General features: G+C 40.0%; 1 protein-coding gene across 1 annotated transcript; it reads left to right on the forward strand.

Moving 5' to 3' along the window:
* The first annotated feature begins 68,806 nt into the window (after positions 1–68,806).
* On the forward strand, positions 68,807–120,742 carry LOC132827061 (T-box transcription factor mls-1-like). Its single transcript, XM_060843495.1, has 6 exons — positions 68,807–68,899; positions 83,896–84,046; positions 85,009–85,131; positions 91,540–91,683; positions 100,665–100,747; positions 120,232–120,742. The coding sequence occupies exons 1-6, from the start codon at positions 68,877–68,879 to the stop codon at positions 120,308–120,310; spliced, it is 603 nt and encodes a 200-aa protein (XP_060699478.1). The 5' UTR covers positions 68,807–68,876; the 3' UTR covers positions 120,311–120,742.
* Positions 120,743–121,896: the final 1,154 nt, after the last annotated feature.

Below are 121,896 nucleotides of genomic sequence, written 5' to 3' on the forward strand. Positions count from 1 at the left end.
CAGACCCTTGGGTCCAACCTGTCCATGATGACCAGATATCCCAACCCAATCTAGTCCCACCTGCCAGTACCCGGCCCATATCCCTCCAAATCCTTTCTATTCATATACCCATCCAAATGTCTCTTAAATGTTGCAATTGGACCAGCCTCCACCACCTCCTCTGAGAGCTCATTCCATACACGTACCATCCTCTGCGTGAAAAAGTTGCCCCTTAGGTCTCTTTTATATCTCTCCCCTCTCACTCTAAACCTATGCCCTTTGGTTCTGGACTCCCTGATCCCAGGGAAAAGATTTTGTCTATTTATCCTATCCATGACCCTCATAATTTTGTAAACCTCTATAAGGCCATCGCTCAGCCTCCGACGCTCCAGGGAAAACAGCCCCAGCCTGTTCAGCCTCGCCCAATAGATCAGATCCTCCAACCCTAGCAACATCCTTGTAAATCTTTTCTGAACCCTTTCAAGTTTCACAACATCTTTCTGATAGGAAGGAGACCAGAATTGCATGCAATATTCCAACAGTGGCCTAACCAATGTCCTGTACATGACCTCCCAACTCCTGTACTCAATACTCTGACCAACAAAGGAAAGCATATCATATACCTTCTTCACTATCCTATCCACCTGCAACTCCACTTTCAAGGAGCTATAAACCTGCACTCCAAGGTCCCTTTGTTCAGCAACACTCCCTAGGACCTTACCATTAAGTATATATGTCCTGCTAAGATTTGCTTTCCCAAAATGCAGCACCTTTGCATTTATCTGAATTAAACTCCATCTGCCACTTCTCAGCACATTGGCCCATCTGGTCCAGATCCTGTTGTAATCTGAGGTAACCCTCTTTGCTGTCCACTACACCTCCAATTTTGGTGTCATCTGCAAACTTACTAACGTACCTCTTATGCTCGCGTCCAAATCATTTATGTAAATGACAAAAAGTAGAGGATCCAGCGCTGATCCTTGTGGCACTCCACTGGTCACAGGCCTCCAGTCTGAAAAACAACCTTCCACCACCACTCTCGGTCTTCTACCTTTGAGCCAGTTCTGTATCCAAATGGCTAGTTCTCCCAATATTCCTAGAGATCTAACCTTGCTAATCAGTCTCCCATGGGAAACTTTGTCAAATGCCTTACTGAAGTCCATATAGATCACATCTACTGCTCTGCCCTCATCAATCTTCTTTTGTTACCTCTTCAAAAAACTCAATCAAGTTTGTGTAACATGATTTCCCACGTACAAAGTCATGTTGACTATCCCTAATTAGTCCTTGCCTTTCCAAATACATGTACATCCTGTCCCTCAGGATTCCCTCCAAAAACTTGCCCACCACTGAGATCAGGCTCACCGATCTATAGTTCCCTGGCTTGTCTTTACCACCCTTCTTAAACAGTGGTACCACGTTAGCCAACCTCCAGTCTTGTGACTATTGATGATACAAATATCTCAGCAAGAGGCCCAGCAATCACTTCTCTAGCTTCCCACAGAGTTCTCGGGTGCACCTAATCAGGTCCTGGGGATTTATCCACCTTTAACCGTTTCAAGACATCCAGCACTTCCTCCTCTGTAATCTGGACATTTTGCAAGATGTCACCATCTATTTCCCTACAGTCTATATCTTCCATATCCTTTTCCACAGTAAATGCTGAAGCAAAATATTCATTTAGTATCTCCCCCATTTTCTGTGGCTCCACACAAAGGCCGCCTTGCTGATCTTTGAAGGGCCCTATTCTCTCCCTAGTTACCCTTTTGTCCTTAATATATTTGTAAAAACCCTTTGGATTCTCCTTAATTCTATTTGCCAACGCTATCTCATGTCCCCGTTTTGCCCTCCTGATTTCCTTCTTTAGTATACTTCTACTTCCTTTATACTCTTCTCAGGATTCACTCGATCTATCCTGTCAATACCTGACACATGCTTTCTTCTTTTTCTGAACGAAACACTCAATTTCTTTAGTCATCCAGCATTCCCTATACCTACCAGCCTTCCCTTTCACCCTGACAGGAATATACTTTCTCTGGATTCTTGTTATCTCATTTCTGAAGGCTTCCCATTTTTCAGCTATCCCATTACCTGTGAACATCTGCCTCCAATCAGCTTTAGAAAGTTCTTGCCTAATACCGTCAAAATTGGCCTTTCTCCAATTTAGCACTTCAACTTTTAGATCTGGTCTATCCTTTTCCATCACGATTTTTAAAACGAATAGAATTATGGTCGCTTGCCACAAAGTGCTCCCCCACTGACACTTCAGTCACCTGCCCTGCCTTATTTCCCAAGAATAGGTCAAGGTTTGCACCTTCTCTAGTAGGTACATCCACATACCGAATCAGAAAATTGTCTTGTACCCACTTAATAAATTTCTCTCCATCTAAACCTTTAACACTATGGCAGTCTCAGTCGATGTTTGGAAAGTTAAAATCCCCGACCATAACTACCCTATTATTCTTACAGATAGCTGAGATCTCCTTACAACTTTGTTTCTCAATTTCCTTATTGCAATCGCAATAAGGTGATCATCCCTTTCTTATTTCTCAATTCCACCCAAATAACTTCCCTGGATGTATTTCAGGGAATGTCCTCCATCACCTGTAATGCTATCCCTTATCAAAAATGCCACTCTCCTTCCTCTCTTGCCTCCCTTTCTATCCTTCCTGTAGCATTTGTATCCTGGAACATTAAGCTGACAGTCCTGCCCATCTCTGAGCCATGTTTCTGTAATTGCTATGATATCCCAGTCCCATGTTCCTAACCATGCCCTGAGTTCAGGTCCTGCACAACCTCAATATGACATCCCAACTCCGATATTCAAAGGTCTGAGCAATGAAGACAAGCGTGCTTAACCACCCTGTCTACCCGTGGTGCAAATTTTAAAGAATTATGTACTTATCCCTCTGTTCTACAACACTACCCGGGGCCTTACCATTAATTGTATAAGTCCTGTCCTTGTTTGTATTGCCAAAATGCAATACCTCACACTTATCCAAATTAAACTCCATCTACCACTCCTCAGCCCAGTGACCCAGTTAATAAAGATCTCTTTATAATCTTAGGTAACTTTCTTCACTGTCAACTATACCACCAATTTTGGTGTCATCTACAAACTTATTGACCATGCCTCCTACATGCTCATCCAAACCATTTATATAAAGGACAATCAAAAGTGGACCTAGTACAGATTCTTGTGTAACATTGCTGGTCATAGGCCTCCAGTCTGAAAAACAACTCTCTACCCCAACCCTCTGTTGCCTACCATAAAGCCAATTTTGTATCCAGTTGGCAAGCTGAAGGGTTTTTGCCCGAAACGTCGATTTCGCTGCTCCTTGGATGCTGCCTGAACTGCTGTGCTCTTCCAGCACCACCAATCCAGAAGCCCACCCTGAATCCCATTTACCCTGTATCTCCTGCAAACAGATGAAAAGGGTTACAAAATCGCTCAGTGGTTAGCACTGTTGCCTCACAGTAGCAGGGACCTGGAATCAAATCCACCCTCAGCAACTGTGTGTAGAGTTTGCATGTTCTCCCTGTGCCAGTGCGGGTTTCCTCTGGATGTTCCAGTTTCCTCCCACAGTCCAAAGGTGTGCAGGTTAAGTGGATTGGCCACACTAAATTGCCCATAGTATTCAGGGATGTGCAGGCCAGATGGATTAGCCATGGGAAATATAGGGGTAGAGGGTTAGGGTAGAGGGATGGATCTGGATGGATCTGGATAGGATATTCTTTGGAGGGAGGGTGTGGACTTGACTGGGCCGAATGCCCTCCTTCCACATTGTAGGAATTCTATGATTCTATTCTTTGAAAATCTGAGAAGCAGATTAAGAAGCACATTCTGATCAGCACAAGAATCATCTTAGCAAATCCTGTGGACAGGAATACTGAACTATCTTGCCCATCTTTCCCTCTGCCCATTACACCATGTTTATTTTTTCGTGTGTGTGTGTGTATAGGGGAGTTTCTAAGGTAGTTGGAGTTTTAACCAAGGGTGTTATTTGTCGATGGTTCATATAGTCATTCTTCTTACATATAGAACCTGGTCTGTTCTTTCTGTCAATCTGGGCCTGAAAGACAGGTAAATTGGGGAATTCTGCACATTTTCTAAAAATTTGTACCTTTTGAGATGACTCCAGGAACAGCTTGATTTTGAGTGCACTACTCCACAGCAAGGCATTACAATAATCCAAGGCAAATTTCACCAATCTCTACAACAGGTATCAGTCACGATGGCTGTCATCATTCCAAAAAAGTAATCATCCTATCCAGAAACATCATAGCATGATATGGCAACTGCTCTGCCCAAGACTGCAAGAAATTACAGAAAGTTGTGAATGAGGCCTTGGCTATCATGCAAACCCGCATTCCATCCAATAACTCTGTACATACTTCTAACTGCCTTAAGAAAGTAATCAACATAATTAAAAGACTCCTACCACCCTGCTTATACTCTCTTCCACCCTCTTCCATCAGGCAGAAGATACAAAAGTTTGAATACACATAGCAATAGATTCAAAAACAGCTCCTTTTCTGCAGTTATCTGAATAATGAATGGATTTCTTATATAAAAGACTTGATCTTTTCTGCATCTTCTCTGTAGCTGTAATACTATATTCTGCATTCTGTTCTATTACCCTGATGTACTTGTGTAAGGTATGATTTGTCTGGATAGTATGCAAAACAATTCTTTTCACTGTATCTCAGTACAATAATCAATCAAATCAAATCAAATAGTGTAACAACAAAATGAATACTGCATGACAAAATGCAGTATTACATTTAGCATTTTACCTTGTTTAAACATAACATATTCACAAGGCCTAGAATTTTTGTGAATCTTACCATTGAAACAACCATCGCAACATAGAAATAAATTTTTCAAATTATTGAATTGCAGAATACGTAGGGTGAAAAGCAAATTAAGTTTAATACTTTTGACATAGAAGATAAACCCCTCATATAATATGTCCAAATCAAAACATCAATGACCTTACTTACAGAATTTCCCTAATGAAGCAACCGTTACAAACAATTATTTAGCTTCATCCCTGAGTGGCAAACTTGCATACATTTTGATCTTACACATCTGGGATATTATCCAAACCTAGATTTATGAGGATTTGCTAAAGGCAAGAATGATGAAAAAATTCTTTTTAGAAGTAGCTAATAAAGTTTCATTCAATGTTTATAGTATTTTGCATAAATACACGGCCTTACATACCAGGGCTGTTTTAACTCCTAGTGGGAACATGGTAATGCGAGGGATCCATTCAGCCAGAAGGAGTGAGTACAGTTTTAACAGATATGGCTCTTTGCTACTTCCAAATGTGAAGGACTGGGTGTGCAGTGGGGAATGAACCCTCAGATGTTAAAATTGAGTAGCAGGAAACTAGAGTCATGCAGCAAAAGGTAAAGATTCCAGGAGAGAAATTCTGTTTGGGGATTGTGGGAAAGATGAGAAGGTGAAGCCAAAGATTTCCTTGTAGAGCTTGGAGAGAAGTAAATTATTTCTTAAACCTGTTGGGCCCTTTCTGTCTCTTGCTGCTCTTAGAAAGAGGTATCGCCTGACAGGGAGAGTGCTATTGCTATGCCACTGAAGCCTCAAATGAAAGCAGATAAGGTTCCAACTACATCATTAGATTCCATCCTGCATACTTACAGTGGGTCCCAGCAGACTTGGAGTGAATGTCCTTGACACCAATACTTTCATTTTCAATTCAGCCAAATTGCAATGGTCAAGAAATGGCTAAATCCCTTGCTCCACCTTTACTCTTCTGCCAGCCAGGAGTGGATAAAAATCAACCACATTTTCTTCCTTAGGTTTTTTTTGTTGAAATAAATCCAAATGTATTGAATGCCTTTGCAAAATAGTACATTATCATATTTCCAAATGCAGCTCATTTTCTCTTCTGCATTAATCAGCCTTAGTTCATGCAATATAAGGTTGGTCCATCTGCTGTGTATTTCAATAAAATAAATGGCATACATATTTAGTCAATGCCTCAAATAATACTCAGCTCCTCAACACTTTCACGAGCAAAAACCTTTGTTTACAGACAGCTCTTTATTATTTTTTTCCCCAGTGTGGAAATTGAAACCACCTCTTCTCTGGACCTCTCCCTGCTATTGGTTTCACAGTTTTATTTTTGTCTTGTCCCACTTTCCACCCCTCTTCTGGTGCTAGGTTGAATCCATAGCTACTTTTGTTACACAGCCCAATGCTACTTTTAATCAGTACAATCTGACAATAAGTGTGGTTATTTGATAGAGTGTTGATTATAAGGGAGACAATTGTCAATAGTTACTAGACAATAATCAAGAGCAAGGGCCTTGGCTGTTACCTGCATGGTCTCCCAATATCAACCTGGAAAATAAGATGCACCAGTGTTTGCCAATTCTGGACATTTCACTCTTTCTGTAAATTCAAGAAATCAATAACTCCAACTTTAATTTTGCTGATGTATATGAAGAAAGAATGGAAAGAGGCTAGGGTTGCAGGGTAGGAAGGTTTAAGGTATTGCGATTATATACCCATTAAAGCAGAATACCCCACAGTAGGGCACCGAGGGGAAAATGTGAGCAATTTGAAGGGAACTATTGCTTTAAAATCTAAATAGCTGAAAATGTGTTGCTGGAAAAGCGCAGCAGGTCAGGCAGCATCCAAGGAGCAGGAGAATCGAAGTTTCGGGCATGAGCCCTTCCTAAAGAAGCAACACATTTTCAGCTCTGATCTCCAGCATCTGCAGTCCTCACTTTCTCCTTAAAATCTAAATAGTAAAGCATGAGAGGGTGTTCTTTCTAGCTTTATATTGTATCTTACAACAGTGACAACTTCAAAAGTACTTACAGGTATCTGATAATTATGAAAAGCACTATATAAATGTATGTCTTTCTTTCTTTGGCTGCTCTACTTTAGTTGAAACTATGTTGATGTACATATTTATTCATCTGTTAATAGAAAACTCTATCCCTGATTCTGGTTTTCTTTAAAGCCCAGGGTTTCAATCTTTCAAGTTTGTCAGCTATTTAATTATTCAACAGCTCAATCAAGAGTAAAACTAGAAATCAGACCAAAGATATTTGACACCATATTTGCTACCATATCCAATCAGAATTTGGCATAAGATTCCAAATCCTCAAAGTACTGATATTAGAATAATATTTCTGCAATCTACTTAATCGATTACATCAGGGAGTGGATCAAATAGCAGTGATCAAAATGTGTCTAGGCATTTGGATTCTGTACACTAGGAATACAAGATAAACCATTTGGTTAATCAAGAACTCAATGTTTTGTAACCTATCTACTTTTAAAAATCCTGTGTTAGCAGTTTGCTTTTGGTCAACATTTTATTATAAATGTCTGTGTTCCCATTTATAATGGAAATCATTTATGAAAATATTTCACATTGTAAATACATTCTCACAGGTGGAGCGCTGCTTATACCATAAATGTCAAGACACTGTAATAACAGCATAACATGTTTGCATTGGTGATTCTATTTCAATGTGGACATAGGAATTAATATTGAAAGGATAATAATAAGGAAACATGTATGGTTTCATAATGAGGTCTCAATTATATCCAAATCTCAACCATACTCCAACTCCAAAATAAAACCAACAACTGAGGATGCTGGCAATCTGAAACAAAAGCAGAAATTGCTGGAGAAAGTCAGCAGGTCTGGCAGAACCTATGGAGAGAAAGCAGAATCAACATTTTGGGTCCAGTAATCCTTGTGCAAAACTCAAATTCTGTTCGGATGAAGGATCACTGGACCTGAAATGAAGACTCCACTTTCTCTCCAAAGATGCTGCCAGACCTGCTGACTTTCTCTAGCAATTTCTATTTCTTTTATTCCACCTCCACATCATCTAAGGACTTGGTTTTGACTTCCTGTGAGTAATTTTGATGTTTGGTGAGCTTATGAAATGCATAATATCAGCTCTGCTACTGTTAAAAGACTTCTCCAAATTGTGCTTCAATTGACTAATATGTATTAAATATCATTTACATATGATTGTCATTATCAACAATTTTATTACCAGAACCCTAACCTTTTGCTCAACTTGCAAGCTTGACTTACAAGTAAGTGAATCAAAGCTATCCTGTGGGACAATGGGATTGCAATCTCGCAGGTAGAATCCCATTGTTCATGGTGTGTTGTGCAAACTTGCAAATGGACCATCTTCAGACCTGGAAAGTATTTAATCAATCTTAAATTTCCCCAAAAAGGCAAAGTATCTCAAACTAGGGACGAATAGCTTAAGCAGCTCCATCTGCGAGAATGCAATTGTAATGTGAAATATGTTCATCAATGTTTTCCATTACAAATGGGAATTTATAATAAAATCCTGATCTGAAACAAATTGCTAATGTAAGATTTTTAGGAGCAGGTAGGTTACAAAATTCAGATTTCATGCTGTACACAGTGGTTCCCTGAGTTGTATTTTCGACTAACAGGGTGTTACTGTCAGTTCAGGCAGATGTTTTGTCTACCATACAACTGAGTATGAATTTCAATACCATTACAATGCCAGGTAGATGGGCTGCGTGTCCAAACAATTAGCTGATCAATTGAAAACAGCATATTCCTTTGATTGTTCAGATTAGGCTGCCTCAAGCATACGTATGCAGCCTCTGCTTGCAAAACACAAACTAAAACATCTATATTTAGATGTAATTCTGCAGTTGGGAAGCACTTGCTGAACAATCCTGAATGCACTAATAGCTACACTAACAACAATTTAATATAGTCAAATGGAAATAAGAATTAGACATAAAAGACTGAGTGAATGCTGACATAAGCTATAGTTTTAACAAAATCATGTTGCTTTAATCTTTTCCATACTCTTCTAAACTTTTCTGTACTGTGATCTGTTGCTTAACCTAATAGTTAAAGAAAGATATTCAGATTTCTCTTCAAATATTAACAGTCATTAATTAGTGATATATTGCATTATTGTTGCAACCATAAAATGATAGCAAATATCCAAATATTGTTTACACAGTCAGCTCCTATTCATTTGATAGAGACAAAATGCAGAGAAAGCTCCTTTCTTATTAACACAAATGAAAAAGCTTCAAGAGCCGGTCTCCAAGAGTGCCATTGCATACTTCTTTGTGACCCACTAAAGAACAACACAGATGGAAGCCAGACTGCAGATTTGTGATTTGTTCTAGTTTTGTCCCTTTGTAGTGATGATTTTAACCATTGCTGTTCAGGCTCTCCCTACATCATATATCATCATTTGCCCTGAAAGCAATCTCCCTCACTACAAAAAGCTCCTGAAAGCGTAACTGCTTATGTAACTAGACTGTAAATAATTTCTCAAGGAGACATTCCTTCTCTCAAGAGAGTCTTGATTGTGGCACTTTCCCTTAAAAATGGGCACCTGATGATAAGATTGCTGTTTAAAATTGGCTCTGCGCAGCAAGCTTCCCTCTTTAAAATAAGATCCTGATGCTGTGATTGTCTCTTTACAGGAAGATTCTGATGATGAGATTTCTCTTTAAAGTATCTTTAAAAGAAAATGACTAAACAATGCCAGTATCTCTTGATTCTAAATAGATAAGTGCCTCCTTATCATTGATATTCCTAACCTCTTTCTGAATGGATATCTGATAGTCATTTGAAACTCACTCCAGTTAAAGATATTGTGCAATTTGTCAAGTCAACCCTCCAGTTGCCATTGATGCACATTCCAATCATATCTCTGTGCTTAGGCAAACTTGCAGTCCTTGCTGTATGAGGAAATGAGTAGTCTCTTGAAGTATACAGTATATGAGCTGGATCCACATTCTTTCCTTTACCAACATAATTTTATGAAGCATTTGTCTCATCTCTGCAGAGATTTTTGGACTCAGTGCACAGGAATGAACACTTTGAGATCTGCATCAGAATCAGGGTCAAACTAAATTGAATAGAATCAGAACTAATGGAAGACAGTTCCAAAAAGTTCAAGGTGGTGTAAAACCATCATCTAATTGGGCTTCTATATGGTATTGCTGTTGCATTACATGGTCAGGTAAATACTCACACTAAGTGAATTTTCCAAATCTTTTTTCAGAGTACTTAACAACATTTTTTTTTGCTTGTTTATCAAGCTTCACTCTGCTCACTCTGCAGGTGCTGACTCATTATAGCATTTGGTTCCAACAGCAGCAAACACCCACAAAGACATCAATAAAGCAACCACTCTTCATGTGTGACTAACTGCAACTGCCTATAAACAGATCATGACTTTTGTCAGGGCAACCTTATTGACTGGTAACCAAAGTTCCTGATTTCAGCTAAAAAACATTTTCAATGAGTTTTCCCGATATATGTTCTCTTGCATGGGGTCACAAACATTAGCCTAAGCAACTCTAGGATAAGTTTGGTTACATCAGTCAGGACTCTTGCTTTGGCTAACTGTGCAGCGTAGCCACGGTGTCCCTGTGTGAATGTTTGCTGACAGCAATGCTGCATTGAGCTGTGATATCCTCAATCTGAAGAACAAACTGACAATGTCTTGACTCACGTGAAGGATGCGTAAACCACCATAAAATGTTGGTATTTAACCAATGTCATCATTTTTTTTTGGGGGGGAGATGGATGGGGAATTGAGTATAAGTTGCCAAGTTGAAACTTATCTGCTGTTCTGTGTCAAACCATGAGGAATGGTGAGTGAAGTTCCACCTGTGACTCATTCATGGCTCACACCACACCATAGCAATGCTTTGCTTTTTTGTCTAGTTCGGTCTAAAAAGGTGCTCATTAATCTACTGCATTTAAGAGACAAAAATCGGGCAGCAATGCCAGCCTCTGCCACTGTCAAATGGCATAACAGGCAGGCTTCACACAGAGAGTTTAAGTGGGAGGTGCCTCCTTGGAGCACTGGGTTTGATTTATTCTTTGTCTTTGTGATGTTCTCTCCATCTGTCGTACAATCTGCCTCTGTTCATTTTGTCTCCTGTGTCAGATATCCTTAACCTGAAGAGAAATCCCAGCAGACAATATTCAAAGCTATCCACACCACCTTATTTTATTGAACCTCATGAGATCTGTGTTTTTTTTAAAAAGTGATAAATTGCAATCTCCAAAATAGTTTTCAGATGTTCAGTTTCTGTTTCACACCTTGTTCCCATACTGGACAAAACTGATTCATGCCAGGCATTGGCTGTCCTCCAGTTTAACAAGGAGTTACCATTGCTTCATCACTAGTTTGTTTATTTGGCACTATATTTACACCAGTGTAAATCTAGATAAAGTAAATGGTTTGATACAGATGTTACAGAAACTGCTGAGTCTAAAATTCTAGACTTGCGTGATAAGAGGCAATTCAAATACCTTTGTGATCTGAGTCTAAAGAGTACACCGAGTCAGAAATCCAATTGTTGTGATACAGCTGCTATTTCAGTTTCAGGTCAGTTAGTGCAGCATAAGGAAGGGGTTTGATTTTTGGGCCTTCTTATTCTGTATGTCTTATTATAACATTGCTGACCATGTATTTATCCACTGTACCTATTTTATTCCAAATAAAATCAGGGAATTGTGGAACCAGTCAGCAGGTCAGGAAGCATCTTTGGAGAGAGACACAGAGAAAACAGTTGCAGTGCAGGCTGATGCCAAGCTCTTATAATAGGTCACTGCTCAGAAACATTTACTTTGGGTGTTCCTTGTTAAGTAGGCAGGAAACTTGGCTGTCACTTAGTGAGCCAGTGAGAAGCTGTACTGCTTCTTTCCAAGAAAGTCTGCTACAGTGTGTGTCACTCAAGCATTTAACAGCTGGTTGGAGGTCTTTTCTCAGCATCAAGTACAGGATTGTGATGGGGTGGGGGGAGAAGCAGATGTCCAGTCTGCCCACAGCTAACAGCCAATTAGAGCACAGCAGCAATTCCTGCTGAATAGTGCTACCAAAGAAGTATTGGCTGCTGTTGGCATTATATCTATCAAAAAGCTGGGACTGGGGAAGGACACAAGCACAGGTGAGTAATGGTGAGAAAGTAATTGCATGGCAGGGAGGGGGGAGGAGAGGAAAGAGTCACAATCAAGAGCAAGAGGGTGGCTTTTTCTGGGCTTCCACTTCCTGAGGTTGGATGCTTCTGTCAGGCATTGAGATCAGGCACTGGTGCATGCTTTCAGGACATTGCTTACTTAAGGGCCTCAATTGGTGATGGGAAGTGTAGGCTTCCCACAAGCCTTCCCAGTGCACATATAATCAAGGTGGACTAGGGAAAGTGAGAATCCTCATTTTCCACCTTCCAGCCTGGTTAAATCCCCCCTACCACCGAACTCCCACAGGGAAGGGCACAAAAATTCTGCCTTTTGTTTCCCTGTACATTGTGGCTCAAACTGCTATGTTTATTTTAGATTTCTAGCATCTGTGGTATTTTGTTTTGTTTCAGCGAGCCTTTTAGGCAGCTGGTCCATGCCCTTTTATCTAATGATGGCTCTTTATACGAATACAGAATGAGTGGCACATGTGATAGACACTGTGTGTTCCAGCAGAGATATTCAGGCGAAGGATACACTGACCTTCTTCACATAGAATCGATAATGTCAGATTCTTTGTCAACTCGTTTGATTTCGCTGACAAGTAAGTGGAAGAGGTTCCTGCTGATATTTTTCTATAACTGGTTTCTGTCTGTTAATCTCAGAAAATCAACCAACTCTTGAACTTGTTATTGTCCAAAACAGTTACAATACCAGAAGCCTAACAGCTGTAGCTTGGCAGAAACAGACTTTTTCAGTTTTATTTGTCAGCTCATTCCCACCGTATGTCAACACTGAGTAAATGCAAGGACTGTTTATGCTGAATGAATAGGTCACGTCGACCCCATCACCAATCTCAACCCTCAGATATCAAATTATGTTATAGAGCGAAGCTGTTGTTAAAACAACAAAACGCTTCTTCAAACACACAAAAAAAACTATTATCTCTTGTTCCCACATGATCCCTTGCTTTTGTTATGAGTTTAATTAAGTGTGTTCTCTACATGCCAGGCATCCTCCCTCAGCTCATAGGCTCCTTGCAACAACAATATTCACCCCCCCTCCATTTTTTTTTCTCCCCTGACCTTTAGTGGGATTGATTCCTCATGCTGTATGATATGATCAAGAGTCCTTGGGTCAAGGATTTGGGCTTCCTAGAAGAGATTAATGCCTAAGATTCACAGAGAGTGCTCACAGGTCCATTACAGCTTTAGTGTATGCATGCCTGTGTAATGCTGTTGTAAGGCAAGGAGGACTGCTGCGAGTGTCGAAGTAAGCACAAAGTATGTGAGCTATAAGAGAGTGAGCAAGGGATGTACCTTTGTCGAATTCATGAGCTGGTTGTGTGCAATGGATCCTGGCAGCAGCATTCCAATTAAAGGTGCTGATGCATTCCAAAGAATAGCATCGAAGTGCAGAAAAATCCTGTCGGAGATTTTCCATGATGGTATGGTGTGGCTAGTTCTTATTGGATGTCAATGTCCACCGAGTGTATTCTGAGATATTGGTGCCAGGTGTTCAAGATGGAGACTAATGGATCAAGCAGAGAACTGGAGGATAGGTGGATGCAGGTGGGAGGTAATTGTGATAGTTTGGTGGGATGGGTGGAGCAGATAGGTGGGAAGGAAGATGGACAGGTAGAACAGATCAAGAGGGCGGTGTTGAGTTGGAGGGTTGAATCTGGGATGAGGTAGTGGGAGGGGAAATTTGGAAACTGGTGAAGTCTTTATTGATGCCCTGTGGTTGTAGGATTCTAAGGTGGAAGGTGAGGTGTTCTTCCTCTAGTTGGCGGAGGTTTTTCTGTTCATCCATCAACCTCATGTATTGCGTCCATTGCTTTCGATGTGGTCTCCTCTACATCAGGGAGTCAGAATGCCAACTTGCCGAGTGATTCAGGGAATGCACACACTAAACAACCCCACTGCCCTGTGGCCAACCACTTCCCCCTCCCATTCCCCTAAGGACATGCAAGTCCTGAGTCTCTTCCACCACCAAACCTAAGCTACCCGCCAACCAGAGGAAGAATGTCTCATCTCCCGCCTCAGGATCCTACAACCACATAGCATCAACACTGACCTCGCCAGTTTCCAAATCTCCCCTCCCCCCACCTCATCCCAGATCTAACCCTTCAACTTGGCACCGCCTTCTTGACCTGTTCTACCTATCCATCCTACTTCCCACCTATCCACTGACCTATCACAATTACCTCCCACCTACATCCATCTATTTGCCTTCCCATCGACCTTCCCCACCCCCAAGCCCCTATTTATCTCTTAGCCTCCTTCCACATTCCTGATGAACATCTTATGTCTGAATCATTGACTCTCCTGTTCCTCAGATGCTGCCTGAGTGGCTATACTTTTTCAATGCTACATGTTTTGACTCTGACTCTCCAATATCTGCAGTCTTCACTTTCTGCTAGTTGCAGAGACCTGGAGTGGCCAGGTAACCGCTCAGATCTACGTCAGTAATTCTCAGCATCTAGTTTCTATGTGGCAGGTGAGAGAATGTGAAACTACATATTAACGAGATGAAATTAAGTAATACGGGTGAGGATCTATGTTAATAGGCCTCTCACTGCAAGAATCTCATCATCTTCATATTGAGAAGGTCCTCACTGGGCATCTCACCTGATTTTTTACAATTTTATTGTCATGTCCAATGTTGTTCATGGTTGGGAGATTCTGCCCCATGCCCTTTTGGATAGCAACATTTTCCAACCTCTCACCACTTAAGAAATATTCTGCATCTTTTTGTTCCTCCTACCAAATTACTCTTCTGCAATTTTGATGCTGGTTGATTATAGAATTTGTTTCTGCTGCTTTTCATTTTCATTTACAATTATAACAGCTTTGTTTTTATTCTCTCTGAATTTTCTCTTAGGTTCCCACTTCCTAGATAAGATCGTTTAAACACTGCCCAACATTCCTCGCACATTTCCTTGCCAGGATATTAGTACCAGTCCAGCTATGGTGTACCTTAATCAACTATCCCAGAAATGGCCTCAAAGCCCCAGAAATCTAAAGACGTCTCTCCTGCACCATTTGTCCAGCCACTTGTTCATTCAGTTAATCTTCCTATGTCTATATTCACAAGCACATGGCACTGACAGCAATCCTGAGATTACTGCCTTAGAAGTCCTGGTTTGCATTCTATTGTGCAGTTCCCTAAATTCAACTGACAGGACCTCATTCTCTTCTCTACAAATTTAGATGATGTCAATGTGAAATACAACCTCTAGATCTCTACCTTCCCACAAAAAAATGTTGTGCAGCTGCTCTGTGATATACTTGACCTTGGCTTTAGGAAATCAACACATCATCCTGGAGTCATGCATATGGCCACAGAGATGAGATGCCTGTTTATTCACCTATTAAATTGCCTCCCACTACTGTGTTTCTCCTCCTCTCTCCCCACAAACTGTGCAGCTGAGTTACTTCTGGTGCCATAAATCTGGCTGTTATTACATTCCTCTGGTGAACCATCACCCTTATCAAAATCTAATATGGAAAACTGGTTAGTGAGTGAAATACATTCAGAGGATTCCTGCACCACCTGCCTGACAGTTACTCATTCCCTCTTTATCTGATCTTAAACTGCAGCGTGACCACTTTGATAAACATGCTATCCATGTAGTTCTTAGCTTCACAGATGCACCACATTGACTCCAGCTGCCATTCAAGTTTCAAAATTCAGGACTCAAGTTCCTACAGCTGGAGACAATTCCCACGTGTGATTGTCTAGGTCACATGAAGTACACACAACGCCCTAGGGAACAAGAATCGGTATTCCACACAGCTGATTATCCTGTCATGTCTCAAGCCTAAAGATTATTTACTTTAAACTAAAGATGAAGAAGCAGAAACTTTAAGTACTCACCAAACAGTCCTGATTAATCTAGATCTGTGTCTGACTGGCTGTCTCAGCCTTTTTTTTTCTCTGTGATGCTGACTGCCTGTCATGGAATCCTCTTCACACCTACTCCTCTAGATGATGCCAATTGCCTGACTTGGGGTTCTTCTCTTCCCCATGCCTCTAGGTGCTTTTGACATTATGTCATGGAGTCCTCCTCTTGCCTGCTTTTGAGGCTGCTGCTGACTTGGGGTTCTCATCTCACCACTCCTTGGATGAGATGAAAAGTAAGAATATTAGATATGAGTCTTGATTAGTAAGAGATTGTTGATACAGGGTTATGGTGAGTAGGCACCTTGCATTTCAAACTGGGCACAGATTAATTGCTCATGACCATTTTCACTCCTTTTTTATGAAGAGTAGCCAATTTAGACCCATTCATTTCCTCAAGGTATTGGCTGACCTGACTCAAATTTTCCCTGTCTTCCCAATGTTATTTTTCTTCTGTTGGCCTACTATTCAGCTTAATTCCTGACTCAATGTTTGCAACTTTAGTTCTACTACAACTTTCAGAACTATTAATAATATTTTAAATGACACAGTAATGGCACAATGTTACACTTCAGAAATCACACTTACTGCAAAGTAAATGCTGACTGTTCTGACTTGCAACATGAACTGATATTGCATTCTCCAAATTGCGTGGTCTGCTAAAATTATATTTCTTGACCTTACAAGGATGGAGAAGTTTAAACCACCCTCAAACACCACAGCCTCATCCTCCTCATTAATCTACATGGATTGGTTAGAACGACCATTGTACTGTTATTGTGGAGAATCCCATCTTCACAGTGAGGATACCCTTCAGCATATAGGGCACTACCACTGATCTGAATGAGGTAGATTCCAATCTGATTTTTAGTCTACCCTAGGCATCCATGAGGCATTGTGAGCCATCCCCAGCAGCAGACGTATATTTAATCAGTCAGTAACCTTGTGGCCCCACATCTCCCTCAATCTACCATTGCTATCAAGCCAGGGAATCAACCCTGATTCAATGAAGAGTGCAGGAGGGCATGCCAGAAGTAGCCCCAAGCAAACTTAAGAATTAAGTTTCAATCTGGTGAAGCAACAAAACAGAATTACTTGTATGCCAAACAACAAAAGGAGCATGCAATACATGCAGTTTAGCAATTAAATAACAAACAGATTCCACCCTTGGGTGACTCTCTGTGAGGAGTTTCCATAATCTCCCCATGTCTGCATGCGTTTGCTCCAGGTGTTCTAGTTTCCTCCCACAGTCCAAAGATGTGCAGGTTAGGTGGATTGGCCATGCCAAGTTGCTCATAGTGTCCAGGGATTGCAGACTAGAAAGATTAGCCATGGAAAATGCAGGGTTATGGGGTTAGAATGGAGGTGGGGAGGCAGGTCTGGGTGGGATGCTTTTTGATGGATTCGATGGGTTGAATGGCCTGTTTCCACACTGTACAGATTCTTTGATTCTAGATCAGATATAACTCTACAGTCTTGCCATATCCAGGGACAAATTGTGATGGATAATTCAATTAACAGGTGTAGAAGGGTACACAAACATCCCCATTTTCACTGTTGGGACAGGCCTGCAAATCACTGCAAAAAACAGGGCTGCAACATTTGTAACCATCTTTGGCCAAACATCTTGAGTGGACAATCCATCTCAGCCTCTTCATGAGGTCCCCAGTAACACAGAAGCCAGTCTTCAGCTAATCAGGTTCGCTCAACATGATGTCAAGGAATAGTTGAAGGCATTGCATACTGCACAAAGCTATTGGCCTTGGCAACTTTCCGGCAATATTACTAAAGATTTGTGCTCTAGCAAGCTGTTCCAGTACAGTTACAAATTGAATTTAGATGAAGAGTCACCAGACTCAAACTGTTAATTCTGTTTACTTCTCACAGATGGTGCCAGACCTGCTAAGCTTCTCCAGCAATTTCAGATTTTGCTCAGATCCTGAAGTAGCCTGTGTCCAAATTTAGCAAAAGTTGACAAAATTTTGCCTTGGATTGATAATTGATAAGTAACATTTGCACCACAAAAATGTCAGACAAAGACAATGTCTAACAATCACCCCTTGACATTCAATGACATTACTGTACTTGGAGTTGGAATATGCAACTCCAACATTCAAAAAGCGTGAAACCAAGGGGAGATTGCTTGATTGATATCCCATCAACCACTGTCAGAATTTACTCCCTCCATTACCAGTGCAGAGTGGCAGCAGTTTATACCATCTTCAAGTTTCACTGCAGCAACTCATCAAGAGTCTTTTGACAGTACTATCCATACCTATGACATCTACCAACTAGAAAGGCAAAGGCAGCAGATGAACTGCAAATTTCTCTTCAAGCCACATCATCCTTACATCTAAATTATCATCCGTCATTATCCTTGGATCAAAATCCTGAACCTCTCTTCCTGACAGCACTGTGGATGTATTTACACCACTTGAATAGCAGTAGTTCAATAAAGCAGCTCACTACCACATTCTCGAAGGCTGTTAGGAATGAGTAATAAATCATCGTTTAGCCACCAACCCTAATGCTTATACAACTATATTTTTTATATTACATGGTGATTTACAAGCAGCATTATTGTAGAGATTTATTGTAATATACAAAAACATTTTGTGTACACTGATGGGTCTAAACCAAGTTGCCTGTTTGCCTATTTTCTGTTGTGGTCGAAGATAAATTATATTGCCTTATTTGGAATTTTCATAGATCCCCATACATTGTGTTGCCCCAACCCATCTGTTACACACCATTTATGACAGATAAAAGGTTTACACATTTCAGCATCTTCAACAAAAATGTTCTTAAATCCCCAGTAGCCAGAAATAATTCTCTCTCCAAAATGTTATCTCCATGTGCCTCTGGGTAAATGTCTAATTCACCTCAATGTTTCTGTCCATATCACATCACCCTGACCTTCTCCATCCTCTCCACACTGCTAATAAAGGTGCCACAACTATTTCCACCTTTACTTCTCAATGAACATCTCTCAATTCCTCTCACTGAAATTACCTGCCTGTCAGCTCTCCATTCTCTCCATTACCTCATGCACTACAGTGGATCTGAATCGTGAGCAAACTCAACCCAATTGAGAAACGCAAGATCAAGCCACCCTTAGGACTTGATCATTCTGACCTCATTCACTGTCATTCCATTGGATAAGCTTGCTGCCTGCCTCAGTTCTTAGTTTTCATTAATATTTTGTAAACTAAACTAGGTGTTCACTGCAGAAATAGTACTTCAATCTGCCCTTACAATGACAGTACTCAGTATCACATGACTGCCTAGTCCTTCTAATCTGTGTGATGCTCTTAATCATAATAGAATTTTAAATCCTTTTCCCCACTGGAAAACAAGCATTTTTAATCCCTCTTTAATTAGATGTCAGGATAGCCCAATAGGACACAGAATACTCTGAGTACGAGTCTGGGCCTGTACTGTTTGAACAAAAGCAGTGCTCCTAAATTATTGATTTTTAATATCAAACACTAACCTACTAATTCTACTCGGGTCTGAACAAGCCTGTTTCTAATTATTTTTATATAAATCAGACAAACTACAAAGACAATGAATGTGGACAGGATGGTTTGGGTACAAGCTGTTCAGCATTTGCTATGCGGAATCCACTATCGAGGTTAATGAGAGCGACAGTGATATATTGTGTTATTATATCCTCAGGCTAGATTGTTCCAGACGGTTGAAAAATTTCTTTCATGTAGTTTTAATAATTATTGTTACAGCGCACCTGTGGCATAGCTCCCACAGTTGGAGTTTTGAGCTATTTTCTTTTCTCCTGAAGGCACTCAACTTTGCTGGGTACATTTCAATGGGTGCTAACCACCATGCTTAAATTATCATCTTTTCTGTATTAATGTATGCAATGAGTGTCAGGAAATATTCAAATATAGAAGCTTCAGAACTAAGCTCTGAACTCAAACAATTCAATATATGGTCTATTTTAAAGAATTAAACATTAAGTGTGGCCATTCAGAGTTAAGAGAAGGCAACCTGCAGCTACGGAGCTATACATGTTAGCTTGACTCAATAGTAACACTCCTGTGTTCAGGGATGTTCCGATATGAAAAGGCAATATTAGCTTTCTCTTTCTCACTATTCATCAGAGTTCAAATCTGTATAGTCATATAGTCAAGATACCAAACTTTAGTCAATCCTGATTGAGTGTCCCAGTATCAAGAGAGATAATAGTTTTATATATTCAGCTGGTGGACAGCTCAGCCTTCCTGTTGCACTTTAGTTTTTTAAAAATTTGTTCATGGAGTGTGGCTTGCTGGCAAAGCCAGCATTTATTGCCTTTGGGAAGGTGGCCGTGTGGGCTTTCTTGAATTGCTACAGCTGATGTGGTGCAGGTACTTTCATTGTGCTGTTAGGAAGTCCAAGATTCTGACCCAGCATCAGTGAAGAAACATGACGTAGTTCCAAGTCTGCATTGTATGTTGTTTGCAGGGGAATTTGCAGGTGGTAGTGTTCCCATCTATCTGTTACCCTTTTCTTTCTGGATGATAGAGTTTGCGAGTTTGGAAGATGCTGTCTAAGTAGCCTTGATGAGTTGCTGCAGTGCATCTTATATATGATATACACTGTTGCCACTCTGCTTTGGTAGTGGAGTGAATGTATTCTGAAGTTGATAATTGAGGTGCTAATCAAACAGGCTCTGACTGGTGTCAAGCTTTTTGAGTGCTGTAGGAGCTGCAATATCCAGGAAAATGGAAATTATTCCATCACACTCTTGACTTGTACTTTCCAGTCTCTGTAACAATGATATTTATAAAGGCAGTCCAGTTCAGTTTCAATGGTAACAATCAGGATGTTAATAGGGGGCTCAAGAATGATAACACCATTAAATGTCAAAGGGCAATGACTGGATTTTCACTTGTTGGAGATGGTCATTGTCTGGCGCTTGAGTGATATGAATGTTTTTTGCCTCCTTTCAGTTCAAACCTGAACATTGTCCAAGTCTTTCTAAATTTGGACATGAACTGCTTCAGTATCTGACTAGTCATGAATAGTGCTAAACACTGTGCAATCATGAGCAAACATTCCCCCTCTACCCTTATGCTAAAGGGAAGGTCATTGATGAAACAGCTGAAGATGGAACCTACTCTGAGGAACTCCCACAGTAATGGCATGGTTATGATTGACCTCCAACAACCATAATCATCTTTATTTCTGTTAGGTATGACTCCACCAGTAGCTCCTGACTTAATTTTGGCTATAGGTCATTGATGCCATCCTCAGTGAAATGCTGCCACTCACTTTGAATGTTCCCTTTAAGCACACAAAAAAAGAAATATTGCTCACTTTCCATCTTTAGATTACTTGCAGTGTGGAAACAGGCCCATCAGCCCAACAAGTCCACACCGACCCTCCGAAGAGCAACCTACCCAGACCCATTCCCCTACATTTACCCCTTCACATAACACTTCGGGCAATTTAGTATGGCCAATTCACCTAAGCTGCACATTTTTGGACTGTGGGAGGAAACTGGAGCACCTGGAGGAAACCCACGCAGACACGGGAGAATGTGCAAACTCTACACAGAGAGTTGCCTGAGGCTGGAATTGAACCTGGGTCCCTGGCGCTGTGAGGCAGTAGTGCTAACCACTGTGCCACTCATCTTGAATTCTGCTCATTTTGCCATGTTTGGACCAATGCGCTTTTCCAGCAACACATTTTCAGCTCTGATCTCCAGCATCTGCAGTCCTCACTTTCTCACCGATGCTATAATGAGCTCACACAAAAAATACCGATAGTACAGGGTCCTGCAAGTATATCCAGTTTTGTGTCAACTCCTTAAAAGGCAAGGAGAAAATGGAGGGCCATAGTTAACATTGCATTGTTAATAATTTCACATTAATATGCAAAGCATCAAACAATATTCAAACAGGTAAGAGTTTGGAGCCTAGTTTTTTGATATGTTTGCCTCTCAAAATTTTGAGCTTATCCCACAATTACTATAGAGACCAATGCAGGTGAGACACATTATAGTTAATCCACTAATTACTGATCCCCTCCCCTCCAGTGCCTCTGATTGACAATAATTACTTCAGCAGCATCGTTAGCCTCTCATTAGGTGCACACAGCCGCTTTTACCTAATAGATAAACAGTGACATGGCTGGTAATTTGCAGTGAATACACTTAAGGCAGCTCCTTTTGTCTTTTACTTAGGGGCATTTCATCCCTGCCATTAAAAGAAAGAATGGTTACTATGGTGATTAATCATTCAAACTCCAGTCAGCAACTTTTGCCAAATGTCAGTCTGCTGTGCATCACACAACAAAAGAAAATTAAATGAATCCATTTTTTGTTCTGTTGAAACATTTTTGGTGGCAATTTACTGTTACCCTTGACTCTGACTTCTATTGAGTTGTCATTTGGATGCTTTTGGCTTACTCTTCTCAGTTCTATGGTTAATAGAAATGAGAGAATTGTGATTTAGCAGCAATTGCATTTAGTTATATTATTTTCAATCAGTGGTTGTTAATTAAAACATACCAGAACAATTCACCTCAATTTTTTCTCTCAAAAGTCACAGTAATTCTAGGAATGATTAACTTTTTTAAGAATGCAGCATTTTCTTTGTTTACTCTTTCATAGATTGCAGGCATTACTGAGTGGACCAGCATTTGTTTCCCACCTTGTTCTCAAGAGAATGAGCTGCCTTCCAGAACTGAGATGCAGTGGACAGTGAAGAAGGTTACCTCAGCCTACAACAGGATCTTAATTAGATGGGAAAATGGGCTGAGGAGTGGCAGATGAAGTTTAATTTAGATAAATGTGAGCATTTTGGAAAGCAAATCAGGGCAGGACTCATACACTTAATGATAAGTCCTGGGGTTTGTTGCTGAACAAATGGACCTTGGAGTGCAAATTCATAATTCCTTGAAAGTTGAGTCACAGTGAAAGATAGTGATGGAGATATTTGATTTGCTTTCCTTTACTGGATAGAGTATTGAGTACAGGAGTTGGATCATGTTGTGGCTGTACAGGACATTGGTTAGGCTACTGTTGGAATATTTTGTGTAATTCTGGTCTCCCTCCTATCAGAAGGATGTCCTGAAACATGAAAGGGTTCAGAAAAGATTTGCAAGGAATTTGCTAGGGTTGGAGGATTTGAGCTACAGGCAGAGACTGAATAAGTTGGTGTTGTTTTCACTGGAGCATTGGAGGTTGAGAGGTGACCTAATAGAGGTTTATAAAATCATGAGGGGCATGGATAGGATAAATAGACAAGGTCTTTTCTCTGGGGTGGGGGGTATCCAGAACAATGGGGCAGAGGTTTAGGGTGAGAGTGGAAAGATATAAAAGGGACTTAAAGGGCAACTTTTCCATGCAGAGAGTGGTGCATGTATGGAATGAGCTGCCAGAGGAAGTGGTGGAGGCTGGTACAATTACAGATCTTAAAAGGCATCTGGATAGATATATGAAAAGGAAGGTTTAGAGGGATACGGGCCAAGTGCTGGCAAATGGGACTAGATTAGATTAGGTTAGGATATCTGGTCAGCATAGATGAGCTGGACCAGAGGGTCTGTTTCTGTGTTGTATATGTCTATAACTTTATGCTACAGTCATTGTGGTGTAGGTACACTGAGTGCTAGAAGGATGGGAGTTCCAGGACTTTGACCCAGCAACATGTAAAGGACTAATGATTTAGATCCAAGTCAGGGTAGCATGTGATGTATGAGGAATTTGCAAGTGGTGGTGTTCCCATACATGTAACTGTCCTTGTCCTTTGCAATGGTATATGTCATGGGTTCTTTACAAGGTACTGATTGTTGTTGCACTGTGCATTGGTAGTGGAGGGGTGAATGTTTAAATTAGAGAGTGGGATGCCAACCAAGCACCAGCTCTGACCACCTTCTGCTGAGTTGCTTGAGCATTTTTGAAGCTGCACTCATCCAAACAAGTGAATTTATCACACACCTGGCTTGAGCCTTGCAGGTGATGGATTTGTTAAAACCCTTTCCTCCTTCACTCCTGAAAAATCTTTGGAATTTCTTTGGCATTTGTTTATTTTTGACAACGGAACAGAAAACTTGCACAAACTTTCCATATTTGCATTGTTGAAATCAGCTACTCTTATCTGAGAAGCAAACTCATTTCACCAAAAAATATATTTATGCAATTCTGACATTAGAGTAAGTTTACTGACTTTCTGAATTTGAAAATAAGCATGCTTTGGTGTAAAAATGCTTCATGGATATGATTCCATTAGTGTGAAAGCCTCAACTCTGTGGTAATGATTTCACTTCTGACTCAGAAAATGGTAGCTCAACATCTTCAGACATTAGAGCACAAAATCTAGGTTGAACTTCAGTGCAGCATGGAAGTAAAGTTATACTCAAAGATGCTATTTATCTTTCAAGCAAGATCACTATTTGCTCACTGTTACCTTATTGCTGTTTACTGGACCCTACTGTGTGAAGATTGGGTGCTGCATTTCCTACATTACAAGTAGCCAGGCTTCCTAATCAGTTTATTTTAGTTTGAAGTGCTTTGTTGGCCAGAGATTTCAAAAGATATTATGTAAATATGTTTGTTACTTTTAAGGAGCTGCAAGGAAGGAAGTACCTACCAGCAAGTTTTATTAAATCATGTCCATGTGTGAAGTTCTTCAATTTTATAAGGACTGGTGAACATTTGTACCAATAGAATTCCCTATGATTAATTTGGATAATGTGGACCACCTCAAATAGACTGGGCTATATTGCTTCTACTGTCAAATACAAATGGCTTTGATGGCTTTGAAAGTAAACATTTTGTCTCCTAGAATTCTTCAGATTTAGAAAACAAGTTGTGGGGCTGCAGTCAGATTTTCTCGTGTGTTCATGCACCTGATCATTATAGAGGACCCTTGTAGAAAAATGTAAGAAATGGGCATTGAGCAAGGGCAGATGCTTGCTCGGTGATAATATTCATTTGTCGTTAGGACTAGGATATGAGGGTTGACCTCTATGGCAAGATGCAGAGGAAACCAACAATATCCATTGACCATACACCTGCAAGGGATCTATCAACTGCAATCTGGGAACTGGGCAACAGTCAGTGCTAAAAGGGCGACAGCACCAATAATGGGAGTTGTGTAGTGTCAGCTGGAGAACTGCAAAGAAAATGGTCCGAAATCTTGACAGTCCTGTCTAGTCACTGCTCATTAAAATCATTCAAATGTTTGGGATGAATGCAATCCTGGGTGACCACTATAGATCATTAAGGAGGATGCAAGAGGGGGCCTGTAATGGAATTTAGGAGTTAGGAGAATGACTGACTGTCAAAATGGGGGCTGGAATAAAGTGTTCAGGGGAAAGTAGAAGCATTTGTGGAGGTGGCAATAAGGACAGTGATAGGGGAGAAACTCCAGGTGAATAGTGGATATGCAAAACAGCAGTGCGGCATCATAAACTATAGGAGAGTCCATTGTTGTCATTGACCATCACCATGGCCTCTATGGGGCAAGGTGGGCATCATTAAAGTTTAACGATGGGGTTTGGGGCAGAAAGAACACTTTGAAAAAAAGTTCAATATGGTAGATCTCCACATTGTAGGAAATGGTTGGGAAATGGCTGTTGGGGTAATGTGAGGTAAAAGGGGACGTGGAGGTTCTGGGGAGTACCTGGTGAGCAGGCAGAGCCTGGTGCTGACATTGTCCACAGTGAGTTATATTCTCTGTTATCACTTGCAGTTCTCTAGCATGGGGAGATGATGGCAAAACCATTTGGTTCACTCATGTCCTTTAGGGAAATAAATCTTTTACCTAGTCTGGCATACACATATTCCAGATCCAAAGTAATGTGAATCTAACAATTAGAGATGGGCAATAAATGCTGGTCTAGTCGGTGATGCCCTCATCCCTTGAATGAATAACTTAAAAAAAAGTACATTGCAATAAAAAAAATTCATGTGGCAACACTTAAGGTGTGCAGTGTCAGTTTGTTTGAATTAAATCTGATTTGAATGGTAGAACTGATTCAAGGAGCTGAAAGGCCTACTCCTGTTCCTATGTTCCTTATATGGACAAAAGCCTAGCATCCATGTCTGTTGTACATTAGGACATTGAAGGGTCAAATCCATGAAGCATGTATTAACAAACTCCAACTGTATTTTATCTTCATATGTATTTTCATTTTACAAAACTGCAATGCATGCAGAGTGAATGTGCTTAAATGTAAATTGTTGGTCAAAGGTGGATTGTACCAATCTATTGGTGCTAGCTAAATTAACATTACCATTTCAATGAAGCAACCCGTTTGTAGTAATAGCTTAAAAGGAAGTAAATACTTGTCAAAAGTATCCAATAATTTGGTGGAACTTTCATGGGTGCTGTGGACCAAGGTGGCCATCATTGCATTGTAAGCTGGACTCTAATGAACGCAACGGGAAACAGGGTATTCGGGGTTGATCTGGGATGGGAAGGATATTAGTGAAGAACGACTTCCCCAAAGTTGTTCTTTTTTTTTGGGGAAAAACAACAGGTCTTCCCCAAAATGTCGATGGTTCATTCCCCTGGATATTCCAAAATCTCTTTCTCCCCACTTATCCCAGTCGATATACTTCATTTTGGGGGCTGGCTATGTCTATCATGTCAAAAATTTATGCTCTCTTGGCTAATGACCAAAGGCAGCTACTCATGATGACAGGATAATCGTTGTCTTTTTGCCCACCTCCATTTGAAAGTTAAGTTTCATTTTTTCTAAGAACAAGAACCTCTTATTTTCATAAACATCACACTCATAGTAGGGTAATAAGGCACCCGATAAATCTTTTGTTTATACTGGTAGAAGGCTTATTAAATGAGGTGTCATGGTACATAGGAAATAATACAGTTAGAATACAAAAAGCACACGGTTTTAATGGCAAGCCAATTTCCAACAAAGTGTTTTCTTTGTCCTTCCACTGGAAAATTAACTTATTGAAAAAAAATATATTTTTATTTTTTAAAAAAAAGGGATTTTTAAAAATATTACAACAAATACAAAACCAAACAATTCAAACTACTACTAAAACACAAACCCACTAATTACATAAATAAATAATATCTCATAACTAAGCTAAAACAATAATAATGATCATAACCATTAAACAGCTCAGCAAAACAAAGCAATAGTCCTCGATCATCAAGCGCATAAGTTTATACATATTAATATGTTCATAGTCCCTCCCCTTTGGATACAAGATTCATGACATAGAATTGCCATGGCTATATAAAGGCTCTTATTAATATGTCAGATAAATCTGAACCGAACTGGTCCAAAAAGGGCCGCCATGGCTTATAGAAATTCTCAGATTTATGGTGCACCATACTCGTTTAAAAAAAAAGTGCCCAAGAGATGTGCTCCAGGACTAGCTTATCCCCCATCAGCCCTGGGGGATTTACTGACAACCACCCGAATAGAATGTTCTTTCTGGCACAGAAAGTGAGGATACTTTCTGTGTGTGCATCTAATGAAAGTGAAATAACAAAGCCAAGAAGAGGAGATACCGGGTCCATCTTCACCTCCGTCCCCAAGGCCTTCTCTACTTTGCCTAACACAGCACTCCAGTATGCCCACAGTCTGTGGCAGAACCAAAGACAATGAGTAAGTGTGCCCATGCTCACTTTACATTTACGACACATTGGAGATGCTCCCACTCTAAATTTAGCAAGGCAGTCTGGGGCCAGATGTGGAGAATTTTTAATTGCAAGTCGTGGGTCCTGTTGCAAATCGAGATCCTTCTTGCTTTTTCCCAGATACCATCCCACATTTCAGAAGAGATCTCAACATCCAACTCCTTCTCCCATACCTTACAGAGCCGTTTGGTCTTGTCCGAGGGTCCCTCTCCGAGTAGATGATAAGTGTTGCTAACAGATAATGTACCCTTAGCACTCCACAAACCTTTCTCCATGTCGGACCTATAAGGATCAGTTAGAATTGTGGTCTCTTTGTATGAAGTTTATAATTTGAAAGAAATGAAAGAGGTTCCTACTGGGCCATTCATATTTCCGAGCCAACTGGTCAAAGGACATCAATATGTACCTTTGAATAAATCACCCAGCCAAGACGTGACCCTAGCTGCCCATAGTTTAAACCCAAGTCCATCATCCCTGGCTGAAAGCCTGGCATACCAACTATGGGTGTCAAAAATGATGTTTTGACAATATTGCCCTCACCCTGATGCATTTCTCTCCATGCCTTGACAGTATTGATAACTATTGGCTATGGCAATATTCCTTACCTGTTCTAATTTGGCTAAGAACAGCAGGCTAATAAGGGGGCATCTTGCCTGAGATGCTTCAATGTCCAACCAAAGTGAGTGAGAGTCCCCCTGGGCCCAATCGTTCACATAAGATAGCAACAAGCTTAACTGATAATTTTTTGATATCTCAGAGACCCATTCCTCCCAGTCTGTAAGCTAACTGCAATTTAGTCAATTTAATTAGGGGCTGCTTGCATTACCAAATAAAAGAACTGAACCTGCCATTCAATTTTCTAAATATTTGCCTAGTAAAAAGCAGAGGAAGCATTTGCATTGGATACAACAGGTGGGGCAGAATGTTCATTTTAATGAGGGCTATCCAACCTAATCAAGAGATCTGAAGCGCCTCCCATCTACAAAGGTCCTGCTTGATTCTGTTGAATAAATGAGTGAAATTGGCTTTAAATAGCCGGTTTTAAAAAAACAGGAGTAATAAATATATCTGAGCGGCACGGTGGCAAAGTGGTTAGCACTGCTGCCTCACAGCGCCTGAGACCCGGGTTCAATTCCCAACTCAGGTGACAGACTGTGTGGAGTTCGCACGTTCTCCCCGTGTCTGCGTGGGTTTCCTCCGGGTGGTCCGGTTTCCTCCCACAGTCCAAAGATGTGCGGGTCAGGTGAATTGGCCATGCTAAATTGCCCATAGTGTTAGGTAATGGGTAAATGTAGGGGTATGGGTGGGTTGCGCTTCGGCGGGTCGGTGTGGACTTGTTGGGCCGAAGGGCCTGTTTCCACACTGTAAGTAATCGAATCTAATCTAATCTAATCTAAGTAGATAAAGCTCTCCTGTGACCATCTAAAAGGGAACTGAGATCCGCGCACAGGATCAGGCACTCTCAGGAGACCACCCATGGGCATGGCCTCTGACTTTGCAAAATTGATCTTATAACCTGATAAGCCACCAAATAGATTTATGCATTGCTTGAGGTGTGGCAATGAGACTATTGGGAGTGTGGTGCTGGAAAAACACAGCAGGTCAGGCAGCATCAACATTTTGAGGATAAGCCCTTTGTCAGGAAGGCTTATGCCTGAAATGTTAACTCTCCTGCTCCTCAGATGCTGCCTAACCTGTTGTGCTTTTCCAGCACTGCACTTTCGACTTTAATCTCCAGCATCTGCAGTCCTCACTTTCTACTGAGACTGTTGGTTTGATAAAAAGACAAGAACATCATCTGCATACATTGTGATCTTGTGTGATTTCATCTCCACTTCTAGAGCAGTTATATTGGGATCCTTGCATATTGCCTCCACCAGCCGTTTGGTCACCAATGTGAAAAGCAATGGTGACATGGGACAACCCTGTCAACTGTCCCTACAAATTTTAAAATTGCTTGACTGTACACTATTGGTGAGGACCACAGCAAGATGATCACCATACAAAACCCCCATCCACCTGATGAAGGTCTCTCCCAGGCCAAACCACTTGAGCCTTTTTTGCATCTAAGGAGATCACCAATCTCTGTCCCGATCACTGTTGACCTATTTGGATCACGTTAAGTAATCTCCTGACATTATCTATCAATCTGCGACCTTTTATGAACCCCGTCTGGTCCTCCTTAATGATGGAGGGCAGTACAGTTTGGAGCCTTAATGCCAGAGTCTTGAATAGGATTTTGAAGTCAATATTCAGGAGTGAAATGGGTCTATAGGAAGCACAGTCCTCTGGGGCTTTCCCTTTTTTTAGACTGAGAGAGATAGCCACCTCGCTTAGTGATGGTGGGAGGAGGCCACGACTATGTGAGTTATTTAACATACTAAGCATCGGCCCTGACAATATACTTATAAATTCCTTATTGAACTCACTGGGGAGCCTGTCAGGACCCGGTGCCTTTCCATTCTGGAGCTGCCTCACAGCCTCCTGCACCTCTTGCTCTGACAATGGGGCATTGATGAGAGACTCTTGTTCAGGGGTCACTCTCAGAAGGTCCAAATTCTTAAGAAAAGACTCTATCCTAACTTGCCCACTCTCGCAGCTTTCAGATTGGTATAATTCAGTAAAGTGTTTGGGATAAGTTCTGGCTCTGTCAGGTTGGTGTTGCAGCACAGAGCCCAGCAAACGCGCTCCTAACTGGATGCTGCCATTTTGGATCCCTCCACAGATGCAGCCAGACCCGCTGAGATTTTCCAGCAATTTCTATTTTTGTTTCAGATTTCCAGCATTCACAGATCTTTTGGTTATTTTTCATTTTGCCTGAATATGTGTGGATCTATCTTCATGAAAGGCACTAGAATTTGTTTAAAATCTATCCCATTGAGTTTGGAGGATGAAGCAGAGACAGAGCTGAGGTATTTCCCCAGTGTTCTTATATGTCACAATCCAAGTCTCTGAGCAGTCTAGAAGTATGGTGGTGACAACAACACTGTAGGTATTTTTAATCAACCTGTCAAGATATGCTATGGCACAGGTCTGGAGCAGGTGGAACTTGAACTTGGGCCTCTGGCTCAGAGACAGGGAACTAACTACCATGACAGCACAAGAGATCTTATGACAACACTCTAGACTAAAAATTTTGTTGAGTTGCAGAAAATGTTATTGTTAAAAATTTGCTGGATTAGTTTCTGGAAGATTGAAGTGGTAATACAATATTAGTGCTGCGTCTCCTTATCAATAGTATCTCTTTAATAGGGGTGTCTACCTAGATATGGGAAGTACTCACATTTTGTTTTTAATTTGAGTATGGCATGTGGACATTGTTCACTAGGTCAACACTTACTGCCTACACTTAATTTCCATGGAGAAGTAGCTGATGAATGTGGGTACATGGGAAGGTGTAATTTGAAACACAAATAGGTCAGCCAAGATCTTATTGAAAGGGGAGTAGGCTCAGAGACAGAATGGTTTACTTCTGGTCCTATTTGTATGCTTGTAAGTTCTTGCACTGCTGAAATTAGTAGGGTCCAGAGATAGCAAGGATTCATTTAGGAAAGGAACTCTAAGATTTTGACTCAATGATAATGAAAGGGGGCAGCACGGTGGCTCAGTAGTTAGTACTGCAGCCTCACAGCCCAGGTTCAATTTCCGTCACGGGCGACTGTCTGTGTGGAGCTTGCACAATCTCCCCATGTCTGCATCAGTTTCCTCCCACAATCCAAAGACGTGCAGGACAAGTGAACAGGCCATGCTAAATTGCCCATAGTATTAGGTGCATTAGTCAGGGGGAAATATAAGATTGGGGAATGGGTCTGGGTGGGTTACTCTTTGGAGGGTTGGTGTGGACTTGTTGGGCCGAAGGGCCTGTTTCCATGCTGTATGGGATCTAATCAAATCAGAATGGAAATATTGTTCCACATCAAGTTAATGCATGACTTGAAGGCAATCCCGCAGATGGTGGTGTTCCACTTTCATTTGGTGCCCTTGGCCTTATAGGTGATAGAAATCACAGGATTAAAAGGTGCGTTGGTGAGTTGCTGCAATACAAATTTTAGATGGTACATACTGCTGTCAATGTGCCATGTTAGTGAGTTAAATGAATTGAGATTTCATGAAGTCCATAGTCAATTCACAGGACTCCTAGGGCATTCCTTCCTTCTAGTGAGTCTGTTCTGTTAGTGGATAGGACATAACCATGTATGGTAAGGTTGATGGTAGTGATTGAAACATTGTAAGGAATGAGTCCATGAGCTTGACTATGGTAGGCTGCTGCTTGGCTGGTCTGTGGAACATCCTTTCCAGTTCTGGAACAAATCCCTGCTTTTGATAAAGAAAATTTTGCAAGATTGACAGCACTATGTTTATCATTGTCATGCCGCTGCCGGCTGCTCCATCCAGGTTGGAACAATTCCTTTGTTCCAACTATGTAGCAGTTTGATGTAAGTGAGTATCTTAACAGGTTATTTCAGAAGACATTTAAGAGAAACTACATTGTGGATCTGAAGTGAGGAAGCAACAGCCTAGTGGTACTATTGCTGGACTGTTAATCCAGAGACACAAAGTTTTTGAGGACTTTGGTTTGAATCCTGCCACGGCAGATGGTGGAATTTGAATTCAATAAAAATCTGGACTTAAGAGTCTGATGGTGACCATGAATCCATTGTCGATTGTCAAAAAAACCCATCTAGGTCATTAATGTCCTTTTAGGGAAAGAAATCTGACGTCCTTATCTGGTCTGGCTTACATGTAACTCCAGATGCACAGCAATGTGGTTGACTTTTAAATGCCCTCTGGGCAATTAGGGCTGGGCAATAAATGCTGACTGAGCCAGAAACAGCCTCATCCTATGTATGAATATAACAGTCTGCCCTTGAACATTTATGGGAGCTGGAATATTTGGCTGACCAGGTATCATTTAGAAAAGAGTTTTGTTTTGGTAACAAAAATAGGCCAAGTTTCTTGTACACAGAATTGAAGAGATTGAGAGTGATTTGAATATCAGATGCAGAGCAGGCAACAACATTACAGCCATTTGCAAACAATAGATCGTGTATACCTATTGAAGCACCAGGAAACATGACAGTTCAATTAGACCTGTTCTCAATCGATATTCATTTCCATGTGTTTTTTATCACAGGTAGTGATCAGAAATAGAAACCCTGTCTGATTTTGCCCTTTCCCTTGTCCAATTGTAGTACTTCCTTTAAAAAAAACTTTGCAAAGGAACTTTTGTGGAGGGTGAGGTGTAGTGGGGGTGGGGGAGGATTGCTGAAAAAGGAAGCAAAAAAGTGGGAAAAAAAGGAAAGAGAACTGGGAGAAATTGAACTCTGAACTCGGCAGTTTGATCAGTTTCTTTACTTTTTCATTTATCATTTCTTTTGTCAAAGCTCGTATATCAAGCAGAGCAGGAACCTGGCTGTGTCTCTACGGTAACCAAGCTCAGCCATGTCCAGTTTGAGTTGAGGTATTAATAGCTGAAGTTAGTAACATATGGAAACAATGGTCGACAAAGCAACCCCCTGGGTCTGGGTTTACCAGCATGGCAATGTCATAGCAATCGGTCAGAGACAACTGCTGTTCAGTGAAGGACAAGGAAAAATGATGTGAAAAAAGGGATGAGTCACCAATACCATGAAATATGTATTTCCTTATATTGTTATTAATGTGATTTGCTAGTTTAACAGCATTTTGTTGCTGTTTAATAGATTGTAAATGTGGCTTTTCCTGTATCAATGCCTCTGTTCCTTTGCCACATGGGTCTATCTCATTGAAACAGCAAATTATTTGGATTTGGCAAATAATGTCCCTTTAACTAAATGCGCTTCTTTATTTCTTTATTCATCATTTCTTGTTTCATGATCTTTACAACAGAGACTTTTGCTAGATTATAACTATGCAGCGCTTGCTGTAGATTACTTGGTTGCTTTTCTAGACTAGTGAGGTGGTAAGTGGTACTAGCAGGTTATTTGATTACAGTGTGCATCACAGCCAGCTCAATTCAGCCCCCAACTGACACTGCTGAATAGCAATCAGGAAAGAGAACCCTAGCTCAAGCAAAATATTGCTGGGATAAAACATCTAAACATCTATTCAAGAAAGCAAAGTTAACATTTCAATGTCTACCCTTTATTAACATGGATGATAGAAGCAGGAGGAGGCCATTTGGCCCTTCGAAACTGTTCCTCCATTCATCACAATCATGGTTGATTCAACCAAATCAATAGCCTAATCCTGCTTTCTCCCCATAACCTTTGATCCCATTTGCTCCAAGTGCTATATCTAGCCGCCTCTTGAATACATTCAATCTTTTGGCATCAGCTACTTCCTGTCGTAATGAATTCTACAGGCTCACCATTTTTTTGGGTGAAGAAATGTCTCCTCATCTCCATCCTAAATGGTCTGCCCCAAATCCTCAAAGTGGCCCCTGGTTCTGGATGCACCCACCATCAGGAACATCCTCCCTGCATCTACCCTGTCCTGTTAGAATTTATAAATCTCTATGAATTCACCGTAACTCATCTGAACTCCAGTGAAAACAATCCTAACGTCAACGTCTCCTCATACGTCAGTCCCACCATTTCCAGAATCAGCCTGATAAACCTTTGCCACGTTCCCTTGAGAGCAAGAGCATCCTTCCTCAGAAAAAGAAACCAAAACTGTACACAATATTCTAGGTGTAGCCTCAGCAAAGCCCTGTATAACTGCAACAACACATCCCTGCTCTTGTACATGAAACCTCTCATGATGAAGGCCAACATACCACTTGCCTTCTTTACTGCTTCCTGCACCTGCATGCTTACCTGCAGTGACTGGTGCACAAGGACACCCAGGTCCAGGTGCACACTCTCCTCCCCCAATTTCCAGTCATTCAGGTGGTAATCGGCCTCCTTGTTTTTGCTTCCAAAATCAATAACCTTGCATTTCTCCAAATTATACTGCATCTGCTCTTGATTTGCCCACTCACCCTACCTATTCAGATCATGTTGAATATCTCTGCATCGTTGTCGCAATTCACCCTCCCACCCAACATCTGCAAACTTTGAGATGTTGCATTTTGTTCCCTCATCCAAATCATTGATATATATTATGAAAAGCTGTCGGAATTATTGTCAGTCTTTGCAATTTTGTTCTCTCAATGGTCTAGTGTTCCAACTACCACACATCAGATTGTATATCGAATTTACAGCCTCTTGAAAATAATCGTGGCTTAAATACCCACTGCTATGCAGAAACTTCTGATACTGGCATTGGCTCACCAAAGTTTCTGGACTCAAGAGGAAATTCTGACATTTTAAGATTTACAAGCATGTTGCCATATAAGGTTTGAGAGAAAAGGGGAGGCTGAAAAGGCTGGGGCTATTTTCCCTGCAGCATCAGAGGCTGAGGGGTGACCTTATAAAGGTTTATAAAATCATGAGGGGCATGAATGTGTGGAATAGACAAAATATTTTTCCTGGGGTGGGTCAGTCTAAAACTAGATGGCATAGGTTTCAGACGTGAGAGACAAAATTTAAAAGGGACCTAAGGGGCAACCTTTTCATACACAGGATGGTGTGTGTATGGAATGAGGAGCTGCCAGAGGAAGTGGTAGAGGCTGGTATAATTACAACATTAATAAAGTATCTGTACGGGTATATGAATACAAAAGATTTAGAGGGATATCAGCCAAATGCTGGCAAATGGGACTAGATTAATTTAGAATATCTGGTTGGCATTGTCAAGTTGGACTGAAGGGTCTATTTCCATGCTGTACAACTGTATGACTCTAATGAAACTGGTGGGCACCTGTGAGATATCACAGGTATTTGCTCATGCAAAGACCAGTGCTAGTAACTAGATCCTTGTTAGATTTACATATATTTCAGCCATAAATGACATCTTACATAAATCTTTGGTCTTGGCTAAGACTTGTTGAGTGCACAATAGGAAATCAGAACATTTACTTCCTCCCAGCAAACCCCAAACCAGCAGAAACCAGTCTGAGGCCAAAGAAATTTCCAGTCTAAAGGTTTCCTTCTCTTGATCACTTTTGTAACTGGCATTGGGGTTACAGCTGACAAGGTGTTGCAAACCCAAAAATCTCTGGGAGAGGCCAACCAAAAATGAACCCTTCATTCCCTACCCCATACATCTTTAGTAATTCCTCAGAGTAGGCCCAAACACCTTCAGCTGCTTCATTAATGACCTTCCCGCTATCATAAGATCAGAAATGGGGATGTTTGGTGATGATTGCACAATGTTCAGCGATATTCACAGCTCCTCAGATACTAAAGCAATCCATGTTCAAATACAAGATCTGAACAATATTCAGGCTTGGGCTGACAAGAAACAAGTGACATTTGCAGCACATAAATGCCAACCAATGACCATCTCCAATAAGAAACAATCTAATCACCCTCTCTTGACACTTAATGGTATTACCATCATTCACTGAATTGCCCACAATTACATCTTTGGGGTTACCATTAGCCAGAAATTCAACTAGATTTGGCACATAAACACAGTAGCTACAAGGGCAGATCAGAGGCTAGGAATACTGTGGTGAGTAACTCACCTCCTGACTCCCCAAAGCCCGTTCCCCATCTACACGGCACAAGACAGGAGGGTGATGGAATATTCCCCACTTGCCTGGATACGTGAAGCTCCAACAATAGTTAGGAATCTTGGATTCAGGATGAAGCAGCCAATTTGATTGGGCCCACATCCACAAGCATAAATTCCCTCCACCACCTACGTTCAGAAGTAGTGGTGTGTACCATCTACAAGATGCACTGCAGAAATTCAAAAGAGATCCTTAAATAACACTTTCCAAACCCACAAGCACTTCCATTTAGAAGGACAAGCAGAAATATGGGAACACCACCATCTGCAAGTTCCCCTCCTTGCCACTCACCATCCTGACCTGAAAATATAACGCCATTCCTTCACTGTCACTGGGATAAATTCCTGGAATTTTCTATCTCAGGGCATTGAGGTCAACCTATAGCATATGGACAGTGACAGCTCAAGAAGGCATCTCACCACCTTCTCGAGGGCAACTAGGGACAGGCAGTAAATCCCGGCCAGCCAGAATGCCCACATTCCACAAGTGAATTAAAAAAATCTTTTGGAAATTCCTCTCTGACCCTAATGGAATCTAGATTAGATTAGATTACTTAGTGTGGAAACAGACCCTTTAGCCCAACAAGACCACACCGACCCTCTGAAGAGTAACCCACCCCCCTACATTTACCCCTTCACCTAACACTACAGGCAAATTAGCATGGCCAATTCACCTAACCTGCACACCTTTGGACTGTTTCTGGACATAGAAACAGGAATAGACAATTCAACCCCTTGAGCCAGCTCCACCATTCAATATAGTCATGGCTGATTACCAGACTGAATACTCTAATCTCACCCTCTTTGTTCCATGATCCTTTTAGTCACAAGAGCTATGTCTATTTCCTTCTTGAAAACAAGTAATACTTTGGCCTCAACAAAATTCCATGGTAGTGAATTCCATAGGCTCACTATTCTCTGGGTGAAGAAATTTCTTGTCATTTCAGTCCCTAAAGGTTTACCTTTTATCCTTAAACTATGACTCCTGGTTCTGGACATGCCAGCATCAGGAACATCCTTCCTGCATCTAATTTGTCTAATCCTGTTAGATTTTTATACATTTTTCTGGAATCCTGCCTCATTCTTCTAAACTCCAATCATTCAATCTCTCTCCTATGTCAGTTCTGCCATCCAGGAATCAATTTGGTAAACCTTCTCTGTACTGTCTCCACAGCAAAAACATCCTTCCTCAGGTCGGGAAACCAAAACTACATGCAATATTCCAGCTGTGACCTCACCAATGCCCTGTATGTTTACTCTTGTACTCAAATCCTTTTACTATAGAAGCCAGCATATGGTTTTCCTTCTTTACAGCCTGCTGTACCTGCATGCTTAGTTTCAGAGACTACTGTACAAGAACATCTAGGTCTTGTTGAACTCAATTTACAGCCATTCAAATAATAATTTGCCTTCCTATTTTTTTGCTACCAAAGTGAATAACCTAACATTTATCCACATCATACTGCATCTGCCATGCATTTGCCCACCTTCTCAACCTGTCCAACTGTGGTGTCACTGTATCCTCCTCACAGCTCACCCATCTACCCAGCTTTGTGTCTTCTGAAAATTTTGAGCTATTACATTTAGTTCCCTCATCTAAATCATTAACATATATTGTGAACAGCTGGTATCCTTGTAGTGATCCTATGGTTATCATTGCCTGCCATTTAGAAAAAGACCCATTTATTTTCTTTTGTTTGTTTTCTGTCTGCGAACCAATTTTTTATCCATCTCAATATATTCCTCCATTCCTAAGCACATTAACTTTAATCTCTTATGTGGGACCTTGTCAAGAGCTGTCTGAAAGTCCAAATAAACCACATCCACTGGCTCCCCTCAATCAAATCTTCTGATTATATCTTCAAAGAAATCCAGTAGATTTGTCAAGCATGATTTTCATTTTGTAAATCCATGCTGACTGTGTCTGATTCTACTATTATTTTCTAAGTGTTCTGCTATAAAATCCCCAAGAATGGTCTCATTCTCTACCAACATCAGATGTTGGTTTATAATTCTGTGTTTTCTCTCTACCTTTTTAAATAGTGGGATTACATTAGGTACCCTCTAATCTGTAGGAGCTAAACACTGTTGCTGGAATAGCACAGCCGGTCAGGCATCATCCAAGGAGCAGGATAGTCGACATTTCAAGCATAAGCTCATACATTCCTGATGAAGAGCTTATGCTCATTGGATGCTGCCTGACCAGCTGTGCTTTTCCAGCACCACACTTTTTTTTATTCTAATCTCCAGCATCTGCAGTCCTCGCTTTCTCCTAATCTGTAGGAGCTGTTCCAGAGTCTAAAAGAATCTTGGACAATGGCCACCACTACATCCATTATTTCTGGGATCACTTCCTTAAGCACCACAGGATATAAATTATTAGGCCCTGGGGATTATCAGCCTTCAATCCTATCAATTTCCCCAACATCATTTCTCCACTAGTAGATTTGCTTCAGTTCCTCACTTTCACTAAACCTTGTGTTCCCCATAATTTTTGGCACTTTATTTGTGTCCTCCTTTGTGAAGACAGAAACAAAGTATGAATTTAGTTCGTTGTCATTTCTTTGTTCCCCAGTATAAATTCCCTCATTTCTGACAAAGCAAGCTCCAGAAGAGCACAGTCACATATCAAAGTTCATTGTACTTTTTCTTCTACCTATTAATCTTCTGCTTTGTAACATAAACAAACCATTATGGAGAAGATTGGGACAGCACAAGTGATAGTATCATTACTTAAAAATATAAGTCATAAAAATTTGGCATACCCTGAAAATTAATATCTCCACATCCCAGTCAGAGTAGGTGGTTTTGTACAGGATAAAAATCTTTAATAGATCCTTCAGACTCTTACACTTTACATCTTCCCATAATTTGCTACTCAAGTGCCACGGTTTTGAATACATAGCCAATATGCTGTGAAAATGACAGTGATTGAGTAGATGTGAGCAATAACAAGTTGTGTTGCCCCATCATATTTCACAGCAAGGTGTTAAAATACTGTCTGTAGAGAAAAAAAAGTTTTCCCAATTAGAGTTGTGATTTCCAGACAACTTAATTAACAACTGAGTTATCTGGTCCAGGAATGTAAAAGCAGACAATGCATATGCAGCTGTGCTGTCAGTTATCTCCAGGTCAACAAGGGGCATTAAAGTCATCACAAACCTATCAGTATATCATTCACATTCCCTTGTTAAAATTCAACTTTCAAATATTGTTTGTTGAGTTATCTAAATCGGTTGTGAAAGGATGGAAATCTAAGACCTAATATATTACATAAGCTTGGTGACAATGCAAAATGTTTCAGAGGGGGAGAGAGGGAGAGAGATTGTGAGAGAGCAGTCAGATCTAGATATTAATAGCTCTCTTTCCAAGTTTGTGCCATCGTTCAAGTGGGCTAATTGATTCTCTTTTTGTCCAACTAATTTTAAACAACATGATAGTTTCTAGTCACCTTCATACTTAGGCAATTATTTTTCACAACATGCAATGCTGTATATAAAACTTCACTTCGTGTCATTATTTTGATTTTATGATCATGCAAAAAATCATAGTTAAATTAATAAGACAATTTCATAAAAGCTGTTTGATGCTTTTGGGTTGCAAGAGTAGAAGAAGGTAAGAGGCAATGCAGTAATATGAGGAAAGGGTGCAATAAAATGGTCCAATATTCATTGGAACTATTTAGGTGTGAAGAAATATCAATAAATAAGAAGAAAGTGAGGACTGCAGATGCTGGAGATCAGAGTCACAATTGTGGTGCTGGAAAAGTACAGCAGGTCAGGCAACATTTGAGCAGCAGGAGAATCAACATTTCGGGCATCAGCCCTGATGCAGGGCTTAATTCCGAAACATCAATTCTCCTATTCTCCTTTTCCAGCACCCCACTCCCACCTCAATGAATAAGGAATCAGGAGTTTACTTTTGCAATTTCCCATAGATGAGTTCCTGATTTCAGCCTATGGTGATGGAACAATGCAGAATTCTTCTGATCCTTTGAGAGACTGATTGATTATAAAGTGCAAATATCAAACAAGTATCAAGTTTGTCCCATTGCTTCCCTTTAGCCTGGGGCTACTGATACAAGTCAATGAAAGAAGATGTTGCAGTTATTTTTCAAACACATTCATCACTCAGATAGCCAATGTGATATTGAAGTCAAACAACAATTTTCCAAATATTTGATGCAACTTCATTGCAAATCTACTTAGACAAGCAACTGCTCCTACTAGAATACTGCAGCTACTATTTCAAAAGCCTTTCAGCACATAGTCTTCATGATAAAATTTTGGCATTTTTATTTTTGCTTGCAGGAAACGTCTTGTGTCACTTCAAGTGTGACTGAGACAGTGGCATGGCCCTAGACAGGTTTCCAGTCTCCCAAGATCTAAATGACTTGGTACAGTTCCAACCACTGTTGACGGACTCAGAATGGTCAGACAATGCCCTGAGTTTCCACACTTGTGGAAAGCATTCACACCTCTAAAACAGAATATTGAGGGCTCAAGGTCCAGTTCAGGAATTCAGCAGTATCGGTGAAGTTTTCTTATGTTAACTTGATCACAGATTGGTACTAAATTAACAATCTTAACCAAAGGATTGTTAATTGATGTAGGGAAATAGAGAAGAATCACACTGGGAACGTAGGGACAGATGTAGTCCATTCAGTCACTTGAACCTGCTTTCCATTCCTGATCATGGCTGATTATCCATTTCAGGTCCTTTTTCCTGTGCTATTCCACTATCTCTGGATATCATCACTATCTAAAATCTATTGATAATGCAGGACATTGCTCTTATAGTGGAGATAATGGACAGTATGCAATCATTAGCCGGAACTACAGTTGTTGTTATTTTGGGGAATGAGAAATCTGCTGCAAATGTGTTGCTGGTCAAAGCACAGCAGGTTAGGCAGCATCTCAGGAATAGAGAATTCGACGTTTCGAGCATAAGCCCTTCATCAGGAATAAGAGAGAGAGAGCCAAGCAGGCTGAGATAAAAGGTAGGGAGGAGGGACTAGGGGGAGGGGCGATGGAGGTGGGATAGGTGGAAGGAGGTCAAGGTGAGGGTGATAGGCCGGAGTGGGGTGGGGGCGGAGAGGTCAGGAAGAGGATTGCAGGTTAGGAGGGCGGTGCTGAGTTGAGGGAACCGACTGAGACAAGGTGGGGGGCGGGGAAATGAGGAAGCTGGAGAAATCTGAATTCATACCTTGTGGTTGGAGGGTTCCCAGGCGGAAGATGAGGCGCTCCTCCTCCAGCCGTCGTGTAGTTGTGTTCTGCCGGTGGAGGAGTCCAAGGACCTGCATGTCCTCGGTGGAGTGGGAGGGGGAGTTAAAGTGTTGAGCCACGGGGTGATTGGGTTGGTTGGTTCGGGCGGCCCAGAGGTGTTCTCTGAAGCGTTCCGCAAGTAAGCGGCCTGTCTCACCAATATAGAGGAGGCCACATCGGGTGCAGCGGATGCAATAGATGATGTGTGTGGAGGTACAGGTGAACTTGTGGCGGATATGGAAGGATCCCTTGGGGCCTTGGAGGGAAGTGAGTGTGGAGGTGTGGGCACAAGGGGCAGCATGATGGCTCAGTGGTTAGTGCTGATGCCTAACAGCGCCAGGGTCCTGGGTTCAATTCCAGCCTCAGGCAACTGTCTGTGTGGAGCTTGCACATTCTCCCTGTGTAGGGGCAGCATGATGGCTCAGTGGTTAGTGCTGATGCCTAACAGCGCCAGGGTCCTGGGTTCAATTCCAGCCTCAGGCAACTGTCTGTGTGGAGCTTGCACATTCTCCCTGTGCCTTGCGCCCACACCTCCACACTCACTTCCCTCCAAGGCCCCAAGGGATCCTTCCATATCCGCCACAAGTTCACCTGTACCTCCACACACATCATCTATTGCATCCGCTGCACCCGATGTGGCCTCCTCTATATTGGTGAGACAGGCCGCTTACTTGCGGAACGCTTCAGAGAACACCTCTGGGCCGCCCGAACCAACCAACCCAATCACCCCGTGGCTCAACACTTTAACTCCCCCTCCCACTCCACCGAGGACATGCAGGTCCTTGGACTCCTCCACCGGCAGAACACAACTACACGACGGCTGGAGGAGGAGCGCCTCATCTTCCGCCTGGGAACCCTCCAACCACAAGGTATGAATTCAGATTTCTCCAGCTTCCTCATTTCCCCTCCCCCCACCTTGTCTCAGTCGGTTCCCTCAACTCAGCACCGCCCTCCTAACCTGCAATCCTCTTCCTGACCTCTCCGCCCCCACCCCACTCCGGCCTATCACCCTCACCTTGACCTCCTTCCACCTATCCCACCTCCATCGCCCCTCCCCCTAGTCCCTCCTCCCTACCTTTTATCTCAGCCTGCTTGGCTCTCTCTCTCTTATTCCTGATGAAGGGCTTATGCTCGAAACGTCGAATTCTCTATTCCTGAGATGCTGCCTAACCTGCTGTGCTTTGACCAGCAACACATTTGCAGCTGTGATCTCCAGCATCTGCAGACCTCATTTTTTACTGAATGAGAAATCTGTACAATTTTTGAAGCAAAAGCTACTCAGTAAAGATATGAACAGAGTAGACCTCAGGTGAGGTAAGGTCAAAATCAGTTTTGACTGATTGTGTGCAATTCCGGTCTCCCTCCTTTCGGAAGGATGTTACGAAATTTGAAAGGGTTCAGAAACAATTTACAGGATGTTGCCGGGGTTAGAGGGTTTGAGCTATAGGGTGAGACTGAATAGGTTGCAGCAGTTTTCTCTGGAGCATTGGAAGCTGAGGGGTGACTTTACAGAGGTTTATAAAATCATGAAGGGCATGGATAGGGCAAATAGACAAGGCCTTTCCCCTGGGGATGGGAAGTCCAGAACTAGAGGGCATAGATTTAGGGTGAGAGGGGAAAGATTTAAAGGGACCTAAGGGGTAACGTTTTCACGCAGATGGTGGTGTGTGTATGGAATGAGCTGCCAGAGGAAGTGGTGGAGGCTGGTACAATTACAATATTTAAAAGGCATCTGGACAGGTGTATTAATAGGAAGGGTTTAGAGGGATATGGTCCAAGTGCAGGCAAATGGGACTAGATTAGGATATCTGGTCTGCTTGGACAAATTGGATCAAAGGGTCTGTTTCTGTGCTGTACATCTCTATGACTCTGTGACTTCCAAAGTTAACTCCAAGCCTATACCAGAAATGAATAGTTTCATAAGATCCTATCTTAAAGTGCACCAGATCTGTCCTCCATCACATCTTTGCTCACTAACCGACATTGAAACATAGAAACAGAGAAGATAAGAGCAGATTTGGCCGTTCAGTTACTCAAGCCTGCTCCACTATTCATTATGATCATAGCTGATCATCATGCTCAATAATGTATTGAGCTCAATCCTATACCTCAATCTTTCCCTCTCCCCATATCCTTTGATTCCTTTAGCTCCAAGAGCTATATCTATCTCCTTTTTGAAAACCATTAATGATTTTTGATGGTGAATTCTACCAGGTTCACTTCTCTGGGTAAAGACATTTTTCCTCATCTCAGACCTAAAAGTTTTACTCCTGACCCTTAAACTATGACCCCTGGTTCTAGATTCCCCCACAATCAAGAACAGCCTTCCTGCATCTAGCCTGTCTAGTCCTGTTAGAATTTTATACATTTCCATGAAATCCCACCTTCATTCTTTTAAACTCCAGTGAATATAATCCAATCAACTCAAATCTCTCCCCATATGTCAGTTCTGCCATCCCATGAATCAATTTGATAAACTTTCTCTGTACTCCCTCCATAGCAAGAACACCATTCTTCAGTTAAGGAGACCAAATCTACACACAATATTCCAGGTATGGCCTTGCTAATGTCCTGTACAATTGCAACAAAACATCCATGTTCCTGTACTTTAATTTTCTCACTATTAAAGTTTGCCGCCTTTACTGCTTGCCACATCTGCGTGCTTGCCATGTCTCATTGAACATTCCCCTTGCTCAGTTTACATCCATTCAAACAATAATCTGCTTTCCCATTTTTGCTATGTCATATTTATCCACATTATACTACATCTGTCATATGTTTGCCCACTCATTCAACCTGTCCAAATCACAAGTTTGCTGTCCAGCAACGTATCACGTTTTAAAATTTACAACTTTATTTTAAAATGTGTGTCCAACATCTTGCCTTCGCTTTTTCTGTTATCTCCTTCAGCCCTACCGACTCTGGTCTCTCGAGTATTCTTAATTATAATCATTCCATCAGGGCAGCTGTGCTTTGAGCACTTCACCTTAGAACCACCTCCTTAATCCTTTGCTTCTCTGGCTTTTAACAGCCTCCTTAAATCTCGCTTCTTTAAACAAGCTTTTAGTCATTTATCCTAATAGCTCCATTTGTGTCGAATACACCTGTGGTTATTTACTACTTTGGAAGTACTTTATACATTCGACAAAAGATTACAGATGCTAAAAAACTGAAATACAAACAGAAACTTCAGGCCTGGCAGCATCTCTGGAGACAGAAACAAAATTAACTGCTCAAGCTAAGGATCTTTCTTCAGAACGGAGCAGAGGTAAATGGTAAGCAGTAATGTTACCAAGCCTAATGCTCTGGGGACATGGGCTCAAATCCCACCTTGGGCAGTTGGTGGAATTTTAAATTCAATGAATAAATCTAGAATATAAAAGTTGTCTCAGTAATGATGACTATAACAACTATCATTGGATTCTCTAAATCCTTTTAAGGGAAGGAAAACTGCCATTCTTACCTGGTCTGGACCACATGCGACTTCAGATCTTTGTAATATGGTTAACCCTTAACTGACCTCTATTCCTCATGAAGGGCTTTTGTCCGAAGCATCGATTTTCCTGCTCCTCGGATGCTGCCTGACCTGCTGTGCTTTTCCAGCACCACCCAAATCGAGACTCTGGTTTCCAGCATCTGCAGTCCTTGTTTTTATCTGCCATCTTCAAAGACCTAGCAAGCCACTTCATTCAAAGGCAATTAGGGATGAGCAACAAATACTGACCTTGCCAGAGATTCCTTTTTAAATTCATTCATGGAATATGCTTGTGCCACTGGGTAGGTCAGCATTTATTGCTCATCCCTAGATGTCTGGAGGGCAGTTAAAGGTCAACCATATTACTGTGAGTCTGGAGTCATGTGTAGGCTAGATGAGATAAGGTCAGCAGATTCCATCCAACAATTGACAATGGTTTCATGGTCATCATTTGACTCTCAACTGCAGGTTTTAATGAAACTTAAATTCCACCATCTGCCATGGTGGGATTTAAATCTGGGCCCCAGAACATTACTTGGGTCTCCAGGTTAATAGTCTAACAATAATAGCATTAGGCCATTACTTCCCCTACATTGCACGAAAGAATAAAGAAAATCAAAACAAGTTGTTGTTGTTGTTGTTGTTGAGGGAACAAAGACACAACCTGCCAGCTAAATTGTGTTCTCAAGCTACTTTTTATTAATGTACTGATGACCTCTTTATTTGTCTATCTACATACAAAGTCAACTTTGACTTCTCTTTATGTTTCTCAAACTTGCAGGATGGGAGAAAGCAGGTCCTGGGTTGGTGGATTTTATTCAATAAGGAATCATCTTTCACCAGTCAACCAAATTTCAAAACTAAGGTTTTCAAGCTTTAGATTATGAGAAGAATGCATGAGAATAATTGATGAATAATTAATGAGAGAAATGAAGGAAAGATTAGATAAAGGAATTGTGATGTCGTGAGAAAGTAGAGAATGTGGGGAGAGGAAAGGAATAGCCAAGGTAAAAGAAGAAGAATAAAGAAAATTAATGAGAAAATTCAGTTTTTGCAACAGTGGATTTTAAGTTTTGTGTACAGGGCTCAAACTCATTATTTATGTATTTAAGCCTAACATATTTTCTGCAACAATCTCTGTTATGTCTCACTGAGGTAGCTCATTGGACATCACGTCCTGCTATTCCTAGAGTCGTCACAAAAGTTTTAAAAAATTATCAAAGTATGCAAAGTTCCTGATTTACCTGTCTGATAGACTTGGGTTAACAGAAAATACAGAACGACTAAATATTACAAATAAATAGTTTCTAACCAATGGGTAAACTATAAATTGTTGACATATAGCTCTACTAGTTAAAGTCCTAGCTGCAAATGTGTTGCTGGTCAAAGCACAGCAGGTTAGGCAGCATCTCAGGAATAGAGAATTCGACGTTTCGAGCATAAGCCCTTCATAGTTAAAGTCCTAAACATCATCTAAAACCCCATACAGATAGGCACAGCAAACAAAAAAACATTGGTGTTATGGGTGAAGGAAAAATTAATTGACACCAGTCTGAAAACAAAAAGTGCTGGAGATCACAGTGGGTTAGGGAGCATCCATGGAGAGAAAGCAAGCTAATGTTTCAAGTCTAGATGACTCAATTTGATGGGGGTGTTCCTTTTGTTTCCCAAGTCCTTCAGTTCTCTAACCTTTTCCTTAGGTTATTTCACATATTCTCAAGAGGCACAGAACAACTTGGTCACAAATTATAAAGCCCTTAACTTATTATTAAAAAGCAACAGCTTACAGCAACTGATGGTAGAAAACAAATGGCTCTTGTTAGCTTCAGGTATTTAACTAGAGAGTGAGAGAGAGACACCATCTTTCTTTTCAGAGGTTCAAGGGCTTCTCTGTGTATTGTTCATACCTGCAAGTTGTTCAGCAGCCAATCAGATAGCTACCGTGAGGCTGATGACCTTTGGCAATCACAACTGATCACAGTTCCACAAACCAATCAACAATCTTTTGCCAGTTGAATCTCACTTTGCACACTCCATCGTCTATTTACATCTTCCTTCACTGTTTGCAAAGCAACAGTGTAACATGACTTACATTGTTTCTTAGAAACTTATTGTAAATTATAGTAACTCCTCCTTAGTCCTTTGTTGTAAAACAGTACTCTCTAATTCAGTCCATAATCAAAAATAAAGCAAAATGAGAAGATACATATCTTTATATCTCACTTCTCGGGACACGAAGATTTCTCTTCAGAGGATTGTCTCTGTTGGGTGCAGGTCAACCTCGTACCTTGTGTTCACAGAGGACATGAATCATGGTGCAAAGGGACTATTTTTTTCATAATGCCCCCAACTTCCAAAATATTGGGTATCCTTGATGTTGCCTCACAGATGAAGAATGGAAATATTTTCTTTACGAAGAGTTTTAACTCACAAACAAAAACAGAAATTGCCAGAAAAACTCAGGTCTGATAGCATCTGTGGAGAAAAATCAGAGTTAATGTTTTAGGTTCAGTGACCTTCCTTCAGAACTACTTCATACTATTTAGCTCATTTGTGTCTGCGCTGCATTAAAAAAGAGAGTCATCCAATTTAATTCCACCTTCCAGCTCCAAGGCTCTGTAGGTTAGACCATTTTATGTGCACAGCCAAAGGTTTTATAAATGCATTGAAGGTTTCTGCTTCTATCATCCTCTGGTTGAAAAAAGTCCTTAATCCCTCTCTAATCCTTCCAATTATTTTATATCTGTGACTCCTGGTTATTGACCCTTCTAGTAACATTAATACGTGTCCTTCCTATTCAATTCAATTAGACTCATCTTAATTTTCTAGACTTCAATTAAATCTGCCCTCAGACTCCTCTAATCCAAAGAATATAAATCCAACCCATCCAATCTTTCCTCATATTTCATAGCCATTTGTACAAATCAAGATTAGTTAGTTACTGTGGAGACATATATTCTAGCATGTGGATGGAAAAGAAGGGAGAAAGAAAAAACTTCAGATTGATTATGATTTGATAACCCCACTGGCCAATTAGATTTCAGTATCTAAAGAAAAGTTATTTATAAAAGTTATTGCAAGAGATATGAAGCTTTGGTATTTTATCCATGCAAGTAAAAAAAAATCAATTTCAAGATTAAATAAATTTCCTGAAAGAAGAATGTTGAAGAGAGTGCGATCTAATCTAGAAAGTACTTTTTAAAAATCTTGTTTTGTACAACAATTTATCAAATATAAGTCAAGGAAACTTTATGTTAATAAAAGGTCAAAAAGATAAAAAATATTTTCTAGAAGAATATTGCAAGGAACTGGTTATGGTTATTTTTCTCTTTTCAACACATCTAATCTTCTTGTATCTCTGGCTATGTATTTTAACTCGTATTGGTCAATAAGTTAGCCTCAAACCACATGTCTAATTGGGAATCTAGACATGGATAATTTAATCTTTTATTATTAAATTTAAAATGAATCATAGGCAACATTGTTGGTCATGTAATCGAAACACTCATTTGCACAGTGTACATACTGTATATACTCGTGTAGCGGTCGATCTCATGTATAAGTCGACCCTTTATTTTAGCAAATAAATCTTGTATTTTCCATGTATCTCATGTGTAAGTTAATCCTATTATATCACATTATAAACCTCTTACAATGGAAACTGCATGTTTCCATCAACCCACTTAAACAAAATTGCATTCATTCATTCATACTGGTAACTCTACTCATCGCTCTTTGTTTACTATATTGCATCTCTATTCATTCATTCATTACTCTACTTACTGCATTTGGTTTACTACAGCATATTTTGATTCAGTCATTCATTCAGACCGGTACTAAGTCTATCAGTACTTATCGCACATTGTTCACTCTACATCTAAAAGGTAATATTGTTCAAAAGTTAATAATTTTAATTGTGCCATTATATCTGAATAAAAGTGAGATATGTTAGCTATATACCCATATATAGTTAATTCTTTGACAAATTTGTTAATGTTGTAGAGGTTCATAACATACAAGAGTAAATGGGAGGGAAACGGAAGAATTTCGCCGGAAAGTTCAAGATGCTTACACATTCAGAATTTAATAAATGTTTCATTTTAAGTGTGCCATTATACCAGGCCATGACGATATTGGACAGTGTGATATTGCAGGATTTAAATGAATTTTTGACATGTTAAATTTTCTTGCTTCTATCCAGTAATCTATCTTTACCGTAATTCATTGTGTTTTGATTCTTTACCTGGGATTAGTTGTGCGATCAAATCAACGTTTGCTAATAATACAGTATTTTGAACTGCAGCATGAATTTCAGGTCCTCAAAACTTGTGTATTAGTCGACCCTCTAAATTGAACCTTTATAAATAGTCTTAAAAATTTGACCTATACACAAGTATATACGTTAAGTACTTTCAAATTTTTTTGAATATATTGGTAAAAAAGTAAGATGAAAACAGATTGGAAGTCTTTCATTAATGCATGCGTGTCAATTTCTTGATTAATGTTTTTTGGTTATTTGTTAAAACAGTGTGCAGTTCACCACCTTAATTCCTTGATTAATGCTTTCTGTTAATTTGTTAAAATAGTGTGCAGTTCACCACCTCCTTAGATGGGAAATTATGGATGGGCAAGCAACACCCTCGACCCACAAATTAATTTTTTTTAAAAAGTGAAAATGTATCATTAAATACTAACAATGGTAATTGAACAGAAGCTGTGCTTAGTTTAATCAATTGTAAAATCTGTTCAATCCAGCATAAGAAGGTAATCCTAACCAATGGTAGGCAACACAAATATTAATGATGGATACAGATAACCTTTTGGGTCACTGATAAAAATGCTCTTCAATCTTTCAGAACATGGTGTATACCAATTCGGATGTAAGCTTCACATGGACTGGAAAGAGAGATCACATTCAAAGTGAAACACTACCCAAATGAACATAGTTCAGGGAATTTGGAGACAATGTGGGAAATCTAAGCAGAGAGGAAGAGGTGTTCTTTGCTTTTTTTTAGCTCACACTTTAGTAAGGTTTTTTAAAACAGGACAAATTGAAGCCCAGGACCAAGGGTCCAACACAAAATAATGACATTACAGGTAAACTGCAACTTCATTTGTTGGTGATAGCTACTAATTTGACTCTTATAAGTTAACTTACTTTCAGATTAAAGGTAAAATAGGGGAAATATTTACAGGCTAAAACTAAAAGATCAGGACGAAATGTTTAAAGATCAAATTAAGAACTAAGTAATTGAAATAAAGATGCATGCCAGGCGATGTGTTGTTATTGCATGATGTGGGATCCTGTTGTGGTTCATAGTGACCATAGTAGCAATGGTGAGTTATTTGAGGAACTCTGGCTCAGAGCTGATGAACTGGTGTCTATGTTTCGAGCACTGCGACACATCAAGGAAGAGAGTTACCTAGAAGCTATGAATCAGGAGGCAGTCACACTCCTTAGATTAACTGCCTTGAATTTGATCAGTGATCAGGGACAGGAGGGTGTTAGTATGAGGGAGGCTGGTAGAGGGATCCAGGAGCGCTGAAGAAGCCTCAGCCCTTGAGCTTGTCTAACAGGTTTGAGATTCTTGCTGTGTGTGGATGAGAATGGGGACTGTAAGGAGGATGTGTAAATTGATCATAGCACCATGATACAAGGAGCCATTCAAGAGCAGGGAGAAAAGAGAAATGGAGTTGTAATTGGGGATTGTATAGTCGGGGAAATACCTGTCTATGTTATTCTCTGTGGTCAGGATTGAGAGGCTTTGTTGTCTGCCTGGTGCTCAGGTTTAGGATATCTCATGTGACCTGCAGAGAAACTTGGAATGGGAGAGGAAAGATCCCATTGTTGTGGTGCACATTGATACCAATGAGATGGGCAGAAAGACAAAAGAGGTTCTGCTGAGGGAATATGAGCAGGCAGGGGCTAAATTATAAAGCAGAACTAAAAAAGTTTTGATCTATAGGTAACTATTTGAGTCATGAGCGAATTGGCACAAGGTCCACAAGATTAAAGAGTGATTTAAAAATTGGTCTGGGAGAAATGGATTCAAATTCATTGGACATTGGCACCACTCCTGGGGAAGGAAGGAGCTCTTCAGATGGGATGGACTCCACCTGAATCATGCTTGGACCAGAGTCCTGGCAAAGAGGGTTTTAAATTAAAAGGAGGTGGTTAGGGGAGTTGTGGTTCAGCCGCATGAAAAGTTATGGAAAACCTTTAAAGGGGCAGAACTCAGCTGAAGTTATTTAAAGTTTCCATAATAAGTAATAGGACAAATGGAAATGATCAGGAACATAACTTTAGGCACAGAAGGTAAGGGCACAACAATGAAAAGGAGGACAGTCGACATAGGACTCAGGGTGTCATACTTACAAGTATTTGAAACCAGTGAGCTTGTAGAACAGATTGGACCTGCGGATTTCAATGTTATGGATATCACAGAGACGTGGCTGCAATGGGATCAGGCTGGGACCTAAATATCTAAGGATACGTGTCCTGTTGAAAGGACAGGTAGATGGGCAGAGTGATGGGGTTGTCTTTTTGGTAAGAGAATAAATCAAATTGATAACAAGAAATGAAATAGAGTCAGAAGATGTGGAATCTGTGTGGGTAGAGTTGAGGAGCTGTCAAGATAAAAAAGACTCTGACGGGTGTTTTGTACAGGCCTCCTAGCAATAGTCAGGATATGGGGAAGAAAATATATCAGGAGATAGAAAAGATCTGAAAGAAAGGCACTATTACAACAATCATGAGGGACATCAACATGCAGGTGAACCGGGAAAATCAGATTGATCGAATTTCAAGAAAATGAATTCATGGAATGTCTGAGACTGATTTGGTAGAGCTCACTAGGGAACAGGCAATTCTGAAATTAGTAGTATGCAATGATGCATACTTGATTAGGGAGCTGAAGGTGGAAGGAATCTCTGGGGATAGTGACCATTATGATAAAATTCACTCTGCAATTTGAGAAGCAAAAGCTGGAATCATATGTAACAGTATTACAATTGAGTAAAGGTAACTACAAAGATATAAGGGAGGAGCTGACCAGAGTTGCTTGGAAGGGGAGTTTAACAGTGAAGACAGTGGAGCAACAATGGCAGGAGTTTCTAGGAATTAACAGGAAGTACAGTAGAAATTCATCCCAAGGAAGAAGAAGCACACTAAGGGGAGAATGAAGCAATCATGGATGATAAGGGAAGTCAGGGACAGTATAAAAGCAAAAGAGAAGGCATATAATGTAATAAAGACTAGTGAGAAGCCAGAGGATTGGGATGCCTTTAAAAACCAGCAGAGGATAATTAAAAATCAATGAGGGGAGAAGGTAAGCTAACTCGTAATACATAAGATTGTAAGAGTTTTTTTTAGATATCTGAAAGGCAAGAGTAATATTGGACTGCTGGAAAATGAGGTTGGAGAAGTAGTAATGAAGAACAAAGAAATGGCAGGGAAACTGAATAGGTACTTTGCATCAGTTTTCACAGTGGTAGACACCAGCAGCAGACCAGAATTTCAAAAGAGTCGAGGGTAGAGGTGAGTGCAGTGGCCATCAATAAGGAGAAGGTGCTGGAGAAGCTGAATGGTGTGAAGATGAATTAATCACCCAGACTAGATGGACTACACCCCAGAGTTCAGAAAGAGATAGTCAGTGTCCCAGTGGACTGAAAATGACTGATGTAATACCCCTGTTTAAGAAGGGTCTGTAATCGAAGGAGTTTAGAAGGATGACGGAGGAGCTGTTTGAAACCTACAGAATACTAAGAGGCCTGTTTAGAGTGGATATGGGAGAAGATGTTTCCAGTAGTATGAAATAGGACTTGAGGGCACAGACTTAGAGTGAAGGAACAACTATTAAAATTAGATAGGAATGAATTTCCTCAGTTAGCTTGTGGAACTCATTGCCACAGAGGGATATGGAGGCCAAGTCTTTGACTGTATTTAAGATAGAGATAAATAAGTTCTTGATTGGTAAGTTGATCAATGTTTCCAGGAAGAAGGCAGAGGAATGGAGCTGAGAAACATATCAACCATGATTGAATGGTGGAACAGACTCAATGGGCTGAATAGCTTACTTGGACTTCTATATACAGTCTTATAGTCTTATGGTCTGATACTCACATATGTCAAGTATTGGATAACATTAGTAAATGTTACTATATTTATTGTCCCCTAGTTTATCAACATACTCGGATCATACTTACACCTGTGGAAAGCTAGCTTGGATTTTCATGCCATTATGGTCTAGCTGATTCTATACTAATCTGCAGCCATTAATTGAATCAGTGTCAATGGAGAATAAGGACAGATTTGGGGAAGCAAGTTTAGGTGTGAGTTGTGAGAATGAGGGATGAGTAAAATTGCAAGGTGTGTTGGTTTGAGGAGTATACAACAGATTGCTGGGAAAATCAGGATATGAGACTTGACATATTAAAGTGTCAGGTCACTTTTTGTACTTTCCTATGGTGCTCCAACCTTTTGAAAAACTATCCACATTCTTCAGCTATTCAACTCCTCCACCATTACATCTGTTCCTGCTCGGTTGAGGAGGGCAGAATTCTCTTCCTACCCATAGCAAACCGTTGGACTTCAGTCGCTCAGGTCCTGCAAGTGTTGAAGACCAAGAGAACAGCCTTCCAGGTGATATTGCATTCCTATGCTTGCTGAAGCCACAAGAGTTAATAAAGGTCATTCCAACCTTTGCCTGGATCCCTTTAACTAGAAATGTTTGATGGATTTGGTGCATCATCGTGTCCATTCTCTCCGATTAAATGGAAAACCCAGAATTGAGATACCAACATCATGGCTGAGTTAAAGAGCTAAAGTAAAGTCTACTTCAAAGACAAATGGGTTTCCTACCTACTACCAACCTCCCAGCTGAGTATGAGTCTGTTCTGTTAAAACATCGGAAAAGAAATCGCCACCTAAATTATTAATTTTCTTATATTATCCTGTACCATGTTTCTCTCCCAAGATGTCACAGAAAGGTTAATAAAGATTAAATGAATTGATGATCTGGAAGTAATTAAACATAACAAAAGTGTACAGACAAGAACTAGAGGGCATAGGTTTAAGATGAGAGGGGAAAGATATAAAAGAGACCTAAGGGCCAACTTTTTCACACAGAGAGTGGTACGGGTATGGAATGAACTGTCAGAGGAAGTGGTGGAGGCTGATACAATTGCAACATTTAAGAGGCATTTGGATGGGTATATGAAGAGGAAGGGTTTGGAGGGATATGGGCTGGGTGCTGGCAGGTGGGATTAGATTGGGTTGGGATCTCTGATCGGCATGGACGGGTTGGACTGAAGGGTCTGCGTCGATGCTGTACATCTCTATGACCAGGTCTCATATTTGTTTTGTCGGTTCATGTGACTTTACCTGACATCAACTAGAATGGCAGCAAGGAATGTAAAATTGACCTGGCTGTCTCCTGATAGGGAAAGAGTGAAGGAATTCAGCAAGGGCTCTTGCTTTTGATTCATGTATACGTCCTTTTTGTTTTGTGGAAAGGTTAGGTTGAAAAGCAGTGAATTGGCTACGATGCCTTTGTTGATCAAAAAAGCAACAAATTCTCTACATTCACATGTTACTTATGGTGCTGTGACAGTGTCCCTACATTTGAGCCAGGAGGTCTGGGTTCAAGTCCCAACTATTCCAGAAGTATGCAATAATATATTTGAACTGGTTGATTAGAAAATAGTCTTTTTTTACAACCTGGAACTGATCAAAATATTGGAAAAAAGAACTTGAATTATATAGAACATTTTACAACCACCAGACTTCACCAAATGCTTTAAAGTAAATGGAGTGCTTTTTGAAGTGCTGTCACTGTTATAGGAAATGTGGGTAGGACAGGTGATGGAGGTGACAATGAGGGAGCATTTTGGGATAAGTGACTATAGCTCTATTAATTTCAAAATAGTTATGGAGAAGGACAAACTGGTCCACAGAATCAAGTTCTAGTTTGATGGAATTAAACAGGAGCTTGCAGGGATTGATTGGAATAGTTTGTTTGCAGGCAAAGGGAATTCTAGCAAGTGGGAGACCTTTAAAAGTGAGGTAGGTAGAGTTCTGTGTAAGGCGAGGTTGAGGTATTGAGGCTTTGACCAGAAAAAAAAGGTGTGCTCAGGTAGAGGCAGCTGGGATCAAGGGAATCCCTGGAGGTATATAAGGAATATTGGTGTTTACTGAAGAAAGACATCAGGAGGACAAAAAGGGGCCGGCTACGAGGTAGCCTTGGCTGAGTGAAGCCTAAGAGGTACTTTAAGTATATTAAAATAAGAAGAATAACTAGAGAGAGAGAATAGAACCCCTCAAGGACCAAAGTGGACATGTATATGTGTAGAACTGCAGTAGATGGGCAAGATTCTCAATGAATATTTCTCCTGTGTTTACCATGGAGAAAGACATAAAGACTTGGGAACTTGGGGAAGTTAGTGGTGATATCTTGGGGACAGTACATATCACAGTAGAGGAGGTGTTGGATGTATTTGAATGTATGAAGGTGGATAAATCTCCTGGTTCTGACCAGATATATCCAAGAACGGTGCAAAAGGCTAGAGAAGAAATTGCAGTGGCTCTGGTTGATAATTTTACATCATCGTCAGCCACAGGTGAGGCCCCGGAAGACTGCAGGGTCGCAAATGTTGTGGCATTATTCAAGAAGGGCTGCAAAGAAAAGCCTGGGAATTATAGACCAGTAAGCTTAACATCTCTAGTGGAAAAGTTAATTGAGAAGATTCTAAGGGATATGATATCCATGCATTTGGAAAGACAGGGTTTGATTAGGAGTAGGCAGCATGGCTTTGTAAATGGGAGATCATGCCTCACAAATTTGTTATAGTTCTTTGAAGTGACCTGGAAGGTTGATGAGGGCAGGGTGGTAGACTTAGTCTATATGGATTTCAGTAAGGCCCTTGATAAGGTTCCATATACTAGGCTGCTCTGGAAGGTTAGATTGCATGGAATCCAGGGTGATCTGGCAAATTGGATACAAAATTGGTTTTATGGTAGGAAGCAGAGAGTAATAATGGAAGGATCCTTGTTGGATTGGAGGCCTGTGACTAGTGGAGTGCTGCAGAGGTCAGTGCTGGGCCCATTACTTTTTTTTCAATCTATATCAATGATTTGGATGAGAATGTACAAGGCATGATTAGTAAGTTTGCTGATGACACTAAAATAGGTGGTATCGTGGACAGTGCAGTATCAGAAATTGCAGCAGGACCTTGATCAGCTGGGGAAGTGGGCTTTAGAAATGGCAATTGAAGTTTAATATTGATAAATGTGAGGTCTTGCATTTTGGAAAATCAAATCAAGGTATTAATTTCATGGTGAATGGTAGGGCCTCAAGGAATGTAGTGGAACAGCGAGATCTTGGACTTCAGGCTCACACTTTCCTGAAAATAGAGTCACAGGTAGACAGGGCAGAGAGGATGACTTTTGGAACACTGGCCTTCATCAGTCAGGGCACTGAGTATAGAAGTTGGGAAGTTCTGTTACAGTTATACAGGGCGTTGGTGAGGCCACACTTGGTGCATTGTGTTCAGTTTTGGTCACCTTGTTATAGGAAGGATGTTATTAAACTGGAAAGAGTGCAAAAGAAATTTATAAGGATATTGCCTGGACTCTATGATCTGAGTTACAGAGGTTGGACAAGCTAGGTCTTTTTTTCTGTAGAGAATAGGAGAATAAGGGGATCCTTATAGAGGTGTATAAGATCATGGAAGGTATAGATAGGGTGAATTCACTCAGTCTTTTTTCGCAGGATTGGGGAAAGGAGTGCTTCAGTTTAAGGTTAGAGGGGAAAGAATAAAAGGGAACCTGATGAGTAACATTTTTACACAGACGGTGGTATGCATATGGAATGAGCTGCCAGTTGAAGTGGTTGAGGTGAGTACATTAACAACATTTAAAAGGCATTTGGATAAATACATGAATAGGAAAGGATTAGAAGGGTAAGGACCAAGTGCAGGGAAATGGGCTTAGCATGGACGGACATTTTGGTATCGACCAGTTTGGGGCAAAGGGCCTGTCTCCGTTTTGTAGGACTTTGAGTCTCTGACTGTATGTGGAACAGTTTGGAACAGCAAACTGATAAAACAGCACTGTTATAATGACTAGAAATTCCATTTTTAATAGAGTTTATTATGGGATAAATATTGGGAAGTGTAACAAGGAGAGTTTCCCTGAAGTAGTAGCATGAGTTCTTTTAATTCACCTGAGAGAGCAGAAATAGACCTTCATTTATTATCTCATCCAAAAGACAGAACCTCTGCCAGTGTAGCACTTCCTCAATACTGCACGACAATATTGGGGAAGATTCTTTTTGTGCAGGTTAAAGTGTGAGGCATAAACTCACAACATTCTGATTTAAGTAAAAGTTACCAAGTGAAGTACAGCTGAGATTGTGGAGGGTACCTTTTCTCCATGAATTGTATCCAAACATGTATTTCAAGAAACTGAAAGAAATTAGTGAGGGATTGCAAAGTAATTTCAGAGCTACTCATGCTCACAGCTTTGTAAATTGCTTAGGTTTAACGTCTCTTAATATTTGGATTGCACGTGAATGAGTTCCTGTAATTAAAGTCTCTCTTGAATGGATGCTTACTCTGCATACTTCCAATTTGCCTAGCAGCTACATTCTCTGTTGCTTCTTTTTTCTGTCAAGCACTGCCTTCTCTTCAATTAGACTCTAATATTTAATGGACTTTGAGCTACAGGACCAGGCCATTTGTTAAATGAACAGCCAGTTTCTCTGAAATGCAAACCTCCTCACCATCAAATTGACAGAATAATCAGGATTATTGGTTTTCCAGGCAGAATCTGCATTATCTGCCATGTAGTCACTTCAGTAATTTTTAATCCTTTTTTTATATAGTGTTAAACTAAAATGAGATGACATTGAATTAACCATGAGTACATGATTGATGAACTAAGCTGAAATGTTAGTCTTGATCCTATCTAAATAAGATTTTGTGTTCACTGTTGATCAAAATGGAAAAAGCATATTTTTTACCAAACACTCTAGTTTTTTCTCTCCTTTCCTAATGGTTCTCATCCAAGCTGGAATATAATTCAAAAACCCGAGTGCTCGCGGGTGCCTCACCAAAGAGGTTCTTCTTCTACAGCAAGTTTAAACAGTAGCCATTGGTCAGCTATTTGTCCTTATTGGGCATCACAGTTATGCCAAATTTTGTTCCTTACTTGATGAGCAAACAAATAATTTATACAACAGAGTTCACAGAGTGGAGATAAAAATGATAAACTCTGGTCAGGACACATTAGGATCTAATGTGCTCCAGTTGCTCCCTAGCTGAGATTAATTAAATTAATCAAACCATCAATTTCCGGTTTGAAAGGTTTAATTTTCTCCTTTTCTATGTATTCCTTAATTTTCTTTCATTCATTACAGTTGGTATTCTTTACGTTTCTCCCAAATTTTCAATCTGTTTTGGTCTGACGCTTCTTCATTAAGCCCTACATTCAATTTTACATTCATTTGCCAAAGATATATCATCATTCTTCTATGTTAATCCAGACACTAGCATTCTTAGGATTCACCCTCTTGTCAGTTCACAGGTATTTGTCGGAAATGTCACTAAAAAGTGATTGGAGTGGCAAATGTAGCTCTTTCTTTATTCCCTCCCTAACTGAAGATGTTGAGCAGAGTAATAGCAATTTCCTCTACTGAGATAGGCTAATTGAGGAAAATGTAAGATTGAACTTGGGGACTCCCTGATCCGTTAGGTTCAATAACATACCACATGCTTAAGTTTACTCACTGAACTTTCTTGCATACATTTTTCAGGAGAGCTCTTCATACCTGTACTGCAGCTGATGTGTTTCTCATTTCATTTCCATCTGTAAAATTCAGACTATATTTTCCCCTATATGTTGATACATTCAAAAACAAAAACGATTCTTAGCTGAAGACTTTTGGTGAACCTATGTTCATAGGTTTTGGTGCAAAGAAGATATTATGATCCTTGTGGAGAGTGGCATTTTGTTGGACATTACTAAAATTAATTTCCTCATTGGTTTAAACTCAATGGTTGGCATCTAAGTTCAGTTTGCACCACATGTTATAGTTGCTAACCTATTTAAACCAGTGTCCTGAAAATAGTGTACACAAGAAACGAAACCCCCAAACCAGCAGCAATTAACATGATATGTTAAGTATTTTATCTGGCTAACAAACAGAGACAGTATTGATATTGCTGAGGTGTCAGTGGGAGAGCACTTTGGGACAAGTGATCATAATTCAATTCGTTTTAAAAGTACTTATGGAAAAGAAAGGACCTGATCTAAAAGTTAAAAGTTCTGAATTGGATTAAGGGCAACTTTGATGGCATTAAGCAGAAACTTTCAAAAGTTGACTGGGGAGGCAGTTTGCAGGTAAGAGAAACGGGAGTTCAGAGACAGTATGTTCCTGTAAGTGCAAAGGGCAAGACTGGTAGGTGTAGGGAATGCTGGATGACTAGAAAAGTTGAGGCAGTGTTCAAGAAAAAGAAAAAGGCACTTGCTTGGTATAGTCAGCTGGGTTTGAGTGAATCCCTAGAGGAGTATAAGGGCAATAGGAATATACTTAATAACGAAAAAGGTGGGCAAAAAGGGGACATGCAATAATTTGGCAAATAAGGTTAAGGAGAATCTACAAATACATTAAGGGCAAAAGAGTAACTAGAGAGAGAGGGCCGCTTAAACTCCAACATGGCTGTCAATGTGTGGAACCACAGGAGATGGGAGAGATAATTAACAAATATTTTGCATCAGTATTTACTGTGGAGAAGGACATGGAAGCTAGGGTACTTGGAGAAATAAATAGTGCTATCTTGGAAAGTGTCCATATTACTGAAGAGGAGGTGCTAGATGTCTTAAAACAGGCTTTTAAGAAAGCTCCAGTGACATCTGCAGCATTACAGATGCCAGTCTTCAACCAATTCAATTTACTCCACAAGACATTAAGAAAGAGCTGAAGGCACTGGATATTTCGAAGATTAAGCCCTGACAAAGTTCCAGCAACAGTTCTGAAGACTTGTGTTCCAGAACATGCTGTGTAACTAGCCAAGCTAGTATAGCTACAACACTGACATCGATCCAACAAAATAAAATTGACCAATTATGTTCTGTACACAAAAGATACAAATCCAGCCTGCTGAATGAACTACTGCTGGCCAATCTAGTCGTGGTCATCAGTAAAGTCATGGAAGTAATCATTAACACTGCCATCAAGCAGCATACCCTAAACAATAACCTGCTCGTCAATGATCAGTTTGAGTTTGCCACAGCCACTTACTTCCTGACCTCATAACAGCATTGGTTCAGACATGAACAAAAGAGCTGAAATCCAGAGGTGAAATGAGATTGATTGTCATTGCCATCAGGGCTGCATTTGACTGCATATAGCATCAAGGAGCCTTACCAGAACTAGAGTCAATGCAAATCAATGGGTGAAAATTCTCAGCTTCTTGGAGTCATACCGAGCAAGACAGAAGATGATTGTGTTATTGGACATCAGCCACCTGAGCCCCAGGGCACCAATGCAAATATTAATCGGAGGAGTGTCCAAGGCCCAGCCATGTTCAGCTGCTTCATCTCACCATCATTAGGTCAAAAGTGGGGATGTGTCCTGGTTGTGCAATGTTCAGCACCTTTCATAACTCCTTGACCCTGTCCATTATATGCAGCAAGACCTGTACATCATCCAGGCTTGGGCTAATAAGTAGCAAGTATTAATTATGCTATAAGAGTGCCAGACAGTGACCATCTTCAACAAGAGAGAATCTAATCGTCACCCCTTGACATTCAATGGTATTACCATTGTGGAATCCCCGTAATCATTGAGTAGAAACTAATTTGGGCTAGCCATATAAATATGCAAGAACTGTGTCAAACACGAGGAATCCTGCAATGCATAACTCTCTTCCTGACTCCACAGAGCCTGTCCACTTCTGTATCTGCATCAAATAGACTGCATTAGTTCAATAAGAAGCTCACTACAGCTTTAACAGCAATAAGGAATGGGACATAAGTGCTCATCCAGCTAGCAATGACTTTCTCCCATGAATCAAACAAAAAACCGAGACAATGCTATAGCGCCTCATAAGACAACTAACATAGCCTTTGTGTGTGGGAAATCATGTCTCACAAACTTGATTGAGTTTTTTTTGAAGAAGTAACAAAGAGGATTGATGAGGGCAGAACGGTGGATGTGATCTATATGGACTTCAGTAAGGCATTCAACAAGGTTCCCCATGGGAGACTGGTTAGATCTCATCGAATACAGGGTGAACTAGTCATTTGGATACAGACTGGTTCAAAGGTAGAAGACAGAGGGTGGAGTGGAGAGTTGTTTTTCAGACTGGAGGCCTGTGACCAGTGGAATGCCACAAGGGTCAGTGTTAGGTCCATTACTTTTCGTGATTTATATAAATGATTTGGATATGAGCATAAGAGGTATTGTTAGTAAGTTTGCAGATGATACCAAAATTGGAGGTGTAGTGGTCAGCGAAGTAGGTTACCTCAGATTACAATGCAATCTTGATCAGATGGGCCAATAGGCTGAAAAGTGGCAGGTGGAGTTTAATTTAGATAAATGTGAGATGCTGAATTTGGGAAAGCAAATCATGGCAGGACTTATATAGTTAATGGTAAGGTCCTCTGGAGTGTTACTGAACAAAGAGAACTTGGAGTCCAGGTTCATAGCTCCTTAAAAGTAGAGTCGCAGGTAGGCAGCATAGTGAAGAAGGCATTTGGTATGTTTTCCTTTATTGGTTGGAGTATTGAGTACAGTAGTTAGGAGGTCATGTTGCAGTTGTACAGGACATTGATTAGGTCACTGTTGGAATATTGCATGCAATTTTGGTCTCCTTCCTATCGGAAAGATGTTGTGAAACTTGAAAGGGTTCAGAAAAGATTTACAAGGATGTTGCCACGTTATGAGGATTTGAGCTATCGGGAAAGGTTGAGTAGGCTGGGGCTGTTTTCCCTGGAGTGTCAGAGGCTGAGGGGGTGACCCTTATAGAGGTTTACAAAATCACAAGGGGCATGGATAGGATAAATAGACAAGGTCTTTTCCCTGGGGTGGAGGAGTCCAGAACTAGAGGGCATATTTTTAGGGTAAGAGGGAAAAGATATAAAAGAGACCTAAAGGGGCAATTTTTTTATGCAGAAGCTGGTACATGTATGGAATGAACTGCCAGAGGAAATGGTGGAGGCTGGTACAACTGCAACATTTAGGAGGCATTTGGATGGGTATATGAATAGGAAAGGTCTGGAGGGATATGGGCCAGGTGTTGAGAGGTGGGACTAGATTCGGTTGGGATATTTGATTGGCATGGACGAGTTGAATCGAAGGGTCTGTTTCCATGCTGTAAATCTCTATGACTCTATGACATGAATGTAGATTAAATCTCCAGGCCCAGGTCAGGTGTATTCAAGACCTTTTGTGACAAAATAGTGAAGAGATTACTGGGTCCTTTGTTGCGATATTTGTATCATCGACAGCCACCAGTGAGGTGATGGAAGATTGGACGGTGGTTAATGTGGTGCCATTATTAAAGAAAGGTGATAAGGAAAAGCCAGAGAACTATTGATTGGTGAGCCTGATGACTGGTGAGCCTGACATCAGTGGTGGGTAATTTGTTGGAAGGGATTCTGAGGGACAGAATTTATGTGCAGTTGGAAAGGCAAGAGCTGATTAGGGATAGTAAACATGGCTTTGTGCATAGAAAATTGTGTGTCACTAGCTTGACTGATTTTTTTGGAGTGGTGACAAACAGGATTGATGAAGGCAGAGCAGTAGATGTTATCTATATGGACTTCAGCAAAGTATTCACAGGGTTCTGCATGGTTGACTGGTTAGCAAAGTTAGATCACATAGAATTAATGGGGTGCTAGGCAATTGAATAAAAGATTGGCTTGAAGGTAGGAGACAGAAGGTGGTGATAAAGGGTTGTTTTTTGGACTAGAGGCCTGTGACCTGCAGTGTGAGCAAAGGTCAGTGCTGAGTCCACTGTTTTTGTCATTTATATAAATGATTTGGATGTGAATATAGGAGGTATGGTTAGTAAGTTTGCAGATGACACCATAATTGGTGGTATAGTAGACAGTGAAAGGTTATCTAAGATTACAAAGAGATTTTTATTAATTGGGTCACTGGCCTGAGGAGTGGCAGATGGAGTTTAATTTGGATAAATATGAGGTATTACATTTTAGTAATGCAAACAAGGACAGAACTTATATAATTAATGGTAGAGCCCCGGATAGTGTTTTAAAACAGAAAGATCTCTAGGTTCAAATACATAATTCTTTGAAATTTATGTCAAGATGGACAGGATGGTTAAGAAGGCATTTAGCACACTTCCTTTCACTGTTCTGACCTTTTGAGTATAGGAGTCGGGTTGTTATGTTGAGGTTGTACATGACATTGATGTGGCTTCATCTGGAGTACTGTGTGCAGTTCTGGTCGTCCTGTTATAGGAAGGACATCTAGACAGGAACATTTAGACAGGGACATGAATAGGAAAGATTTAGAGGGATATGTTCTAAATGCAGGCAAATGGAACTACTTTCGCTTGGGAAAATTGGTCAGTGTAGATGAGTTGGACTGAAGAGTCTGTTTCTGTGTTGAATTATTCTATAATTCAAAAACTGTAGCCAACCTCTCCTTATAACTCAATCCCCACCCCTCCAACCTCTGGTAATGTCCTTGTAAATCATTTCTGTACTCTTTCTAATTTAATAATATCCTCCCTGTACCAGAGTGACCAGAACTGTACACAGTACTTCAAAAGTGCCCTTGCCAACATCCTATTCAACTGACAACATGGTGTCCCAATACCTAAACTCAATTGTCTGAGCAATGAAGGCAAGTGTGCCAAACACCGCCTTGGCTACCCTGTCTACCTGTGATACAAATTTCAAAGAATTAATGTACCTGAACCTCAAGGTCTCTCCATTCTACAACACTATCTAGAGCCCTACCATTAATTGTGTATGTCCTGTCCTTGTCTGCATTACTAAAATGCAATACCTCACATTTATCGAAATGAAATTCCATCTGCCAGTCCTCACCCCATTTGGCCCATTTGATCAAGATCGCATTGTCGTCTAAGATAATGTTCTTCACTGTCTACTATATCATCAATTTTGTGTCATCCACAAACTTACCAACCATGCTTCCTATATTCACCTTCAAATCAGTTATATAAATGACAAACAATAGTGGACCCGGCACTGATCTCTATAGAATGCCACTGGTCACAGGAAATTTAGGAAATATTACAGTATTATGTTTCAAAGATCACTTCTCATTCTTCCAGAATGCATAGGCTTACCATTCCCACTCTCTTTACCAAACAATCTCTTCACCCCAGGAATCTTTCTGGTAAACCTACATTGCACTCTCTCTCAAGAAAGTATATCCTTCCTTAGATCAGATAATCAACATATGCTTTGTGCTGTAAGTGTTATGTTGCTAGCATCACCAACATTAACTTTCAGCTGAAATTGACACTATTAATACATTTTCCTTAAAACCATACAGTGTACCTTGAGTGTTCATTGTTAAATATTGCAGGGTTTCTTTTCAAAATAAACTGGGGCAATAGAGTTCTACAACTGGCCCTCGTGATTCCGGGTTAAGAAAGCTAAATCAGTCAAGATGCTAACCATGATCTAGTAGCCTCCATGTGGAAAGTAGATTTATATGGGGTATGGTTGCATGAATATTCTCAGCTATTTCCAAATATTTTCTTTCTTACAGCTTTTCTGCAGCTATCATAAATATGAGTGACCTCCTTCCTTGTCAGAAACTTGCTCGACTTCCAAATTCATAATTTTTACAATTAGAATATGCTTTCACCACTCACATTAATCTATTCTTTCCCAATGATACTGATTTCTAATCCCAAAAGCATTAAAATCAATTGTGTTCTTGTCAGAACTTCAAATGAAATCAATTCATTTACCAAAGATCAAGCCTAACACCTTCATTAACTGTATAGCTCAGGTCCACACTGGGTGGTGTATCTTTCCACTGAGCCATTCAAAGCACTCAACAAGCTATTGTTTATCAGACAAGTTTCCTATTATTTCCCTGAAGAACAGCAAGCAGTATACCATAACACACAGCTCACTGCAGTATGATTAATGTGAGTCCATAAGTAACTGTGAGAGCATCACATCTACCTAATTTACTGGATTTTTACACAGATGTGACCAAGTTATTACAGGGAGATGATAACCTAGTAGATATTTGGCATCTTCACTTCCAAAAAGGTAGTTGATAAAGTACTTCACAAGATATTGTTAGAAGAGATAACGTCACAAAAATTAGGAGACAGTGGTAGATCAAAAATTGACTAGAAAACAGGATGCAAATTATAAATGGGAATACTTCCAGCTTGGGAGAAATGACTAGTTCAGCTCTCCAGGGACAAGTGCTTGGACTTTTGATTTTCACAATCTATTTTAATGAGTTTGAGGGCATTAGAAGATCTTGTGTTAAGTTTGCTGACAACACAGATTTCTTTAGGATAGCGAGAAGTACTGTGGAATAAAATATCATTCAGGTTGTCTGGATTTGTCATTTATTGTTTGGTCATCAATTTAAGTCATGATTGATGCCTTTGTTTTTAACATGAGAAATGCAAAGTGAAGTAAAGTGCTGTCACTTAGATTTCATATGGATATTTCACTTTATTAAAATCTATTTGATTTTGGAAAATCTAAAGCTACATCAGAAGATATTTTATCCTTACAGGTGGTCCACAACTGGAAAGAATGGTATGAAGTGTATAACATGGAGGTGAAACGTTGGTGTTAAGAGATTATACTAATGATAGTTGCAGTCAAATATAGGTAAGGTAATGAATAAAGAGTATCATATAAGAAGCATTAAGTGCAATTTGTCCTATTGTAAATTTGTATCAATGTCACAGTTAAGCTTAATGTTTGGAGAACAGTTATACCTAAAGTAATAACTCATCTGGTTTATACTGGTTCTGAATGAACCGACTTGTTTTGTTTCCAATGATTATAGAAGTGAAGATTGTTGTAGAATGCACAAGCAAGAATTGAGATAAGGAGAATTTTGTATTCCCCAATGACTGTGATTTTAAACAGAAACCTCACCACAACTTATTTGTAAAGAAATTGGACAAAATGTTCAACAAAATATAAATGAGATTGGAGGTTAGAGGAGTTGGTGTAGGCATGAAGTGTTACCTTGGTGTTAGTTCTATTGAAACTATCTGGGGGAAGATTTATTTTGCTCTATATGTGTTAATTAAATAATAAACTTTAGATTTATTTCCATGGTAACTATTTGAGTAAAATTGTAAACATGTTATTTAGAAGCCTTAATTATTTACTGGAAATTACTCTTGCACAAAATACCCCTGATGTATCTGTCATACTACTAACAAGCAAAACATTCAAATCTTGCTCCCCCCACCCCAATCTCATACTTGAAATATAAAGATCAAGGTTGACCGATTTTTAAAAAATTGATGCTTTTTGCTAAATAGGTCTTTGGATTTTTTTTTCAAGGGGGAGGTGGTGGCAACTGTTAGTGCAATTCACTCAGTTTCATGGTCATGATACTTATAATTATTTATCACTTTCAGAGGATTAAACAAATTAGAGAAAATCCATCCAAGCATCAGTATGGACTTGTTGAGACAAATTACATTTATTTTGTCAGATTTCCTATACAATATATTAACTTAGAGGATCCTGTTGACTCATTTGATAGGCATAATGTAGAACTAAGCTGTACAAGATAGATACCAGCCCCTGGGCGCTATAAAGTTAGCTGGTCTTAGCTAAATTAACAGTAGGGTGTCCCAATTAGAGTCAGTGCTCTGGGCTAGAGACAGCAAATAGCACTTAGAGTTCCACTCACCAGTGAACCCGTTGAAAAATATGCGCGAATTCTCCACCTTATTTTACATTTATTAATACTTAATTATAATCTGTCAATCAATAATTAAACTGGTGAGCTTCTCGAGACTCTTTTTAAACATGGCATTTTCCTTTACACGTTGATGTGATGACAATATTATGTAGGTTTTGAAACGTAACTCTATAAATGATCCCTGCCCTGCAAAGTTTATGAAACATTTTTTTGCGATGAAGGCAATCCTGTCGAATATTGAAATGATGTGTTGAGTTACCACCGTCATCAATCTGAAAACCCCTTCTCTTCACAGAAGTTGTCTGACCTGCTGAATATTGTTAACTTCTGTTTTTTTTAAAATTCATATTTGAAGTATTTGTATCATTTTACTTTCCTTTAGTATAAACGTGAGCCATTTGACCATTCAGGTATCCAAATAGAGTGCCGTATCCCATCATTTCCTTTCACACGAACGGGAGAATGTACATTTTACAAATTAAGATAATCAACAGAAATAAAATGTATGTGGAAATATTGAATATCCGGAAATGTCATTGAAAAATCGCGAGTGAAACTGCCTAGCTCAATCCAGAAGTTGTTTTTTTAAAGACGCTACTTTATTCTGACTCACTGACACCAAGTTTCAAAATCATGACCAGACTTTTGTTCACGAAAAAATTGCTAAACAAAATGCAAAGTACAGCACCCAAATGATGCTCGAGAGAGTGAGCGATGAGGTGCCGGTCTCTATTTGCCGTGGGAATAATGCTATCCAAAAGCTGACGAGCACCAGCTGCTGCTTGACATCACTGAGATTTGAGTTTGGGTGAAGATGCGGTTACATGTCGGTGCTGCCACGATTTGCAGCGACAGGGAGGAAAAGCACACGTCAGATGCTGAAATGAGTCTTTATTTTTCTTTCTCTGAGCTGTTGATTGACCCGGTGATGATAATAGGTGGGTGATGGATGAAATTTTACGTGCTACCCCATGCCGTCGCGCTTGCTGTATTATTTTCCCCCATGACTAGGTAACGGCAACACATCGATGAAATTGGAGGGGGCACTCTGAAGAACGGGAGAATGAAAGTAACGGCTTTTGGCGAAATAGGAAACGATGGATCTAACTGGAGGAGAACACGGTGAGATTTGAAATTTTGAGAGGAAAAAAAGGCATATTTGAACCCCGGCAAGTCTGACCCAGCAAGCGAAAGGAGACAGTTCCGCCTGCGGAAGGGTGACGATCAGTCAGGAGCAGACAGGCTGAGGTTCCCGGAAGAGATCCTTTGATCGAAAGTGACAAATGAAAAATAAAGGAAATTTTAGAAACAGTTGGCTAGAGAGGTGAGCTGGGGAGCTGCGGGGAGAGAAAAGCGAATAAATGGCCACTGTTTGCGATCTGTAGAGAGATCAGATCAGCAGTTCCAGACGACACTGGACCGGACCGGATCGGGTAGAGAGACTCATAGACGGGGACACAGTGGAGATCACTGCAGCAGGAGCAAGATACAAGCCGACCAAGATCGAGTGACAGATACAGCCAGGCTCAAATCAGCCCGAGAGAGGGAAATCTATAAGGGTCAGATGAAACAGTAAGAGGAGACAGCACCAGCACTCAGTTAAGAAGAAACAAGAGATCATCAGACGCCTGGATTTCTATGGAGGATGAAAGTGCGAATTTGGATTGTTTATGTAGCCCTGTTTTTAACAGTGCATCTACTTTCCCCAGGGTTGAGAAAATGTATGTCCTATCTTGGAGGTGAACAGCTTTTTTTTATAACTGACGCATTCTCCAGCTGGATTAGATCTCAGACCCATTCTTAAAACAGATTTCATAGAGAGATATGTAGGGAAATATCGCTGTATGAAAATTAACAAAGGATTGAATTGTGCAAAGGAACCCAGCTTTCACTCTGAGAAGGATACAGCCCACAAGTGATCATAAACGGAAGGACTGATGCATTCGATGCTTGGGAACTTTTCGTTGGAAACTTTTTCAGAAGTCGACACATTAACGCGTGGATTTAAAAAGAAATTCTCTCCCATGGAGACCCTGAATCCGGCGGCCAGCCCGATGGTCCCGATAATCAGGCTGGTTAAGGACAACGAGTTGCTATGGAGAAAGTTCCATTCCGTAGGCACCGAAATGATAGTGACAGGCAGAGGAAGGTAACACAATAGGCAATGTAACCTTTCGTTTTCTATACGTTTCCCTCCCCGCGTTCTTTCTTTTACTCCGTCTAATTGCCGGTCATACTGGGGTGTGGTTCTATGAAGACATCGCCAAGTGGCTTGTCCTGATACTTCAACGTTGGCAGTATATTGTAACTAGGATGGACATTTTTTTCCATTATAGCCATACGATTCAATTAGGTTCACAAAATAGAAAACAGTTTCAAGTTCATACACGAGATTTTACTTTTTTTTTGAAGAAAGGAAATGTAAGTGCAATGTGGTGACGCTGTCAGAGCACTGAGTGGATCACCAACGCACCAATGTGCCTCTTTGGCGAAATGGGATCCACGTTGGTTGTAATCCAGTATTGTAGTCAAATTTGCTGAGGATACAAAGATGGATAGCAAAGTTGTGAACAGACAAAAAAACGAAATTGACTGCCCTCTCAATGACGAGTGTGGTAGTATGGGTCTTCACCTTTCTGTCGCCAGCTCGATCAAATCTGTGGCAGTAAGGCCTGTGGTCAACCTAATTCTCCACCTACCCATTGCTACTTGCCTCAATTAAGCCTCTGAGATGAACAAATAGTGGGCAATTGGGTTGCAGGATGACATGGATAGGTAGCTGAATATTGAAATATACTGGAAATTTATGAAGGACAGAAAACCAGGAAAAGGCTGGATTGCTGGCTTTTTAAGTTAATGATGGTATTAGCACAATATAGTAACAGTACCTAAGTTCAGGAAATTAGGGTATGAAAATGGTTTGGGCAGAGGAAAGAAGTCCTGTGTGGAAATTGTTTACAGGCGGGCTTATGCACGAAATGTTGATTCTCCTGCTCCTCAGATGCTGCCTAACCTGCTGTGCCTTTCCAGGAGGACATTCTCAAGTCTGATCTCCAGCATCTGCAGTCCCCACTCCCTCCAAACTAACCTACCAGGTGGAAAGGAGCATAAATGAAAGATAAATGCTAATGTGTTAAAAAGACACATGGGAATTTTTAATCCACATATATATTGTAAAAATGAGATAATCAAAGTGTTCATTTAATGTTTTCAGGGTAGTTTCTTAGAACTGCACATTCTAGAGCCACCCAGAAAACGTGTGTACTGAGATGTGATTAATTCATCACCCCTCAGTAGCACCAACCATAAAATGGTTGGAATTTACATTTAGTTTGAAGTATAGAGAATTGAAATAAAATAAGGGCAACTGGAGGGCCATGAAAGCAGAGCTGGCTAAAGTGAATTGGCAAACTAGGTTAAAGGATCGATCAATAGAGATGCAGTGGCAGACATTTAAGGGGATACTGCAGAATAGACAGAATAGCTACATTCCAACAAATATGAAAAATTCCAAGGGATGGACTCACCATCTCTGGTTAATTAGTAAGGCTAAAGATAATATCAAAATGTTGTGGTTCTGTTCACCAAGCTGGGAGTTTGTGTAAATTTATAAATGGCAGAGGAAACATCACAGAAGCGCTTCACAGGAGGCTCCCAAGCACTGAGGATGTCACCTAGAAAGGGGACGAAACTGTTACAACACAAACTCCCAGCTCGGCGAACAGAACCACAACAACGAGCACCCGAGCTACAAATCTTCTCCCAAACTTTGAATAATATCAAAATTGAAGGAAATGCATATAATTGTTCAAAGAGAGGGAGCACATCATAAGATTGGAAAGGATATTTTAAAAAGTCTAAAAATTAATAAGGAGAGAAAAAATTGATAATGAGAGAAAGCTAACCAGAAATAGAAAAAAATTTATATAAATATTTTAAAAGAGTTAACAAAATGAGCAAAGGTCCTACAGAAAATGAGTCTGGGGAATTGAGACTGGAAAATAAGGAAATATCAGATGAATTGAACAGGTATTTTGGATCAGCCTTCAAAAAGACACAAGTAACATTCCAGAACAATTATAAATTAGGAAAAGGAAGGGAGCGGGAAACTCAAGAAAATTCCATTCACCAGATAAGTGTTACTGTGAAAACTGTTGGAACTATGACCTGACAAGTGTCTGGGACCTGATGATTTCATTTTTGATCTTTAAAGAAATAGCTAATGAGATATTTGATGCATTGGTTTTAATTTTCCAAAAATCTATTGATTTGAGGAAAGTCCCATTTAGATTGGATGATAACAATGTAACTCCTTTTTCAAAAACAGAGGGTGACAGAAAGGAGGAAATTACAGACTGTTAGCTTAACATCTGTTGTAGAGAAGTATTATGTTAGCAGCAAACTTAGATAATTCAAATTTAATCAGGCAATATCAACATGGTTTTGTAAAAGGGAAATTATGGTTATGCAATCTTTAGGAGTTCTTTGAGGAAGAAGCATGTGCTGTGGATAAAGGAGAACAGCAAATAAACTGTACTTAGATTTCCAGAAGGTGTTTGAAAAAGTGCCACACTAAGGATTACATTAGTAAATGTGCCAAAAGTAAAAATTCATGGTTTAGAGAGTAGCATATTGGCATGGTTAGAGGTTTGGCTGGTTCTAGGAAGCAGAGAGAAAACATTGTGGGTCTTTCTCAGGTTGACATTATGTACTGAGTCGTATGCAACAGGAAGTAGAACTGAGACTTCAACTGTTTACAATTTATAAAGATTACTCAGATGAAAAGTCAAAATGTATGGTTTGATCATGACACAAAAATAGGCAAGAGGGCAAATTGTGCAGAGGTCACAATGAGGCTACAAAAGATATAGGTAGGTTAAGTGAGTGGGCAGAAAGTTAGCATATGGAATTTAATGCAGAATGATGTGAGGATAGGTCGAGTGAGTGGGCAGAAGACTGGCATATTGAATTTAATGGGGAAAGATGAGAGCATTTCTACTTTTGTAGGAAGAGCATGAAAAAAATTACAGGATGCAACAGTAAACAGGAATATCCTTGTACATGGAAAAAAAGTATCATAAAGTTACATCTAGTAATTAGGAAGATTAAATTGAATATAGTATTGATTGCAATTATTTTCTATGGAAATTTCAACTTGTTATTAAATTTGGTGCTGATTATGCAGAGTATATTTAAATATAATTTAAAATAAATGACTCTTCTTGCATTTTGGACCATCTTACCAAGTCCAGTTTAGAAATTGATCAGCCATCTGCCTCATTTGAGATACCGTCATCAGATATCTTTTTATAAAATTCATCCATGCAATTGCTAGGTTGTTAGCACAGGCCGGCATTTATTGCCCATCTGTAATTGCTCTTGAAAAGGTAGTGGTGAGTTGCTTTCTTGAACCATTGTAGTCATGGGGTCGTAGCTAGTGCTCTTCAGTATTCAAAAAGAGTAGTAAGGGTATAGAGTGCTTTGCTTGCAACGGTAGTAGATTTGCCAACTTTAAGTACATTTAAGTCGTCATTGGACAAGCATAAGGACATACATGGAATAGTATAGGTTAGATGGGCTTCAGATTGGTATGACAGGTCGACGCAACATTGAAGGCCGAAGGGCCTGTACTGCACTGTAATCTTCTATGTGGAATGATGTTATCGGTAGTTACCCCAGTAGCTAATTTTATTAAAGCTCAGGATTGACTTTTTCCTCCATATGGAATTAACTGACCTGAGCTGAGGCATTACAATTTTATGTCTTTACCCTTGGAAAAAGTAGAGAAAAATAGGCAATATTCCTGTTCCTGCTGGAATTGAATATGGACTCAGAACACGATTGAGAACAAAATTGACTGATTGTAGCTCATTGCCCTTACCATGTGTCTGTGGTTTGTGAAAGAGTCAAAAAACGCTCCAAACATAAAAATAGGAAAGTGAAATATTCGAAATGCTGGACATCGGAAACAAAAATAGAAAAAGCGGGATCTAGCAGTATTTGTTAAGAGAGAAACAAATAACATTTCATGTTGATAATATTGCATTGAGAGAACATGAAATTAGGTATTCAGGTTTAATAGCCGAAGGTTGACACAGTGATAGCTGAGAGCGTTCCAATGAAGTTGGAGCAGTAAGGATAATTTTCAGCCACTTTTGCTGTTTTGGACGATTTTTCTTAAAAAGTTATTTTCTTCCTGGAATAATACTAAATGCTAAAAAATACTAGGGGATTTCAAACAACATTTATGAATGAAATGGTTAAAGAGCAAATTGGTTGACTGCCTTCTCAACTAAGGGAGATGCACATTGTATCAGAGCAAAATGAAATCATTAATGTATTAAAAAAAAGTTCTTCAATTCAATTGTGACACATTATGATGCAATGGAAGAAGCCAACTTCTTATAATATTGGCGGCATGGTGGCTCAGTGGTTAGCACTGCTGCCTCATAGCATCAGAGACCTAGGTTTGATTCCCGCCTTGGGTGACTGTTTGTGGAGTTTGCACATTCTCTCTGTGTATGTGTGGGTTTTCTCCAGGTGCTCCAGTTTCCTCCCACAATGCAAAGATGTGCAGGTTAGGTGAATTGGCCATACTAAATTGCTATAGTGTTAGGTGCATTAGTCAGGGTAAATATGGGGGGGAAGGGGTCTGGGTGGGTTACTCTTTGGAGGGTTGGTGTGGACTTGTTGGGCCAAATGGCCTGTTTCCATACTGTAGCAAATCTAATCTAGAAACATTGATATGTGGCAGATCAACAGTAGAGTACATTCAGGTTATAACATTCACCTACAATGAAGGATCCAGGCAGAATGTTTCATTTCATTTCAAACCTGCTGCTTCCTCTTCTCTTATTATAAACTTTTGTTCAGGTATAATTCTGTGAACACATGCAGCCATTCAGTCCTTCATCTAGTTGGCCATTTATCTGTGAGCTGGCCAGTGAATGTTGGAAAGCTATTACTGCTGATTTCAATCTTATTCTGATTTTACATCCATACATGTAAAATTTCTAATGTTGGCTATTACCCCTTCTTTCCTAACTCAACACACTAGGTCCAAATGCATTGCATTTAATATTCCAACTGATGAAATCAGCAAAATTAGTACACTTAACAATTGAACCCGTGGTTCCTGTTGTGTATGACTCAGATATTCATTGGCCAGAATTACTCTGAGTTGTCAGCGCACCTAAATTGGTTTGTGCTGTCAATGTCATCCTCTTCCCAACAGGAGAAATAGAAGTTCTTAAGGAGCATCTACATCCACAGTAATGTCAGGATGAAACAATATGATCTGCACTCCATGTGCTTATTGATTCAATTTGTAAATGCTGCACAGCTGAAGAAATTTCTGGAATGTTGACAATAAGCTCCAAAACGCAGCCTTGTTTCAATAGTTTTATAGAAAAGCTCTTAAATTACAAATCATTCAGCACCAGCTACCTGTACTAATTGCATTATTTCTTTAATTTGGCACTTACAGAATAAAAGAGGTAGTTTCCACCCTATTGTTTTCCTTTCTTCTGAACGCAGTGTTTAGAATGCTGTATATATTTTCATAATCACGGCTGGTACTCTGGATGTTGTTCTGGTCACAATGTGGAAGTCTAGGCAGTAACCATTAGCAGACTATTTAACTTGACCAGGATAGGGAGAACATTTTGAAATTTCCAGCAAAGGCTACTGATTATTACACATACCAGTTGTCAATGTTTCATGCTGAGTTCATGTTTTGGAAATCCAGTTCCTGTATTTGTGTTCACTGACAAAGCAAATGGCATGAACTTAGACCCTTGCCTTATTGTTACTGGAAGTTATTCCAGACTCTACATCTCAAAAGTAGGATTTCTTGTGAAATTAAAAGATTCTCTCTATAGTATGCTGCAATTGGAATGACTCTTATTAACAGCAGCAGCCAGGTAGTATTGGCATTGAATGAGATAATTTACCAAGATATAAGAGGACATAAATAAAATCTGTAAAATAAATCAGAGGATGGAAATCAATGGCAAAGGTGGTGACAGAAAGAGGTAGCAGTTGGGTCAGCTGACATGGGCTAGAGAACTATGGAGGGATCAGGAATACACAAAGGAAGAAGCACCAAGGTTGGAAGAAAGTATCGGGGTGAATTAAGGCAAGAGCAAATGATTGTCAAACTAATCTGAGAGGATTGGAGATGTAAAATGATGGGGAATTAAATGTGACTGGAGGCCTTGGGGTATATATTTTTTGTGAGCTAAAATGGGAAGATTAGAAGTGCAGAAGTGATGGTTTCTGTAATGTTTGATCTAATTGGTCTATTGCGAATCCAAATGTCACTTCATTGTGGAGTTTGCAAGTGCTTAAATTAACTAGCATGCAACAGTTATTATGCAGAAATGTAGAAAAAATACTATAGGAAACATATGACCTCAGTCTTAGAGCTGTATATATCCAGGAATGAATGGTCCTTGATGCACAAAACATTTTGGTGGAGTAATATGCTACAATGATAAAGAATAAGATCAAGTTCCGAGTTGCTTTTTAGACTGTTTGCCACACAAGCTGGAGAGCTGTTCTGAAAATCAGTATGGAATTTTCCTCTTCCGTTTTCTTTTAGGAGCATCTCCGGTCCAGCTACAGTGAACACATGTGCTGAATATGATATTGCAGGCACAATGTAACAATTTACATAAACTGTAGCAGTTGTTAATAATTCTGAATATTTAAGAGTCTTTTAAAGGTTATATTTCATGTCTATATGGTACAATCTTCCCACACAAAGTAGGACTAGTGACGGTTCTATATTAATTAGACCATAATATTTAAATATTATAGTTGGGTTTTTGTGGACAGCTGGTTTGCAATGCTGAGTAATGCCAACAGTGTGGGTTCAATTATTCCACTGAGTGAGGTCACCATGAAGGACTCTTCTTCTCAACTTCTCCCTTTGCCTGAAGTGTGATGACCACCAGTTGTCACTTGCTAATGAGAGATGAGGACTATGATTTTTTTAGGGAAGAAATCTCTTATCACCTCATTTTACTTCTTGAACTATTTTTACATTGATGTTCCCTTGTTACCAATTCAGTGACCATTTGATAAAATGGTTTAGTAAGTGCCCTCCCAAATTCTACCATGTACTCACTTATTTCTCAATGAATACATCCTAAGTTTTCAAATCTCTCATCATAATTACATTTTCTAACCTTGGTATAATCCTAATGAATCTATACCGCACTTTGGCAATCACTCTGATAACTTTTCTATTTACATTTACTATATTTGTGTTCACAGATATATGATGTCATTGTTGAAAACTGGAACATATTTCCCCTTTTAGCACCCAGAATCAACCATTTGTAGCTTGTGTGTTATACAATTTAGACATAACAGTACTGTTGAACAGTCCCAATAATACGCACTCAATTTACGAAGTGTGCTTCCTACTCTTTTGATAGTTCAGAGAATATATTTGGTAGTTAAATAAGTCATACTGACCAAAATTGTTCCAGGTTTTTTAAATGGTCATTGCTGAGTTAACTGATTTGTCCCAGCTGGGCAGCAATCAGGAAGATGCAATGTGACTTGCCTCACACATCACAACCCATCTCTGTCTTTAATCTTTACGGAACTACAGTACTAGTAATCCAGAATTCAGGCTAATGTTTTAGCAACACAAATTCAAATTCCATCATGGCAGTTGGTGGAAGTTAAGTTGAATTCATAAAATCTGGAATTGAAAGCTAGTCTTAGCTATCCATGATAACTATCGCCAAATATTTCGATAACCCAACTTCTGGATTAATGTCCTTTTGGAGGAAAATCTTTCCTTACCCACTCTGGCCTAAATGTAACTCCAGACACAGTTTAACTGGCCTTGAAATTGCAAAGCAAGCCGTTTAATTCAAAGCTAATTAAGATGATCAACAAATTAGTGTTTAAGAGTGTAAGATGCAGAAACAGAAAAAAAATTATTCCATCAAGTCTGTCCCTCCACAAATAGTATATAATTTGCTTCCAGAATTCCAATAACACATTATCGCAGTAACAAGTACAAGTCTTCAGGGCCAGAATGAAGGAAATAGGCAAACAAAATCATCTTCCTTCCTGCTCCAGTGTGCTATCTGCATTTACACACCACCTTAGCTATGGTCTCTGAATGAGACTATCTTAGTACAAAAACAAACATGGCAAGAAAAGCTCATCTGGTCTTGCAGTATCTATGGAGAAAAATCAGAGTTGACGTTTTGGGTCAAGTGACCCTTCCTCAGTTTCTGATTTACAGCATCCGCAGTTCTTTTGGATACTATCTTACTTTCTGCTGAATTAATATTTGTTCTGTAAAATTGTGTTTCGTCAATAAAGCTTGGATTGAGAATGGTCCTTACTTTGAAACTGAGGAACAGTTTCATTCCATCAGGGCTGATTAAGTAGAATGTCATTCCCCAAAGTTTTACAAAAGATAGGTTAGTATAGATTAGATTCCCTACAGTGTGGAAACAGGCCCTTCAGCCCAACAAGTCCACACTGACCCTCCGAAGAGTAACCCACCCAGACCCATTTTCCTTTGACTAATGCACCTAACACTATGGGCAATTTGGCGTGGCCAATTCACTTGACCTGCACATCTTTGGACTCTGGGAGGAAACCGAAACACCTGGAGGAAACCCATGCAGAATGGGGAGAATGTGTAAACTCCATACAGACAGTTGCCCAAAGCTGGAATCAAACCTGGGACCCTGGTGCTGTCAGGCAGCAATGAAGCATTGTGGTTAGCACTGCTGCCTCACAGTGCTAGAGACCCAGGTTCAATTCCCGCTTCAGGTAACTGTCTGTGTGGAGTTTGCACATTCTCTCTGTGTCTGCGTGGGTTTCCTCCCACAGTCCGTAGTGTTAGGTGAAGGGGTAAATGTAGAGGAATGGGTCAGAGTGGGTTGCTCTTCGGAGGGTCGGTGAGGACTTGTTGGGTCGAAGGGCCTGTTTCCACACTGTAAGTAATCTAACCTAATCTAGAGATAGGTTAATGTACTGTCTAGTTCCCAATAAAATTATATATAATCCGAGCCTAGAATGCCTTTCAGAATTTTTAAAATGTCAAATATGAACATGGTATAGGAGATTGTGTAAAAAACTTAAAATGATAAATCACTTTCATATTTCCAATATCTGTAAATGCTGTGAAATCTGCCTTTTATGACCTGTTCCACAGAGATTGTCAACCGAATCAAGACTAGACATTCTTAACCTGCAATTAATGAAACTTATAAAATTTTCATTAATTTGCGGGGGGACATAGAAAGATAAAGTAATACATAGAATATTGGCTTATTTTTTAAAAATATTAAGGCTCAAAGCATTAACTAGCTAGCTATGTTGAAAATGAATAATGAGCCTTGAAGTGTGACTTGTTGGATTCTTCAGGATACTTTTTTATTCATACTACTTATTACAGTTGTAGAGAAGAGTACTTCTTAAATATTCACAAATCAATAATATAAAAAACTGAAATCATGCATTTCTTAGGGTAAAGTAATATTTCTATATGATATTAAGCGAACCAAAAATGTACATTTACAAGAAGTCATTCAACTCAAGATCTACAATATCTGTATCCTCCAAATTATCTTACCAAAATTAAAACCAGAATTGTGAGTCACAGCCTGAACAGCAATTAAACTTTGACCTTACTTAGTGTTTACTCAACAGGAATTAGATTCTGTGGCCTTAAGGGAATAGATTTACTTTAGTAGCATAAAAGCATTTAGCTTACTGGTAGTATGACCAAGAGTGATTTTTCTGGTATGCTAAAAATTCTTACGTAGACATCAAAAATTGTTACAGATGCAAACCAATTTTAAAATCTTTGGAGTTATCTAATTCAAAGCTGAAACCGACAAGTGTATTTCAATTTATAGGGTTCCTTATTGAGGCAACTGTTAAAGTACTTATGCCATTAAGTGATTGTATAGTTAAAAATAACAAGTACAGCATACTTTCGGGGCCCTCTTGTGGTGCAATGGAACGGTCCCCACCCCTGAACCAAGAGACTCAGGTTCAAATCCCACCCACTCCAGAGGTGTGTAATAACATCTACAAACGATTTGATTAGAAAAATAAATTAAATATCAGATAGATTTTCTGGCCTAAAAGAACAGCCTGGCTTTAGCACAAAATCATCTTACTAAAACAATCGTAATTATATAACATACCTATTTTTATAAAAGAAAATACAATCTGCTATACTGTGAGAAAAAAACTAATGTACTGTAAAGTTTGCTGATAATATCAATCATGCAGCAGATGACAGATATAATAGAGTCAACTAGCATGCAAGAAAATGTAAACCTATTTAGCAAGGGTTGGCAGATAGAATTTGACCCAAATGTGGTCACTGTGACCTGGGCTTTAATTTTCAGTCACATAGTGTGCTCTAACATCTACTAAAGTTATTCACTTTCCAGAAACATTGTATGAATTTCTAAAACTTACAAAATAGAACATAGAAATGTACAGCACAGAACAGGCTCTTTGGCCCACGATATTGTGCCAAGGATTATTCCTAACCTAAAATAAAATAACCTAACCTACGTACCCCTCAATTCACTGCTGTCCAAGTACATGTCCAGCATGTCCCTAATGACTCTGCATCCCACCACCACAGCTAGCAACGCATTCCATGCATTCACACCTCTCTGCGTAAAGAACCTGCGTAAATGAAATATTTAAAAAATTAGGTAGTGTAACTGTTCCTAATTATACTTTTTGTTTCTTCCTGTACATTATTTATTCTAATAAAGTTTCTTCCTTTTGTTTATTTTCATGTCTTTCCATTCCCCTGCTTTCTAATAGTTCTTGACCTAACAAAAGTACGCAAAACATTAAAACATTTTGGAGGAAGAGGTTTCATTTTTATTTTATTTTTGATGAATATAACTCATTATATTTCTTTTTAAAAGTTATGTCCTGAGTAGTACTATCCAAACTGCAGTGTATTCAGGTGAACCAAGCAAAGGAACAATGTGAAACTAAACATTCAATTATATTTCTAGGGTTTCAGCTCTAGTTCACTTCATTCTTCAATAATGTATCAATGGCAGATATGAAAAACTTTTTCTCATAAATAGAAAATGCTGAAAGTAGCCGACAGCCTGGTCAATGTGTGCTTTCTTCCCCTCAAAAATACCAAAATATATTAATGATAGTACAGAACTTGAGAATTCTAAGAACATATTTGTGGAAGCTTTTCATCTTGTACTAATCAACAACATTCCCTCTAATTTTCCTTCCGGCTGTATAGGCCTGGACCGGAAGTCAATGCAAATGCTGTAAGTGCAGCTACACAGTTTATAGGGAACTTTGCTCATCAGGACAATTAGTAAAAATGCCAGTTTAAAGGAACTGTTTTATGTGTATGAGAAACATGAGAATGACGAGAATGAGGGTAGGTCCAATCAAGGACAGTAGTGGGAGACTGTGTATTGAGTCGGAAGAGATAGGAGAGGTCTTGAATGAGTACTTTTCTTCAGTATTTACAAATGAGAGTGACCGTATTGTTGAAGAGAAGAGTATGAAACAGACTGGTAAGCTAGAGGAGATACTTGTTAGGAAGGAAGATGTGTTGGGCATTTTGAAAAACTTGAGGATAGACAAGTCCCCCGGGCCTGACGGGATATATCCTAGGATTATGTGGAAAGCAAGAGAGGATATTGCAGAGCCGTCGGCAATGACCTTTTCGTCTTCATTGTCAATGGGGACTGGACAGTGGCGAATGTTGTGTCCCTGTTCAAAAAAGGGAATAGGGATAACCCCGGGAATTACAGGCCAGTTAGTCTTACTTCGTTGGTAGGCAAAGTAATGGAAAAGGTATTGAGGGATAGGATTTATGAGTATCTGGAAAGACACTGCTTGATTAGGGACAGCCAGCACGGATTTGTGAGGGGTAGATATTGCCTTAAAAGTCTTATTGAATTCTTTGAGGAGGTGACCAAGCATGTGGATGAGGGTAGAGCAGTTGATGTAGTGTACATGGATTTTAGTAAGGCATTTGATATGCGGAAAGTCAGGAGGCATGGGATAGTGAGAAATTTGGCCAGTTGGATAGAGAACTGGCTAACCGGTCGAAGTCAGAGAATGGTGGTAGATGGTAAATATTCAGCCTGGAACCCAGTTACAAGTGGAGTTCCGCAGGGATCAGTTCTGGGTCCTCTGCTGTTTGTAATTTTTATTAATGACTTGGGAGAGGGAGTCGAAGGGTGGGTCAGTAAATTTGCAGACGATATGAAGATTGGTGGAGTTGTGGATAGTGAGGAGGGCTGTTGTCGACTGCAAAGGGACTTAGATATGATGCAGAGCTGGGCTGAGGAGTGGCAGATGGAGTTCAACCCTGTCAAATGTGAGCTTGTCCATTTGGAAGGACAAATAAGAATGTGGAATACAGGGTTAACGGTAGGGTTCTTAGTAAGGTGGAGGAGCAGAGGGATCTTGGGGTCTATGTTCATAGATCTTTGAAAGTTGCCACTCAGGTGGATAGAGCTTGTAAGAAAGCCTATGGTGTATTAGCGTTCATTAGCAGAGGGATTGAATTCAAGAGTTGTGAGGTGATGTTGCAGCTGTACAGGACCTTGGTAAGGCCACATTTGGAGTACTGTGTACAGTTCTGGTCGCCTCACTTTAGGAAAGATGTGGAAGCTTTGGAGAGGGTGCAGAGGGGATTTGATGAAGGGCTTTTGCCCGAAACGTTGAATTTCCTGTTCCTTGGATGCTGCCTGACCTGCTGCGCTTTAACCAGCAACACATTTTCTGCAGAGGAGATTTACCAGGATGTTGCCTGGAATGGAGAATAGGTCGTACGAGGATAGGTTGAGAGTGCTAGGCCTTTTCTCATTGGAACGGCGAAGGATGAAGGGTGACTTGATAGAGGTTTATAAGATGATCAGGGGAATAGATAGAGTAGACAGTCAGAGACTTTTTCCCCGGGTACAACAGAGTGTTACAAGGGTACATACATTTAAGGTGAAGGGTGGAAGGTATGGGGGAATGTCAGGGGTAGGTTCTTTACCCAGAGAGTGGTGGAGGCATGGAATGCGTTGCCTGTGGGAGTGGCAGAGTCAGAATCATTGGTGACCTTTAAGCAGCAATTGGATAGGTACATGGATAGGTGCTTACGCTAGAACAAATGTTTGGCACAACATCGTGGGCCGAAGGGCCTGTTCTATGCTGTATTGTTCTATGTTCTATGTAAAGAGGAACACCATTTTTATGCTGCAGGGGTAATAATTTAATATATTATAATTGACTAATATCATTATGTTTCTCATACTCCTTTTGTCTGACAGGAAATAATGTAGAGGACAAAGTTCATGGTCTGAAGGGAAACATGATTGGGAACATGGCTCATGAACTCTTTTCTCTGTTTTGTCCATCATCCCCAACCTTCAAATCTGGTTTTCTTGATATTGCTTTCAGCAGAGCTAACCTATATTGAGGTATTACCATCTACTATTAACACCTAATCGGGATCTCTTTCTTCTCTACAACATCACCATTTGCTTTGCCCTATGTTCTCTAGTCTCCCACACTGTCTAACCTTTCACTGACTTTCAACTCCACTTGCTCCTTTGCACCCTTGTCTACAGTATAAAATCCATCACTTTTCCACTTTTTTGTTCAGTTCTGAAGGGCAATCATATTGCGCTTGAAATATTAACTCTGTTTCTGGCTCCACACATCTGACTTGCTGAGTTTTTCTATCTCTTGTTATTATTTCAAAACTGCATTATTTGCTTTGGTGCTTTGTTAAGCAAAGTAAACACTTTGAATGAGTTTCTGTACAGATACAAGATTAAGTGATATAATGAAAAGCTGGATTTGTGAAGCTGACTTATAAAAATTAATGAGTCGTGTGGCCTAAAACCTTTGGTGTTATGGTTGGCTATGTTCTACTGCCCAGTCTCCCCTCAAATACAGTTAATGCGATAATATCATTGATGAGCAGAATTTATTATTTAAGCTTGACAAATTGGACAAATTTAGTTTTTCCTCTTCCAGTCTCCTCTTCAACCCTGTAAGATGGTTTATTGATTTCTTATGGCAATAGTTCATTCAGTCACTTGATAAGAGTATCTAATACATCTCTGAAATCTAGAATAATTTATCTTCAGACCACTGACTGCAAGAAGCATGAAAATCACTCAATTGAAGCAAAGAATTCCAGTGGCCGTCATAAGATTTAAACTTCATGCAAAGAAGACACCAATTCAAATAACATTGTCATTGTGCAGATTGCATCACTAACATTGGGTATTAGATGATTTAAAGGAACATTGTGACCTGTCTTGATGGCTCAACTCATATATTCACTGCCTCGGATAAAGCTGAGATATATAAACCAAAAAGATGCCAAGTTCAATTCCCAGTGCATTTGATTTAACTGTCAAATCAAAATGTGCATAACAAGGTATTATACAGTTGCTGACTCTTGCACCTATAGTCAACAAGTAAAGCAACTCAATATAAAATTTGAAAGGACAAATCAGAGCAGGCCTTATATTTTGTATTATATGGTAAAAGGGATTATACATGATCAACTGCATTGTTTTAAATTTATGATTATGTTCAGAACATAAGAATAATTGTTGCTTAGATAAATTGTATCAATCTCTGAAATGCCTTTACCATTATTCAAGTTCAGATGGAGGTTCTGAATATGATAAAATTTTCAAAATATATTATTTTAAACAGAATATTTTGAAAGAGGTGGGTGAATTCATATATTCCATTTGGTAAAGAATGCAAGATACAATTAGTTAAACTTTTATTTCACCTCAGATGGACACCAAAAGAAGTGCTGCCCCATGTTATTATCAGGTATTTGTTGATGCTAGTATGATATACAAGAGGAACAAATATTAATAATTTCTATCCTTAATACTACGTGAAAATCAATCAAAAAAGACTTCAGTCACTATCTTTTGAATATCTTTTTCAGTAGAAACTTTATACACAATGAGTCCTCTTGTAACAACATAATCTCAGAGAAGCACAGGAGGTAAAGAACCATTCTTTAATAGCAATTTGTTGATTACACAAGTACTATACTAGTTTATGTTTATGCAGTTTGTAAGCAAAATTAATGGAGTACCTTGTATTATTTATTCCCAGGTGTTTGTTCCCAACTATTGTGGTCACTCTGCATGGGTTGGACCCAGAAAAGTCATACACACTTATGGTGGATATGGAGTCAAGCAGTGATCAACGCTATACCTACATTCAAGAACGAGGCTGGTGTCCATCTGCTCCAGCCCGACAACAGGTGAAATAATAACACTTGGGACTCCTTTAAACGGTCGAATATAAAGCAACAACCAGGTTATCAAAATAAACAGATTTCTTCGTTGCAGGTTAATCATGAGATGTCATCCATAAAACATCAATTTTAAAGAATGTGATACATTTCTCCTACCTATGTTCTGGATACTGCAGCATAAAATAGGAGCTTATCACTAAAATTGGCTAAAAGTGTTTTCACTGACTAGGTAGTATCAGATTACCTAAAAATACCGATGTCCTTCAAAAAGAAACTTAGAGTCCGAAGTGAGGAGAAATTTTCTGGTTGAAGGGCCAAAGTTGTTTATAGTTACATGTCACAAATTTATAGGGATCCAGTCTACCAGATAATTGCTTGACTGCCTGAAGGAATTAAAGAGAAATATTTCTCAGAAGTTTTCCAAAATTAGATCCAAGTTATTTCCCTGATTTTTGAACCTGTAAATGGATTCAATCATGTGCATATCAGAATGGGCAGCTTGTAGGGTCTACTGACTCCATTTCATCTGTTGCATCCAACCTAACTTACATATCCAACAATAGCATGATTAATATGAAGCAGGAGTGGAGTAGAAATGACACTATTAGGTAGGATTTGGAAGTGGGTGCCAGCAGTAGCATGATGAAATGAAGGTTGGGAGTAGCTGAGGTCACATAAAGCATTACAAGAAAATAAAGACCTAACTAATATGATTAAAAATTCATGAGTTACCTGTTAGCAAATAAGAGTTAAGTAAATGACTTGTTTATGAGCTGAAATAACATGTCACAATTACTTTACCCACTGAATTAAAACAGAGGGTTAGTGCCAAATCAGGAGGCAAACCAAAAAAAAAGACTGAACCACCATGCATGATTTACTCAGGCAAACTGGTTGAATTACCCTTTCCTATCTTGTGCTCTTATACTTCTGAAATACTTCCGTTTCTTCCCTTTTAAACTTTACAGCAATCAAGCGGTGTATATATCCACTCAGATACACCAGCCCTTGGAGCTGAGCTGAACGAGAAACCTGTATCTTTCAAAATGCTCAAAATCTGCACAGTAAATGGGATTGGAAAGAAAGGCATGGTGAGTCTATTGGCAAATAACATCCAAAACAATAGTTGCTTGAGGCATTTATACTTGCTTGGATCTTTTACTCTCCTCAGTCATGATAGTGGTGATTCTTTTTGAGGGACATTTCTATAGCAGCTATTAGTTGCACCCAAGCATTTATTCCCTCGTGTCCAAGTTATAACAGTGACTGCTAAGTGGATGTTAGTCACTGAAGGGAGAGCAGCCAAGTCCAAGCCTGTCTCAACTTGATCTCCATCTAGGTGCACTTTGCAAGGACTCAATTGATTGTGATTTAAGATTAGAATTTAGAATTATTGGTAGGATTTTCACTGTCCAAGGAGCAGGAGAAACGATGTTTCGGGAATGAGCCCTTCTTCAGAAATGAGGAAAGTGTGTCCAGCAGGCTAAGATAAAAGGTAGGGAAGAGGGATTTGGGGGAGGGGCGTCGGAAGTGCGATAGGTGGAAGGAGGTCAAGGTGAGGGTGACAGGCCGGAGTGGGGATGGGGGCAGAGAGGTCAGGAAGAAGATTGCAGGTTAGGAAGGTAGTGCTGAGTTCGAGGGATTTGACTGAGACAAGGTGGGGGGAGGGGAAATGAGGAAACTGGAGAAATCTGAGTTCATTTCAGCCCCTCCCCCAAATCCCTCCTCCCCACCTTTTATCTTAGCCTGCTGGACACACTTTCCTCATTCCTGAGGAAGGGCTCATGCCTGAAACGTCGACTCTCCTGCTCCTTCGATGCTGCCTGACCTGCTGCGCTTTTCCAGCAACATATTTTCAGCTCTGATCTCTAGCATCTACAGTTCTCACTTTCTCCTTGAGGATTTTACTGTTGCCAACTGAGATCAGCTAATTCAGCATTCTAAATCAGCACAAAGCAGCAACGTAATTGGAAACTCCTCTTACCTGTGTTGCTCAGTGTAACAGGAACTTTGCTTTGTAATTGAGACATCAAAAGAGCATATTGTTAGATCTCAAGTATTATCTACAGGTTTGGAAGTTTGTGTTTTACTATTTTAGCCCCATTATCAAGCAACCATTTATAAAAAGAGATTAGACTTCATGCAGGATAAATTAAAGTTTATAGTAACCATGGAATAAGAATCATGGCGGTGAATCATAGACTGATATAGCACAGAAGAAATCCATTCAGCCCATGGTGTCTGTGTTGGCTCTTTGAAAGGCTTTCCAATTAGTCCTGCATCCCTGTTCTTCTCTCAGACATATGTCTTTCTTTACCTTCAAATATTTATAGATTTACCTTTTTGAAAGAATAATTGAATTTGCTTCCACCTCTCTTTCAAGTAGCCCACTTTAGATCATTATAACACAGTACATAAATGTTTTTTTAGTCTCATATTACTTGTACTTTGCCAATATTTTAGAAAGATATGTTAAGATACTGGATTAGTACAACATAATAAGATTCCAACTTTTTAGTTTAGCTTTATTTTCAAGGGGTACTATCTTCATTGACAAGCATTGTTATTCAGCTGGGGTGAAGATTTACGTATTGTTTTAATAACAATGTTAGGCTGCAAATATAATGACTTTATTTTTAAACATGCTTTTTATTCTTACATCATAGATAATAAAATAAAAATGTTGCAGAAAGTATTTAAAATTTAAGAGATGTCCACAATATATGTATCCATCTATAAATATTGCTTTGGCATCAAAGCAATTTTATTTTTAAAAGAAAAAATCTGTTTTTACAATAGGACTGATTGGAGACCTTAGAAACATGACATTTGCATTACTCAATGACAGTGCAGTCTAGCCAGTGAGATCTTAACAGGCATTTAAGCGAACATTTAATTATTTAAGTAGGTTCACATTTGCAGAGGTGACAATGGAGGACATTAATTGTTTTAAGTGTTTATTATGTGTGTGCAGACTACAAAATAAACACTTAAATAAAAAAATTAGGCTTATGTATAAAAGTGTTTCAGTCCTTTTACTTTTTGAAGAGTGAACAAGTTGTAGTCTTCAGATGAGGATTGAACCAGGCATGCAGATTTAATGCAGATCCATTTAAAAATAAATCATTTTTGATCTTATTTTTGTTTTTGCCGATATAAATTCAATGTCCAAATTTCTAATATAAACTCTCTTCGGAAACAAAATGACCCTGATCTCTACTTTTAAAAGATGCACTTGCTGGTTTTAGGAGCACCTGTGATACCAGCTCTGAAAAGATTAAAATAAAATGCTGACTGGAAGCCAGAGAGAAAATAAATGAGGTTCTAAGTGCTTGAAATGTCCTTGGACATGGAAGGATGGCAGAATCACCAATAAAACATATCTGTAAAAAATGTGAGAAAGACATAAACCTGGTAACTAGTTAGCCATGTATTATTAAAGGGTAAGGTTTTTAAGGCCATAATATAGGATAAATATATAAATATCATAACATAAAGCTTTTGTTTAAGCTATCTAGTCAGACTATTTTGGTTCAATTCCAGTACCGACATCTATCCAACAATGTGGAAAATTGCCTAAGTTTGTTCTGTGCTCAAGAAAGAAACCTAACCTAGCTAACTACGAAACCTATCAATCTCCACCATTTAAGAACCAGGGTAGCAAATGTATGGGAATTCCATCATCGCCAAGCTATATTTAATGCTGACTTAAAAGTTAGTCATCTTTCCTTCATTCAAAATTCTAGAAATCTCCTGAACAGTAAAAATTCAATAGGAAGCAGAACTGTTAAAGCAGTTAAAACATTCTCCTTCCTGCTTCCTTTATTCTCCTTCTAGGTTCCCTTTGCTGATACGTAGATATGATAGCCTTAACAAGATAAAATGCTCAGCACAATTCTATATGGACCATATTTACCTAATAGCATTGAGAGCGCACAACACTATAACAGTTCAAGTAGGAGACCCAAAATAACACTCTCTTGGCAAGGAGAAATGGGCAATAAATGCAATCCTCTCAATTGGTAAATTCAAAATAGACATTCTGTAACTTCAAATAGTTTTTACAGTTGACAGATTTCTTTAGACCTTAGTTGATAAGTTCACTGTCCAGTTGGGAACCAAGCTATGCAGACATGTTAAGCCACTATTTTAACCCCAAATATCTGCTGAGCTGACTGGACTCTGTTAGGCGGCACTCAGGGTCCTTCAATTGGTCTCAAAATCATTGGGTATGAAAAAGGAAAAGCCTGGATTCATGTGAAATAGTTCCACAGAGGCTAGTATTCCATCACCAAGTCACCCTTCATTCGAACTTGGCAAGTCCTTGATCCAGCTCCTTCAAAGTGCACAGGATGTCTGAGACCTCTCTTCTCTGTCAGCCAGGGTTTCCTAATTGGACCAGTTTAACAGCTACAGTCAGGGAACTCATTCTATGAGGTCCATCTGGCTGACTTCATTACAAACACTACACACTGATTATTATCAACAGACAAATGCTGATAAGTATGCATGTATATATGTTTAATGAGGCCATGATCAGGCTCAGCTGTGAGACCTCTGGAAGCTAAATAGCACAAGCACACAACATATTGTCCAACAAATTAGTGAAAATTTTTAATTAAAAAACAGAAGAGTTTTTGATGGTCTATGAGATCCTTCAAGATAGAGAGAAGGAACTTGAAATGGAGGTAGGAAAATTATGATATGATGTTGTTAATACATTAATAAGATTAATAGGCTATTTCAATATAAACATTATTCTACAAAAGGAACTCTAAATATTTGAAATATAAAATTCCTTGTTGCACATGCCCAATAACTATTTCTTCTGAATTTGATACCATTTCACAACTGCATTGTTTTAAAAGTATGCAGCAAGAAAAGTCTCAAATTAAATCTGCAGACTGAATTACTAAGAGAAAAAAACTTTTAAAAAGCTGATCATTCAAACTTATAATGCTCAGTTTAAAAATCTTTCAAGCCTTTTCAATTTTATTGTCAAAATATACCACCCTTTTTTTGTATATTGGATTGCCCTAGTGATAGCATAGGTCAAATCTTCTTGAAACTCCTTTCCTCTATGACATCAGCAAAGAACAGTTAATGAGAAATTAGATTCTTTGTAGGAAAGTTGAAGGTGCAAAGAGAGGATTTTGAACTTTGTTGAATGATGAGACTTAATGAGGTACCTATTAACTGTCAGAATTCACAGCAAGTGCTTTTAGCAGAGTAATTTGCTTTGAGTGTGCATCTGAAATGAGTCTGTGCTAAAATTGTGAAAATTAATTTCTACACTTGCAGCTTTCATAAAAAGATTAACCAATTTCACAGTTTACAATGTGATCGAAAAGTTTTATTTTTAAAATGAAAGGCAAAAAGATTGCATTTTTGAAACATTGAAGCTTTCAGATCAAAGTTTAGAACATTTGTTTCTAACCCAACTAGCAGGTGGAGCCTTTCAAAGTGCCACATGCAGACTGATCTGGAATCCTTACAATTGACAAAGCAGCAGGGAGCCCAGTTTAATGCCGTAAAGTGTCACAGTTATTTTTGTATGTATTGAACCAAAATGGCAGGTGTAACTATTTTCCCTGTGGTTAGCTAATGGAGTTCTTTTGTAACGAGAAGATTGCTGACAAACCAGCCAGTAATTACCCTGACAGTCAGAGCTACTCCTCACTTGTGATGTTGACCGCTATTTTACTGCTGTTCAAATGCTGATAATCCCATCTTTTACTTGTCGAGTTACATTTTTTTGTAGTACCATTACAGACACAATTAATGTAAATTGAAAAGAGTTGAAAAGATCTTTCTGTTGTAATATTCTGGAGACAGGTTGATATTGTACTACTTTTGTTCTAATTTTGCTGCTCATTAAAGAGAGAATTGACAGTGCACACAGTTTGGGAAATGAACTGTTTTTTCCCATTTTGCCTATTCTACTGTGGTGTCAAATGCAATGTATAGAGCTTCTCCAGTGATTAAATTACTCATAAATATGGTACAGAGGCATTTACGTGAAAGTTCATTCACTGGTCTGTGCTGGATAGGTTGATCTTAGCAAAAATAGAACGGTCAGTGCAGGAAATGGTCTTCAGCGCCCATGAACTAAAGAAAACAGGCCATGAGATCCCAATTGTCTCCTACTAAATGGCCATGTGTACACATTGGATGAAGATAAGTCTTCAAAACACTGATCCATATTTCTCTTAAATTATGTAATGATTTCTGTGTTGACCATTTCCCATGCCAAAACTGATTTGCCTCTCAGCACTAACTTTTCAACCAGAATATATAGTATTTCCTTATTCACAGGAGGCTCTGGTGTAGTAACAATGTCACTGAACTAGTAATCCAAAATCCCAGGCTAATGTTCTGGTGAACATGAGGTTCAAATCCCACCATGGCAAAATCTATATTGAATAAAAAGCTAGCCTGACGGCAAACCATGTAGTGGCTGGGTAGTAAAAGCTGACTGCATCCCATGAGCAAACAAATAAAATCTCCTATTATAATATTTTAAAAAGTCTTAAATTTTCTTAGCCTTCCTTGCAGCAATGAAAATAACATCCATTGCTCAATTCTGTCCTTATTAATGCAGTTTCTCAACTGTCATTTTACTCAAATTACACTAAACATTATCCACACCTTTAAAGTATACTTTTATAATGAGTGCCCTAGAATTGTAAACACTACTATTCCTGTTATCCACCCTGTGCTTTGTACAAACGTATTTATGTCTTTTCAATATTATACAATAAAACCTATAATGCGAGTGACCTTTTTTATGGCTATGTCTGCATATAACTCACCGTTTCATTTCGTTCCTTTGTGTATTCTCCCATGAATTTTGCAATTTCCACATTTATTAACTACTAAAATGATTTTTCTTACCTCCTATCATGATATCAATTACATCATACTTGTATTTCCACTGATCCATCTGCTATCCAGTCTGTATGCCAGTGATTTCAATTTGTGAGATGTTCTCACTGAGTTCTTGCATTTATAAAGTGGAATGTGGATTTTGTCAATTCACCTATAGTTCTGACAGGATGTAGTTTTGTGAGGTAACTGTGAGAAACTGCACTAGCATCATACAAACTCATCTCACCGTTCATCATTTAAAAATAGTGGGATGGTCAATTCAGTGTCGTGGAAATCATAATATCATAGCATGTGTCCAGGGCAGGGAACAGCAAATGTACTTTAGTACTAAGTTCTACAGACATGTATAAATAATTGCAGGAATCGTACACACAGAAAATTGGAAAGTCATTGGCATCACTAATATTTTATTCACTATCCTCACATTAATTCAGCAGCATAATCGTGCCCTAGAATTTCCCAATGAACCCTATATACATGAAGTTTAAGAACTGCTGTCAGGCAGGCAAATTCTGTTGATAATTTCTGCAAGTGGGTTGATTCATCAATATTGTGTTTCTTTAAATAAAATGCTATATATACCTAATTCTTACTCTTTCAATGCATCTCAGATTCCTCTGACTCCAATGCACAAGTACAGGCCCCGAATTCACTTAATTCAGAATGCTGAAGAGCTCAAATCTAAGCTTTGCTCCTGGACATACTGCTTCCCAGAAACAGAGTTTATAGCTGTGGGTCATTACCACAGCAAAAAGGTACGCTTTTGATTTGGGTGTTATGTATTATGTATGACATATTCACTTGTAATCAACTTCACATTATCATTCAAACATTTAAATTGCAAGATTATATCATAAATTTAAATCACTAAAGTAGATTTTGCTACACAACAAGGACAAGGTATCCTGGCTGCCAGTTTCCATAGCAACATCAAATGAAAGAAAACTACTAAAAACACAATAAAATGTTTCATTTATTTCAATTGCGAAGTACACAAGCAATTGTGTATTAAGCTATACACACCATCTGTTGAGTAAGCCGATAGCCTACGTAGTGCAGGAGACAATTGGATTCATTGTTGCTGGGCATGAGTAGTAGGAAATTGAATCAGATTTTGAAGTCCTGGTCCTATCTTATTTAATGTGAAGTATCCCATATTCCCAATTCCTTCGTCTCCGCCGCATCTGCTCCCAGGAGGACCAATTCCAACACCGCACAGCCCAGATGGCCTCCTTCTTCAAGGACCGCAGATTCCCCCCAGACGTGATCGACGATGCCCTCCACCGCATCTCCTCCACTTCCCGCTCCTCCGCCCTTGAGCCCCGCTCCTCCAACCGCCACCAAGACAGAACCCCACTGGTTCTCACCTACCACCCCACCAACCTCCGCATACAACGTATCATCCGCCGCCATTTCCGCCACCTCCAAACGGACCCCACCACCAAGGATATATTTCCCTCCCCTCCCCTATCAGCGTTCCGCAAGGACCACTCCCTTCGTGACTCCCTCGTCATATCCACACCCCCCACCAACCCAACCTCCACCCCCGGCACCTTCCCCTGCAACCGCAGGAAATGTAAAACTTGCGCCCACACCTCCACACTCACTTCCCTCCAAGGCCCCAAGGGATCCTTCCATATCCGCCACAAGTTCACCTGTACCTCCACACACATCATCTATTGCATCCGCTGCACCCGATGTGGCCTCCTCTATATTGGTGAAACAGGCCGCTTACTTGCGGAACGCTTCAGAGAACACCTCCGGGCCGCCCGAACCAACCAACCCAATCACCCCGTGGCTCAACACTTTAACTCTCCCTCCCACTCCACCGAGGACATGCAGGTCCTTGGACTCCTCCACCGGCAGAACACAACAACACGACGGCTGGAGGAGGAGCGCCTCATCTTCCGCCTGGGAACCCTCCAACCACAAGGAATGAATTCAGATTTCTCCAGTTTCCTCATTTCCCCTCCCCCCACCTTGTCTCAGTCGGTTCCCTCAACTCAGCACCGCCCTCCTAACCTGCAATCCTCTTCCTGACCTCTCCGCCCCCACCCCACTCCGGCCTATCACCCTCACCTTGACCTCCTTCCACCTATCCCACCTCCATCGCCCCTCCCCCTAGTCCCTCCTCCCTACCCTTCATCTTAGCCTGCTTGGCTCTCTCTCTCTCTTATTCCTGATGAAGGGCTTATGCTCGAAACGTCGAATTCTCTATTCCTGAGATGCTGCCTGGCCTGCTGTGCTTTGACCAGCAACACATTTGCAGCTGCTATCTCTGCCAAGACATGACATGCAGGGGCAATGCAGGTACCTCCACTGGTTTCAGCTCAGCAGTCACACCAAACTAGGGGCATAGGCTTATTCATACCTTTGGCAATGTTACTATTACACGTCCTGGTTATGATTAGTTAAATCAATGTTGTGCAGGGAGGGGTCACTTCCGCACGTTGAATGGTTCAGTATCATGTGCCATGTTTACTCTCTGTACTAGCTTTTAACTGGATTGCACAACCCATTTTTCCACTAATTTCTTCTTTTCAATGGCATTTGCTCTATTGTTTGGACTAGGATTCAAAAAAAGAGTTCTATACACTAGATTGGTAAGGTAACTTTTTTTAAATTTTTTTTTTAAATAGTCTCTTTGGGAATTTAGAATAATGGGAAAGTTCCTTCTGCAGAATGTGGGAGGCAAGGGTCACCACTAATATTCCTGCTGGCTTCATCTGTGAGAAGCGCACCCAACTCCAGCTCTGGAGCTAGATGCACTTTGGATCACTTGGGAGGCTGAGGGGGTGATTGAGAGGAATTGCAGGGAGGTAGTCACACCTCAGGTACAATAAAAAGCCAGTTGGATGACAGTCAGGGGACAGAAAGGGAACTGGCAGACGTGCAGGGATCCCATGTACCATTCCCCTCAAAAACAAATATACTGTTTTGGATACTGTTGCGGGGGGGGGGGGGGGATCTTATCAGGAATAAGCCATGGGATACAGGTGTTTGTCACAGAGTCTGCCCCTGTTGCTTCCTCTCTCCCCTTCCCTTCTGAACAGAGCATTAGTCATTGAGGACTCCATAGATCAGACAGGAGGTTCTGTGGGAATGAGAGAGACTCTCAGTTGGTGTGTTGCCTCCCAAGTGCCACGACTCATGATATCTCGAATTGTGTTTTCAGGATCCTTGAGGGGAAGGGGAAGCAGCCCTAAGTCATGGTCCACATAGGCACTAACGACATAGGTAGGAAAAGGAATGGGGACTTAAGACAGAAATTCAGGGAGCTAGGGTGGTAGCTTGGAGCTAGAACAAACAAAGTTGTTATCTCTGGTTTGTTGCCTGTGCCATGTGCTAGCAAGACAAGGAATGAGGAGAGAGAGGAGTTGAACATGTGGCTACAAGCATGGTGCAGGAGCAAGGGTTTCAGATACCTGGATAATTGGGGCCCATGCTGGGTTAAAACAGGACGGTCTACACCTGAACCAGAGTGGTATTAATATCCTGGGGGGAAATTTGCTACTGCTCCTCGGGAGGGTTTAAGCTAATTCAGAAGTAGGATGGGAACCTAAATTGTAGTTCCAATGTCCAGAAGGTTGAGAGTAGTGAGATCAGAAATATAGTTTCAAGGTTGCAAGAATCACCAGCAAGCAGGAAGATGGTTTGAAGTGTGTCTACTTCAATGCTAGGAGCATTCAGAATACGGTGGGTGAACTTGCACCATGGGTTAGTACCTGGAACTTCGATGTTGTGGCCATTCCTTAGACATGATAGAGCAGGGACAGGAATGGTTGTTGCAGATTCTGGAATTTGGATGTTTCATTAAGAACAGAGAGATGCTGCGTGGGTTTCCTCCGGGTGCTCCGGTTTCCTCCCACAATCCAAAAATGTGCCGGTTAGGTGAATTGGCGAGGCTAAATTGCCCGTAGTGTAAGGTGAAAGGGTAAAAGTAGGGGAATGGGTCTGGGTGATTTGCGCTTCGGCGGGTCGGTGTGGACTTGTTGGACCAAAGGGCCTGTTTCCACACTTTAAGTAATCTAATCAAAGAGAGGGAGGTTTTCATTGTTAGTCAAGGACAGTTAAACGGTGGCAGAAAGGACATTTGAGGATCGTCTACTGAGGAAGTATGGGCTGACATTAGAAACAGGAAAGGCGAGGTCACCCTGTTTGGAGTTCTCCATAGGCATCTGGATAGTTCCAGAGATGTAGAGGAAAGGATTGCAAAGATTATTCAGGATAGGAGCGAGAGTAAGAGGGTAGTTGTTATGGGGACTTTAACTTTCCAACTATTAATTGGAAATACTACAGTTCGAGTAAGTTAGATAGGTAAGTTTCTAGCCAATGTGAGCAGGAGGGTTTCCTGACACAGTATGCAAATAGGCCAACAAGAAGCGAGGCCACATTGGAATTGGTACTGGGCAATGAACCCGGCCAGCTATTAGATTTGGAGGTAGTTGAGCACTTTGGTGATAATGACCACAATTCAGTTATGTTTACTTTAGCAGTGGAAAGGGATAGCTACATAGAGCTGTGCTGTAAGATATAACTGAGGAAAAGGCAGTTATGATGCGATTCGGCAAAATTAAGGATGGATAGAATGGAGAAGGAAACTGCAGGGGATGGGCACAATTGAAATGTGGAGCTTATTCAGCTTCTGCGTGTCCTTGATAAGTATATACCTGTCAGACAGGGAGGAAGTGGTCGAATGAGGGAGCCAAGGTTTACGAAGGAATTGAATCGCTTGTCAAGAGGAAGAAGAAGGTTTATGTTAGAATGAGATGTGAAGGCTCAGTTAGGGCGCTTGAGAGTTGCAAGCTAGCCAAGAAAGATCTAAACAAAGAACTAAGAAGAGCCAGGAATGGACATTAGAAGTCATTGGAAGATAGAATCAAGGAAAACACTAAAGCTTTCTGTACGTAAATCGAGAATAAAAGGGGGCTCTAATCTTACTCTAGTTAATCAAGAACAGTAGTGGGAAGTTGTGCGTGGAGTCCGAGGAGATAGAAGTGCTAAATGAATATTTTTTTGTCTGTCTTCATACTGGGAGGAAAAGAAATGTTGCCAAGGAGAATACTGAGATACAGGCTGCTAGACTAGATGGGATTGAGGTTCACAAGGAGGTGGTGTTAGTAATTCTGGGAAGTGTGAAAATAGGTATGTCCCCAGGGCCGGATAGGATTTATGCTAGGATTCTTTGGGAAGCCAGGGAGGAGATTGCTGAGCCTTTGGTTATAATCTTTATGTCATCATTATCTATGGTAATAGTACCAGAAGACTGGAGGATAGCAAATGTTGTCCCCTCGTTCAAGAAGGGGAGTAGGGACAATCTTGGTAATTATAGACTATTGAGTCTTACTTCGGTTGTGGGTAAAGTGTTGGAAAAGGTTATAAGATCTAGGATTTATAATTATTTAGAAATGAATAAGTTGATTAGGGATAGTCAACATGGTTTTGTGAAGCGTAGGTAGTGCCTCACAAACTTTATTGAGTTCTTTGAGAAGGTGACCAAACAGGTGGATGAGGGTAAACTGGTTGATGTGGTGTATATGGATTACAGTAAGGCGTTTGGTAAGGTTCCCCACGGTAGGCTATTGCACAAAACATGAAGGCATGGGATTGAGGGTGATTTAGAGGTTTGGATCCGAAGTTGGCTAGCTGAAAGAAGACAGGGTGGTGGTTGATGGGAAATGTTCATCCTGGAGTTCAGTTACTAGTGGTGTACCACAAGGATCTATTTTGGATCCACTGCTATTTGTCATTTTATAAATGACCTGCATGAAAGGGTAGAGGATGGGTTAGTAAATTTGCCAATGACACTTGGGTTGGTGGAGCTGTGGACAGTGCCGAAGGATGTTGCAGGTTACAGAGGGACATAAATACGCTGCAAACCTGGGATGAGAAGTGGCAAATGGAGTTTCATGTGGAAAAATGTGAGTGATTCACTTTGGAAGGAGCAACAGGAATGAAGAGTACTGGGCTCATGGTAAGATTCTTGGCAGTGTAGATGAGCAGAGAGATCTCGGTGTCCATGTATATAGATCCCTGAAAGTTGCCACCCAGGTTGATAGAGAAGGCATATGGGGTGTGTTAGTTTTTATTGATAGAGGGATTGAGTCTCGGAGCCATGAGGTCATGTTGCAGCTGTACAAAACTCTGGTGCAGCCGCACTTGGAGTATCGCGTACAGTTCTGGTCACCACATTATGGGAAGGATGTGGAAGCTTTGGAAAGGGTTCAGAGGCGATTTACTAGGATGTTGCCTGGTATGGAAGGAAGGTCTTATGAGGAAAGGCTGAGGGCTTTCAAGCTGTTTTCATTTGACAGAAGAAGGTTGAGAGGTGACTTAATTGAGACATATAAGATAAGCAGAGAGTTAGATAGGGTGAACAGTGAGAGCCTTTTTCCTCAGATGGTAATGGCTAGCACGAGGGGACATATCTTTAAATAGAGGGGTGATAGATATAGGACAGATGTCAGAGGTAGTTTCTTTACTCAGAGTAATAGGAGTGTGGAATATCCTGCCTGCAACAGTCTTGGACTCACCAACTTTAAGGGCATTTAAATGGTCATTGGATAAACATAAGGATGAAAATGGAATAGTGTAGGATATATAGGCTTCAGATTGGTTCCACAGGTCAGTGCAACATTGAGGGCATAAAGGCCTGTGCTGCACTGTTATGTTTTATGTTCTATATTGTTCAAATTAATGTAAAAATAGATCAGTTATTTTTTAAATGTTAGCTGTATTGAAGCTGTGGAAAACTAGTCTTTTCCATTAAAAATCTCCAAAAAGAACCAGAAGACATAGAAGCAGAAGTAGGTAATTTGGCCCTTTGAGTCTGCTCTACCATCAGTGAGATCATAGCTGATCTGATAATCCTCATCTCTAGGTTCCTGCCTTTTCCCCATAATCGAGGAGCAGGAGAATCGACGTTTCGGGCATAAGCCCTTCTTCAGGAATGAGGAAGGTGTGTCAAGCAGGCTAAGATAAAAGGTAGGGAGGAGGGACTTCGGGGAGGGGCATTGGGAATGCGATAGGTGGAAGGAGGTTAAGGTGAGGGTGATAGGCCGCAGAGGGGATGGGGGCGGAGAGGCAGGAAGAAGATTGCAGGTCAAGAAGGCGGTGCTGAGTCCAAGGGTTGGGACTGAGATAAGGTGGGGGGATGGGAAATGAGGAAGCTGGAGAAATTTGCATTCATCCCTTGTGGTTGGAGGGTTCCTAGGCAGAAGATGAGGCGCTCTTCCTCCAGGTGTCATGTTGCCATGGTCTGGTGATGGAGGAGGTAAAGTCGCTGAACTGTTCAACCTCCTCGTGGGAATACGAGATAGCGCTGATACACTCATCGATGTAACGGAGGAAAAGGTGGGGGTGTGATGCCTATACACCTCCATCCCCCATCACAAAGGCCTCAAAGCCCTCCGCTTCTTCCTTTCCTGCCGACCCAACCAGTACCCTTCCACTAACCCCCTCCTTCGACTGATTGAACTGGTTCTCACTCTGAACAACTTCTCTTTCCAATCCTCCCACTTCCTCCAAACCAAAGGAGTAGCCATGGGTACCCGCATGGGCCCCAGCTATGCCTGCCTCTTCGTCGGATATGTGGAACAGTCCATCTTCTGCAGCTACACTGGCACCACCCCCCACCTTTTCCTCCGCTACATCGATGACTGTATCGGCGCTACCTCGTGCTCTCATGATGGTTGAACAGTTCATCCATTTTACTAACACCTTCCACTCCGACCTCAAATTTATGTGGACCATCTCAGACCCCTCCCTCCCCTTCCTAGACCTCTCCATTTCTATCTCGGGCGACCAACTCAACACGGACATTTATTATAAACCGACCGATTCCTTTAGCTACCTAGATTACACCCCCTCCCACTCTGCCCCCTGTACAATCAGATGGCCTCCTTCTTCAAAGACCGCAATTTCCCCTCAGACGTGGTTGACGATGCTCTCCACTGCATCTCCTCCACTTCCCGCTCCTCCGCCCTTGAACCCCGCCCCTCCAATCGCCCCCAGATCAGAATCCCACTGGTCCTCCCCTACCACCCCACCAACCTCCAGACACATTGTCTCATCCTTTGCCATTTCCGCCACCTTCAAACAGACCCCATCACCAAGGACATATTTCCCTCCCCTTCCCTATCAGCATTCCAGAAAGACCACTCCCTCTGCAGCTCCCTCGTCAGGTCCCCCACCAACCCAACCTCCACTCCCGGCACCTTCCCCTGCAAACACAAGAAATGCAAAACTTGCACCCACACCTCCCCCCTCACTTCCCTTCAAGGCCCCAAGGGATCCTTCCATATCCGTCACAAATTCACCTGCACCTCCACCTCCACACACATTAGTCACTGCATCCACTGTGGCCTCCTCTATATTGGGGAGACAGGCCACCTACTTGCGGAACATTTCAGAGAACACCTCTGGGACACCTGCACCAACCAGCCCAACCGTCCTGTGGCTGAACACTTTAACTCCCCCTCCCACTCTGCCAAGGACATGCAGGTCCTTGGCCTCCTCCATCGCCAGACCATGGCAACACGATGCCTGGAGGAAGAGGGCCTCATCTTCCGCCAGGAACCCTCCAACCACAAGGGATGAATGCAGATTTCCCCAGCTTCCTCATTTCCCCTCCCCCCACCTTATCTCAGTCCCAACCCTCGGACTCAGCACTGCCTTCTTCACCTGCAATCTTCTTCCCGACCTCTCCGCCCCCGCTCCCGCTGTGGCCTATCACCCTCACCTTAACCTCATTCCACCTATCGCATTCCCAACACCCCACCCCCAAGGCCCTCCTCCCTACCTTTTATCTTAGCCTGCTTGGCACACCTTCCTCATTCCTGAAGGTCTTATGCCCGAAACATCGATCCTCCTGCTCCTTGGATGCTGCCTGACCTGCTGTGCTTTTCCAGCAACACATTTTTCAGCTCTGACCTCCAGCATCTGCATTCCTCACTTTCTCCCACTTTTTCCCCATAATCCTCAATTCCTTCACTCATTAAAAATTGGACTATTTCAGCCTTCAATATACTTGACAAGACAACTTCTATAGCCCTCTTTGCCTGATCAAAGAACCCGGCTTTGGAAAGCAGCTTCCCCTCCTTCTTACCCTGTAATCCTATCATCATTCATCTGTGGATTGGATCCTTCAGCAATTAATAATCTGTGTTGCTAAAATAGGTTGGTATCATGGAGTCATCGAAATGTACAGCATGGAAACAGACCCTTCGGTCCAACCTAATCTAGTTCCATTTGCCAGCACTTGGCCCATATCCCTCATTTATCCATCCAGAATATTAGTCAAGATTTTAGGAGCACTCCCTTGCTCTGCTTTGGATAGCACCATCTGGCAAATTGAGCCATGCCATACCAGTTTGTAATAGACTAAGCAGTAACATACCACAAACTGGCCCATTTAACTTTAATATACACCATTAACATTCACATTGTAGTTTGTTTAAACCTTTGTAAATTCAATTGTTTTAAAATACACAACTTATGCATTTCAGAATAAGCAATCTTTTACATGAAGCAATAAAAGCGAAAAACTCAAAAAATGTGATATGTAGACACAAATCATTAAACATCTTCTGGATTTTTAAAACTAAGGCAGGATTCGTGGAGGAGTCCTGAAGTGTGTGTTTATGTTGAGATGTGCCACACTTATGTTCTGTATGAGTGAAATCACAAATGGGGCAAGAAACAATTTAATGGTACAGCATTTTCACCTCATTTATAGATGAAGAAGATGAAGATAGAATATAACCCTTATGCCAAAGGTGCTCTACCACATAACAGAAGACAGAACAAAACACCTCAAAGGTCAGTGTTCATAGATTCCTAAGCTTCGCAGGCAGATTGCATATATTACAATCAGTGTGATTTTGCTGTGCTGATATGTAAAATCTATTATATTTATTTCAACCGACTGTGAAAGGAATTACCAATGATAATACTTTTTAATGGTGATAATGGTTACATCTATGTGGTACACTTATAAATTGTTAAAAAATACAAAAGTTTAGATTTTTTTTAGATTAATTGCTAATCCTTTACCCTGAAAGAGATTATTTCTATTTAGGAAGAGATGATTATCAAATGTGATGTTGCTAGGGGCCATGTTTAAATGTTTCAACCAGATTTCTGCATATGGAGCTAATCAGAGAATACATAAATCTACAGTCTGCCACTAATTGGACCAAATAAGATTAAAATGTAGCCGGTGTAGAAAAAAAGTGTTCGACTTTGTTACAAATGACTGACTTGTAAACACCTTCGGTCAAGTTATGGACTTCAGTGCAAAATTGTTATACCAAGACGTTCTTTTTTCAAAAGACCGATTTATAATTTGGTACTTCATGATATTTCTAAATTTGTTTTTGGATGTTGTTTATCATAAGCATTTCTCTTCCAATTCCTCAGACAATCTGCATCATCCAGACCCTTGCTCCTTTCAGATTAATTTCTGATGTCCAATATTTTATGATGCAGCAGGTTTATAAAAGGTTGATGGAATATTCCAAAATACTGATGACATGGAATATTCCAAAATACTGATGACTGACAGATCAATAATTTTTTTCTGAGTCAATTTTTTTTCATGTTCCCTGTTTATGATTGGGCCAGCATTTTGCATAATTAGTGCATTTAACATGAAGAATAAAGGTTAGTCACCATGAAAAGCAACAGCAAAAACTGCAATATTCAAGTTTATTGGCCTGTGTAGCCTGCACTTGTAATCTCATTAAATTAGTGGTTTTCCCCCTAATAATGGCAACATCTCTAACCTTGAGGATGATGATTGGCGGTTAACTGCCAGACTTTGTTTGAATGTTAAACCAATTTTGTACCTGATTGTTCGAGGCATTGTCCTGAGAAATAAGCAAATAGCTATCATCTATTTTGCTGAATTGAAAAAGAGAACTGTGAGTACGTGTTATTTCTGTCTGCAAAGAACAGAATATTAGTAACAAAGTATTTAGCTTCTAGTACATGCAAGCGTGTCATACTACCAACTCAGTTGTTGATCCTAAAATAGTGTCAGCATAATTATTTGGACACTGAAGCACATCCAGAGATATTGTCCATTTGTAGAAACACATGTTGAAGATTGTGTTGTGTGTTTCGAAACACAGCATTTTTAGATATGGTCACTACATTGTTTGTTCGGAACTGTCAAAGGTATATAATACACCTGTCTTTGGGACATACAGTCCAAATATGTAACATTGGACTACATATTTGGTAGATAAAATATCTTTTTTGGCTCAATGACAGCATTTGTTAGTGGTGAACACCGTCACATTGCTATTGCATAGGAGCAGCATGTAACCTTCAAGTTTTGAGATACGTTAGCCTTCCAGGATAATCTGTGAGGTAAGCTGGATACTTTTCAGGACCAGAATTGATAGCCTTAGACCTGTTCATGAGTTACACAATATAAAGTGAGAAATTTCATGATCACGGTAGTCATTATCTTATTGCTTGGCTTTGATGTGCCTTAAATCAGCATTAATCTTGTACAATGAACAAATGGCTAAAGAATTATTTATGAGTCCGATACGACCAACCTTATAGCACGTAGAACTATAGAGTTTTCAATGTGTATTCAGTGATTAGCGAAGATAAGTTTGCAATAGATAGTAGTAGAGAATCTCCTGGCCAATTTCTCAACTAGAATATTCAGGAGATCATTTAACAGTTTACTTCAAATGTAAATTGAGTGCAAGATGTAACCCAGTAAGACATTTTAAGAAAATTCTCACATGTATCTGCAAATATAAATGCAGCAAACGTGTCATTTAATATGAGAAATATGCAAGGGATGAATGTTTAGGTATCATTCAATTGAAGACACATTTCTGCTGGAATTCAAAGATGTTTGCAAGAGCTGTGACTAGCTGTGACCTCATGGAAATACCATCTAGGCATGATAGAGTCTTTAAAACTGAAATAAACTGCATAAGTTGAGTTCATAAATTCAATGAATATGCAATGGTGGTGGATCTAGATTGCTATATAATGCTGCAGTGCAGATATCTCTGGCTTCCATGAGTTGTACATTGGTGAATAGGATAGTAATGTCAAATGTGCACGTGGATGCCACATTGCTATCGATGTGCAAGTTCTGTATGGTCCGAGTAAATGTGGAGGAATTCCAATGTGTAATTGGAATATCTATTCAGAATTGGTGGTTGCAATTCACCCAACCATTTTTTCTAGTTAGTTTTGTACAGAACCAGTGACAGATAAGATAGGACATAAAGGGACATCACTTTTGTGATGTGCACATATAGTTCACTGTGACAACAAACCTTGTAGTGTATATAACCTGGCAGCTTGTTGCTCTCATACTAGTCCAGCAGGCATTTTTTAACTTGTTTTCAAGTAAGGTTGTCCAGGCATGCTGAGCAGCATTTCCACTGGATATAAATTTGGATTTATCATTAAGAATGTTAAGCATCTTATTGATATAGTTGAAAATGTGTTGCTGGTTAAAGCACAGCAGGTTAGGCAGCATCCAAGGAATAGGAAATTCGACGTTTCGGGCATAAGCCCTTCATCAGGAATGAGGAGAGGGTGCAAGGCAGGCTAAGATAAATAATACCATTTAATTGATATAGTCAAGTTTGTTAAGGATGACTATTCCAGTCCCTTCATTGATTTTATATGTATGTCTAGGTGCTACCAGACATTTACATTGCATATTCAAAGTAGACAAGTCATTCAGAATTCTGCAGTACAAATGTGGTAGCTGAGCTAGATGTATCATCAAAGATTCAGTACTTTCTTTCAACACTGGGTTGTATCAGGATAGCTGGGAATTGAGGAGTTTGAACTCAGCAAACACCTCTTCACATTTGAGGTTGGATGAAGGTACACCAAAACTAAAACCATGCTCAAGGATAACTCCTCCTCACTTTCAGACCTTACATGGTCAAATGGATTTATTGCATGTTTAGCGACATTGTGAATTGCTTTGTCAAACTGTTTTTGTTTAAGTGTGTTTACTATGCAGTCTTGTTTCAAATTATTTATGATATGGTCATTTATTGAAGCAATGTAGCAACAAACTGATCAAATCCAAAAATGAAAGAAACTTTTGCAATTTAGACCAAGACAGTGTCAGGTATTGCATACATTTGTGATGTTATCAATATTTTCAATCTCATCTTGTATAAACATTGGTGAAACAGTGTCTCACTTTAGCATTAAAATTACATTTAGAAGTAAAAATTGGCAAAAATTTGGGTTTAATGTACACTTGAAGAAATCCAACTGAAAAACTTGCCCATTCTTAACTTACACATAAGTTGGACTATGTTGTTGGTATCCTGAATTTGCTTTTTGTTGTACTTTTGATTCAAATATGCAAGTAATCATTTGGTAGCACAGAACTTGCATATTGCTGAAAAAAAAACCCATTTTGTTTTTTCATTTTGCACATTCATCAGACAATTTGCATAAATACCTTTGAATAAATCTGGCAGTTGACTATCAATCATGATTAATAGATGCATACGTCATGCCCCTACCACTCAAAGTACACTTGATAACTGATTATCATTTTTCTCTCATTCAAAATAAATGTTGGCTTCTCCTAAAATTTATATTTCTTGTGAGTTGTCCTGACGAGTGCAAGATGAAAATTTCAACAAAATGTGTCTTTTTCAACAATATTCAAGTTATATTCTAAAAAATGACTATCACTTATATCTTTTTGCTGACCTAGAAAAGGAAGCAAGTCAAGAGGGAACAAAGATTTGAAAAGGTTACATCAAGGAAGCAGGAAATTACAATACATTCAGCATAAATCTCTTGCTTGGGAATTAGAAAATTTAGGGTTGAGGCTCAACTCCACAAATTTGCCAAAGAATCTAGGTTCATACATTTATACAGATCAGAAAAGCTATTTTGGGAAGATATTCAATTAAGATCTCCACTTATCTGTAGTTCAGATAGGTATCAACAACTTATTGATACTGTCACAGGGGATGTCTAAGATACAATACATGAACTCTAGTCCAGATGTAGCCTGCAAGATGCTTTGATCCAGCTAGTTCCTAACTACTTTGTGTATATTTAAAAATACAGTTTCAGTTCTTTATCTTCCAGATCCAGGTAAGAGGCATTTCTCTAATAACTCAAAATCCACTAAACAGGGAGCAAACTTCATCAATTCCCCAAATGTGGGAACCTTAAACAAGACATGTGGAAGTCCAGCTCTACATACAGGGGTCTCACTACTGAAGGTCTCGCCTTTTCGGTGAAATGTAATGAGGAAGACAGGGGCCACCAGTGTCGACCATGAAATCTGTTGATATTCCACCAGTCCCATCACTGGGAGCTGTGAGGGTATTAAGTCCTGATTTACAGCAGGAACTGAATGTCCAGACTCCATTGTATATTTAATTAAATAGAAAGAAGTCCAGCTCCTGAAGTCACAGGTGTGCAGCTCTGCATTACTGGCAGCATGGTGAAAGGTGCCAATGCCAATAATACTCATGATCTTCCATCAAGACTCACGATTAGATCCTTGGAGAAAGGTCAATGAAGGCTACTGGAGGTCATGGGGGGGGGGGGGGGGTGGGGGGGGAAGGCTGCCAGCAAAGTAGACAGAGCAATTACTGGAAAGGGGAGAGTGAAGTCTTCTGTTTGCACCCCCTACCTAAAGCCAAGTCCCTCAATCATGTTGCATGGCTTCGAATAGGGGACATTCTCAGAAGGTTGCAAGCAAACCTGACTGAGTTTGCTGTTAGTCTTCCAGCATGACAAGCTCCCTGCCCACGTTGGTTGAATAATGGTGGTGTTAGGATGAGGCTCTGAAATTGGCATTAATTGCTTGAATTGACATCTGAGAAGGGAAGGCCACTGTCAGCCTTCCTCCCACCAGACCTAATCAGGTAAGGGGGTTTTGCACCACCAGATTGTGTCTTGATTAATAGCATTCCAAACTTCAAAATGTGGGCATTTCTAAACTATTGAAAGATAAGCAAGGAGTTTTCCTGCTGTAATGGACAACATTCCTTCCTCACCGGGATAACGTGATCATTCATGCTGATTGCTGTATACAAATTGTGATGTTTTATTGTGTCCATGTCTTTCAGGTTTTTTTTCCCCTAATGAAATCAGAAGCTAATCAGAGTGAGGAAACCTGACACACTCTTTTGCTTCATTAGAAAGCTATCTTAATTTAAATTCAGAAGTGAATGTTGCAGTAACCATCAACATTATCTTGACTTTGTATAATTAGGAAACATGAAAACCAAAGTTAATGGTTTGAAGTGCAAGCAGGGGATAAGGTTTCACAGGTGCATCTTGAGGTTTGGCTACCTATGTTATATTAACGTCACTATATGTTCACATTGAGGTTATTTTGATCCTGATTTTAAGAAGGCCCCATTAAATCAGTACTGCAATTCTGCAGGTTTTTAATCTGAAACCTGAATCAGCTACCTCAGTGTAGTTACCTGACTATCATATCATATATGGAACTGACTTTATAGTTAGTCACATAAGCACAGTCACTGCAACTGAAAATGAAATGAAATCATAAATTTAAATTGCCTTAAGTACTTGAAAGGAAGTTATATAATTTCATCTGAACCTTTCAGAAACATTAGAATCCCACTCTTGATTTATACGAATAAGCTGAATGGCTCAGGAACAAGAGGGTAAAACTACTTTCTGTCTCAAAGTGTCAAAATCAAAATTTTCTTGAAAATGTGTCAAAACCACATTTTGCTTATGCACCTTGTTTCCCATTCCTGTGCAGCAGCACTTTCAACTTTGACAATTATAATACAAAAGTAAAAGCTGGAGATCTCATGAAGTGCTTGTAGCAACCGTAGGAATAAAGAAAGATTTACACTAACAGAACATCTTTCATAATGACTAAACATTTAGAAGCACTTTATAGTTAAAGAAAAATTTAGAAGTTGAGATATTGTTGTTGGAAACACCAATATATAAATATCAAATTCAAACATTCTGGCTTGGAAAATAATTGCACTACTCCACCGTTTTAAGTGTGCAACTGCTTTCCATTTTTTTGAGATGCAGATAGAGAACAAGGGAGAAGCATTTAATGAGATTATAATATTGAAGTGCCCAAGATTAATCTTTATGTTCTGGCATTAGCTTGCAAGAGCAGGAGACTATCCTGGTGTCAGAATATTTGTTTAGTCAGGTCTGGAGATGGACAACGAAACCAATATAGTTAGGAAAATATCTGGAGGCAGTCAAAATTGACACCAAGTAATGGAAGGTAGTAAGATTGGTCAGGGGTAAGTTTCAAGGAGTGCCCTAATGACAGAGAAGCAGAGGGGTTTAAGGAGGAAATTTCAATTCTTACGGTCATGATTGTTCTACAGGAGACATTTGAACATTCAGAAAAGGCTAGAATGAGAGGAATATAGAGTTCTGCAGAATCGTAGAAGGTTACAGAAATAAGACAAAGTGAGGCCATAGAGGGAATTGGATACAAGGATGAGCAATTTGAATTCAAATTTTTTAGCCTACTAGAAGATCATTGGAGGTTTGTAAACATCAGGATGAACAGGATATTCAATATTAGGATAAGGGCAGCAGAGTTTATGGACAAGTTTACTGGAGATAAAAGTTCACATATTACACCAGTCACAGATAAGAAAATTAAATATATGCTTCCTCAGACAATGATTAGGATGTGAGAAAGTAAAGATTTTGATTTAGACAAGGGCATCAAAAGTAGAGATAAATAAGTGGTTGAGAATAGACCGTGACAAGTTTTCAGTCAGGTCAAGGGCCAGATGCTGGTAGATAGGAAACTGGAAGTACAGTTGTAAATGACTCGGGGGAAATTATTACCTCGAGTTCCAGATTCTCCCACAAAAGGAAACATCCTTTCAACATCCAACCAGTCATGTCCCCTCAGGATCTTTAAATGTTTCAATTAACACCTTTGACTCTTCTAAACTCCAGATGATATATGCCCTTTCTAACCTTCCATCATAAGACAATCTGCTCATTCCGGGTATTAGTTAAGTAAACCTTCTCAATTGCTTCAACATATTAACGTCCCCAATGCTGTACTTAGGGTATTGATGAAACCATATCTGGAGTACTATGTTGATTTAGATTTTATTGTCATGTGTACTCAAGTACTGTGTACAAGGGTATAGTGAAAAATGTACAGTGTCACCACACATGGCACCATCTTAGGTACAAAGTACCGAGGTACAAAATCTTAGTTACAGAAGTAGAAAATAACTTTAAAAAGTTCAGCACTAGAATCTAAAATAAATAAAATTTACAAAGTCAAACATTACAGTCCTTTCTTAAGCTGTGGGCCTGCAGACACTCCAAGCTGGGCTTTCCCCAAGAGGGCTCACTCTCCTCTGCTTTCACCCATGCTGGGCTAAGACCTGCCCATGTTTGCCAGCTGTCTTTGTTGTTGCAAAGCTTTGGTCTCAACTGCCACTTTCCCCTCTCACCTTAAACCTATGCCCTCTCGTTTTGGATTCCCCCAGCCTTCCCCCAGGAAAAAGAGCTTGCCTATTCACCCTAGCCATGCTCCTCATGATTTTATAAACCTCTAAGACACCCCTAAACCGCTGACACTCCAAGGAAAAATGTCCCTTTAACTCAAACCTTCACCTGAGCCTTTGAGAAAGCCATGTTGACCCTGTCTGACTTACAAATTTTATTTTGAAAAATAGACATTAAAAGTGACACTGAAGCACTCATCTGTGACATCAAAACACCATTCTGGTTTTGTCATGGGCTGTTGGTCATCATCAGGTCTATAAGAAGGAGGCATTTCTTTTGTATGGTATTAATGATTGGCTACATTTCAGTAAAGTGTCGATCCCAAAAACCACTAGATGCAAGATATTTGTTTTATTTATTCTGTCTGTGTGCTGTTGGTTATGAGTGTGCTGATGGTCGTGGTGGAAATATCATATTTGATAGAACACCATGAATGTTGTGACTGCATTTCAAAATAAATTTCAAAGATTTATAGCTTATAAATTATTGTTAAAATATCAGTGCACACATTTAATGCATTTTTGCATCTGTCTGATAAATATCTGCTACAATAACAGACCAACAGATTAAGAACAGAGCAGATCTACAAATGTTTATAGAAGTAATCTGTTAATACTGCCAAGTTTAAATTTATAGCTTCAGATCAACATTCTTGTGCAGTTTTATTTATCGATTTAAAGAAAATAATTTAAACCGGGGCGGCACGGTGGCACAGTGGTTAGCACTGCTGCCTCACAGCGCCTGAGACCTGGGTTCAATTCCCGACTCAGGCGACTGACTGTGTGGAGTTTGCATGTTCTCCCCGTGTCTGCGTGGGTTTCCTCCGGGTGCTCCGGTTTCCTCCCACAGTCCAAAGATGTGCGGGTCAGGTGAATTGGCCATGCTACATCGCCCGTAGTGTTAGGTAAGGGGTAAACGTAGGGGTATGGGTGGGTTGCGCTTCAGCGGGTCGTTGTGGACTTGTTGGGCCGAAGGGCCTGTTTCCACACTGTAAGTAATCTAATCTAATCAGAAAATATCAGGGAAACTTGTTTCTTAAAGCTACTGTTGAGTTTAACATTGCATGGTGCTGAAATAACATCAGCACTCATTAATCCAGGCTTTTTCAATTTCATCCACAAATGTTAATCCAACTCGTTGCACTGTCAGGTTCAATTATTGCATCAAACTAGGTTCCCCTGATGTCATCAGCATTCACTATACAAACAGTCGAGATGAGGGAATATTCTGCTCTCCTAGTTTCTCAGCAGCTTCGAGGTAATGTCAATCTCCTGGCAGGCATATTTCTTCAAGTGTCGTTAGATTGGGGATCTGAATAAAGTAATTGGGTGATGTGTAAAACTTTGCAGTTTAGCACTTGAGGTAAGAGAACGTCAAGGTTACTGGTGTACAATTTACACTATCCCAGATAGGTCCTCTCACCATTTTAAAGGCAACTGTCTATCGATGATCAAGTAGGAAATTTGAAGTTTGTCAAGTTCCGTTCTAGTTTTGAAGAAAGGTCACTGAACCTGAAACTTTAGTGCTGCTTTCTCTTCACAGTTAATGTTGAGTCTGCTGAGTTCCTCCAGCTATTTCTGTTTTTATTTCAAGTTTCCAGCATCTGCAGTTCTTTGTTTTTTTTGTTTGGTGTCAAAATTGAAGTATGGCTGTGCATTTCTCAGGAAGTTCTGAACAGATTCTCCTTTCAGAAATGTTGAGCTCTTTTCTTTCAAAACAAAAAATGTGAGATTGCTACTCCCTGGAAAATCTGGCCCATTATCTTGATAGATTGGCAACAGCAACCGGGTTCAACTGATCAGTTTCACTTTAAAAAATATTAGCATTTATGATGCTTGCTACCCTTTTGTACCTGCATTAAATTTAGAGGATTCAACAGGCTTACTCCAGGTAAGAGGGCTTCAATCTTTGGATAGGTACCTGGGACTTCGATGTTGTAGCCATTTTGGAGATATGGATAGCGCAAGACAATAAGACACAGGAGCGGAAGTAAGACCATTTGGCCCATCGAGTCCACTCGACCATTTAAATCATGGCTGATGGGCATTTCAACTCCACTTACCAGCATTCTCCCCGTAGCCTTTAATTTCTTGTGACATCAAGAATTTATCAATCTCTGCCTTGAAGACATTTAGCGTCCTGGCCTCCACTGCACTCCGCGGCAATGAATTCCACAGGCCCACCACACTCTGGCTGAAGAAATGTCTCCGCTTTTCTGTTCTGAATTGACCCCCTCTAATTTTAAGGTCCTAGTCTCCCCGCCCAATGGAAACAATTTCTTAGCGGCAACCCTTTCCAAGCCATGTATTATCTTTTCAGTTTCTATTAGATCTCCGCTTAACCTTCTAAATTCCAATGAGTACAATCCCAGGATGCTCAGCCATTCCTCTTATGTTAGACCTACCATTCCAGGGATCATCCGTGTGACTCTCCGCTGGACATGCCACAGCGCCAGTATGTCCCTCCTGAGGTGTGGGGCCCAAAACTGGACACAGTACTCCAAATAGGGCCTCACCAGAGCTTTACGAAGTCTGAGTAGCACATTGCTGCTTTTATATTCCAACCCTCGAGATAAATTACAACATTGCATTCGCTTTCTTAATTACTGATTCAACCTGCATGTTTACCTTTAGAGAATCCTCAAGTAGCACACCCAGATCCATTTGTACTTTGGCTTTATGAATTTTCTCAACGTTTAGAAAGTAGTCCATGCTTGTATTCTTTTTTCCAAAGTGTAAGACCTCACATTTGCTCACATTGAATTCCATCAGCCATTTCCTGGACCACTCTCCCAAACTGTCTAGATCCTTCTGCAGCCTCCCCACTTCCTCAGTACTACCTGCCTGTCCACCTATCTTCGTATCATCAGCAAACTTTGCTAGAATGCGCCCCAGTCTCTTCATCCAGATCATTAATATATAATGTGAACAGCTGCGGTCCCAACACTGAACCCTTTGGGACACCACTTGTCACCAGCTGCCATTCCAAAAAAGAACCTCTTATCCCAACTCTCTGCCTTCTGTCAGACAGCCAATCCTCAATCCATGCCAGTAGCTCACCTCGAACACCATGGGCACTCACCTTACTCAGCAGCCTCCCGTGTGGCACCTTATCAAAGGCCTTTTGGAAGTCGAGATAGACCACTGGGTTTCCCTGCTCTAACCTACTTGTCACCTCTTCAAAGAATTCCAACAGGTTTGTCAGGCATGACCTCCCCTTACTAAATCCATGTTGACTTGTTCTAATCAGACTCTGCTCTTCCAAGAATTTAGAAACCTCATCCTTAATGATGGATTCTAGAATTTTACCAACAACCAGGGTTAGGCTAATGGGCCTATAAAATTTTCTATCTTTTGTCTGGATCCTTTCTTGAACAAGGGGTTTACAACAGCAATCTTCCAATCATCCGGGACTTTCCCTGACTCCAGTGACTTTTGAAAGATCTCAATCAATGCCTCCGCTATTTCCTCAGCCACCTCAGAACTCTAGGATGTAGTCCATCGGGGTCAGGAGATTTGTCAATTTTAAGACTTTTTAGCTTTTCTAGCACTACCTCTTTTGTAATGGAAATCATACTCAACTCAGCCCCCTGACTCCCTTTAATTGCTGGGATATTACTCATGTCTTCCACTGTGAAGACTGACACAAAGTACTTGTTAAGTTCTCCAGCTATTTCCTTATCTCCCATCACTAGCCTTCCAGCATCAGTTTGAAGTGGCCCAGTGTCTACTTTTGCCTGTCATTTGTTTCTTATACATAGTAAAAGTTTCTTTCAATCATTTCTAATATTACTGGCTAACCTACCTTCATATTTGATCCTCTCCTTTCTTATTTCTCTTTGTAATCCTCTGTTTGTTTTTGTAGCCTTCCCAATCTTCTGATTTCCCACTGCTCTTGGCCACTTTATAGGATGTCTCTTTTTCTTTGATACATTTCCTGACTTCCTTTGTCAGCCATGGCTGTCTATCCCTCCCTGGATAATCTTTCTTTTCTTGGGGATGAACCTCTGTACTGTGTCCTCAATTATATCCACAAACTCCTGCCATTTTTGCTCTACTGTCTTCCCTGCTAGGCTCTGCTTCCAGTCGATTTTCATCAGTTCCTCTCTCTTGCCCTCATAATTACCTTAGTTTAACTGTAACACCCATTACATCCGATTTTGCCTTCTCTGTTTCAAACTGCAGACTGAACTCTACCATATTATGATCACTGCTTCCTAAGTGTTCCCTTACTTTAAGATCTTTTATAAAGTCTGGTTCATTGCATAGCACTAGGTCCAAAATAGCCTGCTCCCTTGTGGGCTCCATGACAAGCTGTTCCAAAAAGCCATCCAGCAAGCATTACAAGAATTCCATTTCTTTGGATCCACAGGCAACATTATTTAGCCAGTCCACCTGCATATTGAAGTCCCCCATGATCACCGTGACCGTGCCTTTCTGACATGCCTTCTCTATTTCCTGGTACATGTTGCACCTCTGGTCCTGACCACTGTTAGGAGGTCTGGACATAACTCCCATTATGGTTTTTTTGCCTTTGTGGTTCCTCAATTCCACCCAAACAGACTCTACATCATCCGACCTTATGTCATTCAGTGCCATAGATTTAATTTTGTTCTTAACTAACAAGGCCACCCCATCCTCTTGGACATTGCAGATTCCAGGGTTTAGATCTTTCATTAAAAACAGGCAAGGCAGTAAAAAAAGGGGGAGGTGTAGACCTTGTTAGTCAAGGATAGTATAACCGTGGCTGAAAGAACGTTTGATGAGGACTTGTCTACTGAGGTAATATGGGCTGAGGTTAGACACAGGAGAGGAGAGGTCACATTGCTGGGAGACTTTTATAGGCCTCCGCAGAGTTCCAGGGATGTGGAGGAGAGGATTGGTAAAATGATTCTGGGTAGGAGTGAGAGGAACAGGGTGGTCATTATGGGGGACTTTAACTTCCCCATTACCGACTGGAAATGCTGTAACTCTAGTACATCTGATGGAGCAGTTTTTGTCCAATGTGTGCAGTAGACACAGTATATCGACACAGTATTCTGACACAGTATATCAAAGGGCCGACAAGAGGGGGAGGCCACATTGGATCTAGTGCTTGTTAATGAACCAGGCCACGTGTTTGATTTAGTGGTAGGTGAGCACTTTAGAGAGAGTGATCATAATTCAGTTACGTTTAATGTAGCGATGGAAAGGAAAAGGTACATGCCCTAGGACAAGAGTTATCAATGGGACAGGGCAATTATAATGCGATTAGGTGAGACTTAGAAATTGCATCTTTTGTTAAGTGGAAAAGGAGGCTTGTGACGATGAGATGAGGTGGTTCAGATGAGGCAATGGAGTTACAGAATAGCTAGGAAGGATTTAGCAGGTAGAATAAAGGAGAACCCTAAAGCTTTCTACAGGTATGTCAGGAATAAAAGGATGACTAGGGTAGGAATAGGGCATGTCATAGACAGAAGTGGGAAGTTGTGTGTGGACCCTGTGGAGATCAGAAAGTTGCCAAATGAATATTTCTCATCGGTTTTCACTCAAGAAAAGGATAATATCGTAGAGGAGAAGAATGAGATTCAAGATATTAGATTAGAAGGTTTAGAGGTTAGTAAGGAAGATGTGTTACCAATTCTAGAAGGAGTGAAAGTAGACAAGTCCCCTGGGTCAGATGGGATTTATCTGAGGATTATCTGGAAAGCTAGAAAGGAGATGGTGGAGCCTTTGGCTTTGATCTTTGAATTGTCATTGTCTACAGGTTTAGTACCGCAGGACTGTATATGTTGTGTCCTTGTTCAAGAAGGGCAGTAGAAATGACCCACGTAATTATAGACCAGTGAGCCTTATGTCTGTTGTAGGAAAAGATTATAAGAGATAGGATTTATAATCATCTAACAACAATTTGATTTCAGATAGTCAACATGGTTTTGTCAAAGGCAGATCATGTCTCACAAACTTCAGAGTTTTTTGAGAAGGTGACCAAGCATGTGGATGAGGGTAGGGCAGTTGATGTGGTGTACATGGACTTCAGTAAAGCCTTTGATAAGGCTCCACATGGTAGGCTGTTGGAGAAAATGCAGGGGCATGGATTGAGGTTGATTTAGCAATTTGGATTAGAAACTGGCTTTCTGAAAGAAGGCAGCGAGTGGTGGTTGATGGAAAATATTCAGCCTGGAATCCGGTCATTAGTGGTGTGCCACAAGGATTTGTTTTGGGACCACTGCTGTTTTTCATTTTTATAAATGACTTAGACACAGGCATAGGTGGATGGATTAGTAAATGATACTGAAGTCAGTGGAGTAGTGAAGTGTGGGAGAATGTTGCAGGTTGCAGGGGGACTTGGATACACTGCAGAACTGGGCAGAGAGGTGACAAATGGAGTTCAATGCAGATAAATGTGATTTGATTCACATTGGGGAGAATAGCAGGAAGGCAGAATACTGGGTCAATGGAAAAGTTCTTGGTAGTGTGGATGTACAGAGGGATCTTGGCGTCCATGTACATACATCCCTGAAAGTTGTCATCCAGGTTGATAGTGCTGCTAAGAAGGCATACGGTGTGTTAGGTTTTATTGGTAGAGGGATTCAGTTCCAGAGCTGTAATGCCATGCAACTATATAAAACGCTAGTGCGGCTGCATTTGCAATATTTTGTACAGTTCTGTCGCCCCATTACAGAAAAGATGTGGAAGCATTGGAAAAGATGCAGAGGAGATTTACCAGGATGTTGCCTGGTCTGGAGGGAAGGTCTTATGAGGAAAGGCTGAGACTTGGGTCTGTTCTCATTGGAAAGGCGGCGGCTAAGAGGGGATTTTATAGGGACATACAAGATGATCAGAGGATTAGATAGGGTAGACAGTGAAAACCTTTTTTCCTAGGATGATGATGTCAGCTTGTGATAGATTTAAGATAAATGTCAGAGGCAGGTCCTTTACTCAGAGTGGTAAGGGCATGGAATGCCCTGCCTGCCAATGTAGTTAACTCAGCCACTTTAGGGAGATTTAAACAATCCTTGGATAAGCACATGGATGATGATGGGATAGTGTAGAGGGATGAGCTTAGATGAGTTCACAGGTTGGTGCAATATCGAGGGATGAAGGGCCTGTTCTGCGTTATATTGTTCTATGTTTTAACTGCTGGCATGATCATTCCACTGACACAGAAATGTAGCTATACTTTCTAAGGGGTAGGAGGCCCACTTTCATGGTTAAATTGATATGCATTTGAGAATTGAGTCTAATTAGACTTGTTCATTAATAGATTATCTATGAAAGGGTAAAGATGATCCACATGTAGGTTTTAGAGTTTGTGTCACAGAGAAAAGTCCATTTATTTTCTAATTGACCCATATTAATTAGGTTATATTACCATATTTAATTATGCAATTCCCTAATTGCGTAGTGATTATATCTTGCACATTTTGCAGCCTAAAACTATTAAGAAAGGTGAAGCTTAAAAATCTCAGTTAAAAATCTCTTTGTTCATTTATATAGCCAATATTTATTGATCAACAGTATTCTTTGCCAGGAGTTCAGAACCACATCTTTTTAAAAGTTATGCAGAAATGCAATTTGCATATATACAAAATATCTGTTTGAAACTTACTCTGACTTTGAGGATGCTTTTATCTAAGTTACTTGTATAGGATGCTTGTCAGATGCTGCTTGACCTGCTGTGCTTTTCCAGTGCCACACTGACTCTTAAATAACTTAGTTAGTTGTGTTGCATATATTTCCCTTTGTGATGTCATAATTTCCCTACTACTGGTGCAAGGCTCACCGGCCTGTAATTTCCCAGATTATCCCTATTACCCTTCTAAATAAAAGAACTGGCTATTCTTCCGTCTTCTGGGACCTTTCCTACGGCTAAAAAAGTTACAAGAATTTTGTACAAGGCCCCAGCAATTTCCTCCTTTGCCTCCCTCAGTATTCTGGGATAGATCCTATCTGGTCCTGCGGGAACTTGCCTACCATTAATGCTTTTCAAATACCCAGTACTTCCTCCTTTCTCATATTGACATGCTCAAGAAAATCAACATACTCCTCTCTAGGCTCAACATCCACCACGTTCTTCTCCTCTGTGAATAGCAATGGAGAAGGAGGTCCTCACCCACTTCATTCATCTCCATACAGAAATTCCCTCCTCTGTCCTTGAATGGACTCATGTTTTCCCTAGTTAATCTCTTACTCCTTATATAGTTATAAAGCACCTTAGAATTTTCCTTAATTCCATTTGCCAAGAACACTTCATGGCCCCTTTCAGCCTCCTAACTCGTTTGCATTCTTTCCAGCTATTTTTGTATTCTTCAAAGGCTCTGTCTGTCTTCAGTTTCCTAAATCTTACATATGTCCTCGTTTTCCTTTTGACTAAGCTCAAAATATCTCCTCATCCAAGGTTCCGAAATCTTGCCATCCTTATCCTTCATTTTCAAGAGTGTGGTGCTGGAAAAGCACAGCCAGTCAGGCAGCATCTGAGGAGCAGGAGAATCGATGATTCGGGCATAAGCTGTTCATCATTTTCACAGGAGCATGCTGGTCTTGAACTCTAAATCATTTGGTCTTTAAAAGATTCTCACATGATAGATGTGGATTTACTCTCAAACAGCCACCCCCCAATCTCCATTTCCCAGTTCCTGCCTAATATTGTTGTAGTTAGCCTTCCCCAATACAGTTCCTTCGGCCAAGGACAACTCTTCCCTTTATCCAGAAGTTACCTAAAACTTACAGAATTATAGTCACTGTTCCTGAAATACTTCCACACTTGAAACTCTGATCACCTGGCTGGACTCATTCCCCAATACCAGGTCTAGTATGACCCTTTCCCAAGCTGGACTACTTACATATTGCTACAAGAACTCCTCCAGGACACAGCTAACAAATTCCCCAACTTCCAAGCACCTGGCCCGAAAGGAGGCCCAGTCATTATAGGGAAGTTAAAATAATGGACCACAACAACCCTGTGTTTTTACATTTTTCCATAATATGTTCACATATCTGTTTCTCTATCTCCCACTGGCTGTTAGGAGGCCTGTAGTACAACACCAAAGTGATTGGACACTTCCTATTCCTGATCTCTACCCATATGGACTCACTGAATGAGTCTTCCCAAAGTGTCTTCCCTCAATATAACTGTGATATTCTCCCTAATTCGTAACATCACTCTCCACCACTTTTGTATCCCTCTCAATCTCACCTGAAACATCTAAATCCCAGAATGTTAAAGGTGCCAATCTTACTCCTCTCTCTCAACCAAGTTTCTGTATTTGCTACAAAATGTGCTATTCCAAACTCTAATTTCATTTGCCTTACCTGTCATACACCTTGCATTAAAACAAATACACTTCAGTCTTGCTATGTCAAGTAATGTCTCCCGGTCTCCTCTTTCTTTTATCTTTACTGGCCTTAGTCTCTAACTCCTGCTTGGTCATTTCACTTGCTGACGTACTGCTCTGGTTCCCAACTCTTCTCTCTTTCTTCCCCCCACGCCCCCCTACACACACACTGTTTTAATCCCTCCTGAGTGACACTATCAAACCTCCCTGCCAGGTTATTCATGCCCTTCCAGTTCAAGTGCAACCTGTCCTTCATGTAACAAGTCCCACCTGCCCTGGAATGCATCCCAGTGGTATATTCCAACCTCAAATACAGAAATATTGAAAGAACGAGGCAACTGACTTAGATTAAACTTGAAATAGATTGTTATGTAGGTTGTGAAAAAGCAAAAATGAAAATAACAATTGACTCTAAGAGGAGATAGTTGTGTGGTGGTAATGTCATGAGTAATCCAGAGAGTCAGGCTATTGCTCTGTGGACATGGGTTCAAAGACCATAAAAAGGTAACTGGTAGATTTTAAATTCAGTTGAAATTTTTGTTAATTGTTGTCAAAACAAATTTCTAATTCCCTTTAGGGAAGAAAATCTATCATCTTTACCTGGTCTGCTGTTCATTCTGCTCCAGGTCCACATCAATGAGGTTGTGTAATACTCTGAAATGGCCTAGCAATGCATTCACTTTAAGAGCAGTTAGGAATAGGAACAAATGTTGGCCTTACCAATAGCGCCAACACTCCATACGTGAATTAAATAAATTAAAAAATCTCTTGACTAGATGTCTCTTGCAAAGAATGATGTTTGCAGGGTGTGCTGTTTGGCAAATTACAGGTCCTTTTAATCCTTTTTGTTTAAAAGTAGCCTTCAGACCTCTAATTTCTTGACCATGCTCATTTGAGTCATTTTTAAAAAAAAAGAACATGGAAGAAACAAGGGGAAGAGGGAAAGAAAAAGAGATCAACTGTGTGAGTGGAAGTGCTTTAATATGTCTTTAAACTAGTATTTTTAGAAATTTATTTTTATCATTTAGAGATAATATCACAGAAACAACAATATCTGGTGGTTGAGATGTTTTACTGATTAAGTAATAAGTTGTTCTCACTAACACACAGCAGAAGTTGAAAACTTAGAAAAGGTAACTGGCCAGGAAAACATGAAGTTTACTATACTTAACCTCAGTCCAAAAGCTAGACTGTCCTTTTGTTTCTTGCAGTTACTATTTTACAAAGTCATTAAATTTTATTTTTAAGTAATTTAAAATTGTGTTACAGCTGAAAATTGATCCTAGAAACAATTGATTGTATGTGTCACTGTACTAAACAGTACTTGAAAAACAGCCATGCACAGCTACAGCTTGGATAGCTTGTCGCATGCAAAATGATGGACCTGGTGGGGATTAGAAATATACCATCCCAATTCTAATTAATTAAAAAGCATACTTTTATATGATAGACTTTTGTGACACATTTGTAATATTAAGCATACTATTGCCAACACTAAAGTATGAAATTGAGGTTCCTTAAGGTCAATAACATCAACTAAAGTTATTTCTTCTAATAGTACTTTGCACCCTTTCAGCTAATTGGGATTAATTGAAACATCATTTGTGGCAGCCATGCTTTCAACCATTTTGCTCACCAAACAAGTGCTACCTGTCAGAGCTTTGATGCTAAACTTCTAACACCATCTTGGGTGGACTTGGTTGGAAGAAAGCTGGAGAAATGAGGAACACAGAAGATTAGAACCAAGCGTGTTCCATGGAGGAGAGAGAGAATGCAGAACACTGCTATAGTATTGTATTTACTGATTAATATTACATATTAAATATTACATATGTTAAATATTAATATATATGAAATATGCACAGCTTGGTTGAAGCTTTGTCTGGAAAGAGCAGAAAACTCACTTGTCCGTTGTTTGTGAGTCCTCACACTTATCATATAAGGTGTTAATAAGTGTGTACATGACCATTGGACTACATACCCGATAGGTACCCTTTCATTTGATTCAGCGCAATAATGCTCCAAGATGTAAAATTCTACTTTTTTCCCATTCCCAACAATACACTTTTTCTTTAGTTTATTGAAATTTTTGTGGTGGATACTTTGTAAAAAAAATATGAAACTCCTCTATTTTGCCATCTTTTAATCCTGTGGAGGTATTAATTGGCACAGATCTGACAGGTAAGATGATGAGTTGTTGCCAGACCTTTACATTCTAATTCATACTGGTTAACAATAAATGCACAACAGTGGTCTGGTGATATGTCTTTGATCTCTGTGGTGCCTCGCCACTGCGGTAGAGTTAAATAAAGAGAGAAAATGCTGTAAATACTCTGCATGCCTGACAATGTGGAAAGAGAAATAGAGTTAACATTTAGTCAGTGTGACAAAAGGACACCAACAGTATCCTTTTTTCAATGTTTATTTTCCATTTGACATTCATGATGTTGTTTTTTTGCAGTACATCTGTGCTCGGAATGGGTATGGATAGGCCTCCCACCAGAGTCAGGAAGGAAGCCAACTTTTACGTAAAGGGATGATTTTACAAAACAATCAATATTCTACCAATTACAGATCAACAAACTCCTTCTGTCTGTGTTCGCAGGTGGCCTCCCAACAGCAGCCCAAAAGAAATGTTTTCATGCAATGAAGCCGCTTTGGCAGTGAAGGCAACACTCACAACCCAGTGATTTCCAGAGGGGTTTCCCTTCCATTAATTTTTTTTCTTAAATACTGTAATTGTAAACTTTTTGCAACTTGCCCACTGATTGGGCTAGCAACTCTCAGGGATAGGTAATTGTGAACTCAATGGCAGTTCCAGCAGCAGGTAGTCAAATTGAAAGGGAAGCCCCACTTGCTGTGCATATTGCCAAAATGTCTTTCCATGTCAGGACCATGACTGCTTTGGCAAAATCTAGTGTCATTAGTTAGAGCACAAGACTTCTCTCTTCACTGATACAGGGTGCTCTCCTTCTGCTGTGATTGAGAACAGTTAAATCTGAAATATTTTTAATCTGTTTGATTTGAGTTACAAGGTAAACTCCATGCGCCATTGGGATAATTCATTCTTGAGCATTTTTAAAACAAACTTCCTTAACCATTCTTGAGAATTTGTTTGATCAACTAAAAAAATACAACCACTAAAACAAAATTAAATCCTAATTCAAAACTCTAAGTTCTCAAATACAAAATGAACAATAACAGGCTGACAATTTATTCTGTTGTTATATAACAGTCCCAAATGTTTATGCTTGTAACTATAATTTCATAAATAAAAGGTGCAGAAAAAAAGCACATATATGCATGTAATTCCATATTCTCAACTAATCACAAATCATTCGACAATCATTGGATTTTTTTGTGATATCATTATGGGTGTTACATAGGTAGTAATCACATTTGTGTGCACAACACACGTGGAGAGAGGTGGTACCGTGGTAATGTCACTGGTAGTAATCCAGATATTTTTGAATCAAGCCGTTCAGAGATGCTATTCACAACTCGAGAGCAGGTGGGATTTGAACCTAGGTCTTTGTTCAGCAGTAGGTATGCTATGACTGTACTACAAGAGCCCTACTGGTTATGATTCAAATGCTCAGACTAATGAACAATAGCTGATAAAATGTATTAAATTAATTTAAATTCTGAATTTAAAACTGATCTCCATAACCGTGGCTATGTGACCATTGTCATAAAATTCCATCTGGTTTATTTAGTCCTATATGGAATGCAATATGCTATTCTTATGGCCTACATATGTTTCCTGAACCACTGCAATGTAGTTGACCCCTCACTGTCCCCTGAAATAATCTAACAAGCCATCAGATTCCAAATGTATTGGAGCAGTTCAAGAACGTGGCTCATGGCAACATGCTCAAGACCAATTTTTGATGGGCAACAAATGCTTAACTTGTCAGAAATGCCTACATTCTGTGAAAAAAAAATCAGAAAGACAGGCTAATGGAATGAGTAGACACTTGGCAAAATAAATTTAACTGCTAGGAGGATTAAGGGAAGGCAACAGCAAATATATAATTCTAAAAGGGTTTTAAAAAGCAATAGTACAGGAACCTGGAGGTATATGGGCAGAAATGGCTGATGGATGAGAATGCAAATTGAAAAACAG

This window comes from Hemiscyllium ocellatum, chromosome 24 (assembly GCF_020745735.1).
Source record: "Hemiscyllium ocellatum isolate sHemOce1 chromosome 24, sHemOce1.pat.X.cur, whole genome shotgun sequence".
Lineage (NCBI taxonomy): Eukaryota > Metazoa > Chordata > Chondrichthyes > Orectolobiformes > Hemiscylliidae > Hemiscyllium > Hemiscyllium ocellatum.

Coding starts and splice junctions, on each gene's coding strand:
- LOC132827061 (XM_060843495.1), top strand. CDS start 68,877: ATGATAGTGACAGGCAGAGGAAG. Junction 68,900..83,895: donor ATAGTGACAGGCAGAGGAAG/GTAACACAATAG, acceptor ATTTATTCCCAG/GTGTTTGTTCCCAACTATTG. Junction 100,748..120,231: donor CAGAACAAAACACCTCAAAG/GTCAGTGTTCAT, acceptor GTTTTTTTGCAG/TACATCTGTGCTCGGAATGG.